At 54.4% G+C, this 133,203-nt stretch overlaps 3 protein-coding genes, 1 non-coding gene and 1 pseudogene across 4 annotated transcripts; 3 read left to right on the forward strand and 2 right to left on the reverse strand.

Moving 5' to 3' along the window:
- Positions 1-15,174: 15,174 nt before the first annotated feature.
- On the forward strand, positions 15,175-15,365 carry LOC131479469 (small nucleolar RNA ZL1). The gene has a single exon (XR_009244875.1). It is a non-coding gene; the product is annotated as a small nucleolar RNA ZL1 (small nucleolar RNA).
- Positions 15,366-20,425: 5,060 nt separating this feature from the next.
- On the forward strand, positions 20,426-20,868 carry LOC131479468 (U6 snRNA-associated Sm-like protein LSm4; annotated as a pseudogene).
- A 1,308-nt stretch (positions 20,869-22,176) lies between these two features.
- LOC131479466 (angio-associated migratory cell protein-like) lies at positions 22,177-24,585 on the reverse strand. The gene is given in 4 exon segments (XM_058659980.1): positions 22,177-22,582; positions 22,624-23,445; positions 23,447-23,857; positions 24,575-24,585. Coding segments are annotated over 4 exon segments (1,320 nt in total). The 3' UTR covers positions 22,177-22,506.
- Positions 24,586-24,724: 139 nt separating this feature from the next.
- Positions 24,725-43,762, forward strand: LOC101535668 (E3 ubiquitin-protein ligase SMURF1-like). Its single transcript, XM_058659981.1, is given in 17 exon segments — positions 24,725-24,746; positions 25,490-25,598; positions 26,559-26,701; positions 26,837-26,902; positions 27,857-27,932; positions 29,100-29,341; positions 29,933-30,017; positions 31,132-31,278; positions 32,556-32,754; positions 33,997-34,100; positions 37,217-37,331; positions 38,518-38,696; positions 39,262-39,396; positions 40,076-40,199; positions 40,862-41,063; positions 42,642-42,717; positions 43,339-43,762. Coding segments are annotated over 17 exon segments (2,124 nt in total). The 3' UTR covers positions 43,439-43,762.
- A 10,562-nt stretch (positions 43,763-54,324) lies between these two features.
- On the reverse strand, positions 54,325-109,687 carry LOC131479467 (transformation/transcription domain-associated protein-like; the record flags this gene model as incomplete). Its single annotated transcript, XM_058659982.1, is given in 48 exon segments — positions 54,325-54,733; positions 56,203-56,397; positions 56,483-56,686; positions 60,781-60,964; positions 61,517-61,629; positions 62,425-62,559; positions 62,685-62,972; positions 67,752-67,871; positions 70,757-70,903; positions 71,770-71,949; positions 73,391-73,604; positions 73,913-73,964; positions 73,967-74,033; positions 74,504-74,703; positions 75,068-75,214; positions 78,504-78,629; positions 78,985-79,186; positions 82,335-82,481; positions 83,117-83,227; positions 84,228-84,362; positions 84,466-84,624; positions 85,296-85,502; positions 86,759-87,022; positions 89,664-89,792; positions 90,057-90,114; positions 90,116-90,253; positions 90,421-90,486; positions 90,488-90,600; positions 90,672-90,709; positions 90,712-90,829; positions 91,064-91,183; positions 91,424-91,543; positions 92,999-93,019; positions 93,149-93,278; positions 94,468-94,529; positions 94,883-95,004; positions 96,896-96,992; positions 98,470-98,631; positions 99,053-99,313; positions 99,857-99,881; positions 99,883-100,052; positions 100,161-100,378; positions 101,613-101,812; positions 103,330-103,502; positions 105,841-106,036; positions 106,038-106,095; positions 107,945-108,110; positions 109,497-109,687. Coding segments are annotated over 48 exon segments (7,034 nt in total), but the record flags the coding sequence as incomplete, so codon positions are not given.
- Positions 109,688-133,203: the final 23,516 nt, after the last annotated feature.

The following is a 133,203-nucleotide window of genomic DNA, read 5'->3' on the forward strand; positions in this document are numbered from 1 at the left end:
TCTGCATAGCCCCACTGTCCATGTGTTCTCATGGTCCATGCACCTTCACTGTCCACACGTTACCACTGTCCACATGTTACCACTGTCCATGCATCCCATGCCGAGAGATGGGCTTTCTTCCCCAGCTACCTGGCCAATGACATGGAAGAGGACAATGAGGTCCCCAAACAGGCCATCCTCTCCTTCCTCTATGGCAAGGATGATGCCCAGCGGCCCTTCTTCCACAAACTGTGCCTGCAGGTCATGCGCTGCATGGGCTGGAATGCCAGGGTCACCCTGGAGGAGCGTGAAGAGGTAGGTGGCTGAGGCTGTGGCAACTTGAGCAGGGCCCAGGAGCCGGGCTGCAGGGCCCAGGGATGGGATGTGGGGACAAATCAGAAGGGCCAGGGAGGAGCCTCTGAGGGAGTGTTTGTCTTTCCAGATCCAAGCCTATGACCCAGAGCTCTGGGTGTGGGGGCTAGACCGGGCCCTCCTTTGCTAAGCTGCTGCACTGAGACCAGTGGTCACCGGCCAGAGGGCAGGTGTGTGCAGGTCCTCAGGGTGGGCTGGGAGAGGGCTGTCTCCAGGCTGGGAGATCTGGGGGCCCCTTGAGCTGCACTCCCTTTTGTCATCCCCACCTTTCTAAAACCTTGTCCAGATCCACATTGGGAGATCATTACATGGGATTGTGTGCACGTCTAAACCTGCCACTCAATTCTGCCGTGCTCTGCAGTCACCCAGTCACTTTCCAACACCCCTCACCAGGTTGGCTACACCAGCATCAACACTGCCCCCTGACTCCCACCTCTGCCGCCTTGGCCCCTCCTGCAAGGTTCCACCCAGGAACACCTCCAGCATGGGCACTGGATCTGCACAGTTTTGTGGCAAGTGCACATGTGGGACATGCATGCATGACTCTCCTTTTGGGTGGGGAGGGCACCAGCTAAACATCTCTATCTACTTTCCAAGTGTTCCTATGATCATTTATTTATTTAATTAATTTGTTTTCATCTATCTGGTCCCCACGGTCGAAAACCATCAGAAGGGACCAGCATTTGGACTCATCATAGGGATGAATTGCACTACAATTTTAGCCATATTTCTAATGGATTGTATATTCTATATGTAGCTCTTACATAATGATTATTTTTTGTAGCTATTTTTTTTATTATTTAACTTCATTAATTACATTGTATTATGTGACACAGTTACATAGATACTTGGGTTCTCCCACCCCTCCCCAAAACCTCCCACCATGGTGGATTCCTCCACCTTGTTGCATAACCACAGCTCAAGTTCAGTTGAGATTCCCCCATTGCAAGCATATACCAAACCTAGAGTCCAGCATCTTATTGTCCAGTCAAGTTCAACGGCTTCTTAGGTATACCCTCTCTGGTCTGAAGACAGAGCTAGCAGAGTATTATCCCAGTCAATTGAAAGCTCCAACATACCATCAGCAAAAATTTACATCATTATGGAATTAATTGACATAGTAATGAGTAACCAATATGTTAAAAGTAAATGCGAGTTCCCAGCCACCTTCTGTGACCACCTCATTGACATTTCAATTTTAGTTTATACACAACATATAACATTCAAAACATAACATGTTATACATAACATCATATCATCTTAAATTAAGGCAAACATGTGGTATTTAACCTTTTGTGATTGGCTCATTTCCCTTAGCATTATGGTTTCGAGTTTGGCCCATTTGGCCACAAAGAACTGCATTTTGTTTTTTTTAATAGCTGAGTAGTATTCCATGGAGTAGATGAACCATAGCTTTCTTATCCAATCCTCTGTTGATGGGCATTTTGGTTGCTTCCATGTTTTTGCAATTACTGATTGTGCTGCTATGAGCATAGGAGTGCATGTTGGTTTCTCATAAAACAATTGTTCTGGATATATTCCTAGGAGTGCTATTGCTGGATCATACGGTATGTTGAATTTGAGTTGTTTGAATATTCTCCATACTGATTTCCATAGAGACTGTACCAGCCTGCAGCCCCACCAGCAGTGGAGTAGGGATCCCTTTTCCCCGCAACCTCGCCCTGCTTTTATTCATGTGGGCCAGTCTTACTGGCGTTAGGTGGTACCTCATTGATGTTTTAATTTGGATTTCCCTTATTGCCAGGGAACTTGCGCATTTTTCATATGTTTATTTGCCATTTGGGTTTGTTCCTTTGTGAAGTGTTTGCCCATTTCCCGTGCCCATTTCTTGAGTGGCTTGTTTGTTTTGACCTTTTGGTTGTTTTGTAGCTCTTTGTATATTCTGGAGATCAGCCCTCTATCACCTATGTCGTGTGCAAAGATCTTCTCCCATTCTGTGGGTTGCCTTTTTACTTTGTTGATTGTTTCTCTAGCTGTACAGAAGCTTCTTAGTTTGATGAGGTCCCAATTGTTTATTTTGGTCTCGGTTTCTACTGCATTTGGAGTCTTTTTTAGGAAGTGAGGGCCTACCCCTAAGTGTTCCAGTGTGTTTCCAACATTTTCTTCCAGAAGTTTGAAGGTTTCTGGATGTAGGTTTAGATCTGTTATCCATTTAGATCTGATCTTAGTGTATGGTGAGAGATGTGGATCTATTTTTTTGTTTCTGCAGGCTATCAACCAGTTGTCCCAACAGCATTTATTGAACAGACCTTCCCATTTGCCTGGATTGTCGTTTGTCTTTTTGTCAAAGATTATTTGGCTGTATCTGTGTGGGTTTCCTTCTGGTGTTTCTATTCTGCTCCATTGATCTTCCTCTCTGTCTTTGTGCCAGTACCACGCTGTTTTGATAACCACTGCCCTATAGTATGTCCAGAGGTCCGGAACTGTGATTCCCCCTGCTAACTTCCTGTTCTTCAGGATGGTTCTAGCTAGACGGCTTCACTACAGAATTCTACAAAACATTCCGAACAGAACTGACCCCAATCCTCTACAAACTCTTCAAAACAATAGAAAAAGAGGCAACCCTTCCGAACTCATTCTATGAAGCCAACATTACCTTAATCCCAAAACCAGACAGAGAACTAACAGAGAAGGAAAACTACAGACCTATCTCTTTGATGAACATTGATGCTAAGATTCTCAACAAAATCCTAGCCAACAGAATTCAAAAACACATCAGACAAATCGTTCATCCAGATCAAGTAGGATTCATCCCTGGAATGCTGGGATGGTTCAACATTCGCAAATCCATAAATGTGATACACTACATCCAAACACTGAAAAACAAGAATCACATGATAGTATCAATAGATGCAGAAAAAGCTTTCGAGAAAATCCAACACCACTTCCCACTAAAAACCCTAACCAAGGTAGGCATAGATGGAAAAATCCACAACATAATTAAAGCCATATATGAAAAACCCAACGCCAGCATCATACTGAATGGAGAAAAGCTGGAACCCTTCCTACTGAGATCTGGAACAAGACAGGGATGTCCACTTTCTCCACTACTATTCAACATAGTCCTAGAGGTACTCGCTGAGGCCATAAGACAAGAAAAAGAAATCAGAGGAATCCAAATGGGAAACGAAGAAGTCAAACTCTCACTATATGCAGATGATATGATTCTTTATGTAGAAGAGCCAAGAGACTCAATAAAGAGACTGCTAGAACTTGTACGAGAGTTTGGTAGAGTGGCAGGGTACAAAATTAATGAACAAAAATCAACAGCCATAGTGTATGCTAACAGCCCCAAGATGGAAAAAGACTTAACCAGCAAGATACCATTCAAAATAACAGAGAAAAGTATGAAATATCTGGGAATAAATCTAACCAAAAAGGTAGGAGACTTATTCGAAGAAAACTACAAACTACTTAAAAAAGAAATTGAACAAGACCTCAAAAGATGGAGTAACATCCCATGCTCCTGGATAGGTAAAATCAATATCATTAAAATGTCTATACTGCCAAAAGCAATATATACATTCAACGCAATCCCAATCAAATTGCCCAAAACATTCTTCATGGAACTGGAAACAATGATCCAAAGGTTCATCTGGAAGTACATAATGATTATTTTTAAGTGTTTTGGAAAGCTTTTTAAATGCTATCTTTAGACATAAAGTATTACATTTATTGCTCATAGTTTTGACATAGGCACTGTTGTGGAAACGTTGCTTGTATACGTTTGTTGGCATTTTGACTGTTAGCTTATATGTATATGTATGTAACTTTGTACAATTTTTAGATTTTTTTTTACCGCTTATGCTTATACAATGTACTAGAGAGCAAATCCTGCAAATTTCTGATTGAGTGTTTGTGGAGATATGGGTGTTTTAGTGACTTTTGCCAAGATTCCATTGTCAGTTTCATCTGGCCTTGAACCTTGAACTTGCATGAGGACCATGGTCTGTCTGTGAAGGGAGAATGTGAACTATACCTCTTGGGGACGTGTAATAAAACAGTCTTCTTACCTCCACCATGCATGCTGGCCTTTCTGTCCCATCTGGTGTGCTGTCACGTGGTCTTGGTGTGCCATGGGGTGGTTGTCCCTTGACTCCCTTGCTGGACCCTGAGCACTAATGGTGACTGAGTCTTCACCTGCAAAGGGCCTTGGAGCATGGGGCATGGCCTGCACTGAAGTGCAGAGATACCAAGGGTGCAAACCTGGCAGGTGCCTGTGGGTTAGAAGATAGGGACAAGGAAATTCAGCTCCTGGTTTAGTCCCCAAAACTCCAAAATACCAGGGCTGGGCCAGAGGCACATGCTGGAGGCTGACACCTCTGTGGGCAGCACAGGGCAGTGGGGACATTCACCTGTGCTCAGGGAAGACAGGGCCTTCCATTTTAGGAATGGGTTGTTGCATTGATTTAGTCTTCTGTTGTTCTTTTCCTGGGATGTTCTTCCCATTTGCGTTTGGCTTTGGTGGGTACTATTCCTCTTCGCTGTCAAGAGAACATCTTGAAGTATCATTTGTAGAGCAGATTTTGAAGAGACAAATTCTTTTAACTTTTCTTTACTGTGGAAGAGTTTTATTTCATTTTCAAGGACAAAGGAAAGCTTTGCTGGGCACATTATTCTGGGCTGACAAGTTTTTTCTTTTAGAATCTGGAATATGTCGCTCCATTCTCTTCATGCCAGTAGTTTCCTATGAGAGGTGTCCTGTGAATTTAATTGGCATTCCTTTATGTGTCAGTTGAGGTTTTTTTTTATATGCACATATAATGATCTTTTCCTTATGTTCGATTGAAGAGAGTTTGTTGGTCATGTGTCTTGGTGAAGACCGCTTTTGGTCAACCCTGTTGGGAGTTGTTTTCCTGTCCTGGATATTGTTTCCCAATTATTTTTTTATATTCGGAAAATTTTTCCTTATTGTTTCATTGAATACAGTTGTTTACCCAGTTTCTCTTTCTGTACCTTCTGGGACTCCCATTACTCTTATGTGTTACCTTTTAATATTGTCTTTCAATTCTTGAATACTTTTTTAAGCCTGACCCTGCTCTCTACCAGCTATTTGTTTGTTTCCTCCTGGTGACAGAAAATATCCTCTAATTTTGAGATTTTTTTCTTCTGCCTTCTTCACTCTATTTTGGAGACTCTCCACTGTACTTTTAATTTGCTCCACTGTATTTTAAATTTCTGATATATCAGCTTTCATTTGATTCATTTCCAGTTGACATATTCCTTGAATTCTTTGCACTCCTGCTTTATGTACTTCTCATTGTTGATAAGCAGCTTTATAACAAGTGTTTTGAATTCTGCGTCCTCCATTTTATTGATGTTTTTGTCAGTTAACTCTGAGGTTGGCCAAGGCTTTTGCTTCTTTGCAAGGTAGTCTTCAGTAATATTCGTTGTGCCTCTGTCTCTTCTTTTGCTCTTGGTCAGTGTACTTCTGGTTACTAGATTCTTCTCCTTGGGGCATGTTTTCTCCACAGGTCTACAGTTCAATTTTACTTATTACAGTTGGCACACGGCTCTTTGTTTTGTTTTTTTTTTAAGATTTATTTATTTTTATTACAAAGTCAGATGTACAGAGAGGAGGAGAGACAGAGAGGAAGATTTTCCATCAGATGATTCACTCCCCAAGTGACCACAACCGTCGTTGCTATGCCAATCCAAATCCAGGAACCAGGAACCTCTTACGGGTCTCCCACACAGGTACAGTGTCCCAAGGCTTTGGGCCGTCCTCGACTGTTTTTCTAGGCCACAAGCAGGGAGCTGATGGGAAATAGAGCTGCTGGGATTAGGACCAGCGCCCATATGGGATCCTGGGGCCTTCAAGGTGAGAACTTTAGCTGCTAGGCCACACTGCCGAGCCCGGCACATGTCTCTTTGTTTGCACCAGTTGTGCAACTCCATCTAGCAAGTTATAGATCTGGGTTCTTATGTCAGATTTCCACCATGATCTCCAAAGCCATAAATCCTGGCTCCCCAATCTCCATCTCCTGTGATACCTTGCTGAGGCTGCACTATTGTCTGTACAACCTTGTCCCACTTCCTGTTAGAGCCAGTGCTAGGATTAGGGTGACACCTGGTGTCCTAAATAGCTAGGTTGTTGCTGGTGCTGATCTTGCTGGAACCTGTTGACTGTTAGGTCTGAGTGCCACACATACATTTTGACCAGTACAATACCATACTTGGTATTATTTTCCTGTGGGACCAGTGCAAAGCACTGAACTCAGTGAGTTCTTGCCGAGCTCAGCATATGTGCAGCTCACTGTTGTCCCTGCAGTCTTAAATTCTTTTCCACACTCTACAAAATGATGCCTGATGTGCAACTACCAGAGTTCTTGATCTGTTGGCCATCAGATTGAGGGCTACCCAGACCTGTCCTGGGTGGAACCTGTAGAATGCCACGTTGTTGCAATTCGCTGAGCCAGAAATGAGTTCACTCCCAGCATGCAGTGGTGCATGCAGTTCTGGCTGCGGGTGCAGTTCGGATCCGCACTTGCTGAATGCCTCTGGGGTATTAATCACTGCAACACCACACCATTGTGTCCGCTGCTTTCCTGTGTCTCACAGTCTCCAGGTGCCCCTCTGCTATTCGTCCTCTCCTCTTTCCTGGAATGTGTCCTCTTTGCTTCACACTGGCTAATATTTCTCTGTCTGTTTAAAGGTGTTCTTGCCCTCTTCCGCCATCTTGATTGTAAGATTTATTTTTATTGGACAGTCAGATATACAGAGGGAGGAGAGACAGAGGAAAATCTTCTGTCCAATGATTTACTCCCCAAGTGACAGCAACAGCTGGAGTTGAGCCAGTCCAAAGCCAGGAGCCCAGAGCCTCTTCTGGGTCTCCCACACGGGTGCTGGGTCACAAAGCTTTTGGGCCATCCTCAACTGCTCTCCCAGGCAGGCCACAAGCAGGAAGCTGATGGGAAGTGGAGCAGCTGGGATTAGAACCGGCACCCATAGGGGTTCATGGCCTGTGTGAGGAAAGGACTTTAGCCACTAGGCTATCATGCTGGGTCCCAACTGTTAGATGATGACTGCCAACCACCCGCTGGTGGAATAATATCAGCAAGTTGCCCATAGTTGTAACAGAAACTTTATTGGAAAATATCTGTTCCTGGGCCCCCTTCGTGCAGAGCGGAGGGAAGAAGGAGGAAGCAAAAAGGGCAGCTTAGGCCCAGCATGAAAGAATAGTGGTTAAAGTCCTCACCTTGGATGCGCAAGGATCCCATATAAGCGCCAGTTTTAAACCCGGAGGCCCCGCTTCCCTTCCAGCTCCCTGCTTGTGGCCTAGGAAGGTGGTCAAGGACACCACAGGGCCTTGTGTTCCTGCACCTGGGTGGGAGACCTGGAGGAGGCTTCTGGTTCCTGGCTTCAGATCAGCTCAGCCCCAGCCATGTGGCAGCTTAGGGAGTGAACCATCAGACGGAAGATATTCCTCTCTGTCTCCTTCTCTCTGTATATCTGCCTTTCCAATAAAAATAAATAAATTTTTTTAAAAGGGGGTGTGGTTGAGATACCATATTGAGGAGTTTTATACCCCTCTTAGACACGTGGGCTGGCGAATGGGCTGTCTGTTACCCCAATTAGGTAAGGAATGTCCATTCAGGTGTGTCATTGGTTGGCTGGAATCCCACTAGGCGGGTGACATAACTGGCTCCTGTGGCCCCTCCTGTTCTGGGCTGAAGCCTGGGCGACATGCCAGGTCTGGAGCAGACTCAGGCCCTCGTCTCCAATGCCCTGGGTAGCCATCACCAACCCTAGATTTTGTGAGGCCCAGTGGTTGTTCTGACCCAGCTTGGCACAGTTCCTCACCTGTCATGGCCTTTGTCCTGGGATGCTGTAGCCTGGCCTGCTCCCAGTCCCAATTCTCACTGGAACATGCTGGAACCTGGCCCTGATCATTCTGCTCCCATCCCATGAAAATTGGTAGGTGTGAGAACCTAGCCTGGCACTACCTGTGCTCGAGCCTGGTTTCTGCACTTGCCAGTGAGCTAAGGTTTGCTCACCCCTGCTTGGTCTGCCCACTTCCAAAACCAACCCATACATTAGCCAACAGTTAGAGTTACCTAGCCCAGCTTACTCAAGCCCCAGGCTTGGACCATGTGCTTATCAGCAGGAGCTATGACCCACTAGGGGAGTTTCCCAGTTTCCCCACTCAACCTACTCCCAGACTCAGATCTTATGCATGCCAGCAGGTGTTAGGCCCTTGCCTAACATAGCCTGTCCTTCCATTTTGGCCTTGCATGAGCTGGTGAATGTTGTGGCCCAGCCTGCGCTACACCCTGTTTTAGGATGCACATGCGGGTCCTGCAGTCTGGATCTGCCCAGACTGTTGTTGGTCTCTGTACCCGTGAGTAATGGCAGGCTCCATTGTCACACCTAGCTCAGCCCACTATCACTCCAACTTTGGAGCTAACCAGTGGGACTTACATTTCCACAGAGTTGGGATCACACATGTCCCACAGAATCTACCCCCTGACCTGGTTTTCACGCATGCTGGTTATTATCATGGCCCTGCCTAATGTGATCTGTGCCCTGTTCTGACATTCAGTCGGGTACTGGGGGATCTAGCCCTGCCAGACAGGCACCAGCCCTAGCTGTCTCAAGGAATGGTATGTGGTCGTCAGTAATGTTCCATGCTAACAAACCTTGCTCAGGACTCCAATGTAGGCTGATGTATTAGTCTGACCCATAGAGAGCTTCCACTCTCTCCCCTCCAAACTACCAGGTCTCAGTCCCCTCCCTTACCTGCAAGTACAGAGGTGTTGCAGTTAGGAGTCCCTCAAGATTCATTCCTCACCTACATGCACAGTGGCTTTATCCCTGAATGTCTATGCTTGATCTTAGCCAAAAGGCCAAGAAGTAGTATCCATGGATGTGTCTAGGCAATAATTCCACACCCTCAAGACCCCAGAGCTTGCTGCAGGGCAGCAATAGGTGGAACCTGGCGCCAATTGGCTTTCTGGCACAAGCCCAAGATGGTGGTGGTGGGCGGAGGCAGGGAACGACCTGAGCTCCCAAGAAATCCCTTCATGCTTGCCAGCATGAAGGGAGAAAATTCTCAGGCCTAGGCAAGCCTAGGGCTTGCTCACCACTTGTCAGCAGTGGCTGGGTCTAGAGCCCCAAGCATTTACTTGGACCTGGTACAGGTACCCTCTGCAGCCCCTATGCAGCTGGGAACTCCCTCCACCCAAGCCCACAGGTTGAACTTTCCTTGGCCCATCCCGCCAAGATGGTGATGGCATCCCTCCAAGAGAGGAAATTTCTAAGTGAGGCTATAAGGACAGGCCCAAAACCTATAGAATTTCTTTCCTAATTAAAAAGAGGAAGAGAGGGCCCAGCATGTTAGCCTAGTGGATAAAGTTCTCACTTTGCACATGTGAGTTTCCCATATGCATTCCAGTTTGTGTCCTGGTGGCCCAATTTCCCATCCAGTTCCCTGCTTATAGCCTGGGAAAGCAGTCAAGGATGGTCCACAGCCTTGGGACCCTGCACCCGCGTGGGAGGCCCAGTAGAGGCTCCAGGCTCCAATCTTCGGATTGGTTCAGCTCTGTCCATTGAGGCCACTTGGGGAGTGAATCAATGGATGGAAGATCTTCCTCTATGACTCTCCTCCTCTCTGTATATCTGACTTTCCAATTGGAAAAAAAAAAGAGGGAAAGATACCAAACTTCCTCTTTGCACCCACCACCCACAGGTCAGGGCAACATCCAGTCAGATGGCCACCTGCAAGCCACAGAGGGCACACAATAGGGTCCTGACTTAGGGCACCAGCAGCTTATCAGCCACTAGTGGGCACTGCCCGAGGAAAGCTTTCCCAAAGCAGCAACCTGAGTAGCAGTTTGCTGGGTCTTTTATTTTATTTTATATTATTTTAAGACTTATAGGATATACAGGGAGGAGGAGAGACAGAGAGGAAGATCTTCTGTCTGATGGTTCACTCCCCAAATGAGCAACGGCTAGTGCTGTGCCAACCTAAAGCCAGGAGCCTGGCGTCTCTTCCGGGTCTCCCACACAGGTACAGGATCCCAAGGCTTTGGGCCGTCTGCGACTGCTTTTCTAGGCCACAAGCAGGGAGCTGGATGGGAAACAGGGTCACCGGGATTAGAACCGGTGACCATATGGGATCCTGGTGTGTGCAAGGGGAGAACTTTAGCCAATACGTTTTTGCACCGGGCCCTGCTGGGGCTTTTAAAGCAAGGTTTGGGGGCGTGTCCAGGACATCAGCTGAGGAGGGATAAGCCAGAAAGGCCCAGCTAGTCTGTAAAGCGCATGCAGGCAAGGAGTGAGGAGAGGGGACTGGCCTTTCAAGCCCAGACATTCCACCTCTTCACACATTCTATGCTGCAAAACCCTGACTCTGCTGGGGACCTCTGCATACAATGTTGCAAGATAGCCCTCTAGGCACATTAAGGGACAAAGGCTCTGGCAGCAGTAAACTGTTTCACCTTCACTACTCCGCCTCCGCCCCCCAAGGGGATACCTTTGGTACCTAAGTTGCAGTTTTAGATTGTGATGTTATGGGGCACATGAGTCATACTTGACAGTGGGTAGGAGAAGTTTCAATCTGCTGACCTGTGGAAGGCTTTTCAGAGGAGGTGACACTTGGGCTGAATGAGGAGGCCAAGGAGCCAGCTTTGTGTAGGTGGGTAGGGGGTCACAGCAAGCCTCCATGGTGGCTTGAACAAGACGAGAAGGAATATGAGCATGCCAGAAAGGCCGGGTGATGAAAGTGAGTCCAACTGTCCTTGCAGGGTTTTGTTTTTATCTATGTATTTTGCTTTTACTGGAAATGGGGAGGTGTGGAGAGATCTAGAACTTCCACTCACTGGTTCATGCTCCAGATGCTCCAGGGGAAGCCAGGAGCCTGGAACTCCATCATCAGGTCCCCCAAGTCGATAGGTGGCAGGGACCCACATCCTTGAGCCATCATCTGCTTCCTCCCAGGAAGCTGGCTTGCAAGTGGAGTAGTGGGGACAAGAACCGGGAGCTGTGATGTGGGAGGCAGGTGCCCCAAGCAGCACCTGTTAACTGCTGTACTCAATCCCTGCTCTGATCTGCTCCATCTAATAGGAGTGAGATTGACACTGTCCCCAATCTCTAAACCAGGAGACACAAGCAGGTCAAGATCATCACCCGTTGGGTGGGTGTTGGGCTAGAAGGCTGCTGAGGCAGCAGTTTCCCTGCCTTGCGGCTAGGCTCCATGGCCGCCCTTTCTCATGTGCAATTCACTGAAACTTCAAATGTTGCCTTGCCTTTCTCTCTAGCCCTAATGGAGGCTACAAACCACCAACCCTTGGATTTTTTTATGTGTTTCCAAATCTGAACTTCCTGCTTTTTTTTGGGGGGGGGTCGGGGAGGAAGGGAGAGTGAGAATTCTATTTCCAGGTAGCTTCTTCTAGGTAGCATAAGAACCTACAAGGACTTGCTTGATTCCTCTCAGGCCAGGAACCCAGGCTAGAAGCCATGGTTCACCCTGGACGGGGCTGGTGCTAGGAGGTATCTGTAGGCATCTCTCCTAACTGTCCAGTGTGAAATGCCATCTTTGGGGGAAGGGAGTGGGAGAATTCTGGTGGATTAGGGGCGATGGCATGGGCCTAAGGGGAGTCCAGGCAGGTGCAAGAAGGCGAAGCATGGAGATCAGGCCCCCAATCCCCTACAACCAGGAGCAGCTCACTTCAACCCCTCATGGTTAAGGTGCCTGTTGATACCCATCTGCTGCAGGGGATCGAGCTGAGAGGAAGCCCGGAGACAAGCGGGGTTAACCAGGGCGACCGGGGCAAGCACGTGCAGGGCTAGCGGGTGTCGCGATTGTCCCTTGGCGCCCGCCATAGCACAGCCTAAGGAGGGAGGCAGTTCGCGGAAGAGCTCCGGGTGGGCAAGGCCACAAAAGAAGGCGACCTGGAGGAGGAGGCTTTTGCGCCTGGACAGCTCTGGGGCGATGACTGGTCGTGGGGCCGGTGACGCCTTCCCGGGCCCAGCCCGGCTCCGGGCTCGCGGGCCCCGGCGCGCACTGAGGCGGGGCAGCGGCGAGCACAGCGCCCCTTGCAACCCGGCGGCGCCGCCTCAGGTTAGCTGCAGCTGGGCGGCCGGGGGACCCAGGGCGCTGGGGCGCCGGGCTCCGGCCTTTTCCTCCCCGGCCCGTGGGCAGCCGGACCTGGGCCCTCGGCCTCAGGGGCCCTGGGAGCCGCTTCTCGAAGGGCGCGTGGGTTTGTCAGGATCCCCGCGGGAAGCGGAGCTTGCCTGACGGGGGTCCCTGGGAAATGGAGGACTTCCGTGAAGGAGGGTTTGTGAGCCCTCACCAAGGATTTATTTTTTAAAGGCTGGACGAAAGGGGTTTTTCTTAGGTCCTGGGTTTTCTTGGATCCCGTTTCCTTGGGGGTCCCGCCCTGGATCTTGGGCCCCCTCCGGTTGGGGGCTGTGGGCCTGGGGTGTTGGGGTTCAGTCCCTCCCGCCTCAGCAGGGCTGGCCGAGTCCTTGGGTGCATTGGCCTTAATGCCAGTTCCGTTGCTGCCTGACGGGATCCTCTGTGTGATTCGCCAAAAAGTGAGCCTCTTCTGCCCCACCTACCACCCTGCGAGCGTGCCTAGGGCGGCCTGAAGGAGCTGGCAGGTGTCCGCGTGTCCCTCTTGCCTTGTGTGTCCGGTCAGCTGTGAAGGTGTGGACCCCGTAGTGTGAGATCTGTGGTGATGGCGGATTGTATTGAAGATGGAGAACCAAGCCTGTTTAATGCAGAGTGAATTGTATAAGGAAAATGGCTTGCGGGGGGGATACACTATGTGCACAGCTATTTTTTTTTTTTTTAAGAAATGTATTTATTTGAAAGTCTAAGAGAGAAAGATTGAGATCTTCCATCTGCTGGTTCACACCTGTCTCACCTCCAGATGACTGCAAGAGCCAGCACTGGGCCAGGCTGAAGGCAGAAGCTTCATCCCTGTCTCCTGTGGGTTAACGGCCCAGCCCTTGAGGGCACCTGCACTGGAGCCGGATGGGAAGTGGAGCAGCGTGGACACCCATCTAGGGTGCCCGCATCTTGGGTGGCAGCTTTCGCCCTGCCCACCAGCTTACAGGGCAGAAACCAGCTCCCCAGCTGTGTGTGAGCTTGCTGCGGCAGCCCTCCGTGTGGTAGCTGAGATGCCTTTGGAAACCTTGGCTCATTTCAAGGGGTGTTTTCTGAGACCGCAGTTCTGTGCAAGCTGTAAATAGCCTGTTTCCCAAGTGATGGTTGCCAGTTCACCTTTGGCACCTGGTAATTTTTCTTTTAAAATAAAAGATTTATCTGTTCTGGGGCTGGTGCCATGGTTCAACAGGCTAATCTTCCACCTTCAAGTGCCAGCATCTCATATGGATGCCAGTTCATGCTCTGGCTGCCCCACTTCCCATCCAGCTCTGTGTATGTTGTGAGGAAGCAGTGGAGGACAGCCCAAGTACCTGGGACCCCACCCTCATGTGGGAGACCTGTAGGAAGCCCCTGGCTCCTGGCTTTGGATCAGCTCAGCTCCAGTGGTTTGTGGCCATTTGGGGAGTAAACCAGTGGATGGAAGATCTTGCCTTCTCTCCTTCTCCGTGTGAATCTGTCTTTCAAGCAAAAAGAAATAGATCTTAAAGATTTACTTATTAATTTGAAAGGTATAGAAAGAGGGGAAGAGACAGGTCTTTCTTCTGTAGCTTGGGTCACTCCCCAGATGGCCACAGTGGCTAGGGCTGTGCCAGGCCCATGCCAGGGGTTAGAATTCTGACCCGGTCTCCCGTGCCAGTGCACGGACCCAAACACTCACACCATTGTCCACTGTTTTCCCTGATCACCAGCCAGGAGCTGGGTCAGTAGTGCAACAGCCAGGACTCAGACCAGTACTCATAGGGAGTGCCCGTGTTGCCAGCGATAGCTTAACCCACCGTCTACACCACCAGCTAACCCTGACACCTGGGAGTTTTAATGCACAGTGAAGTTTGAGAATCCCAGACCACCTGGGGCAGAGATTGCTGGAGTACACTGGGACCAACCCCCCACTTGATGCCTGTTTTCAAACAACCTCGTGAACTGGAAATGGTTTTGACAATTTTAATGGTTGGGCAAAAGTCAAAAGAAAAATTGTGTTATGTGATGGATGAGAATGACGCGAGGTTCATGAAGCGTCGCTGGGCAAAGCTTCATCGCAATCACCTTTGCCTGATTGCTAATTGGCTGCTTCTGCTTTGTAACTAATGAGAAAGCTGAGTGGTGTCAGACCCCTGGCCACAGAGACCAAAATGCTTACTTACCATCTGGCTTTCTACAAGCAAGTGTGTGCCTACCCCTGGCTTAGGGGTAGGAAGGGAAAACTAGGCAAGGACAGCGTTTGCTTTTCTAAGAGTCAAGCCAAGAAAGTAGTAGATGAGGAGGGTTCACATGACCTGGATGCTCGGAGAAGCAGATGGGATCGTGTTATATTCTGGGTTTATGGATAGAAACGTTTAGGGAGGATTTTCCCTGTGATTGTGAGTTGGCGTCCTTGATCAGTTGGTTAACCCTCTGCTCCTTTTCGTAGGCTGGGTGACTTTGAACTTGTTGGACCCAAGACCTGTCTCGTGAGGTGTAAACCAGCCCAAAAGCAAGATGGCGTTTGTCGCGACACAAGGGGCCACTGTGGTTGGCCAAACCACACTGATGAAGAAATACCTCCAGTTCGTGGCAGCTCTCACGGATGTGAACACACGTGAGTGGGTCCTCCCTGCCCGGAGCAGTGCTCTGCCGTGGCTCCTTCACCGCAGTCAGCAGCCGTGGGGCTGGAGCTGCTTGCATGGGTGTGATCCTTGTTTGTCCTACTTCACGCAGAAGCAAAATGATGAGCAAAATAGGCTGGATCCCCAAAGAGGCATGTGAACGCGTATGTGTGTGTGTGTCCGTCCGTGTCAGTGTGTTTACTGTGTGTCTGCGTGTGGATGTGTGACCGGGTGTAGGGAACTAGCTCAGTGCCTTCTGTTGGGCCGTGACAGCGAAACTGATAAGATCTGATTGCTTCTCCCAAGCCGCTTGAATCTAGTCACTTCATGAACATCCTTAATTGGTTTCCATTGCCTGATGCTTTGTTTTGTCTTTTACAGCTGTTGAAACAAAGTTAAAAATGATGCAAGAAGTTAGCGAGAATTTTGAGGTATGAGCTTCAAGGTACTTTATGTTTCTCATGTTGAAGCCAGCACATATTGCTGTGTGTTCCTGCAGCTGCCGTGTGGGTCTGTTTTTTACGTAACAACTCCAGAGTTACACATTTTTGCATTTTATTTCCTGTTGTATTCAAAATTGAAATTTGCAAGTTAGTACATAGGCTTATCTGTCCTCTCCACACTAGTGTTAGGGAATCCCGACTCTAGTGGTTGTCTTAACACCCTGCTGGCCAAGTGGTGGCCTTGCCAGGTGCGCTCAGCAGGCGGGTTGTGGATCCTGCGTCTCGCCGAGTGCGGCTGCGCTACTCAGGCCTTGGGTGACCTTCCTCGGGCACAGTGCCTTCTTTTGGGGCCTCACATTGTGTGGTGTTCTGTTCTCTCCCAGGTCCCTCAAAACTGGGCTTGCTTCATTCTTTTCCTGCTTGCTCTTTTAGACTGGGTCATCCTCTGGATCAGTAGGCAGTCACACCAGCTGCTGTTTGTTGTTGTTGTTGTTAAGATTTATTTATGTGAGAAAGAGACTTACATGGAAAAAGCAGAGACAGAGGACATCTTCCATCTGCTGCTCCACTCCCTAAATGGCTGCACCAGCTTGACCTGTGTCAGACCAAAACCAAGGGTGCCTTAATTATCTCTCACGTGGGTGCAGGACCCCAAGTATTCAGGGCGTCTTCTGTTGCTTTCCCAAATGCATCAGTAAAGAGCTGGATTGGGAGTGGATTGAACTGCTACTCTTATAGGATCCCGGTGCTGCAGGCTGTGGCTTAGCACACTATGCCACAGCCCTGGCCCCACTGGCTGCTTCTCTGTTGTACTGGCTACTTATCTGCCGGGGTTTAATTTTTTTGAAGATTTATTTATTTATTTTTATTGGAAAATTAGATATACAGAGAGGAGGAGAGACAGGAAGATCCTCCATCTGATGATTCACACCCCAAGTGGCCGCAATAGCTGGAGCTGAGCTGATCCAGAGCCAGGAGCCTCTTCCAAGGTCTTCCACGTGGGTGCAGGGTTCTTAGGCTTTGGACCATCCTCGCCTGCTTTCTCACGCCACAAGCAGGGAGCTGGCTGGGAAGCGGGGCCACCAGGACTAGAACTGGAGTTCATATGGGATACCAAAACACATAAGGTGAAGACTTAGCCACTAGGCTACTGTTCCCGCCCCTTTTTTTCTTAGTTTATTTTTGATTTTTAGTGATCAAATTTCTATTTGGGCCTGGTGCAATGGCTTGGTGGCCAAAGTCCTCGACTTGAATGCATCAGGGTCCCTTATGGGCGCCAGTTGTAATCCCTGAAGCCCCACTTCCCATCCAGCTCCCTGCTTGTTGTCTGGGAAGGCAGTCGAGGATGGCCCAGAGCCCTGGGACCCTGCACCTGTGTGGGAGACCTGGAGGAGGCTCCTGACTTCGGATCCAAGCAGCACCAGCCGTTGCGCTCACTTGGGGAGTAAGTCATCGTATGGAAGATCTTCCTCTCTATCTCTCCTCATCTCTGTATATCTGACTTTGTAATAAAAATAAATAAATCTTTAAAAAAAAACAAATTTCTATTTGATTCCACATGAATTTTACTTCTCTGTAAATTCCTTGTCTGTTCATAATTCAGGTCCTGCCCTGTTGATGGTGTTCGTGGTGGTTTCAGCATTTGGGCTGTCTGTAGTTTTCTGTTGGCTGTAGGTCATGGTGCCTGTTTGTCTGCATGTCGGTTAAGTTTGGTTTATGCTGAGGACATTCTGAATGAATGTGATAGGGACTCTATGTCCATAAATGCATTTTAAGAATTTTTTTTTCAAGATTTATTTATTTTTATTGGAAAGACAGATATACAGAGAGGAGGGGAAACAGAGAGGAAGATCTTCCGTCCGATGGTTCACTCCCCAAGCGGCCGCAACAACTGGAGCTGAGCCAATCCGAAGCCAGGAACCAGGAGCCCTTCCGGGTCTCCCACATGGGTTCAGGGTTCCAAGGCTCTGGGCTGTCCTTGACTGTTCTATCAGATCACAAGCAGGGAGCTGCATGGGAAGCAGGGCTGCTGGGACACAATCCGGCATCCATATGGGATCCCAGTGCATGCAAGGCAAGGTCTTGAAGCACCATGCTCTTGCGCCGGGCCCGCATTTTAAGATTTATGTGCTTATTTGAAAGGTAGAGTTAGACACAGTGGGTGATATATCCCCTGGTCCATTCCCCTAAAGGCCTCAGTCGCCAAGGCCGGGCCAGGCCGAAGCCAGGATCTGCTTCCAGGTCTCCCATGTAAGTAGCAAGTGTCCGATCATTTAGGCCAGTTTCTGCTGTTCTCCCAGGTGCCTAAGCAAGGGGCTGGATCAGAAGGGGAACAGCGAGGACACTAGTTGGTGCCCATACAAGATGCTGGGATCGCAGGTGGCAGCTTAACTCCCTGCACTCCAGTACCAGCCACAGGACTCTCTGTTCTGTTCTCTTTAACAGTGTTGATAACAGCTGTTGTAGTAGGTCGTTCAGTGAGCTCCTTGAGCTTGGGTAGAGCTCGTTTTGACTAGGAGAATCTCTGGAAAGCACAAGGTTTCCGGCGTCCCTGTAACTTGTTGGGGGAATTCAACTTCCATGCTCAGCAGATGCCCAACTGTGGCTTTGTTGGGGGGCTGGCGTGATGGTCCTCCTAGCTACATGGGAGTGGTGGCTGGCATGTTGTCAGGGTGTGAGGTAGGTCTTTGCCCTCTGCCTGGACTTGAACTCCATTATGGTAACCATGCTCCACTTCTAGTGTCTTGGGTGGTCTCTCCTTCCTGAAGTCAGACTCTGGCAAGTGTTACCCTGATGCCCTTCATGCAGTCCAGACCCCTGCCACTCCAAGGGGCCTTACAGGGAAGCAGCCTGTTGCCCTCTGCCCTGCCCACTCTGGCCGCTTGGGCTACCTTGGTTGTGTGGTTTGTTATCTCAGCTTGCAGCTTTGGCCCTACCTGGATACAGCTTGCCTGTCAGGAAGTACACCCAGGCAGAGAGCCTGGTGAGTGTGGGCTCCACAGTGGGTACATCTTCCGTAGGAAGTCACTGTCTGGCTCCGTTCCTTGTTCCACAACTGAGAAAATGCATTCTCATATTCTGCACAGCTTTAAGGTTTATTGGGGTGCTGGTTAGTGTCCTAAAGAGATGAGAAAGTTGTATTTCTTGCTTTTGTTATGGGAATAACAAGGCCTTACCCAGAGAATAAGATTAGGTTCAACAGATAAAATGTTTCCTAGCCTCTGTATGGGCCTTTGAATTATTGGGTAAATGCTAGTGAGATTGAGTCAGGTACTGATTTGATAAGCAGATAGAGGGAAGGACAGAGTTTTCCATCTCTAAGTTGCTTCCCTACATAACAGCAGTGGCCAGAGCTGGGCTGGGACTCCTGGGGGGGTCTCATGTGGGTGGCAGGAGCCAAGTACCTTGGTCATGCTCTGCTGTGACCCACAGTCTGTGTGGGGAGAAGGTGTGTTGCAGTGTAGAGCTGGTGGGCGTGCGGCTGCATCCCAGCCCTGCTCTCTGCACAGAGCCCTGGTGTGGTGTGCATTTCCCTGCATGTCCGGGGCACCTCACTGCTCTCGGGTACTTTCCAGAGACTCCTCTTGGAAGATGACCTTCTGTGATGAGGCCACCTCAAATCTTTCATGTTCTCCTCTGCATTTGATTGCCTTCCCTGGGCTGTTAAACTGGATTTCCGAAGCTGCAGTCATCCTGATGGAGCTGAAGCTATATCGGCACAGAATCTGGGGATCACTGTGGCCTTCACAGAATTATTTCTACACTGTTTTGAGGTCATCTGTGAATTTGAAGTAAAAATAAGTACACAAACACTTAAAAGGTTTTTGTTTCCTCTCTGCTGTTAGAATGTGACATTGTCGCCTCAGTACTCACATTCCTGGAACATATCATCCCGCGGTTTCTTACCTTTCTTCAGGACGGAGAAGTCCAGTTTCTTCAGGAGAAGCCGGCCCAGGTAATGTGCTCAGCCAGCGGTACGAGAGTGTGTGATGCTGCTGGGGGGCTGCGGGCCTGGGGTCACTCACCTGGGTGCCACCGGAGAAATGAGCTGCCATTGGTTTTTGTCCAAAACCATGAGCTCCTCACTTAACTGGCATGGTTTTCTTTTGTCTCGGCTGTCTTTTTGACACTTTATGTTGTGTACATTTGCAGTTGAGCATGTGTATATGTACACTGCATATTGTAGACAAACTCACACATCTAACAAAAGAAAGAAGAGTGGTTTAATGGCAGCCCTAGACCTCTTGCCCGGTGTTACTCATTTCAGTTGTTACACATTATGACCAGTTACATTTTATCTGTTACACTCTCCCACATACTTTGTTTTAGTACTTTAAAAAAATATTTGTTTGTTTGAAAGAATGACAGAGGAGGGACAGACAGTAAAAAGATGCCTCGTGTTTGCTGATTCATTGGCCAGATGGCTGCAGCAGCAAGGTCCGTGTCAGACCAAAGCCAGGAACTCCATCTAGGTCTCCCGTGGGTGGCCAGCACCCAAGTCCTTGGGCTGTTGGTGCCGACAGGAAGCTGGGTTGGCAGTGTGGAGTAGCTGATACTGAAGCCAAGCTCTCCGGTTTGCCAGCATCCCAAGCAGGTGCCGAGTGCACTGTGCCACAGTGCCTGCCCTTCCTCCGGTTCTGTTTTTGGGTATTACCTAAACATACATCTCTTAAAAGGAACTTTAACAGAGTTCCATAATGCCAGTGAAGTAAGTTTAGTTCCTGTTTGATTTTTTTTTTTCATCTTCACTCCCTATTTTTCCCACAGGAGTCCTTCCGGAAATACTGTTTAAAGGGAAAATAAGCTTAGTTGATTGATACTTAGTTATACAGGGGGCTTTCGAAAGATTGTTGAAAAGAATCCAATGAAAAACTCAACATCAGCTTCATTGAGTCCCCGTCAACACCATTGGGTCCCCGTCCACACCATGCTTCCCCTGTCATTGCTGAAGACGGCACAGAACCACCCCAAGCTGGTGGAGCTGAAGAACGGGGAGACGTACAACGGGAACCTGGTGAGCTGTGATAATTGGATGAACATCAACCTGCGGAAGTCATCTGTACGTCCAGGGACGGGGACAAGTTCTGGCGGATGCCCGAGTGCTACATCCACGGCAGCACCATCAAGTACCTGCACATCCCGGATGAGATCATTGACATGGTCAAGGAGGAGGAGGTGCTGGCCAAGGGCCGCGGGCATGGCGGCCTGTAGCAGCAGAAGCAGCAGAAGCAGCAATAGGGCCACGGCATGGGCGGCGCGGGCCGAGGTGTGTTTGGCGGCCGGGGGCCGAGGTGGCATCCCTGGCACAGGCCAAGAGCAGCCTGAGAAGAAGCCGGGCCGGCAGGTGGGCAAGCAGTGAGAACCCCCCTGGGCACCCCAAGAGACTGAGCGTTCCCCCAGCCCCCGTCCTCCTGGTGGCCCCCGGGACTGCTGGGAGGGGAAGGAGGGGCGCTGCGGAACCCACCCCGTCACCACCACTGGACGCCAGAAGCCTGTTGGGTGTTTACGGTTCTGTGAAGGCCTGGGTCTTCCAGGGCCAAGGCCAAAGCTGACACGGCTCCCTGCCCTCCGCCCTCTGCTGGCCTTGCCGCACGCACAGTGGGGGTCTGCACTTCGGGTGCGTGAGGCCCCTCACACGGCCAAGCCTGCAGAGACAGCCTCGTTGTCTGTGTCAGGGTCGTTAAACCCATCCCCCAACCCCCTCCCTGTGATGACTGAGGCGGCGGCAGCATGAGCCCAGTGCCACCAGGCCTGGTCAGCGCCCACACACTGCCCACCTCCTCCTCCTCCTGTTACGAGAATAAATCTGTAGCCCTCCCCCCCCCAAAAAAAGGGGGAAAAGGGGGCTTTGTCAGGATGTGCCAGAGCTGCCCTGGGAAACCTGGACAGCACATTCCTAAGAGGGCAGCGGAAGAGGGAGGGGGAGCGACTTCCGTATCTGTCGGGTTCGCTGTGCCTGGTGTGAGAGGCAGGCTACTGAGAGTGGAAAGCCCTGGTTTGGAGCAAGTGTTTGCCAGACGCTCGGCTTCTGGCTGGAAGGATGGAATGTGCTGGGTCTGACACGAGCTCAGAGGAGCTTTCTGTGTTAAGACAAATGTGGAATGCTGCTCCCCCTCTCTCCTTCCACATGTTAGCTCTGGTTTATGGTCCATGGGATCTGTAGGAGGGATGGCAGCCTCCCCAACCGCTAGAATATTCCAGAAGAGGCTGCCCCAGTGGAGTAGAGTGTTCATTAAAAGGGGCACTGCAAACCCTCCCCCAGGGAAGGTAGCTGGCACTGCTGTGAGCACCACACTGCAAAACGGCACACACCTGCCTCCTGGAAGCCACTGCTGACCGGCCCTATGGGGCCTGACAGCACAGGCAAGCCACAGATCACAGCACTGACAAAAGGCAAGTTGAGGTGCAGCCCTGGTATAGGGGTGCTCTCCTTACAGCACCAGTTTCCTGGCTTCCATTTGGAGTCTAACAGGAGCCTGAAACCCCTAGTGCGGCAGTGTATTCAACGTCCTTGATTAGATAAGGCAGGAGACTGGGGTGGGCCTGAGCCCGCCCGGTTGGTAGGGGGTTTACGAGAAAGGGCAAGGAGTCAACTCTCCTTTTGCCCATTTAAGCTGCTGTGCCCAAGAACCCAGTGGGTTGGACATAAGGCACCAGGGTCCTCCTTTCCACCCCCCGGGTCTCAGGGAGGGAAGGAACGGGAACCCCCGCTATCTATTCCCCACTTGCAAACACACAGCCTTGCAATGCTCACACCAGCAAATGAGTGAGAGAGAGAAAGAGACCTGTCCCCCGCCCCCCAACACACATATACCCAGGGTCACTGGGTCTGCACCAGGGGAGGGAGCACCCTGGGGTAGGGGTGGGGTCTAAGGAGGAGGAGAGGATAGAGAGGGGCAGGCCAGATGGAGGGGCTGGAAAGTGGGGCCAGGCCCCCACCATACCCCTCTGTACCCCTCCGCCTCTGCTGGTGACACAAGGCCAGAAGCTGTAGCCATTAGCGGTCAGGCCTCTGGACACAAAAGACTTTCGCTTTGTGGTCTCCTGACGTGGTCACCACCAGGGAGGCATCTCTTCTAGACAGAGCCATGTGGCCCGTGGCCCCATCACTCACTTGCTGAGGGCAAAGTCCAGCATCTCAGCCGTGTGACCCCGGTAATTTGTGAGCAAGCGGCCAGTCCGGGCATCACAGAGGCGCACCACACCATCCAGGCTGCAGGTGTAGAACACGGCAGTACCTGCCTCCCACAGCAGCTGCACGATCCCGGACTGGTACTGACACTGGTGCCTGAGGGTCTGTGTAGACAGGTCATAGATGGCCAAGGTCCCATCCAGGTAGCCGACAGCAACCAGGGGCATCACACTGCAGAAGCCCAGCGACTCCACTGAGTTAGACTCGCTCTCCTCACCTTCACCTGGGCTGGGCTGGGAGGCCACGGTCTCAGGTCTGAAGACACCCACAACCTTGCCAGTGGTGGCACTGGCCAGCTTGGCCTGGCAGTCCACAGAGCAAGTCAGGATCAGGCTGCCATCCTGATTGGTGGCCACACAGGTCAGAGGACCCTGGTGACCCTCAGGCCCTTTTAGCACATGAATGGGGTTGCCCTGCTTCAGGTCCCAAATCCTGATGATGCCATCTTCGTAGCCAACCACAGCTCTCTTCCCATCAGGGAGGACGTGGCCACAGGTAGCAGGGCAGGTGGGACCCTGGAATGTCTTACAGTCACCATTTGGCACCTTCCACATCCAGGTGTTTCCATCAGCCGTGCACGCTAGGAGGACAGGTGCCCGAGGGTGCCACTCCATCCACTCCAGGTCTCCCGCCTCGAAGGACCACACCTCTTCCTTGGTGTCCACCTGCCACACTTTCAAGAGGCCACTCATGTCCCCCGTGGCCACTAAGGTAGAGTCATGGCTGAATCCCGCACAAGTTACAGTCTTTATGGCCTGCACACTCAAAGAGCAGCTCGCCATCGCTGAGCCGCCACACAAAGGCTTTGTCGTCTTCACCGCCCGTCACTGCCAAGGTGTTAGTCTTGGGGTCCAGGCTTACACAAAATACTGAGGCTGAGTGCAAGGCAAAAGTGACCTCACTGTCGTCAGGGCCCTCCATGCTGCCGACCACCCCCTCCTGGGGTTCCAGAACCCAGCCCTCCTCGTTGCCCTCTTCTTCCTCTTCCTCCTCCTCAAAATCCACATCTTCCATCTCCTGGGCCAGATCATCCAGTGGACCAGGCTCCAGTTCTACCACCTCGATAATCTCTTCATTGCCATGAAAGCTCAGGGTCTCCAGCGGAGGGGTGTCAGCGGTGGCCCCGCTTTCCGATTCGGACAGTTTATTAACCTCCCTGGAGAGGGTCTGGTTATCTAGCCTTGTCTGCTGGGTTTTTTTACATTGTTAGCTAAAGAAAAACAGGAGCTCTTTAGCTTTTTTTTTTTTTTTCTACCACTAGGAAACAAATCAGAAGGTGCCAAATGAGGCCTGTGCATTTGATGCCTGGTGATTGTCCATCAGAACTCTCTCTCCCCAAATTGGTGTTGAGGGAGGGTGGTCTGGAGCAGCCCTGACAGGAGAAGGGGGAAGCTGAGTATTCTCCTGCTAAAGCTTTGGCTTTTTCAAAACCTTCACTAATGAGCCCAGGCTGTACTCTGGCCCTGCAGGAGGTCCGCACAATGCCCTGGGGAGCCCAGAAAACTGGCTGTGACCTTGCTCCTTACTGGGCCACATCATTACTTCTTGTTTGTCTTGGAGCTTGTGGGGGGTGATCCGCCTGTTGAAACCTGCTGCTCCTTGTGCAGCAGTTGGGGACCCATCAGCAGGGCGCCTGTTGCATTCCAGTGCCCCAGTGAGCTGGACCAGTTGGGATGTCTACCCTATTGATTGTTGGCACACCTCATTCCTCTTCAGTTAGGGCACAAACAGGATCATTTGTTCCTCCCAGACTGACGTGTACGGTCTGCTGCCGTGGGCCGAGTTTTCAGTATCCTCTCACTTGGTTCCTATGGGCAGTGTCCCCAGGACATTTTTGTAAAGCTGTGTGTATTCTCCAAGTCTTGCTCGTTACCGAGTGGCCATCCCTGGTTTGACCAATGTCCTCTCCTGGGGCATGCAGCCTCAGGGCTGCCTCCTCCACACACAGAAGTGATAAATCATGCCAACAGCTTGTGTCACTCCGTGGCCAGCCACACACAGTTTTCTCTGCCTCCCCTCCAGCATGGGATGCTGCATTTTGCTGGGTGAAGTGTTCTTAATTCAAATACAAATGGGGATAGTTTTCTATCAAATTGCTGCATTTGACTGAAGGTGTTGATCACATTTTAGAAAGTAAGCCACGGTGTGAAATCCCTGTCATACAGAATCCCTTTTTGAAGGAAGGAATTGTTGCTTAAGAAACAAGGTGGTGCCTGCAACCTTGAGTCTGCGCCCACCTCTGGTCTTCCAGGAAGGCTGCTCAGCTCCGGTGTGGTGGGATTCACACATGCACAGCCGAAAGCTTGGGCTCTGAGGCTCAGGCTGGGTAGCTGGGAAGCCCCAGAGTGGTGGCTCCCCTCCAGATCCGTCTCACAGGCTCTGCACCTTGCCTCCTGTCAGATCCCATAAACCTGTCTGATCCCTACTCTAGCACTGAGGAGTGTTTCCTGTTAGACTCAGGGAACACCTCCCTGCAGCGGTGAGACCACCTGTAGCAGGAATCTAGGGAACTAGCATAACTTCTACCTAAAATCAGTTCCAGACTTCTCTCCCTCGTGCAGTTAGCCTCCACTTAGTAATCATCCAGAACAGAAGTTTGAAGGTAACCCTATTTCATAGTTTGCTGTTCTCTCAATAGCTGAATGTGAAGGCATCCTGGCTAGTCACACATAGAAAGTAAAGTGGAAATTGCTTACTTTGCCAGTTGACTAACCCTTCACTGAGAGGATAGAAGGCACATGGGTCATCTTTGCCTGAAGGATCCACAGCATCATCCTGTCTCCTGCAGGGCTCCCCGACCCCTTTGCAAAGGTCGTCGTGGACGGGTCTGGCCAGTGCCACTCAACCGACACTGTGAAGAACACGTTGGACCCCAAGTGGAACCAGCATTATGATCTGTGAGTTGAATGTTCTCCGAGTCATTTGGGCCGAGGTGGGGAAGAGAGCCTCTTACTTTTGCAAGAGAAGCACTAAAAGAAAAGACGAGGGTTGCTAGCTTTATTGGTTACAAAAATGAATTGCCAAAGCAATGTTTCTGTTGCCTAAGTACAGGATCAGGCCAGCGGGTGGTTTTGCATGCGGCGTTTTCATAGATTGCTAAGGTTTGGTTTTTTAGCTGTGATTCTCATACTTTTCAAGCTTTTGGTCATTTTATCTGAGGGGCAAAAAAAGCACTGTAGCTCAGGTCCCCTACATGCTGTTACATTTCGATGAACTCTTGAACCTTGTAGTTTTTATTAATTTTTATTTGAAAGGCAGATTTAGGGAGAGAGAAAAAGGGACAGAGAGTTCTTTCATCTGCTGGTTCACTTCCCAGAGGGTTGCAGTGGTCAGAGCTGAGCCAGTCTGAAACCAGCAGCTTCTTCTGAGTCTCCCATGTGACTGCTGGGACCCCAAGGACTTGGGCCAGCCTCTGCTGCTTTCCTAGGCCATAAGCAGGCAACTGGATCGGAAGTGGAACAACTGGAAGACACAAAGTGGCACTCATGGAATGCTGGCACTGGAGGAAGGAAATCAGTTTGCTATTCCACTGTGCTAGCCCCAACCAGTAGTGTTTATTAAACCTGACTGGCAGATTCCTGACTGTGTCACCATCCTATGGAGCTGTTAATGTATAGTAAATCTGCTTTATGGGATTGTGACTATTACATGGTTGTGTACACTTGCTGTTACATATTGCATGTCATCCTCACCGCCAGCCCACTGGAGCTGATGGATATGTTTTTATGGACTGTCTACTCACGTGACACTCAGGGCCAGTGTTATTTTGTAAGGCTCCCAAAGTCATGTCAGCTAAGATGTCTGTGAGAAATCCTCATTGAGAAGTCCCGTGAGTCAGCGGAATCTGTTCTTTGCAGGTACGTTGGGAAGACAGATTCTATAACCATCAGCATGTGGAACCACAAGAAAATCCACAAGAAGCAGGGAGCTGGCTTCCTGGGCTGTGTGCGGCTGCTCTCCAAAGCCATCAGCAGGTTGAAAGACACCGATGTAAGGGCATGTTGCTTGTCTGCCTCTCACTGCAATCGAAGGAAACTTCTGGGGCATTGGTTGTTGTTGAATACTGAATACAGAATTCCTGCCTCCCTCCTTAGCTACCTTTCCTTGGGTTAAGTTTTGAATTATTTGTTTGTAGACCAGCGTGTGGATCTATGCCAACTAAATCCCTCAGATACTGATGCAGTCCGTGGCCAAATAGTGGGTAAGAACTTTCCCATCTGTATACAAAGATGCTTTCAGAGACCTTAACGTTGGGTTCTTGGTCACCGAGAGGCCCCATGTCCTGACGATGGTGACGGCGCACGTGTGGGCCATCTCTGCCCTTCTGGGCGGTCCTTATTTTTTCTCCCTTCCTCCTGTCATTGAAAGTGGAGTTAATGTGACACCGACGCAGAAAGATAGGGGGTTGTTTCCAGTGTCACCATAAACACTTATTGTAGGATAGTTCATCTCAGGATGGTGGCCACATATGCAGGAGTTGGGCGCAGTTTCTTCTGGGAGACCTGTCTCACAGATAAAAAGCACAGACCATTTGTGGAGAATTGCACGTAGCGCCATCTGCAGTCAGAGGGCTGCATTGCTTAGAATGAAAACCTAAAACGTGTTGCCCTCATTTTGCTTTTGTGCAGGAGCATTTGGGCAGGAGAGTGGGCAATGGAATTCAACTTTATATCTATTGTTTTATATGATAGAGAATTAATATTTTGATTCTCATCTAGACTTTGCAGATCTTAAAAGTGCCCCCCCAAAGAAAAAGTGTTTCCCATATCTTTGTTAAGCTATAAGTCAAAGTCTACTTAAGAGACAAGGCCACTGAGACTTTTATTTATGGAGAGTGTAAGAAACACAACACCCTGTCCTCCACACTTTTTTTTTTAATTATACAGTTCCACAGGCTCAGGGATTTCCCCCACCTCACCGCTTATACATTTGAAGAGCATGTCCCGATTTACCCATCCGTGGTGGTGCCCTGTAAAATCCTCGGGGGAAGGGAGGGAAGGAGGGGGAGAGAAGGGTAGGGGGGTGTGTGTATGCTTGAGAACATGTTCCTTATTATTTGATTCTGCCCATCAATTGTGAATATACAACAGCTCAGTGTATTACAGTTGCAGAAACATCACTGGATTTTAACACAAGCTATTCTTTTCTGTTTTAGTCAGTTTACAGACTCGAGACAGGATAGACCCCAGCTGGTCTGTGGTAGACTGCAAGGGACTGTTGGAGAATGAAGGGTAGGTATGACCATGGCGGTGGGAGGGCCGGGCTCTGCTGCCTTAGGGCCAGCCTGGGTCACTCCGTGGGCCTACACATGTGCTGCTGGCCTGTAGTAGGAGCTGTGAAGGCCACTGGGAGGGAGCCCAGAGGAGGCCAAGAATGGGATCGTTTACATAGCCATATGGATTATAACTCCAGTGACTTGTAGCATCCCAAATTGGTTAAAAATCCGGGAGTTCACAGTGACATTTGGGGGACAGCCCATAGGCCACCCCTTACTGAGTGGGTCACAGGTGTTAGTCCCTGTGGATTTCCGGCAGAGGCACCACTCCCAAGAGAGATGAGCTCACCTTCCCAGGTATCCTGGGAATTCAGGGATGAGGAATAGGTCCCACAACTGCTAGCAGATGCCGTAAGCAGCACCCGGAATGGGGCACCCCTAGGACACATGACCCACTGACCTCAGATCCTCTGCAGGACCTGGAGTTGCTCTAGGTGGCATGAGAGACATGGCTGCCAAGGGCAGCGTGCAGGCTTCACACGTGGGGCCTGGCTAATGAGACGCTCAGACTGGCTCAAACACTGACCGCCACTCGGGGACTTTGAAAAATGATCATGCGTTGTTTTAGTGAAGACAGTAGCGAAAGTCCTACTTTAGATGCTTATTCTCAAATATTACACTGAGATGATCAGGCATTGGGATTGCCCTCCAGATAAGCCGGCAGATGGGAGGAGCTGGAACAGTGGTGATGTTAGCCCCTCATCCTGGGTGTGGATTTAGCATTTTTTAATGTAAGAGATTTTATTTTTAATAAAATATTTGCTTACAAGAGAAAATAGCCATTTAGAGGCAATTGCCTTCACATTTTGAAAGCACCTGAAGTCACAGTAGTATTTTAAATAACCAGGAGTCGTATTAGAGAGTAAAATACAAAGGGAAATGGAGTTTTTGGGTTTAAATCAAGAACAATGCAGTGTCATCTCCCAGGCTTCTATTGGGGCAGGGTGGGTTTCCTGTCATCACTGAGCCCTGGCCAAGAGTGAGACCACTGGCCCTTGTGTCTGGTGCCTTGTGGCCACATGTGTCTAACTGGGGCGTCCTTGGGGATGGAAGATGTAGGCGCAAGCTGGCAACCTCGATCCTCACACAGTGCTCCATTGCCTACTGGGCTTCTCCCTCCCAGAACCGTGTATGAAGACTCGGGGCCTGGAAGGCCACTCAGCTGCTTCATGGAGGAGCCAGCCCCGTACACAGATGGCCCCGCGGCTGCTGCTGGTGGAGGAAATTGCAGGTTCGTGGAGTCCCCAGGACAAGATCAAAGACTTCAGGCACAGCGACTGCGAAACCCTGAGGTGCGAGGATGGCTCCAGATGCTCCAGAACCGGCCGTACGGCCACCAGTCCCCAGCGCTGCCCGAAGGCTACGGTGAGCGAATGCCCTCTGCTTGCTCTCAGAGCACGTGTGTCTGACTAAGCCATGGTGGTAGCGCACACACCTCTACTGCCGAGGTTGGCACAGTGGCGGCAGGCAGCAGATGGTGACCGATGACCCACCCTTGAGTGCTCAGCACTTGCCGGGATTTCATGAGATCTCCTATATTCCAAAAGAAGTGTACATCAAAGAGAATTGCAGTGGTGGGCACCATGGCCAGGCATCTGTCAGGGGGTGCAGCATGGGGCTTGGGGTGAGCCACAGAGAGAACTATGACAGCCTAGGCAGGGCTGATGGTCCCAGCAGGGAGAGCCAAGGACGAGCTTCATCCCAGCTGGCAGCTGTGCCTGAGGCATCCCTACCAAGGTGGTGGCTGGTGGGGCTAGGGCACGGGCAGCTGAGACGTGCTTGGTTCCTGAGATGGGGCTCAGACCCCATAGAGACGGGCTGAGGTGAGCCGCAGCTTTTTCCTGCTCTTCTTTATGGCTTTAAAGAACATTGAAGGACGCTTAGTATCTGTGTGATGGTCACCAGAAGATCATGACATTGAACTTGTTTCATTGTCTCCCCTAATTTCTTGTGCAGAACAAAGGACCACAGTGCAAGGGCAGGTTTACTTTTTGCACACACAGACTGGAGTCAGCACGTGGCATGACCCCCGGATACCAAGGTGGGGTTTCTGAAAGGCACTGGCGTGAATGCTCACATTTGAAACTAAAAACACGAGTGAACAAAATACATGGATGTCTGGGATTTGCTTCTGCTAAATTGGGGCCGGGGTGGGCTTGGAGGGACATCTGCAGCAAGGTTGACCATGAGATGGTAGTTGTTGACGGTGATCACCTGGTCTCACTACTGTAAATGCTTGAAGTTTTCCATACTACTGAGCTGAAGAAGCAACGTGGAAATTCCATTCTCTCTTCTACTTCAAGGTACCTGTTGCCTAGTGCCTTGGAGGCCCTTGCCGGGGGAGACACAGCTTTCTCTCCAAGGCCTCTAGCTGAGCTCAGCTCAGACAGACTCCTGCCCCACTCCATAACAAAGAGAAGTTGCCTTTTATTTTGCTTGTCCCACTCCCCCAGGCTAGCATTTAGTAAGGCTCATTTTATTTTTAGTTGTAATTGGCTTCATTTGAGAATTGGCCTCGTGTCTGTGTGGACTTCCCAGTGTATGCTGTATTTACAATTCAGCGTCTATGATTAGAGTGGACATATTACCTGCAGATGGATGAATAAATGAATGAAAGCAAACGAGTGAACAAATGATGTGTTTGCAGGACCCACTGGGCCTGGAAAGGGTGGGCCTCTGTGTCAGTGGGAAGCTTCTTGATCAGAAACACAGTGTGGCCATCTGACCAGGATGAAAATACTCAACAAAAAGCCAGCTCCAAAATGAGACCACTTGTGCTGGTGCAGCTGCCAAGCACCAGGAGTGTTTGAGTGCCTGCTAATCCTTCCCTCCTGGGCCTTGCGCTCTCCAGAAATGGGAAGACTGCGTGTTCAGCTGCTGTCTGCCTCCAGGCAGTTTCTCATAGCATGCAGACACTTGCCACAATTCGGACTCTTTCCTATAGTGTATGTTGCTGGAGAGACCCTGTTCCCTGCCCTCGGTCACCAGGTTGGAAAGTCCTGTTGTGGTCTGTAGGCTGTTCCTCTCTGTGTCACGCAGGCCTGGGCCCTGCAGCCTCACTGGGGACCTCTGGGGCCCGAGGCACCTCATCAAGATGTTCTTCTTACATGCTCGGTTGGACAACCCTCTCTGTGTCTTGTGTTTTGTTTTGTTAGAGACCTTAACAGTGTGAATTGTGATGAACTCAGACCACTGCCTCCAGGGTGGGAAGTGAGAAGTACGGTTTCAGGAAGAATATATTTTGTAGACCATAATAACCGAACAACTCAGTTTACAGACCCAAGGTTACACCACATCATGAAGTAAGACTTTTTAAATTTTTTCCTTTACAGTTCAGTGGTTTTCTGTGCTAATGTTTTTCTTTCTTCTCCATATTGAAGTTGGACAAGAAACATAAGCCAAAAAAAAAAAAAAAAAGAAACCTCTTATTTGAAGCTCAATTGTATAGTTCAGCCTTTTTAAAAGATGTATTTATTTCCATTTGGAAGGCAGTTAGAGAGAGGGAGACACAGAGAGATCTATCCGTGGTTCACTCTCCAGGTGACCACAGCAGCTGGAGCTGGGCTAATCTGAGGATAGGAGCCAGAAGCTTCCTTGAGATCTTCCAAGTGGGTGCAGGCACCCAGCACTTAGTCCACCCTCTGCTGCTATCCTAGGCCGTAAACAGTGGGCTGGATCAGAAGTGGAGCAGCCAGGACTCGAAGTGGTGCCCATGTGGGATACCGGCAATGCAGGTAGAGGCTTAGCATGTTACACCACAATGCGACCATGGCTCAATAATTCAAAATACTGTGTTAAACTTAGTAGTGCTGAGGCCAGATGATGTAGCCGTTTGATGTTCACAGCGTTAGGTGATGGTGTTAGGCAGCTTCCCCAGCAGCATGTGAAGAGAGGCATGGCTGTAGACTGAGAGGGAAGGTTCTCCTTAGTGTTGGTAGAGCACCTTCTAGAAGGCCTGGCCATAGTCAACGCTGCTCCTGCCAATCCCAGGTAACTCGGGGCTGGGAATGAGCTTGACCTCTGCAGGAAACATCCCATGCAGCTCCTCTAACTGGGCTGATGTAAGCAGAACAGACGCCCCGCCCTCTGTCACTCCGCTCCATCCTTTTGCTTTACAGTGGGTTGGTGCCCAGGGAGCGGGCTCGGGAGGCTCCTGGTGAGCAGGACGAGGGTGGCCGCCAGCATCCTGCTGCCTCCCTCTGCTCTTGATCCTTCTCCCTGCCTCCCATCGACTGCACTTCATCTCCACAGCCAAGGTACGTTTCCCAGTGCTTTGGCCCATCTTGCCTGACCTAACAGGTGCAGGACAGGTGACGGCCATTTCCACCTTGATGTGTAGCAATAATGACTGTGCAAAGTGTTAGGTAGATGCAGAGCATCTCTGTGAATGTGCCCCAGCTCCAGGTCTGTGCTCACGGGGCCGTCAGCCATTTTGGTCCATCAGGCCTGGTGATTCTGTCCTCAGAGGGAACACCCTGCTTGGGTAATGAGCTCGCTCCCTGGCCACTGTGGCCCAGAGTGCTGCTGGCCGCTCCTCGCCCACTGCTTGTGAGGTGACCTTGCCATGCCCCTTCTCTAGTCACCAGTGCCGACTGAAAGAGCCCAGCCAGCTGCTGCCATTGCCCAGCGAAGGCTCAGGAGAAGATGAGGAGCTTCCAGCCCAGAGATATGAGCGTGACCTCGTCCAGAAGCTCAAAGTCCTCAGACACGAGCTCTTGCTTCAGTCGCCCCAAGCTGGTCATTGCCGCATCGAAGTTTCCAGAGAAGAAATATTTGAGGTATGGAGTGGAGTGTGGGAACGTGGACATGGGCTCAGCCCTGCAGAGAGGCCTGGGCCGATGGGCGCGGACTCCATTATGCATGGTGTTGTCCTCTGAACCCCTTTCCGTTTGACAGTTGAGGTGTTGGTTTTATGACACAATGAAATAGTGTGAGTCTTGGCCAGGGCCTGTGCAGCTCCTCCTGCAGTCACCTGGAAGGAACACAAGGCCAGGGGTTGTGGAAACAGGCACCAGCTCACAGCGGGAGCCGCCTGCTCTGCGCTGTGTGGGGTGTGCTTTCCGGCAATCTGCCCATGTGTCCTCCAGTCAGGACACTTCCTGCCCAGGAGCCATCAACAAGCAGATGGTTCCCAGTAAGGCCTCAGACCCTTACACAGCATCCCTGTGGCAACGGGGACCCCACAGGAATTCCTCAAGAAAAGAAGACCAGAAAATCAAACCCCTGCTGTGTTGGGCCATGACCTGCCCTCCTTGGAGACATGGGTGGAGTCTGCAGATGGGTGCTCAGGAGGTGGCCCGGGCTCTGCAGGTGCTGCCACAGGGGTGTGGGAGAAGCCAGCCAAATGTAGTGTGGCCCATTGAGCAGACTCTGATAGGAGCTGAATAATTGGGAGTTTGCTGCCAGATCCTTTCTCCTCATCTCATGTGGGTAGAATGTGGCCTCTGGTAAATGTGAAACTTGGAATCTTACCTGCCTGGCCACTGGAAACACCTGCAGACACTTGAGCAGCTTGCCCTTGGGACACTGTCTGTGGCAGTGTGGGCTGGCAGGAGCTGTGCCAGTCCCAGGCATGCTGCTCTCTGTGCCCCTGAAACCTTGCCTCCCTTTTTGATTCACTGGAAATGTGCTGGGCGTCCCAGGTTCCACACCAAAACAGGCCCCAGGATTCTGTTAACATTTATTCTTGACTGGCATCCTCAGTTTGGTTATGAGACTTGAGCTGTCTGTCATGCACAGCGCGATGAACCGACGGGGAGACAGTGCTAGCAAGCAGGGCACGGCTGTCCTTGGGCCTTGGTTGTTGTGCCGAAGGCAGCTCCGGGTCCTTCAGGCCTGGTGCTGCTGGAACTGTTCTTTTGTCTCGAGGCAAGGGTGAGGGAATGTGCTAGATGCCAGATAAGCCCAGGAGCCTGACAAGGCTCACCTTATATCAGATGCTTCTCTTTCATAACGGGGCCCCATTATCCAGAGCTTCTGGAAGGATTACTGTCCTTTGAGACTTTGTCTTCTTTATACAGGAGTCTTATCGCCAGATAATGCAGATGTGACCAAAAGACTTGAAAAAGTGCCTGATGGTGAAATTCCGGGAGGAGGAAGGCCTGGACTACGGCGGGGTGGCAAGGTGAGTCCTTCATCCTGCCTCCCGCGTGGAGTTCAGTAGAACTATGGCAACGCCTTTCTTTTTTCTTTTACGATTTATTGATTGATTTGGAAGGCAGAGGGAGAGACAGAGATCTTCCGTCCACTGGTTCATTACTTCAGTGCCCCTAGTGGCTGGATTTGGTCCAAAGCCAAAACCTGGGAGCTTCATCCAGATCCCCCTGTCAGGTGCAGGGGACCGAGACCTTGGCCTATCCTCCACTGCTCTCCCAGGCCATCTGCAGGAAACTGAATCATAAATGGAGCAGCTGGGACACAAACCAGTGCCCTTATGGGGGTGCCAGCACTGCAGGTGTTGGCTTAACTCACTATACCACAGCACTGGCCTCAATGAATTATTTCTGAGAGAGGCTGTTTGCCTCTTTCTTCCTCAGTGGCTCTCACTGGGCGCAGGCCAGCAATCCATTGTTGATGTCTCTGAGGCTGTCACAGCCTGCCGTGGGTGCTGACCTCAGCTGTTCTGAACTATGAATTTTTTTCCAAAGATTTTATTTTATGTTTATTGAATTTACATTCCTTTTCTCAGATGTACAGAGAGAAGGAAAACAGAGAGAAAGATCTTCCATCTCCTGGTTCACTCTCCCAAGTGGCTACAATGGCTGGAGCTCAGCCGGTCCAAAGCCAGGAGCTTCTTCTGGGCCTCTCACACGGGTGCAAGGTCCCAAGGCTTTAGGCCATCCTCGACTGCTTTCCCAGGCCACAGGCAGGGAGCTGGATGGGAAGTGGGGCAGCCGGGACACAAACCGGCGTCCATATGGGAGCCTGGCACATGCACTGTGAGACAGCGCCTGCTGGCCGAGCCACCTGCCTGCCCCAGTTAGGTCTATGGTTTTGTGGCTCCTGTCGCTTCCCTCTCTGCTTCCTCCTGTGTCTTTTCATGACGTCCCCTAATCAACATGATGCTGGAGTGGAAAACTGCGGGGAGGCCTTGCCAGGTCACCTGCTGCGTGGTCTGCCCACCACCCTTGTATCTGAACAGGATTACACTTAGAATTGTAGAGGAATTCAGATGACACAGTAGCCTAGCGGCTGAAGTCCTCACCTTGCACGTGCTGGGATCCTATATGGGCGCCAGTTCTAAACCTGGCAGCCCCGCTTCCCATCCAGCTCCCTGCTTGTGGCCTGGGAAAGCAGTCAAGGATGGCCCAAAGCCTTGGCACCCTGCTCCCGCGTGGGAGACCTGGAGGAAGCTCCTGGCTCCTGGCTTTAGATCAGCACCATTCTTGGTGTTGTGCCTGTTTGGGGAACTTCCTCTCTGTCTCCTCTCTGTATATCCAACTTTCCAATAAAAAATTTTTTTAATCTAAAATTGTAGAGGAACTCAGATGACATTGTACATGGTACTGCAGAAAGTCTGTTCAAGTGGGCTCCAAAGAAGTTTATTTTATTGCAGAAACTTGAAATCTACTTTTTTTTCTCGCACGCACTTCACATAAACGTTTTGCAGACCCCTGTGTCATGTATCTAGTTGCCATGCAGTGTGAGAATCTGAGCTGGCCAGGCTTCGTGGCAGTCATTTCTGTCCACGCTCTCTTGCCTGTCTCGTTAGCTCTTCCCTCACCATGTCCAGGACGGACGGAAATGCATCCTTGCCTCACTCGGGCTCATGCTGAATTTTTGCTTGTCTTTTAATCACTTCCTGTCTAGACAGTTGTGCGTTCTTGGCTTTGTTGCAAAAGGTTCTTCTCCAGTCTCAGTTCCCAAACCTGGGGGGATCAGAATCCCGTGGGTGAAGACTCTCCAGCCGGGGGACTTGGTGGGGTGGACACAGAAGCCCTGCTCACGGCCTGCTCTGTGGCGTGAGCTGTGCAGTGTTGTGCAGGACTTGTAGCTTTGTTTTGTTCATCCTAATCCCCACAGTCTTCTTGGACAGATGGTTCTACGTTTGTGCTTCTCCTCGCCTGTTCTGTCTCATTTCTGTTTGAAAGACAAAGAATTGCAGAATAAGACTTGGGGCTGCTGTCTTGATGCTGTTTACCGACCAGACAGCATTTGCCAGTTTGAGCTGGCAGAGTGAGAGGCTGCTTGCAGCTCTGGCGCTGGTGTTGTGGCACTAGCACCCCAAACCTGCCCCCCGCAGCCGAACCGCTCAGGCATTGAAGGACTTCACAAAGCAGATTCAAACACTCCTGGAGTTAATGTTTTTAAGTTACATAAGTGATAGATGTTTATGTTGGAAAAGGAATGTAAGAGAACATTAAGGTGAGCACACCTTGGTCTGTGGCTCAACAGCCCTGCTACTTCTCAGACATGAAGGTTTCCACCTCATACGGAGCGTTTTCCTGTAGAAAATGGTTTCTGAGCAGTGAGGTGGTGGGGGCCGTGCAGAAAGAGAGGGAGATGGGGGAGGCAGGTGTGCCCCCTGCTGGCTCACTCCTCAGATGCCAGGGACAGCTGGTGCTGGGCTAGGTTGAAGCCCAGGGCCGGAAGGCTAGCTGAATGACCAAGATCCACGTGCTTGGGCTTGCACCTGCTGCCTCCCAGGGTCTGCACTCACAGGTGGCTGGACTCAAACCTGAACCCAGGTAGTACAATAGCAGTTGTTAGACCAGATACTTGTCCCATCCTGTGGAAAATTGGTAAACCACAACCAAGAAGAAGAAAGCCTGACAGTGAGCCAAGAACCTCGCATGCAAGTTAGCCACTCATGTTCTCAACTCAGGCTGCCTGCTGACCACTTGGGTCAGCTCAGAGCACGCCGTTAGCAGTGGCACCTGGTGCATGGCTTTGCCAAGTTCGGAGAGCAGCAAGTGGAGGTGTGGGCAGGGAGCGCGTCTCTGACTGGGTTGCCATCCTGGTCCCACACAGCTCATCCCCGCCCACAGATGTAGAAGGGTGGGTCACTTGGGGCAGTGGGAAGTGGGTGTGAGGGATCAGGTATTGTCAGGTGGTTTCTGGAGCTTCTTCGCATTGCTGTGGGTTCCCTCTGGGCGTGTCTGTCTAGTCTGTGCCCTCTCTGTCCCCGCAGACTGGGGCCCCATTGCCTTTACACCCTGGGTCTTCCAGGGCAGATCGCCGGCCCCATCAGGATGAGAAGCCAGAGCCTGCCGTGGCCCTGAGGTGTGCCTGTCTTCCTAGGGAGTGGCTTTATTTGCTGTGCCATGACATGCTGAATCCGTATTACGGGCTCTTCCAGTACTCGACGGACAACAGCTATATGCTGCAGATCAATCCCGACTCCGCCATCAACCCTGTGAGTGCCAGGCAGGGCAGGCCTGCAGGCTGTGGGCGAATGCCAAGGCTCTCTGTGTGCAACTCGCTTCTCAGCTTCCTCGGGCAGCCTCACCACAACCTGGAGGGTGGAGGACAGACGGTGAATGGCGATCCGAGGCAGCATGGGGGTTCAGTGCCCAGCTGCTGACCGAGCTGTCGCTGCCTGCAGTCAGCAGGGCCATGGTTCCCTTGTGGGTCCTTCTGGCCACTGACAGTGGCTGGGACATGAGACCAGCATGGCAACCTGGGCTGGCTCTTGGGCCACCATATCAGCACTGTGCCTAGGGCACAGCCAGGTGGGAGGAGCCTGCTACCAGTGTGGACATGAAGGGACGGCCAAGGGGATTGGAAGTTCCAGGGACAGGGGGTCAGGGGTGATTCTTGGCTCACACTTGTTTCCTCACTCTGCACCCCTTTTTTCTCTGGGCCTCCCATTTGTCCATTGTCCTTGTGGGATGGAGGAAGATGACAGAGAAGCAGGCTTTTCACTCCCGAGCTCTCGGAGAGCAGTGAGGAGAAGAGGCAGGGCCGGCTTCCCAGCATGTGGTGGCACAGGGCATGCCGTCCTGCACTCTCTGCCCTCGTCAGCTCTAATTCACAGAAGTGTTTGAGCTAGGTGCTCTGCACCAATAATAATAATAATAATAAAATAACAATAGTAACAGCCTAACCACCTATCTGTTTCTGCAAGGCCGAGTGGCAGGATTTCTTACTGCTCGTTCACTCTCCAAATGCCTACCAGCTTCCGGGTGAAACCAGAGCCAGGAGGCAGAAACTCTGAGGCTCAGGTGGGAGCCCAGGCTCATGAGCCATCGCCTGCCTCCCAGGCACATTAGCAAGGAGCTGGGTGAGAAGCGGAGCATCCGGGATTGAACCTACATTTTGATATGGAATGCAGGTGCATTGACCAGTGAGAGCCCCATGGGTGTCACAGTTTAACCTGCTCACCTGAGTTACTTAGCAGTTCTGAAGAGAGGCTTGCATAGACCAGAGGCTCGCTCTGCATTGTGACTGCCTCACTGTGTTCTGTTTCATTCACCATAAGCACAGCCTGTGCATCACTGAGTCCACGTTTGGTTGCCTGTGGGACAGTGCTTGCAGGAGCCTGGAGAAGCCATGGGAAGCGCACGCCCTAACTCACTCCTGTCCTCTGGCGCCCCCTCCAGGACCACTTGTCTAACTTCCACTTTGTGGGCCGGATCATGGGCCTGGCTGTGTTCCATGGACACTACATCAACGGGGGCTTCACAGTCCCCTTCTACAGGCAGCTGCTGGGGAAGCCCATCCAACTGTCTGACGTGGAGTCGGTGGATCCAGAGCTGCATAAGAGCTTGGTGTGGATTCTGTGAGTACTGACTCAGCTCAGCATGCTCAACTCCAAACAGGACTGACTCCCATGTGGAGTACCAGCTTCCCAAGCACTGGCTCAGCTCCATAATGTGTGTGTGTGTGTGTGTGTGTGTGTGTGTGTGCATACACATGCATGTATTCACACCTGCATACACAATTCAGAAGGGTTGTAGGAAAACTCAATGCAAAGATGAGAGGTTTTCAGGTGCTTGGTTTGTTCCTCATGTGAGGCATACAGGGGGCAGGATGGGGACTTACCCACAGAAAACTCCTCGACCCTGCCCTGTCACCTGTGTTGGTTCCTGATGCACTGGGGGAAACTGCCCTGCTGGGTGGGGAAGGGGGTGTCTGCTGGGGGCTCCTGCCCCCGACCTCCCTGGACTGTCAGCTCACCTATGTCAGTCATAAGGTAGTGGAGACAGCAAGACCTGGGCACTGTCCTCCCATCCTCACCCAGCCTTGGCACCCCAAGTATCTCCCCATGCTGGGTGGTCAGTGCTGCTCTCGCTGCTTGGTGGTGGCCGGGCCTCACTGACTATATCCCTGGGCTCCTCCCACAGAGAGAATGACATCACGCCAGTCCTGGACCACACGTTCTGCGTGGAGCACAACACCTTTGGGTGCATCCTGCAGCACGAGCTAAAGCCTGATGGCAGGAATGTGCCCGTCACCGAGGAGAACAAGAAGGAATATGTGGGCCCGGCAGTGTGGCCTAGCAGCTAAAGTCTTCGCCATGAACGCACCGGGATCCCTTATGGGCACAGGTTCTAATCCACTTCCCATCCAGCTCCTTGCTTGTGGCCTGGGAAAGCAGTCGAGGATGGCAACCTTTGGGACCCTGCACCCGCATGGGAGACCCGGAAGAGGTTCCTGGTTCCCGGCTTTGGATCTGCGTGCACCGGCCATTGTGGCTCAGTTGGGGAGTGAATCATTGGGCGGAAGATCTTCCTCTCTGTCTCTCCTCTCTGTATATCTGACTTTGTAATAAAAATAAATCCTAAAAAATAAAAAAGCAGGAATATGTGTGGTAATGACGGCAGGTCACCTGTAGACATGGCCTGGGCAGCTCCTTGGTGGGGCCTGGTTGGGGGGGGACCAGGTGGTGAGCCCAGGAGTGAACAGGCAGTCTGGGGTTGAGCAGCATGCAGGCCGGGGTGTGCTGTGCAGCTGCAGGTTCATCCCCCCTGCTGCTTCCTGTGGGGGATCAGGAGTGCAGACTCGCTCTGCCCGTGCTCAGTGTGTATGCCCACCCCTCTGTCAGCAGGGCGGGGGGAGGGCACTGGGGCTCTCAGCCAGCAGGTCTGCCCTGTTGCAGGAAGGGTGTTGCCCACGGTCGCTAGTGGGGAGGGGGCGGCTTACCTGTGGCTGTCCCCACAGGCTGTACGTGAACTGGAGGTTCATGTGTGGAATCAAGGCCCAGTTCCTAGCCCTGCAGAAGGGCTTCAACGAGCTCATCCCACAGCACCTCCTGAAGCCATTTGACCAGAAGGAAGTAGAGGTGCGTGTGCCACACGCAGCCAACGAGGCTGTCAGGCCTGCCTCCCCGCTTGCCCCGGGAGCCTTTGGAGCACTCAAACCCCTGGCAGAATGTGCCAGGCTGCAGTGCTGTGGGTAGGAGAGCATCTCTTGGCAGCAGGCAGTCCAGAGCTTCTGTGGAGGTCATTCAGGGTGTTGGGGGCTTCTGTCTTCCGGGTCTGGGGTGGAACAGTTATGGTTGTCACAGTCCTTGTGCCACAGCCACGGTAGGCGCTCTCCCGAGCCGGGTAGCAGCCCCGGAGTAAACATTGTCAACAAGTCTTGGAGGCTGCTCTGCTGCCCCTCCCCATGGAGCTGACGGTCACCCCCTGTGGCTCTGAGACCTGGGAGACCTGGGAGACCACGGGATTGCCACCCATAGCTGGGTCTTTGATGTCACATTCCACCATGTGGCGAAAGCTGCAGCCCTGGGCTCTGACGCCACCTCTGCAGCTGTTCCCACAGACCCCGGGTGGCAGCAGGCAGAGGCCTTAGGCTCCAGGCCCTGGAACCCTGTGGCTTTCTGCCTGCCACCATACTTACCCTGGGAGCCAAGGTCTCAGCTGCTCCCCTGGACTGGGGCGTGTGCCAACGTGGGCTCAGGTCCGGCCACTGCTGGATCACTCAGCTTGGAACACTTTACAGCTGATCATAGGCGGCCTGGACAAAATTGACTTGAATGACTGGAAGTCAAGCACGCGGCTGAAGCACTGTGTAGCCAACAGCAACATCGTGCGATGGTTCTGGCAGGTGGTGGAGACCTTCCACGGAGAGAGGAGGGCACGGCTCTTGCAGTTTGTGATGGGATCTACGCGTGTCCCTCTGCAGGGCTTCAAGGCTTTGCAAGGTGACTGACTTGTGTCAGGCCTGTGGTGTCCTGGGTGTGGTGGGAAGGGCTGTTTGACTGAAAGCTCCTCCAGGAAGCTTCCTTTTGGCATTTAGGTCTGTGGCGCCCTCACCTGGCAGGTGCCTTCTGTAAGCAGGAGTGGGATCCTCACCAAACAGAAGGGCACCCACTCCTCACGACTTCCACCAAGCCAAGGAGTGAACCCGGGGGAGGCCTCATACCTGTGGCTAGCAAGCAGTGCTGGCACTAGTGGACAGGCCAAAGTGGGCTACTGCGGACCATAGCCCCCCTTGCTGAACTTGGCTTAGCGTAGACAGAGAAGTCCATGGAACAGTGGAATCCAAAGTGTGACTTTATTTTGTTGCAGAAACTGTTTTTCCATAGTATGAGGGAAATGCCTATTGTGAAAAGTTGCATGGATTTCACTCCCTCCTCCTCTGACCCCACTTTCCATGGCCTTTGAAGGGCCCAGCAGAAGTGTGCAAGAACCAGACACCCTAGTCTTGCAGACTGCCAAGGGGGTGGAGGGCTGTCCCAGCTCCCTGGCTTCTGCAGGAGTTCTAGGAGGTTCTAGGCTTGCCCCATCTGCTTGACCATCTGGCATGGTGACGCCTGGTGACTGGCCAAATGCTTTTGTTCTTTCTTCCTCTTAACCCAGCGAGCTGGCCAACTGGGAGCTGTCCTGCTTACATGGTGGGAAAATTGGGACCCGTTGGGATCATGGGACTCTATCGCTAAGGACAAAATAGTGTGGTGGCAGCCGGGTCAGGACTCCAGAGTTTGTGTTATGATCTTGCTTTCTCATCACCTGCCTGACCTCTGAGCCTCAGCCAGCCAACCTGCTCCCAGACCTAGCTCCCTCTGTGGGAGTGACCCTGGCATAGAAGACACATGCCCAGGGAGCCGTGAGCAGGGATGTGAACCAGGCACCCTGGAGAATTGGGGCTTGCAGAGTATGACTGCGAGAATCCCTTCAGTGACCACAGAGAGCCTCGACTACCCTCCTACCCTGTGAAAGGAGGTAGGCTCAGCCTACTGCCCTCTCCTGACCCCAGCACTGCTGTATCAGTGTCACCTTATGATGTCATATGCCAATAATACAGTCACCTTATGGTGTCTCAAGTTTGTGACTGTGGTCTGTGATGGTCCCTCCCCAGCAACATCAGCCGAGCAGCATCTCAGAAAGAACCTGCCCTGACTGTCCCTGTGCGGACATGAGGGTCACGTGTCACTGAGCCTCGGGGCCTCTCCAGCCTCAGGACCTGCAACGTTGGCAGGCGGGGAGGTGCCAGTTAGCCCTGGCCAGGCCTGAGCAAGGAAAGGGCCCCAGTCCAGGGCATACAGTGTTTGCCCTTGGATATCCCCAGCTCCCGTTTGTGGTCAGGTGTGCTGAAAGGTTCTAGCTGTTTTTGCTGCTCCTGGGCTGTCCAGGCATGTTCTGAGCAGCCTATAGCCACCCTGGGTGTGTCTTCAAACCAGGCACAGGCTTCTGTTGCCATGTGGCCTCTATGACCCTGGGGACTGGGTGTCTGCCTTGGAAGTGCAGTGACTAGAATGTTCTACTGCAAGGTTCCACAGGCGCCGCAGGGCCCCAGCTGTTCACCATCCACCTGATAGACGCCAACACAGACAACCTGCCCAAGGCACATACCTGGTAAGAACCCCGGGCCGCTCAACCATCTTGGGGGTGCTCACTCCCACCCTGTCCTGCTGCTTTCCGTGAACACCTTGTCTCATGTGTGTCCAAGGGGACAAGTACTCTGTCATGGGCCCTGAGGACACTGTCAAAGTCAGCGTGAATGAGTGTGCTGTGAGGGGCATGCTGGCTGCTGGTGCTGGGTCCCCTGGCTTAGGTCCACGCCCGCCTCCACCGTCCAGGGCCTGCCTGGCTGCACATCCCTGTGCACACGCGGAAACTGCCATTTGTGGCTTGGGTTTGTTGCTCTTCACCTCATTTGACACTGCGGAGTCCCCAGTTTGCATCTTGAAGACGCCCAGGTCTAATACTGCATAGTATCCGAAAATTGAGGGCTCAGGCGGGTTATCTGTTCTGTGGTTCAAGAATCTCCCTGCACTTCTTCCTCGGCCCCGCCAGTTGGCAGGAGCAGTGTCAGAGATCTCTTTGATTGTACGTGACTGACACTCGGCACTGGCCACAGTGGGTGTGGGGCTCCCCTCTGCCCCTGGGAAGGGAGCACCTGCCTGTCCTTGCCCTCCGTGCCCTGCAGGGGCTGGCCTGGCGCAGCAGTGACTTGGGCCCTTTGTTCCTATCCAGCTTTAACCGGATTGACATTGTGCCTTACGAGTCCTACGAGAAGCTGTACGAGAAACTGCTGACGGCAGTGGAGGAGACCTGCGGCTTCGCCGTGGAGTGAGAGGCAACCAAAGGCACTGACTCTAGCTCACACCCACCAGCCCAGTGTCACCAGTGTGCACCTCCTGCACAGCACGAGGCCCTGGGATTCCAGAAAACCCAAGGGACAGGGTTGTCTTTCCTCCTCCTCGCTGGGGGAGGGAGGGAAGGAGCAGGGACCTTGGTCAGTGGCTCCCACCTATGACCCCTCCTGGATAATAGTTCTCCTTTCCCTCCATCACCCATCAGATAAAACTTGGCCAGGCTTAGCCTCCGGCCTAGGTCACACGGGATGCTCTTCGGGGGTGGCCTCCGCCATAGCGCAGGGTCAAGCCCAGCTGACTGAGGGTTTGGTAGCGGGTGTCATTCCTTCCACAGATGGCCCGAGGCCCCTCGCCCAGCCGGCAGCCGTGCGGATGGCACCTGAGCTCAAGCCCCCATTTCTGCCCTTGGGGCAGGTGGATTGCTAACTGCAGTCACTGGGTAACAGATGCTTGCTGGGTGTCGGCCACGCACACGTCCCTGTGAGAGGCAAAGGTGTCTGAGCCACTGGCACCGAGGCCGGGGATTCTCTGCAGGGTGTCCTGGCTGGAAAATGTCTTGTGCACAGATTCCACTTTGCTGTGGAAGTGATCCCAGAGCCATCCACAGCTGGTCCTGGCGCTGTGCATGAACCAGCACTGATGGTGTTGCTTGAAATATTAACGTGTATCTGTGGTCATTGCTGAGAGCTTAGCTAACACGATGAGGCTGTTACCATGGTTGCTGGCTTCGTGCAGAGCAGCTTAGGAGCGCTAATGATGATGTAGTCAGCCCAGAGGTAGAGTTTCACACAAAGTGAGGCGTGGATGTCACCTGTGATGACGGGCGACCACCACAGCCTCACCTGGCCCAGCAGCAGACAGGGGCAATGACAGCTTCTACTAAATCCACTCGCCCATGCATCTTGTGTGTCCACAGGACGAGCAAGGCCAAAGCCAGGCTGTCCCCTGCGTTTCTAACCCATTTCCAATTTGCACAAAAGTTCAAACAGTATTTTCTTTCAGCGAAGCGGCTTGGTGTCAGCCCAACTTCCGCAGCAGACAGTAGCAGCCAGTTTCCCCTGGAAGGTTCTGTTTGCTGTTGTTTGTGAGCAGGGGTGGGGAAAAGTACAGGGTAGTTCATTTGCAAAGACATTTTACTGTTCAGTTTGAGTTTGGCAGTGCACTGGGTGTGCACTGTGGGTCTGAGGCGGCTCAGGACGACCTGTGGGACGGCCACGCCTCTGTCCTGGCTGCTGTGGGACCTTCGGGCTGTGCTGGCAGCGGACACTGCCCCACTGCAGCCTAAGCTGGTTCTCTGCTTGACCAGGAAGCAGTTTGCGGTTCCGTGTGGGGAGCTGTAGTGGTTGCAGGTGCTGCACTTTCCAGGGGAGAGGGGGCCCAGATGGGGTCTGATGTGGAAGGTTCCATCGTTCTGAAGTCTGGCCCTCTGCGGGCTCTGTTCCCAAGTCTGCCTTGCCACAGCTGACTCACGGCGTGTCTCACTCACTGCGATGCTGTGCAGATGGCCTGGAAAGTGGCTCCAGTGCCTCTGTCCATCTCCCTCGGGAACTAGACGGGAAGAACCTCCTGACTGTCCAGGTGGTGGAGTCTGAAGGAAACCAGGGTCTTGTGGTTTAATAGACATTGCATTTGATGCCTTTAAACTCCCTGCGTGCTGTAGGGAGGAGTGGCTGGGAGGAGCTGCCGAGGTGTGCCAGGTGCAGAAGGCTGCATCCTGGGGCTCCCAACCTGCACAAGCCTCTGGGTTTGCCACTTCACCTGGCACCACTGTTGGCTGTGGGAGTCAGGCTTTCCAGAGCTCTGGTTTACTCCTTTCCAAATAGACCTCTGCGCCTCCGTGGCTTAGACCTACCATGGTTTGGTCCTTTCAAATCACCCCAAAGAACACACGGTGGCGAGCCACTGGTCCAAGCTCCTGGTTGCCCCCCTCAATGGGTCCCCGTGATCTCGCCTGCTGTGCCCTTCGTGGGCCCAGCTGTCCCACTGGCCCCCTTGCCTCTGCCCAGAGCTTCCAGGCCTGACCTGTAGGCTTGCCCTCACCAGCGGTCGCCAGCCGACACTCAGGTATGCAGCGGCCAGCGCTCTGCCAGCCTCTGGGTGGGGGAGGTGGTCGCTTGGGGCGGGATGCCCGCTGTCCAGGAGCTGGAGTCCTGGGGCTCAGGGTGGAGACTCTGCCCCGGGCCAGGGCAACCAGTCCAGCTCAGCCGTGCGTGCCGCACCCAGGGCAGATGATCCTCCACCGAGAGGCCAGGAAGGCAGACATCCACCCCTCCTGCAGCCAGGTGTGTGTCCCATGGCAGCCTTCCCGAAACATAGTATGAATTTTTAAAACTTTGCTTATTTTTGTTTCTCAAAAACTTTATAATGTATTTTTAATTTATTTTGTAATGTCTTGTTTTTAAGTATTGCTGCTATCCTTGTTAATCTTCCCACTGTTTTTATTGCTGATTTATTTTGTGAAAGTTGTACACTAATGTCGTTTTACGTCAAAATCAAACGTAAAGAAATCCTAGTTGTATTTAATGTGGTCATGGAACCAGCTGGAAACACAAAGCAAACAGTGACTGCACAGCAGGCAAGAGCCGGAGGTCAGGTTCATTTGGTTACATATGCAATAAACTCACAACTTTACACTGGCGGTGTCTGTCGTTCTGCCATGGAAATGAGACTGCCAGCTGCAGCTGGTGGCCAGCAGTACTGGGGAGTGTCTCGGGAAAGGCGTGGGACAGAATGTAGGAGAAACAAAGAGCAGCTAATGCCACGCCGCAGCACCACGGGCCTGTGTGCACGCAGGGTGCCCAGTCCACACACCCACCACGGGCCTGTGTGCACGCAGGGCGCCCAGTCCACATGCCAACCATGGGCCTGTGTGCACGCAGGGCGCCCGGTCTACACGCACACCACAGGCCTGTGTTCATGGGACTCTTGGAATCCTTTTATGTCCCAGTTCCACAGAGATCTTGCAAAGAGATCTTGCTGATCTCTTTGTTATTGTTTTTTTTTTTTTTTTTTTTTTTTGGAAAGGCAGATTTACAGAGAGGAGAGACAGAGAAGGACCTTCCGTCCACTGTCTCACTCCCCAGGCAGCTGCAGTGGCCAGAGCCGAGCCGATCTGAAACCAGGAGCCAGGAGCTTCTTCCCTGTCTCCCACATGTGTGCAAAGTCCCAAGACTTTGGGCTGTCCTTGACTGCTTTTCCAGGCCACAAGCAGAGAGCTGGGTGGGAAGCGGGGCTGCTGGGACAGGAACCGGCATCCATATGGGAGCCTGGCACATGCAAGACAAGGATTTAACCACTAGGCTACTGCACTAAGCCATTGATCTGGTTTTATGCTTGCTTATTTCTGCCAGCTTTGGATTTAGTTTGTTTCTGTTTATCTAGTCCCTGAGGGGTTATATTAGACTGTGAGATTTGAAACCAGCAGTTCAGCCCTGGTCAGGCCTCTTCTGGGAGCCATGACTGCTGTGTCACAGGAAGAGTGGAGGCTGGGCCCAGCCCCGCCATGGGCCACACGCATCTTGGCCGCTGGGCCTGCAGCTGTCCATGCTCAGCACTGCTTTCCTGGCACCCATAAGTTTGATTGTGTTTTTTCATTTTGATTCATCTCCAGGTATTTCTAATTTTTCTCAGGATTTATCCTTTGATCTCCTGGCTGAGGGAGTCTGCTCGATTTTCACATATCTGAATTTCTTAGCTTTTCTCTGTGACAGCTTTCTAGCTTCACTCCCTGTAGTCAGAGGAAATACCCGTGTTTGCAGCGTTAGTGAGCTGAGCTTGCCGCGTCCTCTGCTGCAGAACACCCCGCAGGTGCTGGACGGCAGCACGAGCTTGGCTCCTGGTTGTGGCTACTGCGGCCATTTGGGGAACGGGACATTTCTGTCTCTCCTAACTCTGCCTTTCAAATTTAAAAAATAAATTAATTAAAGGCTGAGAGAGAAGAGCAGAGCTGCCATAGTTCACTCTGCAGATTGGTTCTGGGAGCTGCGAACTCAGTCCTGGTGTCCCGCAGTGGTGGCAGGGTCCTGTGAGAGTCCTGGTTCCCAGGCAGCGGTAACTGGGGGCACAGCATGGACTGATGGGGTGGGGGGAGTGGCTGCCGGCACCCAGCCTGTGTACCACATTCCCAGCTCTGTGCCATCTTAATCCGCTTCTCCATGAATGCAGAAGCCCCCGGGTGAGTGCTGGGTTGAACTGGCACACAGTGTTGCTTGCTAAGGAAGTGAGCCCCAGCACCTGTCTTGGCCTCAGCTTGCTGGAGCGTGGGATGCTGACGTCTGGTACTGCACGGCTGCGCCCCGGACATCAATCCTTTTCAGGAGGGGCCTCTTAAGGTCTAAGTTTGGGTTTCCAATTCTGTATTCAGATGTGGGGTCTGCACCCATCTTTTCTTCAGATGGACCAGGGGAAGGGGCAGGCAGCTCACCCTGCAGTTGCACAGCCCAGGCCTGGCGGGCTCTCTGCACTGGGCTGAGTCATGCACTCAGCTCCTTCTGCTGCACTCTGATCCTCCTCGGGCACCTGTACCCCGATTTCCACAGTGCGAGCATATTGAAGATAGAATTGCTCGAGTCTCACGTCTTCGCTGCTCCAGTGACACTTCCTGGAGGTGAATTCTGTTCCTTTGAACGTTTCTTCAGATTCCTTGTAATTTTGTTGTTGAAATACAGAGCATTAGGAAACCGAGCACCTCCAGCCAGTGGGGCAAGCGGGAACCTAGCACCAGCAGCAAGCCTGTGGTCACTTAACCCTGCTCTGAGCTTCTCTTCCTTTCCCTCACCCCTACATCTACAGCTGCTTCAAGTCTCAACTTCTCGGGCTAGGACCCCGGCTGAGGCGACCCCGGCCAGGTCGCTCCGGTGGTCCCTGTTCCCATGCCTGCCCTCCCACCATCTTGATGACTTTTGACTCGTCTGCACCCTAGAAGTACGAAGCTGTTTCTGTGTCCTGGGCTCTGTCAGTCTGTCACGCATGCACGGGCTTGGACCTGGTCCTTGTTGATCTGCCTTAGTCCACTGGGCTGCAACTCATAACTGGGTACTCCAGGGCAGCGCACGGTCAGCAAGTTTCTCTTGCAGTTCAGCCACCTGGAAAGCCAAGGTCAAGGTGCTGGTGGCTTGGGACCTTGTGAGGAACGTCTTCCTGGGTCACAGCTGCCACTCATACTGCTATCAAGTCACGTGACAGGAGCAGGGAATGTCTCCCTGGGGCCTCTGCTGTAAGCCAATAACTCCATCCGCATTTCACACCTAATCCCCTCCTCAGCCCCTTCCCCTCAGGGTTTCACACAGCCCAGGGCTCACTTCCTACACCTCACAGCCCCGGGAGCCCTCTTGGGAAATGCAGCCACAGTTGGCTCAGGGCTGGGGGTGTCGGGACTTGGCTTTGCTCACCCACAGCATCAGGTCACAGGAAGTCATCAGGGCCCGAAGCCAGGAAGCTCCTCAAGCTGTGCCGATGGGACAGTCGGACGGGCCCTTGGGTGCTTGGCCTGCGCGGTGGTGGCAAGTAAACACAGATGCAGAACTGGCAGCTTGTTGGTCCAGACAAGCCATGGTAGGCCGACCTGGAGGCATGGCAGGGCATCCTCTGGACAGGAGGGGAAGGAATGTCCAATAGGTATGGTGGTGCAGGGACCAGGCTGTGGTGCCCAGGAGGACCCATGTCCATCCTCCCGCAGGGCTGGCAGGGCCCAACCCTCAAGAGCTTCCACTCCAGTGTGCATCTGCCAGCCAGACCTTGTTCTGACACACTGCTCCCAGGGGCCAGTCCTTGGCTTGGCTAGGGCCCGAGAACAGCAGCTTCCTCTTGTGGAGCTGAACTCGCACACAGGCTTGTTGCTGCCACTCCCCCAACGGCCACAGTGACACATCATGTGCCCTCAGATTTCAGCCAAACAGCTGTGTCCGCTTCTGAAAAACAAAGGCAGGTCTTGGTCTCACCCACTGTAGAGACAGACACCTCAGCGAACTGACACTCCCGGAAACTGGAAGAAAAGATTCCAACTGAGAGAGTGAGCCTTCAGGCCCTTGTTCCCCCAGAGCACAGTAACAACTAGACTGGTGGAAACATTGACCGGTGCTCCGGCTGGAGGGCCCCAGCGCCCAGGGAGATGCCTTGCTCTGTCGCGGGCCCATCTCCCCTGGCCCCACCCCATTCCCGCTCCCTTCTGCGAACACGGCACATACGAGTCCCGAGCTGCATGTCACATGCTGAAGAGCTCTGCTGGCAGCAGCCTGGAGGAGCAGCATGCGCTGGCATGCAGGACTGTGGATGGCAGGGTGCAATGCAGCAGCCACGGCGCCGGGAGAGGGTGGGGAATGCTCAGAGGAAAACCAAGGCCCTTGGGCCCAGTGCCATGGCCTAGCAGCTAAAGTCCTCGCCTTGAATGCCCCAGGATCCCATATGGACGCCGGTTCTAATCCCGGCAGCTCCACTTCCCATCCAGCTCCCTGCTTGTGGCCTGGGAAAGCAGTCGAGGACGGCCCAAAGCCTTGGGACCCTGCACCCGCGTGGGAGACCCGGAAGAGGTTCCAGGTTCCTGGCTTCAGATCGGCGCACACCGGCCGTTGCAGCTCACTTGGGGAGTGAACCATCTGACGGAAGATCTTCCTCTCTGTCTCTCCTCCTCTCTGTATATCTAACTTTGTAATAAAATAAATAAATCTTAAAAAAAAAGAAAACCAAGGCCCTTTCCAGAGCTGTAGCATATCTGAGAGAACTGGAAACAAGGTCTTTGTATTTGTTTACAAAGATGACCTGGGGAGGAGGGAGTGAGCGCTCCTGCAGGTTGCAGGAACAGCACTCAGGAGGGCTGGCATCCCAGGCGCGGTGCTTGCCCAGCTCTGCCTCAGCCCTGGCTTCTGGGCCCGGAACTCAAGTCTTCACACTGGGCTGACTAGAAGATGCAGCAGCTCCTCCACAGAAGGTCACAGGACACACAAGGGAATAAGAAAGCAAAGTCCACTCATTGCCAGAACCAAAATGCCACCGACAGCGCTGCTTCGAGTCCTAGCTGTTCCACTTCCAATCCAGCTCCCTGCTGATGGGCCTGGGAAAGCAGTGGAGGGGGGCTCAAGCGCTTGGGCCCCTTTACCCACGTGACAGACCCAGATGAAGCTCCTGGCCTCAACCTGGCCCAGAGCCGACCATTGGAGCCATTTAGGGAGTGCACCAGTGGCTGGAAGACCTGTGAAAAAGCCTTAGGTTACCTAGGTTCAGTTATCTCATAATAACCAGTTATTCTGTAATGAACAACAATGTTGTACATGATATGTAATTTTATCTGCCATTTTTTTGTACATCTTAAAACTGTGAAAAGAACCAAAGGGAAATATGGAAAACCAACTAGAGGAAATGGGAAAACACAGTAAATAGGTGACAATAGTCAAACAGAAATCCTGGGGCTGAAACATTCCGTGGAGGGCAGAAGAAAGGAATCGCTGAGCATAAGACAGTTCATCCAGAATTCAGAGCAAGAAGCACAATGAGGGAAGAATGGCCAGGGTTGGGCAGGACTCCTGGGATGCCGATGTGACCAATGTGTGTGCTGTTGAAGGCGGGCGAAGCGAGAGAGCAAGGGGCAGGAGGGTATGAAGACACCAGCGTGCCAGTGGGAGCGAGCACAGATCCCCAGCTGCAGGAGGGAGGCAGAAGCCCAGGGGAAGGCAGAGGCCCCAGCAGGAGGCATTGTAGTCAAAGTGCTTGGGGCAGAGAGCGCCCGGAGCAGCACACAGGAGGAGCGGCAGTGAGCGTCCACACGGGTGTCCCACCAGGAGCGCCCACGCGGGTGTCCCACCAGAAGCCCTAGGGCCGCGGCAGTGCTCAGAAAGGCTGGCTGAGAATCCTGCACCTGGAAACACTGTCTGCCAAGGTGAGGGAACAATGAAGACATTCCCAGGGAAGTAAAACCCGGGGCAGTTCACTTCCGCTGGAGTTGCTCCACAGAGCGAGCTGCGGGGAGGTGAGGGCACGCGGTCGGTGACCCCAACACGCCTGAAAGCGCCCTTTCCTGGCGAAGGTTCAGCAGCAGCGCAGACTCTCAAGTCAGGGCAGCTTTGGCTTCTAAGTCCACCAGTGATATTCTACATGGCTTAAAAGACAAACGCACAAAAATAGCTACCCACATACGTTTTAAAGGTTTCTTTTTATTGCAAAGTCAGATATACAGAGAGGAGGAGAGAAGGGAGCTCTCTCTTTGGGCCGTCCTCCGCTGCTTTCCCAGGATACAAGCAGGGAGCTGGGTGGGAAGTGGGGCCGCTGGGATTAGAACCAGCGTCCATATGGGATTCCGGCACTCTAAAGATGAGGACTTTAACCACTAGGTCAACGCACCGGGCCCCAGTTACCCACATATTAATATACAACATAAAAAGTCACTGGTGACAACATTTACAACTGGGAGGGGGTGCTGGCATAATGGTACAGCACACTAATCCTGCATTGGCAGCCCTTATGGGCACTGGTTCGAGTTCTGGCTGCTCCACTTCCCATCCAGCTCCCTGCTTGTGGCCTGGGAAAGCAGTCGAGGACGGCCCAAAGCCTTGGCACCCTGCACCTGCGTGGAAGACCTGGAAGAGGCTCCGGGCTCCTGGCTTCAGATCGGCTCAGCTCTAGCTGCACTTGGGTGTGAATCAGTGGATGGAAGATCTTCCTGTTTGTCTCTTCTCATCTCTGTATATCTGACTTTTGAATAAATACTTTAAAATTTAAAAAACTACAGAGTCTACAGGACAGAACTGCAGGGAGCAATAACTACACCCAGGCTATAATCCTTGCAGGGCACCAGTCATGGACGCTCGCTCCAGGGCTGATCGGGAGCTGCGCCTTGCTGCTGCCCCCCAGTGTCTCAAGCGAGTATTACACTGACTGCCTGCAGCAGGGAAAGGGGAGTCCTCAGTACTGCACACCTTTGGCTTCCAACCCGTCATACCGTCAGCCACAAATTAAACCACTGTGAGTGGGGGCCAATTGGAACCATTTCTCTCAAGAGCCTATGGAGGGCCCAGCGCCGTGGCCTAGTGGCTAAAGTCCTCACCTTAAACAAGCTGGGATTCCATACGCACCAGTTCTAATCTCAGCAGTCCTACTTCCCATCCAGCTCCCTGCCTGAGAAAGCAGTCGAGGACAGCCCAAAGCCTTGGTTCCCTGCACCCGTGTGGGAGAGCTGGAGGAGGTTCCGGGCTCCTGGCTTCGGATCGGCACAGCACTGGCCATTACGGTCTCTTGGGAAGTGAATCATCGGACGGAAGATCTTCCTCTCTGTCTCTCTTCCGTATATCTGACTTTCCAATAAAAATACATAAACCTTTAAAAAAAAGCCCATGAAATATTCTCCAGAACCTGTGTAGCCTACATTAAAGCTAGAAAACAAGCACTAATAATATATTTTTAAATGCTGAGCTCATACAATGCTTTTTCCATTTGCAATGCAAGAACTAGAAACCAATTAACAAACTGAAGGAAAACTGGATAGTCTACAGATGTGGAAACTGATTATAGATACCCTCAAACCTGGGGCAGGTGCAATCTGTAAAATCAACCTGTTTGCCAGTGGGCAACACAGCCTGGAAACCTGCCCTAAGGAGAGGAAGCTGCTAAGCAGAACAGCGACGACCAAGAGCCACAGAGAGAGGCACGGTGAATACCACTGCTGCCTCCCTGCAAGGCGATGTCTGTGTCAACCTCAGAGTCATCAAGTCATCATACGGTCACTTGGGGAGTGAATCATTGGACAGAAAATCTTCCTCTCTCTCTCCACCTCTCTGTATTTCTGACTTTGCAATAAAAATAAGTAAGTAAGTAAATAAATAAATAAATAAATGTATTCTATGGTCCAGGTGCAGTAGCCTAGTGGCAAAAGTCCTCACCTTGAATGTGCTGTGATCCCATATGGGCACCGGTTCTAATCCTGGCACCTTGGTTCCCATCCAGCTCCAGTTTCCTGCTTGCGGCCTGTGAGCCCTGCAGCCTGAGACAGCCAGGGTTCAGGGGAAGGCAGGGACTGCTGCTCTGGGTGTGGTGGCCCAGCTGAGCGCCCTACAGCCAAGCACAGGGCTGGCCTCCTCATAGAAGCCCAGCACGGCCCACCAGGCCAGACCTCTCAAACTCCAGTCCATCCACCTGCTGCCACTCAAGAGTGCTTGGGGACTGTCCCCACGTCTCCACGTCAGGACCAGACATGCACGAGGTGCCCTGCCCGCCAGCTGCTCTGCACCGCTCTTCCTTGCATCACCCAGTGTCCCTCGGGGGAGCCCTGGGGGACACCGCTGCAGCTGCAGAGCTGAGCAAGCTGCAGCAGAGGGGACCCTCCCAAATAAGACACGGCAGACCCTTTTATAAAATATTTATTCTAAAAAAAAATCACACTGTACAAATTTAGATAGAACATTCTTGATGCTCAAGATTTATAAAAATGTGAAGTTAACAGAAGGACTAAAGCTGACAAACTTCTCTTCTTTTTTTTTTAAATTAGGGAGGAAAGTGGTCCATGAGGCACACTGACAGCGCCTACGAAACAGCCAAGAGCCGCGCAGGCGGCCGGTGGCCCGTGGCCGGGGCTGGCATGGGCTCCACTGGGTTGAGTAAGTCCACAATAGCTAAGGAAGTGCTGCCCACGGACAGCACAGCGCCGCTGGCCCACGCTGACACACGCGAGCCCAAGGCCAGCTTCGCCCGGTGGCCAGCAGGCTGTCCCCACGCCCTGCTGCCCGACGCCATGGTGGTTTACTGGGGCTGCCGCAGGGCCACTGCGGCCGTTATTCCTCAAGGGGATTTTAAAACACATATGTGCAACCCGCATCCCCACATGGGGAGGAACACCATAAAAAGAGCCACAAAGCAGCTCCAGACGGGGAAGCCACGGCCCCGCCACTCCTCAGGACACGGTGCTGTGACCCTGCAGCTCCACCCCTCGTGGCTTCAGGGGAGCGAGTGAGCAGGCGAGGGCTCCCGACCATCAGTCATCCACAGCAGCCTGGGAGCCGGGGTGGTCACAGCCACGGGTGCCAGGCAGGGTCCATGCGACACAGGTTGTCCAGGCTGTTGGCAGCGGCCACTAGGGTGTTCACCTTGCTCTCCCCGCCCTCGAACTGGGCCAGGTTGTGCAGGCGGGTCATGACTGCCGTGACGGCCTTCTGCACCAGGGAGACCAGCTGCTGGCTGTCCATGTTCTCGGGCTGCCCTGCGGCAGACAGCGGCGACGAGCTGTCCTCCTGTGTCTTCTTGTGCCACGCGATGATCTCATTGTGGAGCACCGTCTTGAGAATGCCGTCCACCTGGGGGAGGGAGACACGACATGGCCCAGGCAGAGCCAGGGAGCATCCAGAGGGGACCCCCACTGCCGGGGCAGGAAGGGCAGCAGGTGGCGTCAACAGCACCAGCCCCTCACCATGGGGCCTCCTGTGCACTGCCCAACAGCCACTTCCACAAGCACAGTGTCACGTGATGACGCTCACGGAAAACGCAATTCGAGGCTATGTGTGCTTTGTGCACGACGGTGCAGGTACCTGACCCTCTCCAGCAGGCCTGTCACTGCAGAGCCAGGCCACATGTAACACAGAGCCTGCCATGAAGCCAAGGGCGCTGAGGGGGATGCTCGGCATGGCAGGGCACTGCACGGGATGCCCACGGCCTGCACTGGACTGCTCGCTCGGGAGCCCTGGGCAGCAGCTGCTGGCTGGGTGTCTGTCAAGGCAGCCCAGTCTGAGCTCCAGGCTCCTGGCTTGCGCCAGGCCAGTACCAGACCCCAGTGACATCTGAAGCATACACTGGTGGATGGGAGACTCTCTCTCTCTCTGCCTGTCACCCTTTGCCTTTCCCAATAAAAATAAATAAAACTTTAAAAGGATTTAAAGCGGGCTGGCATGGTGATATAGCCTGCTAATCCCCTGCCGGCAGTGTTGGCATCTCATCCTGGCATCTGCTCCTGCCTTGGCTACTTCAATTCCAATCCTCCCCTGCCTGTGGCCTGGGAAAGCAGCAGATGACAGCGCCAAGCCTTGGGACCCTGCACCTGTGTGGGAGACCTGGGAGAGGCTCTTGGCTCCTGGCTTTGGATTGGCTTAGCTCTGGCTGTTGTGGCCACTTGAGGAGTGAACCAGTGGTGAAGGGTCTCTCTCTCTCCCTCTCTTTGTAAATCTGCCTTTCAAATAAAAATAAACAAATCTTTTTTTTTTTTTTTTTTTTTTTTTTTTAAGGAGCGTTGGTTTGAAGACTGTCAAGAAACTTTCTGGAGAACCACTGGTTTCTGATGCCTTTTCTGGATGTCGAGGCCTCCCTGGAAGTGGGTCATGGGAATACACAGATAACTGTCTCCAGAGTACGGGCCTCCGACCATGAGGAATGAGACTCGAACCCCAGCCTGTGTCCTGCCACACATAAAGAGGCAGCCCACCCCCAGCCTCAGCACTGCCTCTGCAAGTCAGGGAGTGTGATGAGAGCAGCCAGGGCAGTGCCAGGCAAACAGCGTGTGGGCAGCCCCATGCTAACCGGGGCATCCAGGGCACCTGGCCTTGCACTGTATACCTCAGGTCCCTGTGTGGCACGCCAGGGCCAACAGACGTGCAGCAGCAAGCACTGGGGACAACAACCTGGCAGAAACTTCTAGATCTCTTTACTCTGTGAGCATTTCAATCTGCCTAAGGAGCAGATGCCCGGACTCCAGCCCCAGCCTGCGCCTGCCTCCCACTGGCACCATCGGCCCCGCAGCCCACGCCCACTCTGTAACGGTGCTGCCATGACTCACCTTGAAGTTGGGCTGGGCGCAGCACCATGCCATGGCAATCATGGAGGCAGTCAGCGGGCCAGACACCCCAATGGTGGTCAGGAACTCGGAGGCGTTGGGGGTGAGGTGGAAAGGGACAGGGCGGTTTTTGTCTAGGTCCCCAGTCGTGTCGTTGATGTCAAATCGGAAGTAGGCAACGTTGAGCTTTCCGGTGTCCTAACGTGCCAGAGAGATGTCTCAGAGGTGCCGGCCGCAGGACGCAGCTGTGGCAGGGGCAGAGCCGGCTGCACGGGCCACTCACCTGAGCGATCTGTAACATCTCGGGGTTGAGTCTGTTCAGGTGCAGGATGAACTCGGCAAAGCCGATGAGCGCGAGCTGGATGGTGAACATCTTGCGGAAGGTCCAGTAGTCGGTGGCGTTGGGGAAGGTGTACAGCGCCCACTCCTTGAGCATGCTGTGCAGCACCACGTTGCTCTGCACCTCCTTGAGGATGTCTCGGAGGACCTGCAACATGCACAGCCTTGCACCCCCTGCAAGTGCCGGGGGCATGCTGCTGCTGCCTGAGCCCACAGGAGCACACAAGAGCTCCCCAGCCTCTCTCGGGGCACCCCAATCCTGGGCTGCATGGGGGGGGCCTCATCTGACAGGAGCACCCAGGAAAGCCACTTGACCAACACCAACAGCTGTGTCTCCAAGCCAAGCCGTGAAACACAAACGCTGCCTGAGCTGCACGGAGGCAGACAGACCCAAAGCTGAGCTCCACCCGGGGACCTGCATGGTTGGCCAGCACCACAGACTGAGGGAGCCTCACAGGAGCTCGCGCAGTTAGCTGGGCCCCCAGCCAGCCAATCAGAAAGGGCTCAAGGTCTACACCACCAGCTGGCTGCACACCACCACGGGATTGTGGCCATCAGTAACTCACTTCCCCGCTGCCTTCCTCTCCTACACACAGAGAGCAAAGCACCGCAAGACTGCAGAGAACACCCCATCCACTCCTACAGCAGCCACACGTGTGCCCATGGACACGTGCTAAGACTCTGAATTTACTCCCTGGCTGCACACTGCCCACCCAGGCAGAAGCCCCATCTCCCACACACAACAGGTGCAGGCTAACTCTGCTGCTAAACAGACCATGCTGGGCCTTCACAGCACACACCCAGGAAAGCCAAAGAACAGAGCGGCAGATTCAGAGAGCACTCTGACGCGCAGACCTGCCTGGCTCTGTTAGTCACGCTAACAAATCAGGAAAACATGGCCAGTACACAATTCCTGGCAGTCAGTTCTATCAAGAATTCTTGGAACTGCCAAGACAAACCATCCAAATTAAAGATGAGTAGAAGGTTTGCATGAACATTTTCCAAAGGAAACGCACAGCCAGGCAGGAAGCACAGGCCATGCCTCTCACGACTGCTCCCACATGACTGGTAGGCCAGCTCCTCCCACCTAGCATGCCGTCCTGAGAAGATGCTCAGAGTCACCATGAACTCCACTCCTGGATCCATGTCGAAGGGAAAGGAAAACACGGACTCCCACACCGGCAGCATCAGCCATGACTCATCTCTAGTTGCCTAGGGGACTGACCCAGTGTGCATATCCATGCACCAGGTCATTTCAAATGAAGAAGAAATGGATCCTGATGCACTCCTTCTTCCTCTGAGGAGAGGCAGCCCTGGCAGCCCCGGCACTACCAGGAGCGCTTCCACGTCTGGCTCAGGAGAGAGCACCAGGGAGTGGCCGGCCTCAGGCCATGTCTTCCTGACGTGATGCGGAAGCTCTCTGCAGGTCGAGGATGTAGCAACACCAGGGAATGACAGCCTAATGAAGAGCAGGAGGAGGCCCGAGGTGCCAACGTTGCCGGGACACCCTGACTGGCCTCGCTGCCCCTGGCACGCCTCACACTATGGAGCCCTGTGCTCTGTCAGCAGAACCAGAGAGGGCTGTGCAGGCAGTGTGCACTGCAGCCTCCCGAGGACTCCCGCAAACACTTGGGTCACCACGACCAGGTCATGGCCCAAGCCACACAGGAGTCTGCCCCAAGTCCTAATCAGAACATGGGGAGCACAGCACGCCCAGGCAGTGCTGTGGCAGAGAGACAGCCCCCGGGACCCAGATGAAGGGAAGTGGACTCCAGGTAATGTGGGGCTCATTCTCTGTGGTTGCTTCCTCTCGGGGTATACCGAGGACCACGTGGCAGCGACTCAGCTGGTCTGCAGAGCCTGGAGGCCAAGGCCCCTCTGTCCAGAGGTGCCTGGCTGCAGTGAGCCCATCATACACTCTCCCACTCTATTCCAGAGCACAGCACAGATGTGCCCCAGCTGGAGCACTTCCATATGACTGTGTATGAAGAACTATACTTTAGTAATGATATAGAAGAACTAAGCGGGGGTGGGTGGGTGGGAATTGAATTGGGGCTGGGATAAAGGAAATACCTGGAACCTATGGAACTGTATCATAAAATGATAATAATAATAATCAAATGTAATAAAATGGAAAGAAATAATGTATTCCCCCCCCAAAAAAAAGAAATGCTGTGTTTGGTACGTGTTCTTGTTACACTCAAGCAATTTTATTGCACTCACTGAAAATTCATTCTGTTAATTACAATTTATAGGGGAAAAAAATCTGTATTTTAAAGAAGGGATTCTGGTTAAGATTTGGTCTTTGCTTCCAGGCTGTTGCTTTTTCATCTCATATCTTTTGCACATTGTTTTCATAGTTTTTGTGCTTTAGTTTCATAACAGCACCTTGCATTGTGTTCTTGCAATACAAACACACAGTGTGTGCATTTCTTTCTAAGTTTTTTTCACTAATAAAAGGAGTATTTTCAAGAAAAAAAAGAAAAGCATCTCCAGTGGCACCCTCGGGGGCACAGGGGACCCCAAAACCACAGATTATAGAACAGGTTGAGTTTCTGACACAGCACAACCCCGCTCTCCCCCCAACCACTACCTGACTGCAACAGTGAGGATACTCAGACATTCCAACCCCCTCCCCCCCAGTGGCTGGGCCAGCATTACCGCACACCAACTGTATGTCCCCTGCAGCACTGCGATGCGATTCAACAGCCCCAGGATCCTGCTCATCACCACCGTCCCTGCCAGGCCCCCAGGAACAGAGGCAGCACCTGCACTTTCCCCTCATGGAAAGACACTAGTGAAGGAGTCATGCCAAGCCACACAGCAACAGCAGCACACAGCCACTGCCACAGTCAAGGCAGCATGAGGCTCACTGACTGCACACTGTTTGCATGCTTCTCCCCTGGCAGTGACCAGGGTATGTGCAGAGCCGGCCAGGTCAGCTTACTGGTCAGCCTGAGGGACAGTGAGAAGCGCTGACACACACACTTTCCCCACCTGCCTGTGGCCAACAGGCACCCTATCAGACCCTGGGGTGCAAGTCCAGCCTTGGGCCCGTTTCCACCTGCAGGTAACACTGTCCCACATCTCTGTTGCCCAGCACTCTACACTGCATAAGAACTATGCATGGCCGCTGCAACACAAGCCAGCACCGGAGGCTCGAGGTGAGGGAGCCCACCCCAGCCCAGTGTGTCACTGCTGAGGCTCGAGGTGAGGGAGCCCACCCCGGCCCAGTGTGTCACTGCGGAGGCTCAAGGTGAGGGAGCCCACCCTGGCCCAGTGTGTCCCTGCTGAGGCTTGAGGTGAGGGAGCCCACCCCGGCCCAGTGTGTCACTGCTGAGGCTCGAGGTGAGGGAGCCCACCCCGGCCCAGTGTGTCACTGCTCTTCAGCCACTTGTACACCCTCCACTGAAACAGGAGACGGTGACAGCATTTCCTGCCCTTGACCTCCACAATGACAGCACCACACAGATGACCAGGAAGGGGCCGACAAGGAGGCAGTGGGAAATCACCTGGATGCAAAGGCACTGGGAGAAATCCCAGAAGACAATCTTAGAAGTATCTGTACTTCCTCTGAATTCTTCAGACAACTTGGATGGAACTCCCACCCAGGGAAAAAACAGAAGTGCCCAAGAGTGCTCCTGGATATGTGGAAACGCTGGGTGGACCCAGGGGCAGAAGAATGGAAAAACAGAGCAGGCATGCCAGGCAGGCTGGGGGTCCTCAGAGAAAACAGCGTCACGTCATGCCAGTGCCCCCGCACAGCGTCAGTGCCTCCGTAACTGACAAGGATGCACTGAGCCCCAGCCTCCCACAATGCATTCATTCCTGAGGAAAACTGACAAGAAAGCAAAGTACAGCTGAACCTCACTCCCACTGAGCTGTCAGCAGGTGGGTCGCACGCACAGGACGCTTCACCTCGCACAAGAGGCTTCTGCCAACTGCCTGCAGCTCCCGGGAACCCAGCCTGTGCCGACTGCCTGCAGCTCCCGGGAGCCCAGCCTGTGCCTGGGTTCCAGTAGTGCTTCTGCCACCTTGCTCCTCTGATGGCCCCGCCTGACAGGCCACCACAGCAACACAGGGCATCATAACTGAACGAGGACCCAACCTTGGTGTCTATGGGGTCAGACTCAGGACAGGTGTCTGCTTCCTAGAGCTCAGTCTAGGCCTGCTCTGAAGGAACAGAAACTCCCAGCAGACACTGGCTCTGCAGTCAAGGAAATGCAGGTGGCCACAGGCCACCCCAGCCTTGTTGCTTCCACGCCAGGGGGCAGGGAGGGGGCGTCTCACCTGCACCAGTGCCTCCTTCATGGCAGTCCAGTTGGACACATGCCATGCGCACTCCAGGAGCAGGTAGGGGTTGATGTGTCCTTTGGACTGGTCGTACTCCGTCAAGGCCTCCCACTGGTTCAACTCTTTTGAGCACCTGTGAGTTTAGGTAGTCAGGGAAAGAAGGGCTCAGTTCTCAACTCACAGGTGCAGCCATGTTGCCGGGTGGGGTTCTCCATTTACTGGACGGAGGGGAATTCCTACCCTCAGGTTCACTGCCCAGACACATGTGATGCCAAGGGGGGCTGAAGCCAGAGACTGGAACACAGTCTGGGTCTCCATGTGGGCAAGCAGAAACCCACCCACTAGAGCCACCCCCTTTTCCTCACAGGATCATCCTAAGCTGGGGGCTGCAGTGAGAAGTGAATCCAGGCCCCTGGATGGGGATGTGGTGGCTCAAGTCCAAGGGGGAGAGGACAGGATGTTACACAGCCTGTTTCCCTCCTAGGGAAGACACAGCGTGGGTGCTGGGCAGAGATCCCACTGCAGGGACCCACCTGCTTCCAGCAGCCCAGGCAGCCCACCCCCACTGAGGGCCTAGGAGCCTGCAGCATTGCAGCTGTGGCTGAATCCTGCTCCTTGTGTGCGGCCAGAGAGCAGTCCCCTCTGAGAAGGTCTCCCACGACTGTCACAGTGGACCATGGCTCACCGGATCCAGTGGTCCTCCCAGAGCTGGTACTCGGGGAAGACGGCCGGGGATGCGTTACTCCGCTCGTGTTCCTTCTTGGCTTTATCCATTGCCTTTTCATATGACTCCTGTGCCTAAAAACACAACAGATGCTCTCAACCCACTGCTGAGAAACTGCAGCTGTTTTCTGATTGTTTTTACTGCCTTGGCTCAACTGTTTGGGACAAGTGAGGTCACAGAGCTGGAAGTACCTCCTCTCTCAGACCACGTGACCCCTGCACCCTTCTGCATGAGACCCCATGTGGCATGGGACAGAACCACTTCTTCAGGTTTCATCAGGGTGGGGGCACAGCGCCATGCCTGTATGTCCAAGGCTGTGTCCTGCTGCTGAGTGCCACGTTTTCAACAGTGGCCCATGCTCAGGGAACAGACAGATCTGAGGATTCACACACTCAGGGGCCAAACGCAATCTCCCTTCTGGTTCCAACCAAACAGCAGCCGCAGGTGGTAAAAGCCACACTAACATCTAGGGCTACAGAATTTGGGATGGTTCGCATGCTTCTCCCCTGGCAGTGAGGACTTGTAGCATGGCCAGGGTATGTGCAGAGCTGGTCAGGTCAGCTCACTGTCATATATAACTTTCTCCAAAACCGAGACTTTAACCAAAGAGCCTTTATGTGCAGGATTTATTGCATATTTGGTTTTATTTATATGAAAGGGATAGGCATACAGATTCAGATCTTTCTTCTGCTGGTCTACCCTGCAAATGCCCACAACTGGCAGGGCTGGAACTCCATCTCGGGCCATCACTTAAGGGCAGGACTTGAATGCTTCAAGCTGTGAGCCCTGAGCCGAGGACACTCTGTTGAGAAAGTGACTCAGCAGCCATCAGAGACAGCACCAGCTGCTGCCCCGCCTACCGCGGACACCTGCTCAAAGAAGCCATGCTGCTCATAAGCGATGGCTGTGGCAGTCTCCGAGTACTTGCAGTGCTTCTGCTACAGGCCAGCCCACATGTCCTCCTGCAGCAGGGAGTAGAGCTTGGCAAGGGAATCCAGGATCTCCTGAAAAGCACACACCATGGGCCTAAGCACATGTGACCCCAGAACCATGGCTGTCCAACAGGACAACGCCATGGTTCTGAGTTCCAAGTGCAATGCCCCCATCAAGGAAGATACAACCGACACACCTGCTGGGGTGGCGTGATGCACTCCTGCTCATAGAACTCGCCCGTCTGCTTCGGCTTCATCTGCAGGCTCAGGCCCTTCTCGAAGGCCTGGTGCTCCAGCATGAGTGTGGACTGCAGCCACAGGTTGTGCGTCTTGCCCAGGTACTTGAGGACACAGGGCCTGATGGGGATTGGGGGCACGCACTGGGACATGGCCTCCACAAAGCAGTTCAGCGCACTGGGCTGACAGTCACGCTGCACCTGGTGGCTGGCGCTGCACAGGAACGGGCTGATCTCCCCTGCCAGAGCCTGCAACCAGACAACACATGGGTTTAGGGGTCAGCTCAAACACTGCCAGGCACTGCCTCTCTCACAGCTCTCAGGGTTCACTGCTAGATCACAGAGCATAGATTCCTCCTTTGAAACTGCGGACAAGATCTTCCAAATCCTGAATCAGAACAACTGTCAACCAAGAATATTGTACCCAGCAAAGATCTCATTCGTATTTGAGAACGAAATCAAATACTTTCACAGCAAAGAGAAATTAGAAGAATATGCCAGCACAAAACCAGCTCTACAAAATCTCCTTAGAAATGCACTAATTCCAGAAAAAAAGGAGGTGAATCATAAGCAAAGATGGCAAACAGGACGATCTCCCCACTAAAGTCCACACAAGGAAGGGCAATTACACAGATATCAACACCCACAAAAACAAGTATGGCAGGGCAAAATCACAACCTCTCAATTTTAACTCTTAACACAAATGGCCTGAACTCACCAATCAAAAGACATAGATTAACAGAATGGATTATCAAACAGCACCCAACTATCTGTTGCCTACAAGAGACACATCTAACCAGAAGAGATTCGAAGAAGCTGAAAGTGAAAGGTTGGAAACAGATATTTCATGCCAATGGACGAGAAAAAAAGGCCGGGGTAGCTGTCTTAATTTCAGATGATGTGGACTTCAATCTGACACACATCAAAAAGGACAGGGAAGGACATTATATATTGGTGAAGGGACTGATCCATCAGGAAGTAATTACCATTGTGAACATATATGCACCAAATTCAAACGCACCTAGCTACGTGAAGCAATTACTCACGGACTTAAGGGGAGACATAGATATGCACACAATAATAGTGGGTGATCTTAACACCCCACTAACAACAATAGACAGATCAACAAAACAAAAACTCAACAAAGAAACAACAGAGCTCATACAAACAATAGAACAACTGGACTTGGTTGACATTTATAGAATTTTTTACCCTAAGGCCACAGATTATACATTTTTTTCAGCAGTGCATGGCACCTTCTCCAGGATCGACCACATGATAGGACACAAAGCAAACCTAAATAACTTCAAAAAGATAGGAATCATACCATGTACCCTCTCAGACCACCATGGAATGAAACTGGAAATCAGCAATTCAAAATGCCCCAGGAAATACAGAAACTCTTGGAGGCTGAACAATATGCTATTAAACGAACAATGGATCAGAGAAGAAATTAAAGATGAGATCAAAAACTTTATGGAAACCAATGAAAACTCTGACACAACATTCCAAAATTTGTGGGACACTGCCAAAGCAGTGCTACGGGGTAAACTCATCGCAATTGGAGCTCATGTCAAGGCTCAAGAGAGGCGCCAAATACAAGAACTAAACACACACCTCCAGGAATTGGAAAAACAACAGCAAAAGCGCCCCACACACAATAGGAAACAAGAAATCATCAAAACAAGGGAGGAAATCAACCAGATAGAAATAAAAAAAAACCATACACAAAATCAATGAATCAAAAAGCTGGTTTTTTGAGAAGATAAACAAGATAGACACCCCACTGGCCCGAATGACAAAGAAAAAACAAGAGAAGGCAAGAATTAACAGCATCAAAGATGAAAAAGGCAACATAACAACAGACACCGCATCCATTAAGGCCATAATTAGAAATTACTACAAAGCACTGTACTCCAACAAATCAGAAGATCACCAAGAAATGGAAAAGTTCTTAGACTCACACAACCTGCCAAAACTTAGCCCAGAGGCAACAAACGACCTGAACAAACCCATAACTGAAGCAGAGATTGAATCAGTGATTAAAGACCTCCCAACAAAGAAAAGCCCAGGCCCAGACGGCTTCACTACAGAATTCTACAAAACATTCCGAAAAGAACTGACCCCAATCCTCTACAAACTCTTCAAAACAATAGAAAAAGAGGCAACCCTTCCGAACTCATTCTATGAAGCCAACATTACCTTAATTCCAAAACCAGACAGAGAACTAACAGAGAAGGAAAACTACAGACCTATCTCTTTGATGAACATTGATGCTAAGATTCTCAACAAAATCCTAGCCAACAGAATTCAAAAACACATCAGACAGATCGTTCATCCAGATCAAGTAGGATTCATCCCTGGAATGCAGGGATGGTTCAACATTCGCAAATCCATAAATGTGATACACTACATCCAAAAACTGAAAAACAAGAATCACATGATAGTATCAATAGATGCAGAAAAAGTTTTCGACAAAATCCAACACCACTTCCTACTAAAAACCCTAACCAAGGTAGGCATAGATGGAAAAATCCACAACATAATTAAAGCCATATATGAAAAACCCAACGCCAGCATCATACTGAATGGAGAAAAGCTGGAACCCTTCCCACTGAGATCTGAAACAAGACAGGGATGTCCACTTTCTCCACTACTATTCAACATAGTCCTAGAGGTACTCGCTGAGGCCATAAGACAAGAAAAAGAAATCAGAGGAATCCAAATGGGAAACGAAGAAGTCAAAATCTCATTACATGCAGATGATATGATTCTTTATGTAGAAGAGCCAAGAGACTCAATACAGAGACTGCTAGAACTTGTACGAGAGTTTGGTAGAGTGGCAGGGTACAAAATTAATGAACAAAAATCAACAGCCATAGTGTATGCGAACAGCCCCAAGATGGAAAAAGACTTAACCAGCAAGATACCATTCAAAATAACAGAGAAAAGTATAAAATATCTGGGAATAAATCTAACCAAAAATGTAGGAGACTTATTCGAAGAAAACTACAAACTATTTTAAAAAGAAATTGAACAAGACCTCAAAAGATGGAGTAACATCCCATGCTCCTGGATAGGTAAAATCAATATCATTAAAATGTCTATACTGCCAAAAGCAATATATACATTCAACGCAATCCCAATCAAACTGCCCAAAACATTCTTCATGGAACTGGAAACAATGATCCAAAGGTTCATCTGGAAGCACAAAAAACCACAAATAGCTAGAACCATCCTGAAGAACAGGAAGTTAGCAGGGGGAATCACAGTTCCGGACCTCTGGACATACTATAGGGCAGTGGTTATCAAAACAGCATGGTACTGGCACAAAGATAGAGAGGAAGATCAATGGAGCAGAATAGAAACACCAGAAGGAAACCCACACAGATACAGCCAAATAATCTTTGACAAAAAGTCAAACGACAATCCAGGCAAATGGGAAGGTCTGTTCAATAAATGCTGTTGGGACAACTGGTTAATAGCCTGCAGAAACAAAAAGATAGATCCACATCTCTCACCATACACTAAGATCAAATCTAAATGGATAACAGATCTAAACCTACATCCAGAAACCTTCAAACTTTTGGAAGAAAATGTCGGAAACACACTGGAACACTTAGGGGTAGGCCCTCACTTCCTAAAAAAGACTCCAAATGCAGTAGAAATCAAGACCAAAATAAACAATTGGGACCTCATCAAACTAAGAAGCTTCTGTACAGATAGAGAAACAATCAACAAAGTAAAAAGGCAACCCACAGAATGGGAGAAGATCTTTGCACACGACATAGGTGATAGAGGGCTGATCTCCAGAATATACAAAGAGCTACAAAACAACCAAAATGTCAAAACAAACAAGCCACTCAAGAAATGGGCACGGGAAATGGGCAAACACTTCACAAAGGAACAAACCCAAATGGCAAATAAACATATGAAAAAATGCTCAAGTTCCCTGGCAATAAGGGAAATCCAAATTAAAACATCAATGAGGTACCACCTAACGCTAGTAAGACTGGCCCACATGAATAAAAGCACCAACAACACTTGTTGGCGAGGTTGCGGGGAAAAGGGATCCCTACTCCACTGCTGATGGGACTGCAGGCTGGTACAGCCTCTATGGAAATCAGTATGGAGAATATTCAAACAACTCAAATTCAACATACCGTATGATCCAGCAATAGCACTCCTAGGAATATATCCAGAACAATTGTTTTATGAGAAACCAACATGCACTCCTATGCTCATAGCAGCACAATCAGTAATTGCAAAAACATGGAAGCAACCAAAATGCCCATCAACAGAGGATTGGATAGAAAGCTATGGTTCATCTACTCCATGGAATACTACTCAGCTATTAAAAAAAAAACAAAATGCAGTTCTTTGTGGCCAAATGGGCCAAACTCGAAACCATAATGCTAAGGGAAATGAGCCAATCACAAAAGGTTAAATACCACATGTTTGCCTTAATTTAAGATGATATGATGTTATGTATAACATGTTATGTTTTGAATGTTATATGTTGTGTATAAACTAAATTGAAGTATAGGTGAGGTGGTCACAGAAGGTGGCTGGGAACTCGCATTTACTTTTAACATATTGGTTACTCATTACTATGTCAATTAATTCCATAATGATGTAAATTTTTGCTGATGGTATGTTGGAGCTTTCAATTGACTGGGATGATACTCTGCTAGCTCTGTCTTCAGACCAGAGAGGGTATACCTAAGAAGCCGTTGAACTTGACTGGACAATAACATGCTGGACTCTATGTTTGGTATATGCTTGCAATGGGGGAATCTCAACTGAACTTGAACTGTGGTTATGCAACAAGGTGGAGGAATCCACCATGGTGGGAGGGTTTGGGGAGGGGTGGGGAGAACCCAAGTATCTATGTAACTGTGTCACATAATACAATGTAATTAATGAAGTTAAATAAAAAAAAAAAAAAGAAACTGTGGACTGCATGCTGCCAGGATCCTTCCCAAACACTCCACCTCGACTCCGGAGCAGGGCTGAGAACACACTCACATGCTGCTGTCTGTCAGAGAGGATTTTCCACAGTCTGGGGAACAGCTGGATCCAGGTTTTCTCAGCCAGCGTGGTGGAGGTGTGACACAGCTGCACAAAGGCACTGAGCAGTGCCCTGGTCTGCGGGCAAAGTCGGGCTGAGCACCCCACTCCTTTCGTCCCCTCCCGCTCTGGATGAGAAGCACCCCCATGTTCAAGCAGTCATACTTCTGAGTGAACACCATCCCACAGTGCATGTGGCACCAAACACAGGCGAGTCCCTTGGCCCTTCAGGGCCCCTAACAGATGCCTGAGTCTTTTTTTTTTTTTTTTTTGAAGATTTACTTATTTTTTTTTTTTGCAAAGTCATATATATATATATATATATATATATATATATATATATATATATAGAGAGAGAGAGAGAGAGAGAGAGAGAGAGAGAGAGAGAAGATCTTCTGTCTGTTGATTCACTCCCCAAGTGGCCACAATGGCTGGAGCTGAGCCAATCTGAAGCCAGGAGCCAGGAGCTTCTCCAGAGTGTCCCTCACGCGTGCAGGGTTTCAAGGCCTTGGACCGTCCTCGACTGCTTTCCCGAGCCACAAGCAGGGAGCTGGATGGTAAGTGGGGCCGCCAGGACATGTACCAGTGCCCATACGGAATCCCAGCATGCTCAAGGAGGGGACTTTAACTGCTAGGTTACTATGCCAGGCCCAACACGGGCTTGAGTCTTCAGGGCTTCTCCTGATACTACTGATCTCATCAACAGAGAACAGAAGAACTGACAACCCTGAAAGCCCAAGTAAGAGGGCCACGGACACGAGCAGGGCAGGGCCCTGCAGATGTGAGAGCTGAAGCAGACGTGAGCACGGGACCCAGAGGCATACGATCTGATGTGCCCATCAGTATACATCCAGTATAGTCTGCAAATGGAGCTGGACAAGACAGGACAAAGTGACAGGAAAGGCCAGAACCAAGTGGAAGGAACTGGAATGGAACGTCCAGGTAGATAGAAGACACACACATGTGACTGTCCATAGGCGGCCCCTGCCAAGGTTTCTCTGTGACAGCCAGACCTCCGTGCTCCCTGGAGCTGACCTGGCTCCAGGGCATCAGGCAACAGTTTGCATCCTGGCTGCCCAGTGCCTAGGATACGCGTGTCACAATTATGTTCTCATTTCTCGCCCAGCAAACCCAAGAAGGGAAATCACTCTTGTGTTCCTGTTTCTCTCAAAATGCAGAAGCCAAGGACACAAACAGTTTAAACAGGGAAAGCACAAGGCACAGGAGATTCTAGTGTCTGGCACGAGGCTGGCCCCAAAGGGGGACAGTGGCGGAGGGGGCCTGGCTCCTGCACATGGCTGTGATTCACCCTGCCTCTGGCTCAGAGGCCAAGACTTGTTGTTTAAGGCACAGAGACTGGCAAAGCATCATTCTGCTCAGGCTGCCAGCGGGGACTCCACGGCTCTCCACTCGCGTCTGATTCATTCGGGTGCACAGAGATCAGAGTACACGGATGTGGGTGCTGTGGTCTCTCCATGCATGAGCCTGGGACAGGCCGCAGAGACTAGGACACAGAGGCCACGCCCTGGGGAGGGGACTATTCTTTCCAACACGCCCACCACTTCCCAAGGTAGAGGAGCCCAGGAATGACAACCACTGGGCAGAAGCCCTGATGCTTCGCAATCCCATCTCACCCTGGGAAAAGCATGACGCAACTCTGGCTCAGGAATGACAAAGCAGCGACCTCCATGCCTACCTCTCCAACTCCGCATCCCTGCTGCCTGTCTCCACAGCACTCAACTTGTTTCCTAATCCATTTCTTTATTACATTGGAAATATATATATATATATTTGCTTATTTGATAAGGTAACGACTACAGAGGAGTAGAGACATAAAGAGATCTATCTCTCCTAGGTGGCTCACTTGTGAATGACCACAATGGCCAGGGCTGAGCTGGGATGAAGGGGTTGGTCCAAGCTTTCCCAGGTGCATTAGCAGGGAGCTGGAGTGGAAGCAGAACAACCAGGACTCACACCTACATCCATATGGAATACTGGCGTGGCAGGCAGCTATTTCACCCACTAGGCCACAGCAGAAACCCTAACTCTGACATGGACTGAATCATCGCTGCCTCTCTAAGACTCTGCAAACATGTCTCAGGATCTGAAGCCTGACGGCTTCTCAACCTCTAAGCAGAAACAACAACACCCATAATGAATCACACTCTGGCAGCAACGGCAGAGACCCTAAGTTCTTATCTGTGTGGATACAGCAGTGGCATAGACCCCAAGTTCCTATCTGTGTAGATACGGCAGTGTAGACCCCGAATTCCTATCTGTGTAGATACGGCAGCGTAGACCCCGAGTTCCTATCTGTGTGGATACGGCAGCAACGGCAGAGACCCTAAGTTCCTATCTGTGTGGATACAGCAGTGGCATAGACCCCGAGTTCCTATCTGTGTAGATACGGCAGTGTAGACCCCGAGTTCCTATCTGTGTGGATACGGCAGCAATGGCAGAGACCCTAAGTTCCTATCTGTGTGGATACGGCCGTGGTCTAGACCCCGATACGGCAGCAGTGTAGACCCTAAGTTCCTATCTGTATGGACGTGGCAGTGGCATAGACCCCAAGACCAGACGGACTGGGAGAGTCTGCTCCCACACAGCACCTGATTGACCACATTTATTCAATCTCCTCTCCCTGACTGCACGTGACAAATCATGCAAGCGTATCTCACTACGTTCTTGGTAAAGACCTCTAAAGGACAGTAATGGGCAAATCAACCTGCTTCTCTTGTTTCCCCACACAAGACACAGTAACTGTGTCAAATCCACATGGCACACATCCACTTCAGAGCTGAAGGGCTGCGATGGTTTGAGCAGACAGGAGAGGGCTGGAGGTCTAAACAAGGAGAGGTTCCCACTGCTGTGGGGTTCCCTGCTTTAACGCTCGGGTCGGAACGGGGTGGGAGGAGACTGGCAGCCCCCCCCGCCCCACCATCCCTGCAGTCATGCGCACAGACCTTCACCTCCTTCAGGGTACCAAGAAACTTGTCGTGTCTGTTGGTCAACATATGCAGCTGGTTCCCAATGTCCTTTTTGGCAAGTTCTTTGGTTTTGGGAGTGCTGGGCTGATCTCCAGGAGCCAGTTCAATATCTATCTCTACATCCTATAAAACAAAAGCCAACAGGCCAAAGAATTCAACAAAATACAAACAACACGACTCCTATAGGTTTCTCGCAGCAAGTTTCCTGTAAATCTGCCAGGTGTTTACATAATCTTGAATTCTGAAATAAAAGTAGGACTAACCAGACCAGATATAGCACTTTTTCAAAAAAAAATTATTATCAAGGCATTTGCACTCTGATTTCGTATTTGGGTTATGGGGAGCAAAATAAAGAGCACCAACTTTGAACAGTGAAAACAATAAAGATGATGAGGAACTACACAGTCCCTCACTCCTGAAGCTGCCTTGCACACAAGGCTGAGGACACCATTGTGCCATGCTGAGAGCACGGCTGGGGAGAGCTGGGAGCCTCATTTCCACTGCACGTGTCAGGAAGCCACTGCCAACTGGGTCATCAAACACAGCCATCAACTGCTGTGTGTGCCCGTAGAAACATGTAAGACTCTCCTCAAAGCTGCCGCGCTGTGTGCACTCTACACATGCACATCTATGCATCAACGGTCCAGTCCTGAGTGACAGTGAAGAAAATTCTCATTTCTCACTGACACAAGCCAGTCTCCTGCCCACGGGAGAGACCATAAACACCCTTACAGAGTGAGGGGCAACGGGGACCCGCCTGCTGCCCCAGGTGACTGTGGCTGAGGCCCCTGCACAGCATAATTCTGCCAGGCCCTCCCTCACAAAGGACCAAAGCTTTCTATCCGAAGCAGCCCCGGGTCACTGGGAAGTGCTGCGCCCACATGGGCAGCACAGGGCAGCACAGAGACCTCACTGAGCTCGGGCCGCACGCTCCCCCCCAGGCAGAGAGGACCCTGACACCTGCCCCTGACTGCGGGGCCAGCCCTCACCTCCTCTTTGGACTCACTGTTCTCCCATTCCCGAGGCTCCTGCTTGATGTGCGTGACCATGGCGAATGTGGCTCGGTCATGACTGTCGGCCAGGTTGATGACGTTGGTGATGGCCGGGAGCATGGCCCCCTGGCAGCTGGTACCAATGGGCGTGCTTTTCTTACACACGGCCAGGAGGAGCTGCAGAGGCAGGGACAAAGGTGAGCCTAAGGCAGACACCAGATGCCAGGGTGTGTGGACACAGTTACTATCGAACAGCTCACCGTAACAGGTCCATACACACACAGGTGACAAGGGAGCTCACAGCTCCCATCTACAGCTCTCCCAGAGGTTGGGTGGTGTCTGGGCAATCCTTCTGACTACTACCCTTGGCTCAGGCTCCCAACTCAGTGGGCCCAGCATCCTGTCCCCTCTGCTGCACTCCCTTCAGCTTCCTCCTGATAGCCCAGATCACAGCTGCACCCTCCCCACACTCCTCTCCAGTTCTCACCCACCATCTTCCTCACAGCTGGCTTCCCTGACTCCCTCCGCACAGCCTCAGGGCCCAGGGCAGCTCCTCAGGAGGTTATGTGTCCTGACTATACCTCCCTCTGTATCTAGGCCACTCCCCAACCGGCACGTGCTGCTGGTCAGTCATTTTCTACCCGAGTGTTCCACAAGCCCTCTACTGGCACTGGTCTGGCACCAGCCATGTGTGCAATCCAAGGTACCAGGGGCTGAGGGCTCAGGAGCGCCAGTGCTCAGCTCCCCAGACCTGTGTCTGCCCTCTCAGAGCTGAAGGACAAGAACAGGCAGGTGCTCACTGTGATGATGAGGCCAAGGAACGGGTGCGTGACACATGTCGACCCAAATGGCCTGTTCAAGTACATGCAGAGCCAAGGACGCCACACCTCAGACGGCAGTGGCACCGCTTCAGCCCCTGCACCCGGATGGGAAAAATCAGATCAAGTTCCTGGCTCCTGGTTTCAGCCTGGCTGTGGCGGCCATTTGGGGAGTGAACCAGTGGATGGAAGACTGTCTCTTAAAAAAAAAAAAAAAAAAAACCAAACACAACAAACCAGGAGTGTGGTTACCTGGTTTCTCTCAGGAGAACAGGTAAGAATTACTTGCTCAGCATGCAAACCTAAGCCTCCTGGGGCTTATGTTGATGAGGGAGTTGAAGAATGAAGTGTGGTAGAGGCCAAGAATTAGCAGGCAAGAAGAATGCCTGTCCGTCCTGTTGAAATGTCACCCCCCAGACCTCCACCCCTGCCAAGGGCTGCACATCCCACATGTCGTGACAGTCAGGGGTTCACGTGTGACAGTGTCATTCGAGACGGTCCACCAGGCTGTGCTCCCCTGATGCAAGGCTGAGGAGAGTTGGCTGGGGTTTCCAGTGTATGTACACGAATTCAAACAGGTTTTGTTTTAAGAGAAATGAAGCTTGGCCTAAAAACTAAGAAGCGATTACAGCTTCTGAGGAAGGGTTTAAATCAGCCAAAAAGCCTTGAGGCAACCAGCTGACCCTAGGTCTTTATTTCTCCCTAGAGAGATAAAGCAGGGTTACATTGGGAGATTCCTCAGCAAGTGTGAGCACCTCCGGGCCCCCTCCAAACCTCTGGCTGACCCAAGTCTGCCTTACCTCAATGCACTGCTTGATCCAAAAGTGGTTTCCCATGGCCTCCCAGTTCTGGGAGCAGGTCACATAGAGCAGACGCTCATAGACCCAACGCTTCATCGAGTTGTCAAAAACCTCAAAGAACTTGGCTCCGATGAGAGGCTGGGCACATCGCAGCCCGGAAAGACAAGCAGGCTCGAGCTTGGCAGTCAACTCGCTGCCTGACAGCGTCTTGTCCCTGAAACCCAGAGCCACAGCCAGAGGTTAGTGTGGGCAAGACAGTGGACTCCCCAAGCCGCACGCAAGCCATCAGGAAATGGGTGGCACCAACGTCCTGTGTGTGGCACGTGAGCATCTGCAGGCTCAGGGAGCTCTGCAGTGATGCGCCCACCGACAACGCGGGACATGCATCTGTCAGCGTCTGAGGCATCAGCAGAGGACCACAGATACAGGCAGAGGTCATGGGTGAAGCCACGGTACACTGCTTGCCATAGTCTATGGTATGGCCCAAAACACACAGAAGCCTTGGCCAACTGCGGTAATTACCTGTACACATAATTAACAAGGTCTAAAAACTGGGCATTTAACTCCAGGTCTCTGGAAAGCGTTTTTCTATGTAGGTCATCATTTTCACAAGCAAGATGGACTTCTCCTGGAGCGTTGGTGTCTATGTAACATTGGATTTTGAAAAGAAAATGCCAGTTACTTCTATGTGAACAAAAGCATTTGTTCTGCTACTTAAGTACAGTAAGACAAGGTAATTTTTAAGACAAAAAAAAGATCAAAGATGGTTAAGGTTTATCACTGGATGCTGAAAATTAAGACATGCCAATGGAATTTTCCTAGAAACAGTTAGGCTACAAAATTGTACCAGAAGTCTGCAAACATTCCACTAAGTTATGCCCCCTCTTGTTACTGTCATGTTGTGGCATGCCTTCACCACCATAAAAGCATTTTAACACAGGTAAAACCACATTAGTGACCACAGAATCTCTGGTTTCTATGTAAAACCTGTCAAGCACAATGAGAAAGATCCATTTGGAGAAAAGGCATCAGGAATGCCAGCACAGGACAACAGGATTTCTTTCCAAGTTTCCAAATCAGGAGCAAGAGACTGATGCCCAGCCCACCCTTCACCTGGTTGGCTGCCATCGGGGAGCTGCTCTTCACCCACTCTTCCACGGTCTTCACCACGGTGCGGAGGATCTTGGCGTCAGGTGACTTCTCAATGAGCGACGTGAGGATGGCCTGGATGAAGTTCTTGCGCATTTCCATGCTCATCACAGCCAGGTGTGTCCTCACCAGCTCCAGGCTCAGCAACACCAGCTCGCTCGTCCCTGCCGTGTCAATAAGAGACCAAGTTCCCAAGGCGTGTTTAAACAGTGCAGTGCCATACTGCACGTGTTGGCTTCTGCCCACTTTCCCCAACGCTCCCTCAGTGGCCACAGCAGCCTGGCACTTTCTTGCCACCACACTTGGCCCTAACATGTGTCTCCCAAAGGCCAATGAGGTCAGTCCAGGCCTCCCCAGGTCACATTCAGGATGCTTGGGTTCTGCAGTGTGTGCAACAGCCAGCACCTAGATTCCTGGAGCCCCGAGCTGGGCCTGCAGCCCATGACTCAGTGCTTCAGTGCAGTACAGCAGACACATCCAGTGCTCACGCCATGGCAGCTGAGTACCAAGGCCCCGCACTGTGCTCACCTGAGGCTGCATCTGTGCTCCCCGCCGCCGTCTGTGGACTAAGATGCTCTCGCACCATCTTCTGCAGGGAGCGCATGAACACCGAGATCAGCCTGTCTATGTAGCTCGGGTTGTTGCTGCAGGCGGACTTGAGAATCAGGAGAGTCCCTGCGGTGGGGAAAGGCCAATTCTCTCACAGAAGAGCAGCAACAGGTGACCAGCAGGAAGATGCAATCTAACATGCAACTCCCCAGTCCCCTTCTCTGTGCTCTCTTCCAGAGGCTTTAGCTATCTAAGTTCTGAGAACAGTATGTAGAAAATCCCAGAAATAAGCAATCCACAGTTTAACCACATGCCATCCCAAGAGCATGATGAAATCCCATGCTGCCCACCTGACAGTGGCCCCTCCCTTGCCCCCGTCCAGTATACCCACACCCATCACAGCTACACTGATCACTGCTAAGGTGATGTCACAGTGTCACACTTCTCTATCCAAGTCACCTTCCTGATGGCCTCAAGGCACAAGAGGAACATCGCTGGTAACTGGGCTATGCCAGTAAGATGTACAAGGCTCCCTTTAGAGGTCAACCGCTTGGGGGCCAGCACTGTGGGGCAGAGTGAAGTCACCTCCTGCGACACTGGCATTCGTGAGCACTAGTTTAAGCCCTGGATGTAACTTATGATGCAGCTCCCTGGAAAAACAGCAGAGGACGGCCTGAAGGCTGGCGTCTCTGCACCACATGGAAGACCTACATGAGATTCCAGGGTTCTGGCCTTACTCTGCTGTTTTTTTTGGAGAGTAAACCAGAGACCCAAAGAGGTCCATCTCTCTCTGCTTCTCTCTCTGTAGCTCTTCCAAATAAATAAATCTCAAGGGCCCAGAGCTGTGGCCTAGTGGCTAAAGTCCTCGCCTTGAACACGCCAGGATGCCATATGGGCGCTGGTTCTAATCCCAGCAGCTCCACTTCCCATCCAGCTCTCTGCTTGTGGCCTAGGAGAGCAGTTGAGGACAGCCAAAAGCTTTGGGACCCTGCACCCATGTGGGAGACCCGGAGGAGGTTTTTGGTTCCCGGCTTCAGATTGGCGCAGCCGACTGTTGCGGTCACTTAGGGAGTGAATTATCGAACAGAAGATTTTCCTCTTTGTCTCTCCACCTATTTGTATATCTGACATTGTAATAAACATAAATAAATCTTTTAAAAAATAAATAAATCTCAAGAAGAAAAAAAAAGAGAATATTTTTCAAAGAAAAAAAATGGTCCTAAAGGTCCTACACCGAGGCTGTATTTATGGTATTAAAGGCTCCTCTTTTACACAAGTGTCAAAAAGAACCAAGAGTCCATGCTAGTTTTTCTGTCCCACTTTTCAAGGTGCAAAAATTATAGCAACAGTTTCTAGTCCAGATGGAAAAGGCACTGAACATGTAGCTGGCATCCAGGACTACTTATTGCAGTAGTACATACAGGGATAAAGTACGGATAAACCCAAACGCCAACACCACACCTGCCTACTATAAGGCATAGCACGCCCATTCCTGATGTGTACCTCTGCCAACACGGCCACACCAAACAATGGCCTCACATTACCTTCAGTTTAAAATTCAGCTTTCTATATGCTACAGCGAACTGGTCTGAGTGAGGCTTTTTATCTGAGGACATAGTTGGAAGCGAGGGAAAGAAGACCTGTTTTTCCTTATCTAGCCTATCTGAACATGACAAAAGTTCTGAGAGGGAGGGTACTGTGGCACAGCACACTAAGCCAACACTTGGGATCCCCCCATCTCCAGCAGAAGGCCTGGGTTCCATTCCTTCCTCTGTTTCTGATTCAGTGTTCTGCTGCTGTGAGGCAGTAGGTGATGACTCAAGTACTTCAGCCGCTGCTACCTACATGAGGGACCCGGATGGAGTTCAGGCTCCTAACTGCAGCCTGGAACAATCCTGTCTCTTGTGCGTATGTGGAGAGTGAACCATCCAATAAAAACTCTTCCTTTCCTCCTCTCTCTTTAAATTTCCATCGGAAAGGCAGATTTACAGATAGGCGAGACAGAGAAAGCTCTTCTACCCACTGGTTCACTCCTCCAAATGACCGCAACAGAGCGGAGCCTATCTGAAGCCAGGAGCCAGAAGCTTCTGTGGGAATCCCATGTAGGTGCAGGATCCCAAGGCCTTGGACCATACACCACTGTTTTCCCAGGTCAGGAGCAAAGAGATGGATAGAAAGTGGAGCCCGTATGGGTTGTTGGTGCTGCAAGATGGAGGATTAGACAGTTGAGTTATAATACTGGCCTGATTAATAAAAAATTTTTTTTAATTTGATGAGATCAATGAAAATTAGCAAAGCTCAAGCTGGAACATGAACAGGCAGGCAGCATATTTCCCAGCTGGCATTTTCAGTCATCCTGACCTTGACCTGCAGATGAAATTTAGTACCTGAGCCCATCAATTGCATCAGACAACAGAAGGACACCTGCCATCTACAAGTGCACCAGCCCAGGCACACCCAGTCAGGCCTGCATGAGGCCTCATCCGAAACCACCACTCCACGTGCGGCCAGCCTGACTTTGTGAGGACAGCCACCAGCATGCTGCATCATGATGCTCCTGGCTGCTGTGTTCTGCTCCACCAAGCCAGCAGTGGCTCTCACACAGGGAGAAGAACCATGGCCAACTCCCCAGCCCCAGCTCACCCCACAGCTGCTCCCCCACAAAGGAGGGAGATGGGGCCAGTGGAGGTCAGCTCTTCAAAAACTGGGTCCTTTGAAGAACGAACAAGGAGGAAAGATGGAAGCAAGGATCTAGAGGACCCCACTTACAGTCACAAAAGCACTCCTTACCCCCCAGGCCTGCCTGGTTGCAGAAGAGAGCTCTGGGGCACAATGTTTGCAAACTCATCTGGCACCTGAATCTCAGAGCAGGCGGTCAGTTTGAAGTACACACCATCTACCTCAAACTAACTAATTCCCCAAATTTGCAAGCATTTGCAAAACAAGGACTATTTTGCAAGTGTCTATATACTGGTGACTTTTAGTCTTTACACAATGGATATTAAATTAAAGAAAAGCAATGTAAAGTCTGATCGCAGCCAAAGCTGACTATGGCGAGCTGGTGTTCAACGTGTCCAGCAGCCCCAGACACCTAGAAAATCAACTTCTGTTCCACCTGCACCAGTCAGTGTCACAGACACATGGGGACAAGTCCCCTGTGAGTGGCCCATGGGCAGGAGTGACATCAGGGGTCCCACCCCACCACAAGTGGACACCGAGTTGAGACAGCTCTCAATCAAAGCCTACAGCAGAAGCCAAGATGAGAGAACAGGATGGACTGGGGAGAAGCGTCCAGGAGATGGGGGCCTCCGGGGCACCAACACTACACAGACCCTGAGCAGCTCCTCCTAGCACCCTGAGCCCAAGTCCGTCCCAGACTTCTCTGTGGGAGCACAGTAGACACCCGTCCACTCACCGAAGAGCTGCGAGGGGTTAGCACTGGCGGACTTCTCATAGCTGGTGAGTCCTTCATAGATGACCTTCCCAACAGCCGCATACAGACACTCGAGCTCTTCGTACTTGGAGGCCACGCTGGAAGTACCTACACCAGTTGGGGAGCCGGGTGCTGCAGGAAAGGCTCCTCATGCTAGTGACCAAGCTCTGGTTTGTGCCAACTGACCCTAGAACAGGACGCACCGCTGGCCTGCATCCCACAACCTTGCCCTCCCCCTGCCTTCCAGCACATTAAGCTCTGACATGCCCAGGTGTTACACACCTGCTATGACACTGTAACCTCAGTTATCTCTAACATCTTAAGGGAAAAGCAAAGCATTTCCAAAGCAAAAAACAACAAAGCAGTGACTGTAGCCCCGAGCAAAATCCTAGGTCAAAGGCGCTTTAAGGGAAAGGCTGAGAGGGCATGCAGGAGTGGGACCTCCCCAGGGAGGGGTACGTACTCGGCTCTGTCCAGAAGATGCTCATGAGGCGTGAGAGGAGGCTGTGCACGGCTCGCAGGTGGCACGCCATGCAGGCAGCAATCCCGCGCTGCAGGGGCTTAAAGCTGCTGAGGATGGCAGATGACTGCAATACTGTCAGCAGGAAGCTCAGCAGCTCCAGCCCCGTGCAAACGTTCCCGTAGTTCACCTGATTTGGCTGCTCCTACAATGGGAGACACAGAACAGTCAGGGCAGCAAATGGAAGAAAACACAGAAAGCTAGATAACAACAAGTCTTTGGAAGGTAAGTATAAAGATGGAAAAAATTGCATCATATGCATAAAACAGGTAGAAACCACACAGGATCTCCTAAGAATGCTTTCGTTACAAATTTGCTTTAAACATTTAAACATCAAAATCCCTTTTAAAAGGCTCATTAGAAGCCGGCATGGTGGCCTAGTGGCTGAAGGCCTCACCTTGAACATGCCTGGATCCCATATGGGTGCCAGTTCTAATCCGGGCAGTCCCGCTTCCCATCTAGCTCCCTGCTTGTGGCCTGGGAAAGCAGTTGAGGATGGCCCAAGCCTTGGGACCCTGCACCCACAGGGAGACCTGGAAGAGTGCCTGGCTCCTGGCTTCAAATTGGCTCAGCTCCAGCTGTTGTGGTCACTTAGAAAATCAATCAACAGATGGGAGATCTTCCTCTCTGTCTCTCATCCTCTATATATATATCTGACTTTCTAATAAAAATAAATGAATCTTGGGCCTGGCGTCGTGGTCTAGTGGCTAAAGTCCTCATCTTGAATGCAACAGGATCCCATATGGGTGCCGGTTCTAATCCCAGCAGCTCCACTTCCCATCCAGCTCCCTGCTTAAGGCCTGGGAAAGCAGTCAAGGACGGCCCAAAGCCTTGGGACCCTGCTTCCGTGTGGGAGACCTGGCAGAAGTTCCTGGCTCCTGGCATCGGATCAGCATAGCACTGGCTATTGCGCTCACTTGAGGAGTAAATCATCGGACGGAAGGTCTTCCTCTCTGTCTCTCCTCCTCTCTGTATATCTGACCTTCCAATAAAAATAAAATAAATCTTTAAGTCTTTAAAAAAGCTCATTAAAACTATAGATATTCAATGATACTATTTTAAAAGTCACTAAGATCTGCACTAAAAACGACGCTACTGTAACAAATTTTCTTTTAGTTTTAAGATTTATTTATTTATTGGAAAGGCAGATTTACTTAGAGAGAGACAAAGAGAAAGATCTGACATCTGCTGGTTCACTCCCTGAAGGGCCACATCAGCTGGTGCCAAGTCATTCGAAAAGGAGCTATGAATATCTTCCAGTCTCCCACGCAGGTACAGGGTCCCAAGGCTTTGGGCGTCCTTGGCTGCTTTCCCAGGCCACAAGCAGGAAGCTGGATGGGGAGTGGACAGGTGTGAGTGCCCATACAGGATCCCAACATTTGTAAGGGGTGGATTTGCCAACTGAGTCACTGCAAACCAACACTGTTTTAAAATTAATTTTTCCTTTCATGTCAATTTGAGGACAGAGAGAAACAGAAAGAAAAGGTGAGCTCTCCTATTCACTGCTTTATTCCCCCTAAAATGCCCACAACAGACAGGACTAGGCCAGACAAAGCTGGCACCTGGAACTCTATCAGGGTCTGCCATGTGGGTTGCAGGTGCCCAGCACTTGAGTCATTGCCTGAAGCCAGGAAGCTGGACCCAAGAGCCGAGCCAGGTAACCCAATACGGGATGCAGGTGTCCCAAGTGGCAAGTTAACTGCTGGGCCAAATACCTAGCCCTTCCTGTTTATGTTCTGGTTTGAGTTAAAACACAACTTGATGTTTCAATTTGTGCATCAAGGTGTTAATCTAATAAACGATGGCAGTACCAGAAATCCAGAACACAGGGAGCAGGGCTGGCAGACTGTGTGCTGGGTTCCCAGGCGAAGAAATCAAGGCAGCATGGCCCGTCACTTCAAGACAGCATCAGACCTCTGATGGGCAGACTGGTCACACGGTTGCGCTTCCCACTGGCCTGCACTGCCAGGAGCCATTCCGGTCTGCCACAGGGACAGTGTGCAGATACCTTAGTGCCTACCCACCTTGCTGGACCTGAGGCCATGCTGTAGCCGCAGGGCCGTGGACCACACTGGACAATCACTCCCCAAACCCAGGAAGTGTGTCAGCCTCTGCAGGCTCCAGTAACAACCACTCATAAATGACAAATTCCATCACAAAACTAGAGAAATAGAACCTGTGACATAATGAAATGCGTAGAGCAAGACAAAGGGGGTTTTGCTAGCACCAGAATGCAATGAGTATGAAGTTTTTTTTGTTTTGTAAGATCTATTTTATTTTTATTGAAGTCAGATATACAGAGAGGAAGATCTTCCATCTACTGATTCGCTCCCCAAACGGCCACAATGGCTGGGGCTGTGCCGATCCGAAGCCAGGAGCCTGGAGCCTCTTCCAGGTCTCCCACGCGGAAGCAGGGTCCCAAAGCTTTGGGCCGTCCTCGATTGCTTTCCCAGGCCTCAAACAGCGAGCTGGATGGGAAGTGGGGCCGCCGGGATTAGAACCAGCACCCATGAGATCAGGAACACTTCAAGGTCAGGACTTTACCCGCTAGGCTACTGTGCTGGACCCCTGAGCTTAAAGTTTTAACAGAAATACTGACAGGACCTGCAGCACCAGCCTCTCATATGGGCACTAGCTCATGTCCTGGCTGCTCCACTTCCTCCCCAGCTCTCTGTTTATGACCTGGAAAGGCAGTGGAGGATGACCCACGTGCTTGGGCCCTTGTACCCACTTGAGGGGATCTGGAGGGAAGCTCCCGGATTCAGCACAGCTCAGCTTAGCTCAGGCCATTATGGCCACTTGGGGAGTGAATCAGCGGATGTTAGAACTCTGTCTTTTCTCTATGAAAATACGCTTTTATGTCTTCTGAATAAAAATAATAAATCAAACATTAAAAGAAAAAAGGAAAAGAAAATAGAAGACAGCTAAGTGATCAGCATGGGGGCCAGCCCTTCCCAGCATGACACAGTGATCCGCAACCAATTACACATTCAACTTTAAAACAGCCATGTGACAAATTCAAGCTCATGTTACAGGTTGTTTCCAGAAATCAACTCAAGAGCTTGTCCCAACTGGCACGTCTGGGCAAACCTGCCCAGATGAAGAGGTGCTGCTGAGCAGAGGCCAGACACCGTTCTCAGGGAGACCAGCAGCTCCCCGGCAGCAGGTGCGTGAAGAGGCCACAATGGGCATCGCACGTGGGAGACTTCAGGCCTCAGCACCAGGCCAGGATTCACATGCACCCAGCCCAAGCCCAGGCCACAGTGCCCCCATGGTGGCCTGCCAGTACCTACCACAGTCATCAGCAGCTTGTCGAACCAGTGCAGCTTAAGTTCAGACTTGGACCCCATGTCTGGGCGCAAGGCGGACTTGGGGAGGTTGACACATCGGCGAGACAGCACCTCCCCAGGGGACCCAGCTGTGTTGGTGTTGTCATTCACCTGCAATGTGTTCCCATTCACTGTGTACCAGCTTGGCCAAGGATGCCGTTTCCTGACCAGGCCTAGGCCCTTGCCTGCCCATCCGCGCTATTCTGCCACTTGCCTGTCCCCCACGGGCCTCTCCCTCTCACTCTGTGCCCATGGCATGCACCTCGATGTGAGTCATTTCTCACTGGCTGGACCCGGAGCAGATGTTCAGGACTTCTGAGCCCTCAACAGCATCACCCCACCAACAAGGTGCACTGTTCTGTTTCAAAGTATTTGCGACCCAGCACTGATTTCCCACCACAGCAAGAGACTTGGGAAAATTCACTAAATGTTTGAAACATTCAAATGCACTTCAGTAGTGGATTCTCAACAACTCCACAGAAATACACACTGAGAAGGAGGGCCTCCAATATAAAGACCGAAATACAAGGTGTAGGCCACTTTACGCAGCTGCAGGCGGGAGCCCTACCCCACCCCGACCGCCTTCATCAGCACCGACACACAGCCAACTCAGAGCCACCGACAGCAGAGCTGCCTCTCTCACACTGTCAATGGCACGCACGGGCACACTTGTCAAACAGTGGGCTGTGGCAGACAAGTGGCAGAGCCGGCTCTCGGGCCCTGGCCCCAGACTCCCACGTTCGTACCTGACAGGCCACACGGATGAGGAAATTCACCACGGTGTCTGTGTGCTGCTTGTCAATGGGCTTGGACAGAAGACAGTCAGCTCCCGGCAATGACTGGCTCTGCCCGAACAACTAGGGACAGGCACGGGCTCATCAAGCCCCCACCACGGAAACTGCTCATTTCCCCACCACTGGGTGCAAGGTGCCTCCCTGAGATGGACACTCCTCGGGCTGGGATGTTGGGGACAGGCCTGGCACGTGTGCAGATGAGCAACACACAAAGCAGCCACGAGGAAGCAAAGGCTCATGCGGAGGGGGCAGCACTAACCCTGAGGACAGCTGGACTGCGCAGCAGCTGCCCTCAGGGAAGAGAAGCAGGAAAGGCAGGAGGCAGAGAGGACCAAGGAGCCAATGCATACATCCTGGGCGAGCACCCCAGGGTGCTTGCAAGCATGGGGATGAGGGAGAACATTGTGAGAAGGTGCCAGGGACACAGTCTTCAAGGGAAGAAAAACAGTCTTTTTTCCAACTGCCAGTTTTGAAAACAATGATAGAAAGAGTCACAGATTCCAAGAACAGCAGAACAGAAACCTTTACCCAGAAACTTAAGCTTTTGGAACTCCAAGTACTTTGTGGAAAAGCTGAGAGAATGGGGTAAAAGTGGGTGCAGGGAAAGAGTGGGAGGAGAGAGGTGTGGGCCCTGACGGTGGAGACAGGCCTGCGTGACTGGATGGTGGGGGTGCTGGCAACCAGACGAGCAGCAGGAGGGTAATGCCACGATGCTTAGAGCTTAGCGGGGACCCAGAGCCACAGGTGGTGGTGGCATACTGAGGGCGGGAGAAGCAGAGATCAAGGACAGAAAGCAGTAAGCAGGGCTAGCCAAGCCACGGAACTTGGGACTCCCAGGACCACAACCTCACCAGGGGTGGGAACGTGACACCCAGGCCCACCACAGGCCCTGCTACCTTAAACACACACACACACAGGCAGCACTGCTGCCACAACTCACAGTGTGGTACTGCGGGAAGCCCACTGCTGAGCGCAGCCCTGCTACGGCAGGCCACTCAGCCCCGGCTCAGCACAGGTGCACTCAGAGCACGCACTGTGCCCACGGGGTGGCACAGGCTCTTACAGCACTAATGGTGCCAGTAGCCATCTGGAAGCACTTCACTTCCTGTGCAGAGTCCACTGACAGGCCCCTCTTGATGGACGACGACACAGACGTGACACCTTCTCCACTGGAACTGGGGTCCACATCTGAATCTGGCTTAGCACAAACACTGGACTTTAGTGACTCATCACTGGGGAACGGATGAGGAATGCGACTGGGGACAGCAGGCAGGGCACCCCGTGACCCGCCTCCTCCCTACCTGCTGGTCCTTGATCCTCTGGAGCTCCCACTTGATGACAACCTCTGACAGGCCCACGACTAGCCTCCTCTGCTCCATGGTGACGCTGGGCGTGAAGCCAAGCCTCTGCATGGCGCTCACCATGTGCTGTACCAAGTGGTGGCGCACCGGGTAGTACACCTGTGGGCACACACCCATACACAACCCACCTCAGCCCCGTCCCCCACACCACCTGAGCTCCTGCTCATGAAGTCTGATGCGTCACTTCATGGAAGATCTACTGGTGTGGATCTCCTCCCTTCCTCTGCTGACACCTCTGCCTTTTCATACCACCCTCACAAGTTGCCAGACCAAGCCCTCTTCACACATGTCAGATATCACACCTGACATTATAACAGTTTAAAACATACTGAGAAGCAAATTTCCAACATTGAAAGAGCTGGATGGGGAAGAATTAGCTTGATGCAATTTCTTCTCCACTTTGCAAAATCTCCAAGACCTCCAAGGAGGTCATCTGGCTATGAAGAAGGGACTGCAGTATAACTCTTCAAGCAAAGCTACCGAAATCTGTAAGAGCTCACCACCTAGACTGCCTTCCTGACAGCAACCGCCATCTGCATCTGGGGTGCACTGAGTCAAACAATGAATGTAGCCTGACACACAGAGCAGCACAGCCCTGGGCCACGCCCCTACCCTACAGCATCTCCACACACAAACTCACACAACCCAAATGCTGGGCGGCAGACAGCTTTCCCAACAGGTGAAGGACCACCTGACCACTGAAGGAAAAGAAAGGCAAACATCCAAAGTCAATGCCAGAGGCCACTCAGCCAACGACTCTCCCTACACACCTTAAAGTACTGCAGTATCAAGTGTAGGATGTGAACGAGCTGTGGAACCGTATGCCCCTCTTCCACGATGATCTTCCGGGTCCAGTGGGTCAGCATCTGGTGTCCGTCCTCCATCCGGGCAGGCACTGCAGGCGTCAAAATGGCCATCGCCTGTCTGACAATGGCACGTGCTTCCATGGCATGGGCCTTCAGCAGACTATGGTACACCTACAGGAAGCAGAAATTCTGATGGAGGAGGAAACGAGTGGCTTTTCCACTCTTTTCCACCACCTGAAACCAAGACATGTCTGTTTTTCTGTTACACAGTTTTTAATAAGATCTTCAGGATTCTCTTAATAGAAAACAACTTCACTGCCTTCTCTCTCCTGGCTTATATCAACAGACATGCTGACTCTCACACCTGCTACGTGCCCATGTCACGTGTGGCCCCAGCCTTCAGCAGGACTCTCATGTTAAACCTAAGCATCAGGACATGAGAACGGCCACAGGACCCCCTCCCTCTGGCTGCAGTGAGGAAAATGGAGTCAAAGAGGCTAGGGTCAAGGACCAACAGCAACTACAAAGTCTGGGTCGGAAGCAAAGGCCTAACATAGGGCCACAAGGACAATAAACATGACCTGACCGAAGGTCGAGGGGACAGGAAGCCAATGTCTGGGCCATGGGGAAAGCAGTCCTCATCAGTGGGCCTGGAGATGCAGGGTGACAAGCGGGTTTACCTGAGGTCTGGAATTCAGCACCCTGCTAGCTCTCAAGAGAAAGTGGTCAGGAAGTAACTGCCAAGGCACCGGTTCACTGATCCACAGGCCGCAGAAGAATGAAATGGAAGCAAGTGCATCCTGGTGCCACGCATTTTTGCACCACTGTGTTCCACCTTTCTATACCTCCCATTTCCAGAAACTTCTTGAAGATCCTATGCTGGGCTTCTGAGTCTAACATGGATAGTAACTTGTTCAGGAGCACAGGACACTCAAGTGGAGGAAACAAAACTCAACCCAGTTCTGCCTGATGTCAAAGCCACCACCAAAGGGCAGCTCAGGAAGGAGTCCCAGAAGGAGTAGTGGTCTGGAATCTGGACAGAAACAATCAAGTCAGAACCAGAAGCCAGAATCCCAGCCAGACGAGTGGGAGACAGGAGAACAAAGCCAGGTTAAAAGGCAGCAGAGGGCAGGGCATGGGAAAAAAGGGAGGACCGAGGCATTGGGAGGCTGGTAGAACATACCCATGACCATGTGAGTGACAGTGGGTGGGAGCAACCCTCCCCTCCCAGCTGGAACTCCACCCACACTCAACAGCACCTCCTCCCCTTCGTCCAGCTCTGTTAACACCACTTGGCCTGCGAGTCTGACCATCCCATGCAGGACCGCACGGCAGCAGTGCTTTTAGGTCTCACCAGACGACAGGTGGAGGGGAACATTTCCAATGGCCACAGGAAGGGAGGCTGTGGGGGGAGCCTTGCCGGGTACCTGAAGTACGATTTTCTTATGTATTGCAAACTTGGCAATGATGTGTGCCAGCAGCAAGTGTCCGCTGTACTTGCAGGCAGGATCCACGCAGGTCTTGGAGAGCAGGCAGGGTCATGCGAAGGTCATGAGGTGGCACAGCTTGCTGTTGCGGTTGTTGTTGTCGTGGATGTGGTGCGGGGCGTGCTCCACCAACAGCGTGGCATACTGCAGCAGGTAGATCCTCAGTGAGTCCAGCATGTCCGCCTGCTTCTCTGGGTCGAGGACCTGCCAGCCAAGATGAGAAGAAGGGAACTCACTTCCAGTTCTGAACTACCTTCCCCACCAAGGCTCACCCACGTTCAGATGCTACACACACCCTCACAGTCCACTTTCCACTTTCCCCTGGAAAGTCAGATTTTTACAAAGTGAAGGACATAGAGAAAAAGATCTTCCATCCACTGGCTCACTGCCCAAGCCGCCGCAATGCAGCGATATGAGATACGAACTGGCACCCACATGGGATCCCGGGCATGCAAGACGAGGACTTTAGCAACTAGGCTACTGTGCCGGACCATTTCAGTGTTTTTTTAGAAAGCCCTGAGCCCAGCATGGTAGCATAGTAGCTAGAGTCCTCACCTTGCATCCACCAGGATTCCATGTGGTTGCTGGTGTGCGTCCTGACTTCCCCACTTTGCTTTCAGCTCCTTGTTTGTGGCCTGGGAAGGCAGCCAAGAATGGCCAAAAGCTTTGGGACTCTGCACCCACATGGAAGACCCAGAAGAAGCTCCTGGCTCCTGGTTTCACATCTGCTCAGCTCTAGCAATTGTGGCCACTTGGAGAGTGAACCAGTGGACCGAAGACCCTTCTGTCTCTCCTCTCTGTAATTCTGACTTTCCTCTCTCTCTCTCTCGCTCTCGCTCTCTCTCTCTCTCTCTATATATATATATAGTTTGGATATATATATTTATAATACATATATAAATCTCAAAAAAGTCCTACAGGTTTAGGAGTCACAATGCAGTAAGAGGGGCTCTAGGTCTTCTTTGATGTCAGCTGATTTAAAACCAAATGTCTTAACTTCCGAATAGCTAAGATGGTTTTCCTAGTCAACTTTAGTAATCTATTTCTTGGGCCCGGTGGCATGGCCTAGCGGCTAAAGTTCTCGCCTTGAACGCACCAGGATCCCATATGGGTGCCAGTTCTAATCCCAGAAGCTCCACTTCCCATCCAGCTCCCTGCTTGTGGCCTGGGAAAGCAGTTGAGGACGGCCCAATGCTTTGGGATCCTGCACCCATGTGGGAGGCCTGGAGGAAGTTCCTGGCTCCTGGTTCCAGATTGGCACAGCACCGGCCGTTGGGCTCACTTGGGGAGTAAATCATCGAACAGAAGATCTTCCTCTTTATCTCTCCTCCTCTCTGTATATCTGACTTGGTAATAAAAATAAATAAATCTTTTTAAAAAATAATCTGTTTTGGGCCCGGCGGCGTGGCCTAGCGGCTAAAGTCCTCGCCTTGAAAGCCCCGGGATCCCATGTGGGCACCGGTTCTAATCCCGGCAGCTCCACTTCCCATCCAGCTCCCTGCTTGTGGCCTGGGAAAGCAGTCGAGGATGACCCAAAGCTTTGGGACCCTGCACCCATGTGGGAGACCCGGAAGAAGTTCCTGGTTCCCGGCATCGGATTGGCGCGCACCGGCCCATTGCGGCTCACTTGGGGAGTGAAACATCGGATGGAAGATCTTCCTCTCTGTCTCTCCTCCTCTCTGTATATCTGGCTATCCAATAATAATAAAATCTTAAAAAAAAAGTAATAATCGGTTTCTTATTTTCCTGCATTATGATCAGAACATGTGACCAAAGTGGGGGGGATTTTTTTTGGGGGGGGATTTTAAAATAAAAACATTGTGTTTTCTATGGGAACAAGTGCATGAGAGATTCTGGTTGTATCTCAGGGACTCAACAGCAAAGGTGCACATGCTTGGAAGACTGGTCTACCTCGGTATTAACTCAAGTATGATTACTCCGTTCTTCAACTCAATCAACTTTCCACTGATCTGTCAGATTATGAAAAGCAGGCTGGGTCTTCCTCCTGACTGTGTTCTCTATTAGGCCCACGTGGACCCCTAAAGGCCCCTTTTCTCAGGTCGGCTCCTTCTCAGCAGCCCTTCATTGCACTGTGATTTAACTGCCTATCTGATACCCTCAAAATGCTCACTCCCACAGCAGAGACCCCAGCCCAGCAGACAGGCAAGGCCAGTATCAACTCATGGACCAAGAATAAATCCCCAGGTTCAGCTCTCAGGGTAGAATCAAAAACGGCAGAAAGGAAGTGGCAGCAAGGTTGGGGACCTATCAACTGTGTCCTCCGGCCTCATCCCAGGTGAAACGTGTGAGAGCAGCCCCGTCCCGAGACTACTCAGACACACACAGATGAGGGACACCAACAGCACACAGCACGTCTCGAGACAACATGATAGCGAGTGCAGAAGCCCACCCAACCAGCCCCCTGGATAGCTGCAAGCATTTCTTTACAGATGCAGAACCTCACTGACCTCACACAGCCCGCCCAACCCACTGTGCTTCCCAGATCCCAGAGAAACGGAACCAGGTGAGGATTTTCACTGACTTGCAGCAGAGTCGGTTGTAAAGCTGGAAACAACACAACATCAAAGTTCTGCTGTGCAGAGATTTTGATGTTTTCCCACAGTAACTGCCTGGGGTTTGAATTTTTACCGAGATACATTGTTTGTGACTGCAATCTGCTAATAGAGAGGGGTGATTCCTGACAGCATGAGACTGTCCTGAGAAATCCACCTGTCAGCACAGCAATGCAATGTCCTTCTAAGAACACAATCAGGAATAAAAGCTTTAGGGAGGGGCAGCTATCTGGATAAGCCACACGCATTCAGCAGCCTGCCAGAAGCAGCACCTTGGTGATGAACACGCTGGTGATGCTCTCTGGGTTGTCTCCCTCTGGGTTGGGAGGTCCCAAGAGCTGCTCTGCTTCCCCCTTCTCAAAGCTGTACAAGAAAGCCGGATTCAAGATATGCTGCAGAACCTACAAAAAAATGAGAAGATAGACGGAAATAAGGCCAAGGTGCTTAGTCCCCGAGTAAGCTGGGGAGGCTAAGCAGCTGGACCACATGGCACTGTGAGGTCAGAACAGAGCCGAGGACACCACCACCGACTGTGAGCTCTGTCCCTCAGCAACCTGGATGCCTACCTCCTGCAGGACAGACAGGGCCTGACAGGAAAGGGTCCAGCCCCTACTCCCCACTCTGCCCCAGCACATGCAGTCTCCCGCTGCTACCCAGGTGTTCACCTTGGCCTTCAGTTCATTGCCAAAGTTGGGGTCGTTGAAGTCTACAAAGTGAAAAAACGGCACGTTTCTGGGCGATGCTATAATTTTTCAGAATCTCTTCCTCCATTTACTCTTTTAGGAATGTCATGTTGTAGAGAAAATGGCCAGTGAGGGCTCACAGCAACTGGAACATCAGTTCTATGTCTCTGTAGTTCCATCTGAGGGATCAAGATGAGACGACAGGTTAGCCTGTGGCCAAGTTCATCCACAGCAGCACCTCTGAGAGCCCTCCACCAGCCCAGGGTTACGGCCCAGCCCCTTCCACAGATCCCAGGCCCCAGAGTAGCTCAGCGAATGCATAGGCCAAGATCACAGGGGCACCCACTTGCAGTAGTTGAGCAGACAATAGGCCAGCAGCTTTGGCTCCTTCCAGTTGGTGGCCGCCATGTTCTTTGCAGTATCTTTCCTGAAAGGCCTCACTGATCCAGACACCACACAGCTGGCTCACCAGAGAATGCTGACTGGCCAGCCAAGAGTCGTCATTCTTAACTATGATGCTTATGATCTGTCAGAGAAGAGACAGTCTAGGAACTGTGTCTTGAGTTGGGGATTCCAGGGCCCTGTCAAGGAAGCTACCCTGATAGCCTGGAACTGGAGGTCCAGGCGCATGGTGCCGGACAAGCGGGGCACACGGCTGTCTGTGCACTGCCTGGCAGCAGCAGCGTGATGAACCTGTTGGGGTTGGCAGCCAGCACGTCCCGCAGGGGCTTGGCATCCTTGTGCTTCAAGAAACTCTGGAAGCAGAAGAGACAGGAAAGCCACTTTAAACTAATTCAACACACAAAATGTTGAAGGACATGAATTCTAAGGCTCCTTCCAAAGCTCTCTACCTGGCACCCTTCGGAAATGCTTTTCAAGGCAATTGCACTTTATGATCTTACAGGCCTGGCAGCATACCCACCCAGTGTGACCCTAGGACCTGAGCAGTTCCTCTGCCCAAAGACCTGGCAGAGGAGCTCAGCCCTCACCATGAACACCCTGCTCCACTGTGGGTCATTCAGAGTGGTTTCCATCATGAATAGCTCCACCGTCTGTGAAGGGTGCCGAGTCAGGAACTTGATCAAGGGCTCTCGGAAAGGACTGCCCACCTGCAACACATGTGGGGAGCACTATGTTCCCACACTGCTCTTCCCAGGCCTAGAGGCCAGCTCTGCCCACTACCCTATCCACCAGGAACACCCCTTCCCCAGGTGCAGTGCCTTGGCAGCCCGAGGGCAGTGTCTGAATGGGTGTGCTGTCAGCTTGGGCACTTCAGACATCACAGAATGAAAATCAGCCTTCCGGCAACAGAGAGGAGGACTGGGAAGCATTGCTGTGGACAAGCCTACCTCAGTTAACATGGCCCGCTCTGTTTTCATGACAACCTCTAACAAAGGCTTCACCAGGGTCTGAGGCGCAGCTGGGATCAGGTGGAAAAGGTTGATAATGGCCGAACAAATCTTCATCTCCTGATAAAGAAAACCAGAGTTCGCAGAGGGCCATCGGCGCTGCTGGCCAGACAGGGCACTGTCACTGGGTCCTCGTACAGCCTTACTGGCCGACGAAGCAGAGGGGACATGGACAAAGCCACAGCGTACCTGCTTCACACTACACCGTGTGGGTCCTGAGGCAGGGCCCTGCCGAGTCCCTCTGTCATGGGGTCTTCACACACACTGACAGGGTGGCTGGTGTGGTGTGTGGCACCTATGTTGACCCCCTCACTCAGGCAGGGACAGTCGGGCCTGAGAGCATGGAGATCACCCCATTTTGCTGTGGCATCGTGGGGTCCTCCTGGTTCATTAAGTTCTCAGGACACAGACTTCTTTGGCTTTCAAAACCCAGCAGAGAAAAGCTCCTCAAAAAATGTTCAAGTATTGCCCTTGGAAACCAATTATCAAAGTGAATGGACAACTGATGGTAGCCCAAAGCACCGTCAGGCCTAAAAACAAGGCTGACTAATGAGGCCCCACATCATTGGAGTCATGTGTTCTCTGAGAAGCTGGTGGCTTGGCAGGGAATGCTGGGTGCTCACTCCACCTTCACAAGCTGTGTTCACAGCCCTGCCTCTGCCATCACCTCCATGTGGCCCTGGGGAAGACGTCACCCTGCATGAGGGCCAGACGGGGTGAAATGGGGATGATTAACACCGGTCCAAGGGCCTGAGGTCAGCAGCCTGGGCCTGGGGGATGCTTCTCAGAAGATCTCTTAAGACCAAACTAAGAAAAATCAGCTCTGGGTCACCTCTCCCACCATCAGCGTTCTCCTCTACAGAACTGAAGGCTTCAGATGAAGGAGCACTGTCGCAACACTGCAGCCCTCTAACTTGGTTCCTTCACACCATGGTTTTTCTGTTCCCAAGTGCTGTTGATCACATCACTTCCTTCAACTTCACAGCACTCAAGACAGAAAGGAACAACATTATCATTATCATTTCACAGAGGAAGGAGGCCCAGAGAGCTAAGGCTGCACTGTGGTGCACCTACATCAGGGTGTGTGTGTGTGCACATGTGCATACTTGAAAGAGAGGTATAAAAAGGGTCAAGGGGTTAAGCCAACGCAGAAAATACAAGGGTTCCCCAGTTCTAACAGGGCTCATACATTCTTTGGGGAGCTTCCTCTTGGGAGGCTGCTGGCTGGCTGAGTTCACACTATGAACATCCCAAGAGGTTTGGGAGAGGGGCATCCTGACATGGAGAAAGCAGGGGAACTTTAGGTCTGGCTTCCCGTGCCCTGACTGGAAACATGCGTGGCACCCAGACAAGTCACAGCAATGATACTAGGACGACTCTGCCACAGACAGATGAACAGGTCACCGCACTCAAAGGCACAACGCACTGTCCAGTACAGAACCACAGCACAACTAACGAGTCACAGCCAAACCAGTACCACAATGACCCCTCCTGCAGTTCCACTGAAATTCTCACCTCTACCCCTTCCATGGCAGGCTGAACCAAAACAAAAATTACAGCATGAAAAAAGGCAACAGAAAGGTCAAAAAGAAAAGAAAAGAAAAGAAACGGTGAACTGTTCTTCACATTGCAAATCATAAACTGACTTTAATCGGTTGTTCTCACCTCAAACTGACAGAATGGAGACAAGGAACACCTCCCGCACTCTGAAATGCTTTCCTGAGGATGGGGAGGAAAGTCAGCTTTTCTATTCGTGTTATTTGCAGAGAAACTTCCAGACACGCCGACACCGTCAGATGATTGGGGTTAACAGGACAGTGAAGACACAACAGTCAGAGACACAGAACTTAACGGAAGCTCGACAGCCACAGAGGAAGAGTGGCTCACAGTGGACCTTGCCCCTTGGTCACACATCAGCAAGAGGGCTTCAGAGGGTGATCTAAGGGGAGAACCTGTAAGTCCCTGCCGCATGCCAACGCACTCACACAGAATCTCTTGGGGAATAATTCAAGATTGTACATGAGTGTTAAGACACTTCAACAAATGGCGAAAAACCACCCCTTTCCCAACTGTCTCCAAAAGGGGGCAACCCATTCGGGACACGTGAGGATGCCACACACAGGCCACTCCAACGAGCAGGGTCACCCTATGAAGTGACACAGTCTATGTGACACTAGCTGGGAGGGAGGGCTGTGCACTCACATGCACACATGTGTGCACACAGACCTGAGGTAAGCAGATCACACCTCTGCAAACTGGCCCTCCTCAACATGGTGACGGCTGAAACCTTTGATCACCAGGGGTACAGGAAGTCGTAAATTTAACATCTCTGCAATTACAGTTTCTCTAGTAAGCAATCATATGCAGGGATTCTTCCAAACAGGTTCAAAATAATGTCTATGAGTCATTTGTCAGCCAGAAAAAAATGAGCAGAGCTTGACAGCTAAACACAGCCTGGCCCAGGGCCTGAGTGATCAGGCCAAGGCCCCACCTCTGCCTTTGGATGCCATGGCTCCTTGAATGGTGCACAGGGCGATTAGAGTGACACCCCCGGGCCCAACTCCAATCCCTCCACAACTGCCCCCGCCTCCACATCACTGCCGGCAAGGTTTAGGAGAGCCTTCTGATTTGGTGGAAGTCATCTAGCTACCGAGCAGTTGTGTTCCTGACAAGCTGGTGAGAGCTGGCAGGGAGTGGTGAGACCAGCGGCCATTCCCAGGACTAACACACCCAGGAGGCCCTCATTGTTCTCCACCAAAAATCCCACACCCTCTCAGGGGGCGTTTCACAACCATTTCAAATGCTCTTCTAGTTTTGCTTGGTTGGCTGTTCAGAGGCAGGAGGAAATGGGGCTAAATAACACATCTAGACATAGAATGGTTAAAAAAAAAAAAAGCAGAAGAAGAAAGGAAAGCATAATAAAGCCAGAAAAACTTAGAAAGAAACCCAAGTTGGATGAAAAGTAGCATTCCACAAACAGGCACATCAGCAGAGGGCGCATGTGGGTGTGAATCTGATCCACTTCTATGGTCGCACCTTCTAGAAACTGTGAAACAGTAAAGTTACAAAGAGACAGACAATACAGAGAGAAACTTTTGTGTTGACTCTGGCACCACATGTCTGCCTTTCCTTGGGAAACTAGCATACCACTCACGTATTTCAGAAATGTGTGATGGCTTTACTTATAACATTTCAAAAAACTCAGACGATGAAACAAGCAAGAGACTTATTACAACCTTGTGTGAGCATGCCGGGGTGTACAGACACACACACACACAGCCACCTTTCTCATGCTGGCTTCCTGGCCTCCTGCAGCTCACTGTTGGCAGACCAATGGGTGTGTGCATGCACACGAGTGCACACACACACACACACACACAGACACACACACAGAGCCACCTTTCTCATGCAGGCTTCCCCGGCCTCCTGCAGCTCACTGTTGGTGGAATTGAGTGCTTTGAAGAGTGCAGCGATGATCTTCCCTCTGGACTGAGGAAGGTAGTTGCAGGCTGCGAGTGCATCTTGGTAGAGAGAAATCAACGCAATTTCATTATGAAAACCAGAAACATACCTAAACAATTTCTCAGAGGATCAATAATGTGAACCTCTCGCCCGTTTTCTTACTATCTGCTCCCAGGAAAAGTGGCTGATAATACCTAAGAGGGATGTCAACAGCCAACCACAAAGGCTGCGGTGGAGGCGGACGTGTGGACTGGCAGCTGAGACCCCGAGGAGTGTCTGGGTTCCAGTCCCAGCCCTGCTTGCATCTGCACCTTCCCACCAGCGCCTAAGCTGGCAGGCAGTGGTGGTGGCTCAAGGAGTTGTGCTCCACCACTCAACTGGGAACCCTGGACTGAATCCCAGACCGCCAGCTTCAGTCTGGCCATTAGGAGTATTTGAGAAGTGAGCCACCAGATAGATTTTTCTGTTTCTACCTTTCAAATTAAAAACAAAGAAAGGGGAGGCCATGAGAAACCTCACACCTTCTGAAAGGAGGAAAAGCTCTGCTCCAAGCTATCCTCAGTCACAGCAGTCACATCAGAGCCACTGTCCAGGGAACTGACACACAGCTTCTACCCACCACCCCTGTCTGCTCAGGAAGCCCCCATCACATTTGGGGATTAAGCTCTAAGTGTCTGAAAGCACAAACATTCTTTGGAGAGGAGACACACTACAAAGGCTAACTAAGGGCAGTGAATGGCCCTGGGATGCACGGCGGGGAGTCCCCAGACATGCCCTCCACATGCACTTGCTACGTGGTGTTCCCACCAGTCCAGTGTCCCTGGCCTCGCCTTGTCTCATTCTACCAATTGACTTCTCAGTAAACTCACCTCTCGCTCAGAGAGGATTCTGGCAACATTTTACTAAGTGTCCAATAATAATTAAGCAAGAGTCAATTAAAAAAGCTTGTTCTGGGGCCTGGCGGCGTGGCCTAGCGGCTGAGGTCCTCACCTTGAAAGCCCCGGGATCCCATATGGGTGTCGGTTCTAATCCCGGCAGCTCCACTTCCCATCCAGCTCCCTGCTTGTGGCCTGGGAAAGCAGTCAAGGACGGCCCAATGCATTGTGACACTGCACCCACATGGGAGACCCGGAGGAGGTTCTGGATTCCCGGCATCGGATCGGTGCGCATCGGCCTGTTGTGGCTCACTTGGGGAGTGAATCATCGGACAGAGGATCTTCCTCTCTGTCTCTCCTCCTCTGTGTATATCTGGCTGTAATAAAATGAATAAATCTTAAAAAAGAAGAAAATATCTACCAAAAAAAAAAAAAACCTTGTTCTGGGTAACACATCCACACACTGTCAGTATACACTTTGCACAATCCTTACGTGTAGTGACTCAAGTTGCAGCAGCAGCAGCAGACTTCAGGACCCACCAGGTGCACAAGAGCTGCAGGCCCTTTTCTGTATGCTGCCTCTACAGGACAGTTCTCTTAAACACCTGAGTCACAACTACAGAACACACAGCTACTATACAGAAAGAATTCTTACATTCTACTCATGCATACAGTCCCCTGACATCTCATTATGTAGTTCAGGAAACAAATCAACTTGTTGATCCCACCTAAAGATCACAAATATCAGAAGGATCAGATAGTGGCAACAGCAAAGCTGTTTTTCTTTTAAAGATGTATTTGTTTCTTTGAAAGACAGCATCATGGAGAGATCACCCACCTACTGACTCACTCCCCCTGGACTGCAACGGCTGGGGCAGAGCTAGCTTTATCCGAGTCCTGCACGTGGATGGTTGGGCCCAAGCACTTTCCCAGGGACATCAGGGAGCTAAACTAGAAGCAGAGCAGCCAGGACTAGAGCTGGTGCTCATATGGGACGTGAGCACTGCGGGCAGCAGCAGCAGCTTAACCAACACCTCCAACACCTGCTGCCCATCTCCGATACACATGAACTCACTCAGGGCTGTGATTCGCAGGGGTACAAGCGACGGGAGGCTTTTGTAACAAGGCAGCTTTGTCAGAGCAGAGTCTTCGGCCTCACACAAGTTCAGCAGCTGGAAGACAAAATGATGACATTTAGCCCATTGATACTGTAAAGGCATGCCAACCTTGCAAGTACCACAGCACAGCAATCTTCCACACACACACAGCAACTCAACCAGCAACAGACAAACTGCACCCCAATCCTGAAGCACTCAAGTATCCAGGTGAACAGAGCTTCCTCACTCACGACGGCCCAGGCCGTCAGCACCGCCAGCTTCTGCCCTTAGCTGAGGTGCAGCTTATAACGCAACTGGACTCCAGACAGGCCAAGGGACGCTGTCTGCCCATCTCCCAGGAGCTCTTGGTCCTGCCTAAGCCAAAAGCATGTCACTGACACAAGGGCCCTAGCAAGAGCTGGACCACATGACCACAGCATGCACGCTGAAGCAGAAAGCACAGGGTTTAAAGACCAGGAAGGACAGCTTCCTAACCGGAAACTCAGACTCAGAGGGGACCATGGCGTCCTGCTTGCTTTCACCTCAGCTTCCCCCGACAACTCATACAGAGAAGTGACTGATATCCCAAAACTTTTAAATGGGCACTGGTCACTAGCTCACCACAGGACTCTGAATACAGGAACTCGACTGCCTCCACAGTCTGACTTCTGTCCATCACTGTCTAATATCACCACACTGGAACGTCTATGATGACAAACATTTGCCATGGGAACCAGCACTGTGGTACAGTAGGCTAAACCTTCACCTGTGATGCCAGCATCCCATATGAGCACTGGTTTATATCCTGGCTGCTCCACTTCTGATCCAGCTCCCTGCTTATGGCCTCGAAAACCAGCAAAGGCTGGCTCAAGTTGTTGGGCCCATGCACCCACGTGGGAGACCCGGAGACGGCTCCTGGCTCCTAGTCATTGTGGCCATGGGGAGTGAACCAGCAGAAGAAAGATTCTCTCTCCTCTATGTAGCTCTACCTTTCAAATAAAAATAAATCATTAAAAAAAAGAGCAAGTTTTCAGCATTGGTATTTGGATGGAGGCAAAGCAGCAGGCTGAGCTCGCATCCACGCTTCCCAGCTCACCTACTCGGTGGCTCGGACAACACAAGCATCAGGCTCAGCTCCTGCAACTCCAGCGTTAGAACCAACAGCATCTACACCACAGGGCACCACCAGAGCCCACCAGGAAAGTCCAAGCAGCCTCCACACACTGGCTCCAGACATCAGACTGATTAAAGCAGCGGCTAGTGATCTGCTCTCTAAGACAAATGAGGATCCTAAGTCAGAGCCAGGGCCACGTCCCCTGGAAGGCTGACAGGGTTCCAAGGATCCAAGGCCACCAACACTATGCTGCACCTCTCCTGTCCCCGGCCTCCCTTCCACCAGATCTAGGAGCAACACATCTGCACAGAGCCCAGGGCCAGGCCAGGGCTGGTTACCTGCATTATTTCCCGAGCCTTCTCTGAACGCACACAAAGACGGGCTAGCAGACACACGGCAGCACCATGCACGCGCCTCCACACCCACACCCACCCCTACCTCTGTGTAGAACACCTCATGCTCCACCACGTTCAGGTCCATGGTGAAGAGTCGAGGCTGCAACATGGTGCAAAATGTGTTGCCCTCCATGAGGCCGATCTGCGCGTTGGTGGGCTGGTGGAGCAGCAAGTGCTTCTTGGGTGGGACCATGTCCTGCAGCACCTGGGAGAGCCAAGGAGGACGCACCACTCACTGGCTGCCCTCAAAAGCACAGTGTCTCAACACAACACTTTCCAGCAACTAGTCTGAGAGCCAGTGCTGTGAGAACAACATCGGGAAGGCGGGATGTGCCCTGTGCGACGGGTTAATGCCCATGACTCATCAAAACTTCTCTAAAGATGAAGAAAACACAACAACACTGCCATACAACCACCAGACTGTGCTACAGGGGCTCAGCAAACTGTCCCAGCCCTGGCCCCAACAAGCTCCCAGCCGGTGCCAGCATCAGCTACTCCACGCACAGCGGAGGCAAGAGAGCAGGCAGAACAGGACACAGGAGGATCAATGGAGCAGCACCCCAGACTTTCAAATGAAAAGCCACCTCCAAAGTTCATCCCAGTTACCCAGGTGCCAGAAATCTCACCTCTTTGTGGGGCTCCATGATCACCATCACACTTTTCCCGGTGACCTAGGCCAATACCTGCAGGGAATGCATAGCCTGCTTTCTCATGGTGGAGTTTGGAGAGGTGACTTCTTGCACCAGATCATGTGTCACGTGGTGGAAAGACTTTTCCTGGGCCGCTACGATCTCCTCGGCCTGCTCCCCGTCCTTCAAGGGAGTCGCACACCTCATCAGGAGCTGTTCCAGGGTGGTCTTGGCCATGGCCACGGCCCCATTGGAAACCTGCAGGTCAGGGCCATCTTAAGACAAAGGCATTGAGGCCATGTGTTACACACCACATGCTCTGCCTCTCACCCACCTGCGTGCCACCTGCTGTCCCAGGGGCAAATAGGGGTGGGAGAACCATGCCCCTCACAGCAGCTGCTTTAGGTAGACTACTGCAGAACCACTCAGTTCTTCCGGTAAGTTAATTCCTGCTTGTCAGAATACATCCACTAGGCAGGACCCTGGCACTTAGTACAGTCAAGCCAGTAGTGCTGTCATATTTTACTGGTGTGAATTACAAATGCACGTGGGTTCATGAAGGATGCAACTTGGAGGACGCATCTGCACACATGAGGGCTGTGCCTCACTCTCCCTCTTCAGCTGCACCCCAGTGAGTGCTTCGGCCTGTGACCACCCCTAGCAAGTTCTGCACTGTCCTTGTACAAGACACTGTCATGAAACCCGAGTCTCAGCCAGCCCTCCTGCCAGGCAGCTGCTGGCACAGCCACCAGCCCAACTGCCCTGCAGGTGAGCAGCCTCCGCTGAGCGCTCGTCACCCACCTCTCCAGTCAGGTCCATCATGACAGAGGAGCGCTTTGAGGAACGTCTGCTGGTTCTGTAGAACCCAGGTGAGAGGAAGCCGCACCATAAGGAACTTGATGGACACAACACCACACAGCTTCGCATACCAAGCCTGCTCGTAACAGCACGCGCACAAGCGCTCCACGATGTAGGAGAACAGAGGCAGCTGGCATGCCTGAGGGAGACAGCAAACTCAAGTGCATGGCTGCAGTGGCCTGCAACCTCTACAAAGGCTTCAGGGGCCAAGGACCACCCCTCAAATGAGAAGACAACCCTTCCTTACCCTCTCCTTGGAGCCCAGGATGATGCTTGCGACATCAAAGATCATGGCTAAGGCCACCTCTCCGATTTTGCACAGCTCCTTTTCCTTATAGGCCATGCAAATAGCTATGGCGTCAATAAGAACCGGAGGGTCCACCCCCGTGGACCCATTCTCTTCACTGTGAAACATGGCAGTGCTGGGATGGCTGCCCACCTGGTAGCAAGGCAGCAAGAATGGACCTGAGAAGAGAGGGGAAGGCATGAGACGGAATTCGGCACATAGCATGAACACTCATCCCTCAAGCTGCAAAACTATGTCACTTTTCCCTGGGAGTGAGCAGCCCAGTGCAGCCAACTAACTTAGAAACAAAGGGCCTGATTCTAAGACTAGTTTTCTGAAGTTTTTCCATTACCCACTATATTGGTTTCCCATTATCTCTAGTTACTCTAAAAGCAAACTTGCTTAAAAGAATCCCAACCAGCTATTTTTAGGTTTATCATGAAGTAGATGAGGGACATGACATGGGAATGACTTGAGTTATGCTCTGCACAGCTCTGTGCAACAAACAGGCAGTGGTAGCAACAACAGCAAGCTATGATGGAGAGTGCACCCAGAGACCAGGCAGCTGCAGCAACCAGCAAGCAGCGCCTCACAGGTACCCAGCACCAGCCTGGCCAAGTGCCTCACAGGTACCCAGCACCAGTCTGGCCAAGTGTCTCCCAGGCACCCAGCACCAGCCTGGCCAAGTGTCTCCCAGGTACCCAGCACCAGCCTGGCCAAGTGTCTCACAGGTACCCAGCACCAGCCTGGCCAAGTGCTCATTCGTATAGCACAGACTGTTCAGGAGGAGGAGAGCAGGCACCAAGTTCTGCGCACTGCCTGCCAGTCTCAAGTGTGAGGAGCTCTGAGCACACAGCCAGGAGCAGGTGGTCTGACTGCTGCTCCTCTGCCAGGAGACATCAGAATGCACAAATGCACAGATCGTGGCCCTGATGACAACTGGCAGGGCCACGACTGTCACTTACAAGAGCATCATCTGTACTAATTTGATCATGAAAACTGACAAACCGAATTGGTCTTTTACGTCAAAGAGCTTGGGTGGCCTGGCAGCAGGTGGCAATGCCTGCTCCAGAGAGCAGAAATGGGTCTTGTAGGGGTTGCCCAGCAGCACAAACAGTAAGCCAAAGCTTAGAAGAGATCACCCAGGAGAGGCAGAACACCATGAAATAGATCAAAAGCCAACCTGGCTTTGAAGTGCAGCGTCTACAAGGACTCAGACCCCATCTCTCAGAAAGACAAGGGCCAAAGCATTCAAGTGGGCCTAACGTTACCCAGCTGACATGTGGTAATGACCTTCCATCTTCCCAACATCCACCACCAAAACACTCTGACCAGCACTGTGAGCAGTCAGGATGCACAAGCCCAGAGGCAATGGGGTGCTTGGAGATGCTCCCTGCAGCAGTCCTCACTCACCACACTGCTAGGCCACAGCCACCATGGTGTAATGCCAAATAAGGCTGGCCACAAAGGGCAGGGTGCTGGGCTGCAGATCCCTGATGACGGCCGACATGAAGGCCCCGGTCAGGGCCTGCTCAAATGTCTTCTGAGCTGGCATGTCCTGAGCCTTGCAGCGATGGGAAATGATGACACTGGGGATGGACTTCTCTGTGAAGCTGAAGACAGAATGAAACTCACCATCAGACACCCAGCCCTGGGCCACTGGAGCCACACAGCGAGGCCTGGGCAAGTTCATCTCCCTACCTGAACTCCAGCACCACCTGACATTGTGAATGAGTCTCATCATGAACCTTTATGGCCAGTGCCACAAACACCCACACGTGTCCTTAGTATGAGCTTGGGCCATGGCATAGTTTTTTTGTCATCATTCCCTATTTTAATAAAGCCAGTGCTTTGATCTTTGATAGTTAAATAAACCAAAATTCTAAGAAGTAACTTCAATCAACGATCCAGCAAGCATGAAAACACTATACCCCGAAGGTATAGTGAAAAGCCACAGCGAGAACAGACTCACACAGGCCAGCCACCCTAAAGCATTTCCTGCCAGTTCCTGCACCCAGGCAAATACACCCAAAACAGGATGTTCAGGAAGGACAAGCTACAGTACCCAAACCTTTCAAAAATGGTGCAGGCTTCTTCCAACTTCCACAGCTTCAACAACAGAGCCTCTCAGATCTCACCCCACTTACCCCCTGCCACGGTTTTGCTTCTGAAGCTGATAAACCCACTGGGACTCGGCATTTCCACACACAACACCTTTAGATGTGAAGAGGGTGGGCACCTGCCTCACTCACCCACCCACAAAGCCATCTCAGCTACTGCCCCACCTGGGACAGTGCTCTTTAAATGCCCCTGGGCTCGAGGTGCTCCAAGAAGCCTCCTGGTTCCCACTTCCACTCTTGCCCAGTGGCTGCTCAGCAAAGCAGGATATTGTTGCCAATACTGTGACACTGAGAGTAAGCCCACCTTGGCCTGAGCCTGTCCAGCTCTTGGTCGTACCCACTGCAGACCATGTGGGAAGTGAGCCACAGTGGCAGAAAGAGGCATCAGGCATGGAGGCCACCAAAGGACTCAGGGCAAATGGGTCGGGAGCCTCACTCTCTCAAGCCATAAACCCACATGGAGGCAACAAACAAGGCAGATGGTTGTAGCGCGCCCCTGGCCAGCAGGGAATAAAACGCAGACACCGAAGTTCTTCTCTGATCACACTTTATTGGAGCGCCGCTTGGTTGAGGGCAAGATGGTGGTGGGGGCGCAGGGAGAGCAAAGCGGATGGCTTATATACATCTCTATGAGAGGCGTGTCTGTGGCTCAGTGACCGGTCGTGATAGGACAGTGAGTGCTTACTTGTCAGATTGGGATAGGTCGCTGCTGTTGCCAGGCAAACTAGGGCAGGAAGCTACGTCAGGGCAGAGTTGTTTACTCTGTGCCTGTCGCCATCTTGTAATGGCGACTGACTGCGCTCTGCAGATGGTAAACAGCATCATCCCAATTCCCAAGCACCCCAAGTTCTCCTCCACATTCTGGAGGCCAAGAGAAGCATCCCTAGGTAGAAACGCATGCTCTTTCTGACTTGAAGAGGCACATAGCCAACACCGAGGACCCAGGAGGTCCTCCCTAGCACACATTCCCACTGCGAGATGCCCAGTTCAGGCAGCAGACAGCAACCCACTTGGGGTGGGCCAGGAGCTGGTACAGCGCATGCTTGTTGTCCTCCAGGCTCATCATGGCCACCAGGAAACACTTGATCACTTCCCATGCCTGCCGCCGGTAGTAGGGCTCTGTGTTGGCACTCTTCAGGCAGTCCAGAGCGGTTTCAATGTCCTGCAACAAAGGTACACAAAACTATAGTTTGTACTGAAAGCATAATTTTGACAAGTTTCACACGAAGCCACACACAGAACAATCTAACATCAGGCATCCCTCCTATGGCACCCCCAGTCCGTCACGATACATGGGGTGGCAGGATCCATGAGCAGGTAAGATGGCCAGGGGAGACTAAGGAGATTCGCTGAGCCTGGAAGTCTCTGAGGACAGAGTTGCTGGACTGAACCAGATTCTATGCCACACACAGAATGCCCGTTTCTCTCTCTCTCTCTCTCTCTTACACACACACATACATCCAGACTCTGTGTCACACTCATCAAGGTTCTAGTAATAAGACAAGTTTCCTGAGGCCATACACTTCGGTCTGGGCCCCAAGTTCAGCCTGAGAAATGGCTTTCCCGAGCTCTTTGAAAGGGAGTAAGGTCAACCTAACTACTTTTTGGAAAACCAACACAGCTGCATACACTCTTCTCTTCATTTCTTTTTTTTTTTTTTAAGATTTCTTTATTTTTATTACAAAGTCAGATATACAGAGAGAGGAGGAGAGACAGACAGGAAGCTCTTCCGTCCAATGATTCACTCCCCAAATGAGCCACAACGGCCGGTGCAGCGCCGATCCAAAGCCGGGAACCAGGAACCTCTTGCGGGTCTCCCACGCAGGTGTAGGGTCCCAAAGCTTTGGGCCATCCTCAAGTGCTTTCCCAGGCCACAGGCAGGGAGCTGGATGGGAAGTGGAGCTGCTGGGATTAGAACCGGTGCCCATATGGGGCATTCAAGGCGAAGACTTTAGCTGCTAGGCCATGCCGCTGGGCCCCTCCTCTTCATTTCAATGAGCTCTACAGCACAGGAGAGCACAATCACACACACAGTCACAACTCAAAACTCCAAGTCACAGCATAGCGACTCTCTCCCACCCAAACAGCTCCCTCTTTCAGGGGACACCAAAGTTGGTCATCCTTCCAGGGAATACAACTTTGAAAGCACATAAGCATGCACACTAATGTTGCCTGGTGCTTCTGTGAAACAGACGGAGTGTGCATGCTACAGCCACGTATAGAGCTCTGATGTCGGACAATCACGCAGAAGCCTCTCGGGCGCAGACCCACGGCAGTGAGCGACAGAGTTCAAGGGCTTTTCCTTCTGCCTACAGGGCTCTATACAGTTGGCAAACACCACAGCAGAAAGCACGGGACCCAGCGTCACCTCCATCACAGAACTGCACCCTCAACACTCAGCTCGCTTTTTGATCAGGGTTACCCTAAGTGCCAGGATTCCTGCAGGTCACAGTCTCGATGAGTTCCAAACACCTCTAGGACAAGGCCAAATGTCTCGGCCCAGCCACAGTCATGCTCCACATGCCATTTCAGTTCTTAAAATCCCAATCCTCTCATTCCTTCAAAGAACCTCAATTACGGCTACAAAGGTGGAGTCTTGAGGCCACTCCAGTCCGACTGAGCCTCACGTGTCCCTAGAAGCAGGGGTGCTGGGACGAGAGTTCTCAACTTCAGGGCCTACATCCTGTCCTGGTAGGCTGACAGGACTGAAGAGATTGCCCCAAGGATGGCGGGTTGCAGTGGTTGACCCTGCCTCTGCTTGGGTGTCCTGAGCCTCAGCCATCTCTGCCATCCCCACGCTGCTCCCGCACACCTGGGCCAGCACCTGAGCTGCCTTTCAGTACCAACAATGCTGCCCTTGAGACAGGCTGTCAGCCAGCATCCCGCCCCAAGCGACCCAGAGGGAGCCCCAGGGATGAGAGTCAGCAGTGCAGGAAAGTCTCCTGGCCACTCTGGAGTGCAGCCTAGAGACCCCTGGCATCTGCAGCAGCCAAGTCCCTGCCCAGTAAGCAGGCATCTGACCCCTACCTGGACAGAGTCCTGTGTCCTACAGGGACTGACAAGCAGCTCAGGCCTCCAAGGCCCATAAGCAAGAGTCGGCACAGCAGCTACACGAATGGCAACCTCGAGCCTGAGCACATCACACCCTCTGAACAAAATCTGTGCCTTCACACTGTCTCCACCATCAGCTGCTCCTTCTCCAGGACTGGGCCAGCAGGCACCTCACCTTCCCTTCTCTGTCTTCCCTCACTACCATAGGACTGCAATCTTAGGGTCCCCATCCACGGCCACACAGGGAGCAGACTGCAGCGCCAGCGAGTGGTCAAAAAGCAAGGCAATTGCAAAACGAGCTTCCGTTCAACACCCCTGGTATCGCTGTCTATGTTACAGGACAGCAAATTCAGGGTGCACAAGCCCACATGAGTGCAGACAGACTCCAAGGATGACAAAATCCTCAGGAAAAAAACCAGAAACTCGAGCATCTGGCGCCCCCTGCTGGCACTGGGGGTCAGCACACTTACCTGCATGAGCTCAGTGCGCAGGGGCTGAATGTGGTCCTGAAGGAAATCGGGCTGCAGGTTGTCCACACACAGCTCCAGAGTCCGCAAGCCTTGGCTGACCAATGTCTGAGAGCCATTGAACGCGGACACGAGGGGATCCATCAGCATGGGCAGATAGGGCAGCAGAGAGCTCAGCCTCACAGGCACTGTGAGACAGCTCCACGAAGAGGTCCTTCATGTGCTGCTTGTGCAGGCCGCTCTGCAGCATGTTCAGACCTGTCAACGAGAGGCGGAGACTGACCAGCACCTAGCCAAGCCCATGCACAGCCCAGCCGGCCCCTCTCATCACAAACACCAGCACCTAGCCAAGCCCGTGCACAGCCGTCGGCCCCTCTCATCACAAACATCAGGAGCAGGTGCTGTGTGCAGGACTCAGTACCCTGCGACAAGCCCTGTACCCACACCTGCCACCCCTCCGCTGGCGCCCACAGCAGGCTGAAGGCAATGACTGCAAAACCACATTTCACACTCAGCATAGTAAACCTCATCTAAACATGATGCCCTTAAACCTTAAACTACATTTTAAGTCATTTTCCAAAACTCCTGTTACACTCTTTAGAAGCGCCATCTGAAGTCACTGACTGCTACACGTTGACAATTCACAGCCTTCCTTATTCAGGCTCCCAACAGAACACAGCTAAGACCTATGCTCTGAAGGAAACATTTGTTCTTCACTAGGAGCAGCAGGACAGTGTGTGTGCCATGTGCCGAGTCCCTCCCTCAGCAGCCAGCACTGGACCAAAGCCGGGAACCACAGGGCAGGAACCCAACCACCAGAAGCATCACTGCTGCCTGCCGGAGGCCACCTCAGCAGGAGCTGCCATCGGGAGCTGGAGCTGCTCCAACAGGGGTGCACATCCTAACTGTGGGCCCTGGGTCTGCCTCAGGACATTGGTTTTCAATTCCCCTTTTGCATACCATGGAGCCAACCCACCCATATTAATGAAGATGAGCAAGTGTTTGCTGAATTCCTGCCTGCCGCTGCCCCTCTTAGTGCCAACAGCCAACAGGGCACCCAGCAGGGCATGCCCATGTGGCACTGGCTGCAGCAGAAGAGCTGAGAGTTCACCGGGAGGCCACAACAAAGCACTGGGGTCAGATCCAGGACAACAAAGGATGATGATGAGGGGGCCTGGAGCCACGCTCCAGGGAGAGGACCCGCAGCACAGCCAGAAGGGGAGACAGGCTGGGGACGGCAGTGTGCATACAGGGAAGATGCCGAGTGGTCCAGCCAGAACGACTGCAGACAGATCAGGCCTGGATGCATGAGCCCCAAAACCCTTCCCAGAGGACTTCTGGCACACCTGAGCACAGCATCTCCTAAGCAGCTTTTCACAGCTAAGTACTCATGAAAGAAAAACCCCTTGGACAGAATTTCAAGTCAGTTCACACCCACAAACACTGCATGGACCCAAACTGCCCTTCAAGTGAGTATTTTCAAAGCATTCTTGTCCCTCGCCCTCCAGTGCTGATGTCGGACAGCAAAAGGCAGGCCCCCTACCCTCCTGCCTGCTGACAGAGCAAACAAAGCTGAAGCATATATCCTACTCACCTTCCTCCACACCTCAACCCCGCTCGCAGTCAGAGGCCCACAGGGGCGTGCAGTCCTCAACTCTCTCTACTACAGAAACAATATTGAAAAGAAAATTAACTCATAATTCCTAGTCACAGAAATTGTAAGCTCCTGTTCATGCAAATTACAAACTAACTAGAAAATACTAACAGCCTGTTTTTTCCTTCCTTTTCTCAACCTAGGTATCCCTGATCCACGTTTTCTAACTCTTAGAAGACATTTTCTTTCTAGACCTGCTTCCCTCACACCAAAAAAAGACAACCAAGTCATAACTCCCCCAAACCTGTTCAACTCTGAGAACAAAAGGCCTGAACACGGCTCCCTCAGTGTCCCAGAGCAAGGTCAGGGAAAGGTCACACACTGCCTCCCCAACCATAACCTTTGCCAAGTACAGGGGATGAACCCCAACTGCCACATGTGGCCACACACAGCCATGCACAGCCACACAGAGACACACCTGGCCACACACAGCCACACTGTCCATGTCCTTACCTTGCAGGAGGTTTGGGAGGAGGGGTAGGAACTCCTGGTACAGGAGGTCATGGCTACCCCCACCAATAGAGCGGAAGAGCAACCGGAGCAGCAGGAAGTAGTTGTAGAGCTCCTTGGCAGTCTGCGCAAGCTCCATTGAGCTGTTCAGGATCTTGTGCAGATGAGGCTGTGGGGGAACAAAGGATTAGTGGGCTGCAGGCAGGGAGGCTGCCACGGCAACCCAAGAGCGCCAGGTAACTGACCAAGGAAGTCCTTGCTGCCGCCCCTGTGCCTCACATTCACTTGGCCTCCCTCACGTGGCAGTTCTGACGTGTGCCGGGCTGCATAACACAACACCTCTCGGCACACGTACGACAGGCAGTGCACTCTGCTGACACAGTCGCTGCCCTGTGTACGGTGGGAGTACAGTACAGACTGTTTTCTGTGACATTCATTTTGGCACAATATTCCAATGCCCTAGCCTCTCGGTGTGTCCTATGGGGCCAATCTGTCTTCTTCACCGCATCCAGTGCTGGCAACAATGAAAGCACTTGAAGGGGTTGCAGTGCTAGCTACCTGGCCACAGATCATGATAAAGTCTTCTGCATCTTTACCTTGTCTGTTTTTAAAAAAGATTTATTTATTTATTTTTATTGGAAAGGCGGACAAACAGAAAGGAACATCTTCTGTCTGATGGTTTACTCCCTAAGTGACCACAACGGCCGGAGCTGAGTCAATCCAAAGCCAGGAGCCAGTTGCTCCTCCGGGTCTCCCACGCGGGTGCAGGGTCCCAAAGCTTTGGGCCATCCTTGACTGCTCCCCCAGGCCACAAGCAGGGAGCTGGACGGGAAGCAGAGCCACCGGGATTAAAACCAGTGACCATATGGGATCCTGACACGTGCTAGGCGAGGACTTTAAAAACTATGGCACTGACCGGGCCCTACCTTGTCTGTTGTTACAAACATCAACCTCTACACTCCCACTCCCACTGTCTACACCCTCACTTTCCCCTCAAAAAAGCTCTCTTCAGATGCAAACAGTGGCAGCATACAGCTTTCTGTGGCAGCTGAACACTATGCCTTAAGAGGAAATGAATTCTGACAAGGTTGTTTTTGTTCTGCCACGTGCTATTCTTAGCACGTAACAGCGGAAAAGTTTTGGGCATTCTAGACTCAAGTGATGAGCTCTAACTATGCAAACTTCTTCATTTCTTCAGAACATGAAGCAAACACAAACCGATTCCTGGTCTTGACTGCAAATGGAGAGGTAAACACACGTTCCTGCACACTGTCATTGCTTAAATATCAGTGGCTCCAGCTTGACCTGGAGAATCCACAGGGAGAGATTACTCGGCAGCACTGCTAATCTCAACATACAGGCTCACCCAACCTTCCACGTTTCTCCTCCTAAGTCATCAGATAACCTAAGCTCTGTTTAGAGACCAGAAAATGCTGCCACATCCAGCCCTCAGGTGGCAAACACGCAGTAATGACACAACATACTCAAGTCACACAGCATCCCCTCCGAGTGAGAATCAGACGTGAATACAGACACCTAGCTTGGGGAGCTTTACCTTCAGCATTTGCTCATTTTCAGCTGCAAACAGGGAGACGGAGCAAAAGACCAACTTGAACACCTTGAGGTACAGGTTGGAGAGCTCCACGTTGGAGCCCATCTCTGGCAGGCGGTCCAGGAGAAACTCCACCAGAATGGTAGCCAACAAGGCAGAGGTAGTTGGATTCTCCAACAAGGAATTGGCGACAACTGGCAAGATTGAGAGCCACTTGTGAGCAGCAGAACCCCCCTCCCTCCCATCAACACACAGTGATTTGATGGGCATTCCCCAAACACAAAACCAATCCTGAATCCGACGCTAAGCTTTGGATCATTCACGTATGAAGAGAAAGCTTAATGGGACCACCGAGCTCTGAGAGCTTCAAGCACCAAATTCTACGATATTCTCACCATCAAAGACGAACAACCTACAAGCAACAAATGCTTGATTGCTACTGCCAGCTGAGGCACAAATACCATGGCCCCAACCTGGCACCGCAAGAGCATAGTACCTGCCTCTGAGGATAGGAAGATGGACTGGTGATGTTAGGCTGTGTTATGATACTAACACACTAGAGAAACATATCTGAGGAAGAATGTGTCCGGGGTATGTGGACTCACACCTGTGCAATTGCAATACTCACTGGTTTGCTCAAGAGTTAGGGGAGCCATGGGTTGAGCTGAGCATGACCATGGAACCTGCTGGCACTCATAGAAACTCGGGCTGGGAACAGACCCAGCTCATCCAGGATGCAGCATCTGTAGGAAAATTGAGAAAAATAATGTAGGGTGGTCTGGGCCACAACATGCATCAGCTCACACGAAGGACAAGACAGAGGGTACAGACTGCAGGGCTAGGGGCTAGAAACCTGTGGAACAAGTGAGATCTGGGTGTGGGAGTGGGCCTGGTGGGGGGGATGTGGGGAACTTCCCAGCTGGGCTCTAGCTCTCATGCTGAGCACATGAGGCAGGCCTGGCTAGTGGTCAGTCCGGACAAGGCTGAACCACTTATTTTTGAGTATTTCTAGTGGAGGGGTAACTGTTGGATGTGGCAGGGCCTGAGAAAATCTTGTCACACTAGTATATGCAGGATCCCAGATGGAATGTGTGTCATTAGGATTGCCCATCATAGCATCCGCTAGCATGAAAGGTGGGGATGGCAGAAAGTTTGGCAAGGCTAGGTGGCACCCAACCCCACTGACCATGAGAAGTGAGCCTTGGGCTGGCTAACCTGGTTAGGCTGCAGCATCTGTTGGTAAAAGCCAAGATGGGTGATGGTCTATGCCAGACCATGTCAGAGCAACCACTGACATGGGGAACCTCTATGGCTGGGAGCAGGTGTTCTCAGGAAGCTAAGAGGATGCCCTGGGTAGGGTATGGTTCCCACTGGTGAGTGCAAGAGCCAGAATGGGGTGGCAAACGGGACTGGACAGGACTGCAGTCTCCCTCAACATGCATGAGGACGGATCTGGTGTGTGCCAAACTAGAATAAGCTCTAGCATCGACCTGGCTTACAAAAGGAATGGTAGGTGCACCATGCACTAGCTAGGTCTCCACATTTGCTGAAACACAGAAGAGTTCTCTGTGGGAGCAGGACATTCAATGCAACTTCATGGCACACACTGGTAGATGTCTGATCCAGCTCGGGTGCAGGACAACCCTCTCTGGATTTTGAGCTGTAATTATACCAATAACTCCACAGTCCCTGAGTCATGAACAAAATCAATTTGGCATCTCCCGATGGGGGTGGGGCTGGCACTTAGCCTTCAAAAGTGGAAGCCTTCAGAACCAAATTGCCACCTAGCCATATTAACATTGAATGTAAATGGCTTAAACTCATCAACTCAATGTCACAGATTAGAGGACTGGATCAAAAAACAAAACCCATCTAGCTGCTGCTTCCAGGAGACACATCTCACTAGCCAAGATCAGAGGAAACTCAAAGTGAAAGGATGGAAAAAGATATTTCAAGTGTATGCTAAGGACAAACATGTGAGGATAGGCATTCTTATATCAGATGATGTAGACATCGATGCGAAACACATTAAAAAGATGAAGAAGGATACCTTGGAATGATCAAAGAATCCATTCAGCAAGAAGAGATCACCAGAAGAGATACATATGCGCCAAATGCAAAAGCGTCTAACTATGTGAAGCAAACATTAATGAACATCAAGGGCAAAACAATCTCCAATACAATTAGAGTGGGTGACTTTAATACCCCAGTAACATCAATGGACAGATTAAAAAATAAAAGCAAAAACTCAGGATCGAAACAACAGAACTCACCCAAACTCTTGAGCAAAGGGACTTAGTTGACATCTATCGAACAGATCAAAACTTATGAGATACAATCAAGGCAGTGTGAAGAGGAAAACTCATCTCAATCCATGCTTACATTCAGAAACTGGAACAGCATCAAGTAAATCTGCTATCCTTGCAGGTCAGAAACTAGACCAACAACAGCAAGCAATCCCAAGATCACTGTGAAAAAATAAATCATCAAATTAACGGAGGAAATAAACCAAATAGACACCAAGAGTACGGTTCATCAGATCAATGAATCAAAGAGCTGGTTCTCTGAGAAAATCAACAAAATACACTCCCCACTAGCACGAGTCAAAACAAGGATGGAGAAGATACACATCAATGGCATCAGATATCAGAAAGGAAACATAACAACTGATACCTCAGACAGACAGAGAATTATGACGAACTACCATAAGCAACTGTACGGGAACAAATCAGAAGAGCTAGTAGACATGGATAGAGTTTTACACACATACAATGTAGCAAAGTGAATCAAGAGGAACTTAACAAGCTAAATACACCTATAACATGTACTGAGATTGAATCAGTACTTAAAGCACTCCCAAACAAGAAAAGTCCTGGAAGACTTGGGTCCACAGCTGAATTCTACCAAACATTTCAAGAGGAACTAGCCCCAGTCCTCCACAAGCTTTTCCAAACAATAGACAGAGGAGCAATTCTTCCCAACACTTTCCGTGAAGCCACTATTGCCTTAAGTTCAAAGTCGCATAAAAAAACAACAGACGCCAAGGGCTGCGGGAGAGGACGTCTAGCTCGGATCCCGAACCCAGTCCGCCATGGGCCCATGGCTCATGGCGGGCTGGGCCCGGACATGCCTGGGTGCCGGGCCTGCTCCCTTCTGGGGTGAGTACACCGAGGGGGGAGGCCTCCGTGACTGGACATGTCCGGGGCCCACCCACCACCCGCATTGGGTGGTGAACGGGATTGGGGAGGGGCGCAACCTTGGGCCTGCAGGATTAAACCTCCGGCTGCCAGAGGCGAGCCGAGGGCTGCGGGAGAGGACGTCTAGCTCGGATCCTGAACCCAGTCCGCCATGTGCCCATGGCTCATGGCGAGCTGGGCCCGGACATGCCTGGCTGCGGGGCCTGCTCCCTTCTGGGGTGAGTACGCCGAGGGGGGAGGCCTCCGTGACTGGACATGTCCGGGGCCCACCCACCACCCTCATTGGGTGGTGAACGGGATTGGGGAGGGGCGCAACCTTGGGCCTGCAGGATTAAACCTCCGGCTGCCAGAGGCGAGCCGAGGGCTGCGGGAGAGGACGTCTAGCTCGGATCCTGAACCCAGTCCGCCATGTGCCCATGGCTCATGGCGGGCTGGGCCCGGACATGCCTGGGTGCGGGGCCTGCTCCCTTCTGGGGTGAGTACGCCGAGGGGGGAGGCCTCCGTGACTGGACATGTCCGGGGCCCACCCACCACCCGCATTGGGTGGTGAACGGCATTGGGGAGGGGCGCAACCTTGGGCCTGCAGGATTAAACCTCAGGCTGCCAGAGGCGAGCCGAGGGCTGCGGGAGAGGACGTCTAGCTCGGATCCCGAACCCAGTCCGCCATGTGCCCATGGCTCATGGCGGGCTGGGCCCGGACATGCCTGGCTGCGGGGCCTGCTCCCTTCTGGGGTGAGTACGCCGAGGGGGGAGGCCTCCGTGACTGGACATGTCCGGGGCCCACCCACCACCCTCATTGGGTGGTGAACGGGATTGGGGAGGGGCGCAACCTTGGGCCTGCAGGATTAAACCTCCGGCTGCCAGAGGCGAGCCGAGGGCTGCGGGAGAGGACGTCTAGCTCGGATCCTGAACCCAGTCCGCCATGTGCCCATGGCTCATGGCGGGCTGGGCCCGGACATGCCTGGCTGCGGGGCCTGCTCCCTTCTGGGGTGAGTACGCCGAGGGGGGAGGCCTCCGTGACTGGACATGTCCGGGGCCCACCCACCACCCGCATTGGGTGGTGAACGGGACTGGGGAGGGGCGCAACCTTGGGCCTGCAGGATTAAACCTCCGGCTGCCAGAGGCGAGCCGAGGGCTGCGGGAGAGGACGTCTAGCTCGGATCCCGAACCCAGTCCGCCATGTGCCCATGGCTCATGGCGGGCTGGGCCCGGACATGCCTGGCTGCGGGGCCTGCTCCCTTCTGGGGTGAGTACGCCGAGGGGGGAGGCCTCCGTGACTGGACATGTCCGGGGCCCACCCACCACCCGCATTGGGTGGTGAACGGGATTGGGGAGGGGCGCAACCTTGGGCCTGCAGGATTAAACCTCCAGCTGCCAGAGGTGAGCCGAGGGCTGCGGGAGAGGACGTCTAGCTCGGATCCCGAACCCAGTCCGCCATGTGCCCATGGCTCATGGCGGGCTGGGCCCGGACATGCCTGGCTGCGGGGCCTGCTCCCTTCTGGGGTGAGTACGCCGAGGGGGGAGGCCTCCGTGACTGGACATGTCCGGGGCCCACCCACCACCCTCATTGGGTGGTGAACGGGATTGGGGAGGGGCGCAACCTTGGGCCTGCAGGATTAAACCTCCGGCTGCCAGAGGCGAGCCGAGGGCTGCGGGAGAGGACGTCTAGCTCGGATCCTGAACCCAGTCCGCCATGTGCCCATGGCTCATGGCGGGCTGGGCCCGGACATGCCTGGGTGCGGGGCCTGCTCCCTTCTGGGGTGAGTACGCCGAGGGGGGAGGCCTCCGTGACTGGACATGTCCGGGGCCCACCCACCACCCGCATTGGGTGGTGAACGGGATTGGGGAGGGGCGCAACCTTGGGCCTGCAGGATTAAACCTCCGGCTGCCAGAGGCGAGCCGAGGGCTGCGGGAGAGGACGTCTAGCTCGGATCCTGAACCCAGTCCGCCATGTGCCCATGGCTCATGGCGGGCTGGGCCCGGACATGCCTGGCTGCGGGGCCTGCTCCCTTCTGGGGTGAGTACGCCGAGGGGGGAGGCCTCCGTGACTGGACATGTCCGGGGCCCACCCACCACCCGCATTGGGTGGTGAACGGCATTGGGGAGGGGCGCAACCTTGGGCCTGCAGGATTAAACCTCCGGCTGCCAGAGGCGAGCCGAGGGCTGCGGGAGAGGACGTCTAGCTCGGATCCCGAACCCAGTCCGCCATGTGCCCATGGCTCATGGCGGGCTGGGCCCGGACATGCCTGGCTGCGGGGCCTGCTCCCTTCTGGGGTGAGTACGCCGAGGGGGGAGGCCTCCGTGACTGGACATGTCCGGGGCCCACCCACCACCCTCATTGGGTGGTGAACGGGATTGGGGAGGGGCGCAACCTTGGGCCTGCAGGATTAAACCTCCGGCTGCCAGAGGCGAGCCGAGGGCTGCGGGAGAGGACGTCTAGCTCGGATCCTGAACCCAGTCCGCCATGTGCCCATGGCTCATGGCGGGCTGGGCCCGGACATGCCTGGGTGCGGGGCCTGCTCCCTTCTGGGGTGAGTACGCCGAGGGGGGAGGCCTCCGTGACTGGACATGTCCGGGGCCCACCCACCACCCGCATTGGGTGGTGAACGGGACTGGGGAGGGGCGCAACCTTGGGCCTGCAGGATTAAACCTCCGGCTGCCAGAGGCGAGCCGAGGGCTGCGGGAGAGGACGTCTAGCTCGGATCCCGAACCCAGTCCGCCATGTGCCCATGGCTCATGGCGGGCTGGGCCCGGACATGCCTGGCTGCGGGGCCTGCTCCCTTCTGGGGTGAGTACGCCGAGGGGGGAGGCCTCCGTGACTGGACATGTCCGGGGCCCACCCACCACCCGCATTGGGTGGTGAACGGGATTGGGGAGGGGCGCAACCTTGGGCCTGCAGGATTAAACCTCCAGCTGCCAGAGGTGAGCCGAGGGCTGCGGGAGAGGACGTCTAGCTCGGATCCCGAACCCAGTCCGCCATGTGCCCATGGCTCATGGCGGGCTGGGCCCGGACATGCCTGGCTGCGGGGCCTGCTCCCTTCTGGGGTGAGTACGCCGAGGGGGGAGGCCTCCGTGACTGGACATGTCCGGGGCCCACCCACCACCCTCATTGGGTGGTGAACGGGATTGGGGAGGGGCGCAACCTTGGGCCTGCAGGATTAAACCTCCGGCTGCCAGAGGCGAGCCGAGGGCTGCGGGAGAGGACGTCTAGCTAGGATCCCGAACCCAGTCCGCCATGTGCCCATGGCTCATGGCGGGCTGGGCCCGGACATGCCTGGCTGCGGGGCCTGCTCCCTTCTGGGGTGAGTACGCCGATAGGGAAGGCCTCCGTGACTGGACATGTCCGGGGCCCACCCACCACCCTCATTGGGTGGTGAACGGGATTGGGGAGGGGCGCAACCTTGGCCCTGCAGGATTAAACCTCCGGCTGCCAGAGGCGAGCCGAGGGCTGCGGGAGAGGACGTCTAGCTCGGATCCCGAACCCAGTCCGCCATGTGCCCATGGCTCATGGCGGGCTGGGCCCGGACATGCCTGGGTGCGGGGCCTGCTCCCTTCTGGGGTGAGTACGCAGAGGGGGGAGGCCTCCATGACTGGACCTGTCCGGGGCCCACCCACCACCCGCATTGGGTGGTGAACGGGATTGGGGAGGGGCGCAACCTTGGGCCTGCAGGATTAAACCTCCGGCTGCCAGAGGCGAGCCGAGGGCTGCGGGAGAGGACGTCTAGCTCGGATCCCGAACCCAGTCCGCCATGTGCCCATGGCTCATGGCGGGCTGGGCCCGGACATGCCTGGCTGCGGGGCCTGCTCCCTTCTGGGGTGAGTAAGCCGAGGGGGGAGGCCTCCGTGACTGGACATGTCCGGGGCCCACCCACCACCCGCATTGGGTGGTAAACGGGACTGGGGAGGGGCGCAACCTAGGGGCCTGCAGGATTAAACCTCCGGCTGCCAGAGGCGAGCCGAGGGCTGCGGGAGAGGACGTCTAGCTCGGATCCCGAACCCAGTCCGCCATGTGCCCATGGCTCATGGCGGGCTGGGCCCGGACATGCCTGGCTGCGGGGCCTGCTCCCTTCTGGGGTGAGTACGCCGAGGGGGGAGGCCTCCGTGACTGGACATGTCCGGGGCCCACCCACCACCCTCATTGGGTGGTGTACGGGATTGGGGAGGGGCGCAACCTTGGGCCTGCAGGATTAAACCTCCGGCTGCCAGAGGCGAGCCGAGGGCTGCGGGAGAGGACGTCTAGCTCGGATCCCGAACCCAGTCCTCCATGTGCCCATGGCTCATGGCGGGCTGGGCCCGGACATGCCTGTCTGCGGGGCCTGCTCCCTTCTGGGGTGAGTACGCCGAGGGGGGAGGCCTCCGTGACTGGACATGTCCGGGGCCCACCCACCACCCGCATTGGGTGGTGAACGGGATTGGGGAGGGGCGCAACCTTGGGCCTGCAGGATTAAACCTCCGGCTGCCAGAGGCGAGCCGAGGGCTGCGGGAGAGGACGTCTAGCTCGGATCCCGAACCCAGTCCGCCATGTGCCCATGGCTCATGGCGGGCTGGGCCCGGACATGCCTGGCTGCGGGGCCTGCTCCCTTCTGGGGTGAGTACGCAGAGGGGGGAGGCCTCCATGACTGGACATGTCCGGGGCCCACCCACCACCCGCATTGGGTGGTGAACGGGATTGGGGAGGGGCGCAACCTTGGGCCTGCAGGATTAAACCTCCGGCTGCCAGAGGCGAGCCGAGGGCTGCGGGAGAGGACGTCTAGCTAGGATCCCGAACCCAGTCCGCCATGTGCCCATGGCTCATGGCGGGCTGGGCCCGGACATGCCTGGCTGCGGGGCCTGCTCCCTTCTGGGGTGAGTACGCCGAGGGGGAAGGCCTCCGTGACTGGACATGTCCGGGGCCCACCCACCACCCTCATTGGGTGGTGAACGGGATTGGGGAGGGGCGCAACCTTGGGCCTGCAGGATTAAACCTCCGGCTGCCACAGGCGAGCCGAGGGCTGCGGGAGAGGACGTCTAGCTCGGATCCCGAACCCAGTCCGCCATGTGCCCATGGCTCATGGCGGGCTGGGCCCGGACATGCCTGGCTGCGGGGCCTGCTCCCTTCTGGGGTGAGTACGCTGAGGGGAGAGGCCTCCGTGACTGGACATGTCCGGGGCCCACCCACCACCCTCATTGGGTGGTGAACGGGATTGGGGAGGGGCGCAACCTTGGGCCTGCAGGATTAAACCTCCGGCTGCCACAGGCGAGCCGAGGGCTGCGGGAGAGGACGTCTAGCTCGGATCCCGAACCCAGTCCGCCATGTGCCCATGGCTCATGGCGGGCTGGGCCCGGACATGCCTGGCTGCGGGGCCTGCTCCCTTCTGGGGTGAGTACACCGAGGGGGGAGGCCTCCGTGACTGGACATGTCCGGGGCCCACCCACCACCCTCATTGGGTGGTGAACGGGATTGGGGAGGGGCGCAACCTTGGGCCTGCAGGATTAAACCTCCGGCTGCCAGAGGCGAGCCGAGGGCTGCGGGAGAGGACGTCTAGCTCGGATCCCGAACCCAGTCCGCCATGTGCCCATGGCTCATGGCGGGCTGGGCCCGGCCATGCCTGGGTGCGGGGCCTGCTCCCTTCTGGGGTGAGTACGCCGAGGGGGGAGGCCTCCGTGACTGGACATGTCCGGGGCCCACCCACCACCCGCATTGGGTGGTGAACGGCATTGGGGAGGGGCGCAACCTTGGGCCTGCAGGATTAAACCTCCGGCTGCCAGAGGCGAGCCGAGGGCTGCGGGAGAGGACGTCTAGCTCGGATCCCGAACCCAGTCCGCCATGTGCCCATGGCTCATGGCGGGCTGGGCCCGGACATGCCTGGCTGCGGGGCCTGCTCCCTTCTGGGGTGAGTACGCCGAGGGGGGAGGCCTCCGTGACTGGACATGTCCGGGGCCCACCCACCACCCTCATTGGGTGGTGAACGGGATTGGGGAGGGGCGCAACCTTGGGCCTGCAGGATTAAACCTCCGGCTGCCAGAGGCGAGCCGAGGGCTGCGGGAGAGGACGTCTAGCTCGGATCCCGAACCCAGTCCGCCATGTGCCCATGGCTCATGGCGGGCTGGGCCCGGACATGCCTGGCTGCGGGGCCTGCTCCCTTCTGGGGTGAGTACGCCGAGGGGGGAGGCCTCCGTGACTGGACATGTCCGGGGCCCACCCACCACCCGCATTGGGTGGTGAACGGGATTGGGGAGGGGCGCAACCTTGGGCCTGCAGGATTAAACCTCCGGCTGCCAGAGGCGAGCCGAGGGCTGCGGGAGAGGACGTCTAGCTCGGATCCCGAACCCAGTCCGCCATGTGCCCATGGCTCATGGCGGGCTGGGCCCGGACATGCCTGGCTGCGGGGCCTGCTCCCTTCTGGGGTGAGTACGCCGAGGGGGGAGGCCTCCGTGACTGGACATGTCCGGGGCCCACCCACCACCCTCATTGGGTGGTGTACGGGACTGGGGAGGGGCGCAACCTTGGGCCTGCAGGATTAAACCTCAGGCTGCCAGAGGCGAGCCGAGGGCTGCGGGAGAGGACGTCTAGCTCGGATCCCGAACCCAGTCCGCCATGTGCCCATGGCTCATGGCCGACTGGGCCCGGACATGCCTGGCTGCGGGGCCTGCTCCCTTCTGGGGTGAGTACGCCGAGGGGGGAGGCCTCCGTGACTGGACATGTCCGGGGCCCACCCACCACCCGCATTGGGTGGTGAACGGGATTGGGGAGGGGCGCAACCTTGGGCCTGCAGGATTAAACCTCCGGCTGCCAGAGGCGAGCCGAGGGCTGCGGGAGAGGACGTCTAGCTAGGATCCCGAACCCAGTCCGCCATGTGCCCATGGCTCATGGCGGGCTGGGCCCGGACATGCCTGGCTGCGGGGCCCGCTCCCTTCTGGGGTGAGTACGCCGAGGGGGAAGGCCTCCGTCACTGGACATGTCCGGGGCCCACCCACCACCCTCATTGGGTGGTGAACGGGATTGGGGAGGGGCGCAACCTTGGGCCTGCAGGATTAAACCTCAGGCTGCCAGAGGCGAGCCGAGGGCTGCGGGAGAGGACGTCTAGCTCGGATCCCGAACCCAGTCCGCCATGTGCCCATGGCTCATGGCGGGCTGGGCCCGGACATGCCTGGCTGCGGGGCCTGCTCCCTTCTGGGGTGAGTACGCCGAGGGGGGAGGCCTCCGTGACTGGACATGTCCGGGGCCCACCCACCACCCGCATTGGGTGGTGAACGGGATTGGGGAGGGGCGCAACCTTGGGCCTGCAGGATTAAACCTCCGGCTGCCAGAGGCGAGCCGAGGGCTGCGGGAGAGGACGTCTAGCTCGGATCCCGAACCCAGTCCGCCATGTGCCCATGGCTCATGGCGGGCTGGGCCCGGACATGCCTGGCTGCGGGGCCTGCTCCCTTCTGGGGTGAGTACGCCGAGGGGGGAGGCCTCCGTGACTGGACATGTCCGGGGCCCACCCACCACCCGCATTGGGTGGTGAACGGGATTGGGGAGGGGCGCAACCTTGGGCCTGCAGGATTAAACCTCCGGCTGCCAGAGGCGAGCCGAGGGCTGCGGGAGAGGACGTCTAGCTCGGATCCCGAACCCAGTCCGCCATGTGCCCATGGCTCATGGCGGGCTGGGCCCGGACATGCCTGGCTGCGGGGCCTGCTCCCTTCTGGGGTGAGTACGCCGAGGGGGGAGGCCTCCGTGACTGGACATGTCCGGGGCCCACCCACCACCCGCATTGGGTGGTGAACGGGATTGGGGAGGGGCGCAACCTTGGGCCTGCAGGATTAAACCTCCGGCTGCCACAGGCGAGCCGAGGGCTGCGGGAGAGGACGTCTAGCTCGGATCCCGAACCCAGTCCGCCATGTGCCCATGGCTCATGGCGGGCTGGGCCCGGACATGCCTGGCTGCGGGGCCTGCTCCCTTCTGGGGTGAGTACGCCGAGGGGGGAGGCCTCCGTGACTGGACATGTCCGGGGCCCACCCACCACCCGCATTGGGTGGTGAACGGGATTGGGGAGGGGCGCAACCTTGGGCCTGCAGGATTAAACCTCCGGCTGCCAGAGGTGAGCCGAGGGCTGCGGGAGAGGACATCTAGCTCGGATCCCGAACCCAGTCCGCCATGTGCCCATGGCTCATGGCGGGCTGGGCCCGGACATGCCTGGGTGCCGGGCCTACTCCCTTCTGGGGTGAGTATGCCGAGGGGGGAGGCCTCCGTGACTGGACATGTCCGGGGCCCACCCACCACCCGCATTGGGTGGTGAACGGGATTGGGGAGGGGCGCAACCTTGGGCCTGCAGGATTAAACCTCCGGCTGCCAGAGGCGAGCCGAGGGCTGCGGGAGAGGACGTCTAGCTCGGATCCCGAACCCAGTCCGCCATGTGCCCATGGCTCATGGCGGGCTGGGCCCGGACATGCCTGGCTGCGGGGCCTGCTCCCTTCTGGGGTGAGTACACCTAGGGGGGAGGCCTCCGTGACTGGACATGTCCGGGGCCCACCCACCACCCGCATTGGGTGGTGAACGGGATTGGGGAGGGGCGCAACCTTGGGCCTGCAGGATTAAACCTCCGGCTGCCAGAGGCGAGCCGAGGGCTGCGGGAGAGGACGTCTAGCTCGGATCCCGAACCCAGTCCGCCATGTGCCCATGGCTCATGGCGGGCTGGGCCCGGACATGCCTGGCTGCGGGGCCTGCTCCCTTCTGGGGTGAGTACGCCGAGGGGGGAGGCCTCCGTGACTGGACATGTCCGGGGCCCACCCACCACCCGCATTGGGTGGTGAACGGGATTGGGGAGGGGCACAACCTTGGGCCTGCAGGATTAAACCTCAGGCTGCCAGAGGCGAGCCGAGGGCTGCGGGAGAGGACGTCTAGCTCGGATCCCGAACCCAGTCCGCCATGTGCCCATGGCTCATGGCGGGCTGGGCCTGGACATGATGCTTGCGGGGCCTGCTCCCTTCTGGGGTGAGTACGCCGAGGGGGGAGGCCTCCGTGACTGGACATGTCCGGGGCCCACCCACCACCCTCATTGGGTGGTGAACGGGATTGGGGAGGGGCGCAACCTTGGGCCTGCAGGATTAAACCTCAGGCTGCCACAGGCGAGCCGAGGGCTGCGGGAGAGGACGTCTAGCTCGGATCCCGAACCCAGTCCGCCATGTGCCCATGGCTCATGGCGGGCTGGGCCCGGACATGCCTGGCTGCGGGGCCTGCTCCCTTCTGGGGTGAGTACGCCGAGGGGGGAGGCCTCCGTGACTGGACATGTCCGGGGCCCACCCACCACCCGCATTGGGTGGTGAACGGGATTGGGGAGGGGCGCAACCTTGGGCCTGCAGGATTAAACCTCCGGCTGCCAGAGGCGAGCCGAGGGCTGCGGGAGAGGACGTTCTAGCTCGGATCCCGAACCCAGTCCGCCATGTGCCCATGGCTCATGGCGGGCTGGGCCCGGACATGCCTGGCTGCGGGGCCTGCTCCCTTCTGGGGTGAGTACGCCGAGGGGGGAGGCCTCCGTGACTGGACATGTCCGGGGCCCACCCACCACCCGCATTGGGTGGTGAACGGGATTGGGGAGGGGTGCAACCTTGGGCCTGCAGGATTAAACCTCAGGCTGCCACAGGCGAGCCGAGGGCTGCGGGAGAGGACGTCTAGCTCGGATCCCGAACCCAGTCCGCCATGTGCCCATGGCTCATGGCGGGCTGGGCCCGGACATGCCTGGCTGCGGGGCCTGCTCCCTTCTGGGGTGAGTACGCCGAGGGGGGAGGCCTCCGTGACTGGACATGTCCGGGGCCCACCCACCACCCGCATTGGGTGGTGAACGGGATTGGGGAGGGGCGCAACCTTGGGCCTGCAGGATTAAACCTCCGGCTGCCAGAGGCGAGCCGAGGGCTGCGGGAGAGGACGTCTAGCTCGGATCCCGAACCCAGTCCGCCATGTGCCCATGGCTCATGGCGGGCTGGGCCCGGACATGCCTGGCTGCGGGGCCTGCTCCCTTCTGGGGTGAGTACGCCGAGGGGGGAGGCCTCCGTGACTGGACATGTCCGGGGCCCACCCACCACCCGCATTGGGTGGTGAACGGGATTGGGGAGGGGCGCAACCTTGGGCCTGCAGGATTAAACCTCCGGCTGCCAGAGGTGAGCCGAGGGCTGCGGGAGAGGACGTCTAGCTCGGATCCCGAACCCAGTCCGCCACGTGCCCATGGCTCATGGCGGGCTGGGCCCGGAAATGACTGGCTGCGGGGCCTGCTCCCTTCTGGGGTGAGTATGCCGAGGGGGGAGGCCTCCGTGACTGGACATGTCCGGGGCCCACCCACCACCCGCATTGGGTGGTGAACGGGATTGGGGAGGGGTGCAACCTTGGGCCTGCAGGATTAAACCTCCGGCTGCCAGAGGCGAGCCGAGGGCTGCGGGAGAGGACGTCTAGCTCGGATCCCGAACCCAGTCCGCCATGTGCCCATGGCTCATGGCGGGCTGGGCCCGGACATGCCTGGGTGCGGGGCCTGCTCCCTTCTGGGGTGAGTACGCCGAGGGGGGAGGCCTCCGTGACTGGACATGTCCGGGGCCCACCCACCACCCTCATTGGGTGGTGAACGGGATTGGGGAGGGGCGCAACCTTGGGCCTGCAGGATTAAACCTCCGGCTGCCAGAGGCGAGCCGAGGGCTGCGGGAGAGGACGTCTAGCTCGGATCCCGAACCCAGTCCGCCATGTGCCCATGGCTCATGGCGGGCTGGGCCCGGACATGCTTGGCTGCGGGGCCTGCTCCCTTCTGGGGTGAGTACGCCGAGGGGGGAGGCCTCCGTGACTGGACATGTCCGGGGCCCACCCACCACCCTCATTGGGTGGTGAACGGGATTGGGGAGGGGCGCAACCTTGGGCCTGCAGGATTAAACCTCCGGCTGCCAGAGGCGAGCCGAGGGCTGCGGGAGAGGACGTCTAGCTCGGATCCCGAACCCAGTCCGCCATGTGCCCATGGCTCATGGCGGGCTGGGCCCGGACATGCCTGGCTGCGGGGCCTGCTCCCTTCTGGGGTGAGTACGCCGAGTGAGGAGGCCTCCGTGACTGGACATGTCCGGGGCCCACCCACCACCCGCATTGGGTGGTGAACGGGATTGGGGAGGGGCGCAACCTTGGGCCTGCAGGATTAAACCTCCGGCTGCCAGAGGCGAGCCGAGGGCTGCGGGAGAGGACGTCTAGCTCGGATCCCGAACCCAGTCCGCCATGTGCCCATGGCTCATGGCGGGCTGGGCCCGGACATGCCTGGCTGCGGGGCCTGCTCCCTTCTGGGGTGAGTACACCGAGGGGGGAGGCCTCCGTGACTGGACATGTCCGGGGCCCACCCACCACCCGCATTGGGTGGTGAACGGGATTGGGGAGGGGCGCAACCTTGGGCCTGCAGGATTAAACCTCCGGCTGCCAGAGGCGAGCCGAGGGCTGCGGGAGAGGACGTCTAGCTCGGATCCCGAACCCAGTCCGCCATGTGCCCATGGTTCATGGCGGGCTGGGCCCGGACATGCCTGGCTGCGGGGCCTGCTCCCTTCTGGGGTGAGTACGCCGAGGGGGGAGGCCTCCGTGACTGGACATGTCCGGGGCCCACCCACCACCCGCATTGGGTGGTGAACGGGATTGGGGAGGGGCGCAACCTTGGGCCTGCAGGATTAAACCTCCGGCTGCCAGAGGCGAGCCGAGGGCTGCGGGAGAGGACGTCTAGCTCGGATCCCGAACCCAGTCCGCCATGTGCCCATGGCTCATGGCGGGCTGGGCCCGGACATGCCTGGGTGTGGGGCCTGCTACCTTCTGGGGTGAGTACGCCGAGGGGGGAGGCCTCCGTGACTGGACATGTCTGGGGCCCACCAACCACCCGCATTGGGTGGTGAACGGGATTGGGGAGGGGCGCAACCTTGGGCCTGCAGGATTAAACCTCCGGCTGCCAGAGGCGAGCCGAGGGCTGCGGGAGAGGACGTCTAGCTCGGATCCCGAACCCAGTCCGCCATGTGCCCATGGCTCATGGCGGGCTGGGCCCGGACATGCCTGGCTGCGGGGCCTGCTCCCTTCTGGGGTGAGTACGCCGAGGGGGGAGGCCTCCGTGACTGGACATGTCCGGGGCCCACCCACCACCCTCATTGGGTGGTGAACGGGATTGGGGAGGGGCGCAACCTTGGGCCTGCAGGATTAAACCTCCGGCTGCCAGAGGCGAGCCGAGGGCTGCGGGAGAGGACGTCTAGCTCGGATCCCGAACCCAGTCCGCCATGTGCCCATGGCTCATGGCGGGCTGGGCCTGGACATGATGCTTGCGGGGCCTGCTCACTTCTGGGGTGAGTACGCCGAGGGGGGAGGCCTCCGTGACTGGACATGTCCGGGGCCCACCCACCACCCGCATTGGGTGGTGAACGGGATTGGGGAGGGGAGCAACCTTGGGCCTGCAGGATTAAACCTCCGGCTGCCAGAGGCGAGCCGAGGGCTGCGGGAGAGGACGTCTAGCTCGGATCCCGAACCCAGTCCGCCATGTGCCCATGGCTCATGGCGGGCTGGGCCCGGACATGCCTGGGTGCGGGGCCTGCTCCCTTCTGGGGTGAGTACGCCGAGGGGGGAGGCCTCCGTGACTGGACATGTCCGGGGCCCACCCACCACCCGCATTGGGTGGTGAACGGGATGGGGAAGGGCGCAACCTTGGGCCTGCAGGATTAAACCTCCGGCTGCCAGAGGCGAGCCGAGGGCTGCGGGAGAGGACGTCTAGCTCGGATCCCGAACCCAGTCCGCCATGTGCCCATGGCTCATGGCGGGCTGGGCCCGGAAATGACTGGCTGCGGGGCCTGCTCCCTTCTGGGGTGAGTACGCCGACGGGGGAGGCCTCCGTGACTGGACATGTCCGGGGCCCACCCACCACCCTCATTGGGTGGTGAACGGGATTGGGGAGGGGCGCAACCTTGGGCCTGCAGGATTAAACCTCCGGCTGCCAGAGGCGAGCCGAGGGCTGCGGGAGAGGACGTCTAGCTCGGATCCCGAACCCAGTCCGCCATGTGCCCATGGCTCATGGCGGGCTGGGCCCGGACATGCCTGGCTGCGGGGCCTGCTCCCTTCTGGGGTGAGTACGCTGAGGGGGGAGGCCTCCGTGACTGGACATGTCCGGGGCCCACCCACCACCCTCATTGGGTGGTGAACGGGATTGGGGAGGGGCGCAACCTTGGGCCTGCAGGATTAAACCTCCGGCTGCCAGAGGCGAGCCGAGGGCTGCGGGAGAGGACGTCTAGCTCGGATCCCGAACCCAGTCCGCCATGTGCCCATGGCTCATGGCGGGCTGGGCCCGGACATGCCTGGGTGCCGGGCCTGCTCCCTTCTGGGGTGAGTACGCCGAGGGGGGAGGCCTCCGTGACTGGACATGTCCGGGGCCCACCCACCACCCGCATTGGGTGGTGAACGGGATTGGGGAGGGGCGCAACCTTGGGCCTGCAGGATTAAACCTCCGGCTGCCAGAGGCGAGCCGAGGGCTGCGGGAGAGGACGTCTAGCTCGGATCCCGAACCCAGTCCGCCATGTGCCCATGGCTCATGGCGGGCTGGGCCCGGACATGCCTGGGTGCCGGGCCTGCTCCCTTCTGGGGTGAGTACGCCGAGGGGGGAGGCCTCCGTGACTGGACATGTCCGGGGCCCACCCACCACCCGCATTGGGTGGTGAACGGGATTGGGGAGGGGCGCAACCTTGGGCCTGCCGGATTAAACCTCCGGCTGCCAGAGGCGAGCCGAGGGCTGCGGGAGAGGACGTCTAGCTCGGATCCCGAACCCAGTCCGCCATGTGCCCATGGCTCATGGCGGGCTGGGCCCGGACATGCCTGGCTGCGGGGCCTGCTCCCTTCTGGGGTGAGTACGCCGAGGGGGGAGGCCTCCGTGACTGGACATGTCCGGGGCCCACCCACCACCCGCATTGGGTGGTGAACGGGATTGGGGAGGGGCGCAACCTTGGGCCTGCAGGATTAAACCTCCGGCTGCCAGAGGCGAGCCGAGGGCTGCGGGAGAGGACGTCTAGCTCGGATCCCGAACCCAGTCCGCCATGTGCCCATGGCTCATGGCGGGCTGGGCCCGGACATGCCTGGCTGCGGGGCCTGCTCCCTTCTGGGGTGAGTACGCCGAGGGGGGAGGCCTCCGTGACTGGACATGTCCGGGGCCCACCCACCACCCGCATTGGGTGGTGAACGGGATTGGGGAGGGGCGCAACCTTGGGCCTGCAGGATTAAACCTCCGGCTGCCAGAGGCGAGCCGAGGGCTGCGGGAGAGGACGTCTAGCTCGGATCCCGAACCCAGTCCGCCATGTGCCCATGGCTCATGGCGGGCTGGGCCCGGACATGCCTGGGTGCGGGGCCTGCTCCCTTCTGGGGTGAGTACGCCGAGGGGGGAGGCCTCCGTGACTGGACATGTCCGGGCCCACCCACCACCCGCATTGGGTGGTGAACGGGATTGGGGAGGGGCGCAACCTTGGGCCTGCAGGATTAAACCTCCGGCTGCCAGAGGCGAGCCGAGGGCTGCGGGAGAGGACGTCTAGCTCGGATCCCGAACCCAGTCCGCCATGTGCCCATGGCTCATGGCGGGCTGGGCCCGGACATGCCTAGCTGCGGGGCCTGCTCCCTTCTGGGGTGAGTATGCCGAGGGGGGAGGCCTCCGTGACTGGACATGTCCGGGGCCCACCCACCACCCGCATTGGGTGGTGAACGGGATTGGGGAGGGGCGCAACCTTGGGCCTGCAGGATTAAACCTCCGGCTGCCAGAGGCGAGCCGAGGGCTGCGGGAGAGGACGTCTAGCTCGGATCCCGAACCCAGTCCGCCATGTGCCCATGGCTCATGGCGGGCTGGGCCCGGACATGCCTGGGTGCCGGGCCTGCTCCCTTCTGGGGTGAGTACGCCGAGGGGTGAGGCCTCCGTGACTGGACATGTCCGGGGCCCACCCACCACCCTCATTGGGTGGTGTACGGGATTGGGGAGGGGCGCAACCTTGGGCCTGCAGGATTAAACCTCCGGCTGCCAGAGGCGAGCCGAGGGCTGCGGGAGAGGACGTCTAGCTCGGATCCTGAACCCAGTCCGCCATGTGACCATGGCTCATGGCGGGCTGGGCCCGGACATGCCTGGCTGCGGGGCCTGCTCCCTTCTGGGGTGAGTACGCCGAGTGAGGAGGCCTCCGTGACTGGACATGTCCGGGGCCCACCCACCACCCGCATTGGGTGGTGAACGGGATTGGGGAGGGGCGCAACCTTGGGCCTGCAGGATTAAACCTCCGGCTGCCAGAGGCGAGCCGAGGGCTGCGGGAGAGGACGTCTAGCTCTGATCCCGAACCCAGTCCGCCATGTGCCCATGGCTCATGGCGGGCTGGGCCCGGACATGCCTGGGTGCGGGGCCTGCTCCCTTCTGGGGTGAGTACGCCGAGGGGGGAGGCCTCCGTGACTGGACATGTCCGGGGCCCACCCACCACCCGCATTGGGTGGTGAACGGGATTGGGGAGGGGCGCAACCTTGGGCCTGCAGGATTAAACCTCCGGCTGCCAGAGGCGAGCCGAGGGCTGCGGGAGAGGACGTCTAGCTCGGATCCCGAACCCAGTCCGCCATGTGCCCATGGCTCATGGCGGGCTGGGCCCGGACATGCCTGGCTGCGGGGCCTGCTCCCTTCTGGGGTGAGTACGCCGAGGGGGGAGGCCTCCGTGACTGGACATGTCCGGGGCCCACCCACCACCCGCATTGGGTGGTGAACGGGATTGGGGAGGGGCGCAACCTTGGGCCTGCAGGATTAAACCTCCGGCTGCCAGAGGCGAGCCGAGGGCTGCGGGAGAGGACGTCTAGCTCGGATCCCGAACCCAGTCCGCCATGTGCCCATGGCTCATGGCGGGCTGGGCCCGGACATGCCTGGCTGCGGGGCCTGCTCCCTTCTGGGGTGAGTACGCCGAGCGGGGAGGCCTCCGTGACTGGACATGTCCGGGGCCCACCCACCACCCGCATTGGGTGGTGAACGGGATTGGGGAGGGGCGCAACCTTGGGCCTGCAGGATTAAACCTCCGGCTGCCACAGGCGAGCCGAGGGCTGCGGGAGAGGACGTCTAGCTCGGATCCCGAACCCAGTCCGCCATGTGCCCATGGCTCATGGCGGGCTGGGCCCGGACATGCCTGGCTGCAGGGCCTGCTCCCTTCTGGGGTGAGTACGCCGAGGGGGGAGGCCTCCGTGACTGGACATGTCCGGGGCCCACCCACCACCCGCATTGGGTGGTGAACGGGATTGGGGAGGGGCGCAACCTTGGGCCTGCAGGATTAAACCTCCGGCTGCCAGAGGCGAGCCGAGGGCTGCGGGAGAGGACGTCTAGCTCGGATCCCGAACCCAGTCCGCCATGTGCCCATGGCTCATGGCGGGCTGGGCCCGGACATGCCTGGCTACGTGGCCCTCTCCCTTCTGGGGTGAGTACGCCGAGGGGGGAGGCCTCCGTGACTGGACATGTCCGGGGCCCACCCACCACCCGCATTGGGTGGTGAACGGGATTGGGGAGGGGCGCAACCTTGGGCCTGCAGGATTAAACCTCCGGCTGCCAGAGGCGAGCCGAGGGGCTGCGGGAGAGGACGTCTAGCTCTGATCCGAACCAAGTCCGCCATGTGCCCATGGCTCATGGCGGGCTGGGCCCGGACATGCCTGGCTGCGGGGCCTGCTCCCTTCTGGGGTGAGTACGCCGAGGGGGGAGGCCTCCGTGACTGGACATGTCCGGGGCCCACCCACCACCCGCATTGGGTGGTGAACGGGATTGGGGAGGGGCGCAACCTTGGGCCTGCAGGATTAAACCTCCGGCTGCCAGAGGCGAGCCGAGGGCTGCGGGAGAGGACGTCTAGCTCGGATCCCGAACCCAGTCCGCCATGTGCCCATGGCTCATGGCGGGCTGGGCCCGGACATGCCTGGCTGCGGGGCCTGCTCCCTTCTGGGGTGAGTACGCCGAGGGGGGAGGCCTCCGTGACTGGACATGTCCGGGGCCCACCCACCACCCGCATTGGGTGGTGAACGGGATTGGGGAGGGGCGCAACCTTGGGCCTGCAGGATTAAACCTCCGGCTGCCACAGGCGAGCCGAGGGCTGCGGGAGAGGACGTCTAGCTCTGATCCCGAACCCAGTCCGCCATGTGCCCATGGCTCATGGCGGGCTGGGCCCGGACATGCCTGGCTGCGGGGCCTGCTCCCTTCTGGGGTGAGTACGCCGAGGGGGGAGGCCTCCGTGACTGGACATGTCCGGGGCCCACCCACCACCCGCATTGGGTGGTGAACGGGATTGGGGAGGGGCGCAACCTTGGGCCTGCAGGATTAAACCTCCGGCTGCCAGAGGCGAGCCGAGGGCTGCGGGAGAGGACGTCTAGCTCGGATCCCGAACCCAGTCCGCCATGTGCCCATGGCTCATGGCGGGCTGGGCCCGGACATGCCTGGGTGCGGGGCCTGCTCCCTTCTGGGGTGAGTACGCCGAGGGGGGAGGCCTCCGTGACTGGACATGTCCGGGGCCCACCCACCACCCGCATTGGGTGGTGAACGGGATTGGGGAGGGGCGCAACCTTGGGCCTGCAGGATTAAACCTCCGGCTGCCAGAGGCGAGCCGAGGGCTGCGGGAGAGGACGTCTAGCTCGGATCCCGAACCCAGTCCGCCATGTGCCCATGGCTCATGGCGGGCTGGGCCCGGACATGCCTGGGTGCGGGGCCTGCTCCCTTCTGGGGTGAGTACGCCGAGGGGGGAGGCCTCCGTGACTGGACATGTCCGGGGCCCACCCACCACCCGCATTGGGTGGTGAACGGGATTGGGGAGGGGCGCAACCTTGGGCCTGCAGGATTAAACCTCCGGCTGCCAGAGGCGAGCCGAGGGCTGCGGGAGAGGACGTCTAGCTCGGATCCCGAACCCAGTCCGCCATGTGCCCATGGCTCATGGCGGGCTGGGCCCGGACATGCCTGGGTGCGGGGCCTGCTCCCTTCTGGGGTGAGTACGCCGAGGGGGGAGGCCTCCGTGACTGGACATGTCCGGGGCCCACCCACCACCCGCATTGGGTGGTGAACGGGATTGGGGAGGGGCGCAACCTTGGGCCTGCAGGATTAAACCTCCGGCTGCCAGAGGCGAGCCGAGGGCTGCGGGAGAGGACGTCTAGCTCGGATCCCGAACCCAGTCCGCCATGTGCCCATGGCTCATGGCGGGCTGGGCCCGGACATGCCTGGCTGCGGGGCCTGCTCCCTTCTGGGGTGAGTACGCCGAGGGGGGAGGCCTCCGTGACTGGACATGTCCGGGGCCCACCCACCACCCGCATTGGGTGGTGAACGGGATTGGGGAGGGGCGCAACCTTGGGCCTGCAGGATTAAACCTCCGGCTGCCAGAGGCGAGCCGAGGGCTGCGGGAGAGGACGTCTAGCTCGGATCCCGAACCCAGTCCGCCATGTGCCCATGGCTCATGGCGGGCTGGGCCCGGACATGCCTGGCTGCGGGGCCTGCTCCCTTCTGGGGTGAGTACGCCGAGGGGGGAGGCCTCCGTGACTGGACATGTCCGGGGCCCACCCACCACCCGCATTGGGTGGTGAACGGGATTGGGGAGGGGCGCAACCTTGGGCCTGCAGGATTAAACCTCCGGCTGCCAGAGGCGAGCCGAGGGCTGCGGGAGAGGACGTCTAGCTCGGATCCCGAACCCAGTCCGCCATGTGCCCATGGCTCATGGCGGGCTGGGCCCGGACATGCCTGGCTGCGGGGCCTGCTCCCTTCTGGGGTGAGTACGCCGAGGGGGGAGGCCTCCGTGACTGGACATGTCCGGGGCCCACCCACCACCCGCATTGGGTGGTGAACGGGATTGGGGAGGGGCGCAACCTTGGGCCTGCAGGATTAAACCTCCGGCTGCCAGAGGCGAGCCGAGGGCTGCGGGAGAGGACGTCTAGCTCGGATCCCGAACCCAGTCCGCCATGTGCCCATGGCTCATGGCGGGCTGGGCCCGGACATGCCTGGCTACGGGGCCTGCTCCCTTCTGGGGTGAGTACGCCGAGGGGGGAGGCCTCCGTGACTGGACATGTCCGGGGCCCACCCACCACCCGCATTGGGTGGTGAACGGGATTGGGGAGGGGCGCAACCTTGGGCCTGCAGGATTAAACCTCCGGCTGCCAGAGGCGAGCCGAGGGCTGCGGGAGAGGACGTCTAGCTCGGATCCCGAACCCAGTCCGCCATGTGCCCATGGCTCATGGCGGGCTGGGCCCGGACATGCCTGGCTGCGGGGCCTGCTCCCTTCTGGGGTGAGTACGCCGAGGGGGGAGGCCTCCGTGACTGGACATGTCCGGGGCCCACCCACCACCCGCATTGGGTGGTGAACGGGATTGGGGAGGGGCGCAACCTTGGGCCTGCAGGATTAAACCTCCGGCTGCCAGAGGCGAGCCGAGGGCTGCGGGAAGAGGACGTCTAGCTCGGATCCCGAACCCAGTCCGCCATGTGCCCATGGCTCATGGCGGGCTGGGCCCGGACATGCCTGGCTGCGGGGCCTGCTCCCTTCTGGGGTGAGTACGCCGAGGGGGGAGGCCTCCGTGACTGGACATGTCCGGGGCCCACCCACCACCCGCATTGGGTGGTGAACGGGATTGGGGAGGGGCGCAACCTTGGGCCTGCAGGATTAAACCTCCGGCTGCCAGAGGCGAGCCGAGGGCTGCGGGAGAGGACGTCTAGCTCGGATCCCGAACCCAGTCCGCCATGTGCCCATGGCTCATGGCGGGCTGGGCCCGGACATGCCTGGCTGCGGGGCCTGCTCCCTTCTGGGGTGAGTACGCCGAGGGGGGAGGCCTCCGTGACTGGACATGTCCGGGGCCCACCCACCACCCGCATTGGGTGGTGAACGGGATTGGGGAGGGGCGCAACCTTGGGCCTGCAGGATTAAACCTCCGGCTGCCACAGGCGAGCCGAGGGCTGCGGGAGAGGACGTCTAGCTCGGATCCCGAACCCAGTCCGCCATGTGCCCATGGCTCATGGCGGGCTGGGCCCGGACATGCCTGGCTGCGGGGCCTGCTCCCTTCTGGGGTGAGTACGCCGAGGGGGGAGGCCTCCGTGACTGGACATGTCCGGGGCCCACCCACCACCCGCATTGGGTGGTGAACGGGATTGGGGAGGGGCGCAACCTTGGGCCTGCAGGATTAAACCTCCGGCTGCCAGAGGCGAGCCGAGGGCTGCGGGAGAGGACGTCTAGCTCGGATCCCGAACCCAGTCCGCCATGTGCCCATGGCTCATGGCGGGCTGGGCCCGGACATGCCTGGCTGCGGGGCCTGCTCCCTTCTGGTGTGAGTACGCCGAGGGGGGAGGCCTCCGTGACTGGACATGTCCGGGGCCCACCCACCACCCGCATTGGGTGGTGAACGGGATTGGGGAGGGGCGCAACCTTGGGCCTGCAGGATTAAACCTCCCGGCTGCCAGAGGCGAGCCGAGGGCTGCGGGAGAGGACGTCTAGCTCGGATCCCGAACCCAGTCCGCCATGTGCCCATGGCTCATGGCGGGCTGGGCCCGGACATGCCTGGCTGCGGGGCCTGCTCA

This window comes from Ochotona princeps, unplaced genomic scaffold, assembly GCF_030435755.1.
Source record: "Ochotona princeps isolate mOchPri1 unplaced genomic scaffold, mOchPri1.hap1 HAP1_SCAFFOLD_255, whole genome shotgun sequence".
Lineage (NCBI taxonomy): Eukaryota > Metazoa > Chordata > Mammalia > Lagomorpha > Ochotonidae > Ochotona > Ochotona princeps.